Below are 136,207 nucleotides of genomic sequence, written 5' to 3' on the forward strand. Positions count from 1 at the left end.
AAATTATTCAAAGCACATTCTCTGACCACAATGGAATACAATTAGAAGTCAATAACCATCAGAGACTTAGAAAATTCACAAATACCTGGAGGTTAAACAACACACTCCTAAACAATCAGTGGGTTAAAGAAGAAATAGCAAGAGAAATTGCTAAATATATAGAGACGAATGAAAATGAGAACACAACATACCAAAACCTATGGGATGCAGCAAAAGCAGTGCTAAGGGGGAAATTTATAGCACTAAACGCATATATTACAAAGGAAGAAAGAGCCAAAATCAAAGAACTAATGGATCAACTGAAGAAGCTAGAAAATGAACAGCAAACCAATCCCAAACCAAGTAGAAGAAAAGAAATAACAAGGATTAAAGCAGAAATAAATGACATAGAGAACAAAAAAACAATAGAGAGGATAAATATCACCAAAAGTTGGTTCTTTGAGAAGATCAACAAGATTGACAAGCCGCTAGACTGACAAAATCAAAAAGAGAGAAGACCCAAATAAACAAAATAATGAATGAAAAAGGTGCCATAACTGCAGATCCTGAAGAAATTAAAAAAATTATAAGAGGATATTATGAACAACTGTATGGCAACAAACTGGATAATGTAGAAGAAATGGACAATTTCCTGGAAACATATGAACAACCTAGACTGACCAGAGAAGAAATAGAAGACCTCAACCAACCCATCACAAGCAAAGAGATCCAATCAGTCATCAAAAAGCTTCCCACAAATAAATGCCCAGGGCCAGATGGCTTCACAGGGGAATTCTACCAAACTTTCCAGAAAGAACTCACACCAATCTTACTCAAACTCTTTCAAAACATTGAAGAAAATGGAACACTACCTAACTCATTTTATGAAGCTAACATCAATCTAATACCAAAACCAGGCAAAGATGCTACAAAAAAGGAAAACTACCGGCCAATCTCCCTAATGAATATAGATGCAAAAATCCTCAACAAAATACTTGCAAATCGAATCCAAAGACACATTAAAAAAATCATACACCATGACCAAGTGGGATTCATTCCACGCATGCAAGGATGGTTCAACATAAGAAAAACAATCAATGTATTACAACACATTAAAAACTCGAAAGGGAAAAATCAATTGATCATCTCAATAGATGCTGAAAAAGCATTTGACAAAATCCAACATCCCTTTTTGATAAAAACACTTCAAAAGGTAGGAATTGAGGGAAACTTCCTCAACATGATAAAGAGCATATATGAAAAACCCACAGCCAGCATAGTACTCAACGGTGAGAGACTGAAAGCCTTCCCTCTAAGATCAGGAACAAGACAAGGATGCCCGCTGTCACCACTGTTATTCAACATTGTGCTGGAAGTGCTAGCCAGGGCAATCCGGCAAGACAAAGAAATAAAAGGCATCCAAATTGGAAAAGAAGAAGTAAAACTGTCATTGTTTGCAGATGATATGATCTTATATCTAGAAAACCCTGAGAAATCAACGATACAGCTACTAGAGCTAATAAACAAATTTAGCAAAGTAGTGGGATACAAGATTAATGCACATAAGTCAGTAATGTTTCTATATGCTAGAAATGAACAAACTGAAGAGACACTCAAGAAAAAGATACCATTTTCAATAGCAACTAAAAAAATCAAGTACCTAGGAATAAACTTAACCAAAGATGTAAAAGACCTATACAAAGAAAACTACATAACTCTACTAAAAGGAATAGAAGGGGACCTTAAAAGATGGAAAAATATTCTATGTTCATGGATAGGAAGGCTAAATGTCATTAAGATGTCAATTCTACCCAAACTCATCTACAGATTCAATGCAATCCCAATAAAAATTCCAACAACCTACTTTGCAGACTTGGAAAAGCTAGTTATCAAATTTATTTGGAAAGGGAAGATGCCTTGAATTGCTAAAGACACTCTAAAAAAGAAAAACGATGTGGGAGGACTTACACTCCCTGACTTTGAAGCTTATTATAAAGCCACAGTTGCCAAAACAGCATGGTACTGGCACAAAGATAGACATATAGATCAATGGAATCGAATTAGGAATTCAGAGATAGACCCTCAGATCTATGGCCGACTGATCTTTGATAAGGCCCCCAAAGTCACTGAACTGAGCCATAATGGTCTTTTCAACAAATGGGGCTGGGAGAGTTGGATATCCATATCCAAAAGAATGAAAGAGGACCCCTACCTCACCCCCTATACAAAAATTAACTCAAAATGGACCAAAGATCTCAATATAAAAGAAAGTACCATAAAACTCCTTGAAGATAATGTAGGAAAACATCTTCAAGACCTTGTATTAGGCGGCCACTTCCTAGACTTTGCACCCAAAGCACAAGCAACAAAAGAGAAAATAGATAAATGGGAACTCCTCAAGCTTAGAAGTTTCTGCACCTCAAAGGAATTTCTCAAAAAGGTAAAGAGGCAGCCAACTCAATGGGAAAAAATTTTTGGAAACCATGTATCTGACAAAAGACTGATATCTTGCATATAGAAAGAAATCCTACAATTCAATGACAATAGTACAGACAGCCCAATTATAAAATGGGCAAAAGATATGAAAAGACAGTTCTCTGAAGAGGAAATACAAATGGCCAAGAAACACATGAAAAAATGTTCAGCTTCGCTAGCTATTAGAGAGATGCAAATTAAGACCACAATGAGATACCATGTAACACCGATTAGAATGGCTGCCATTAAACAAACAGGAAACTACAAATGCTGGAGGGGATGTGGAGAAATTGGAACTCTTATTCATTGTTGGTGGGACTGTATAATGGTTCAGCCACTCTGGAAGTCAGTCTGGCAGTTCCTTAGAAAACTAGATATAGAGCTACCATTCGATCCAGCGATTGCACTTCTCGGTATATACCCGGAAGATCGGAAAGCAGTGCCACGAACAGATAACTGCACGCCAATGTTCATAGCAGCATTATTCACAATTGCCAAGAGATGGAAACAACCCAAATGTCCTCCAACAGATGAGTGGATAAATAAAATGTGGTATATACACACGATGGAATACTACGCGGCAGTAAGAAGGAACGATCTCGTGAAACATATGACAACATGGATGAACCTTGAAGACATAATGCTGAGCGAAATAAGCCAGGCACAAAAAGAGAAATATTGTATGCTACCACTAATGTGAACTTTGAAAAATGTAAAACAAATGGTTTATAATGTAGAATGTAGGGGAACTAGCAGTAGAGAGCAATTAAGGAAGGGGGAACAATAATCCAAGAAGAACAGATAAGCTATTTAACGTTCTGGGGATGCCCAGAAATGACTATGGTCTGTTAATTTCTGATGGATATAGTAGGAACAAGTTCACAGAAATGTTGCTATATTAGTTAACTTTCTTGGGGTAAAGTAGGAACATGTTGGAAGTTAAGCAGTTATCTTAGGTTAGTTGTCTTTTTCTTACTCCCTTGTTATGGTCTCTTTGAAATGTTCTTTTATTGTATGTTTGTTTTCTTTTTAACTTTTTTTTTCATACAGTTGATTTAAAAAAGAAGGGAAAGTTAAAAAAAAAAAAAAGAAAAGAAAAAGAAAAACAAGGAAAAAAAAAAAAAAGATGTAGTGCCCCCTTGGGGAGCCTGTGGAGAATGCAGGGGTATTTGCCTACCCCACCTCCATGGTTGCTAACATGACCACAGACATAGGGGACTGGTGGTTTGATGGGTTGAGCCCTCTACCATAAGTTTTACCCTTGGGAAGACGGTTGCTGCAAAGGAGAGGCTAGGCCTCCCTATATTTGTGCCTAAGAGTCTCCTCCTGAATGCCTCTTTGTTGCTCAGATGTGGCCCTCTCTCTCTGGCTAAGCCAACTTGAAAGGTGAAATCACTGCCCTCCCCCCTACGTGGGATCAGACACCCAGGGGAGTGAATCTCCCTGGCAACGTGGAATATGACTCCCGGGGAGGAATGTAGACCCGGCATCGTGGGACGGAGAACATCTTCTTGACCAAAAGGGGGATGTGAAAGGAAATGAAATAAGCTTCAGTGGCAGAGAGATTCCAAAACGAGCCGAGAGGTCACTCTGGTGGGCACTCTTACGCACACTTTAGACAACCCTTTTTAGGTTCTAAAGAATTGGGGTAGCTGGTGGTGGATACCTGAAACTATCAAACTACAACCCAGAACCCATGAATCTCGAAGACAGTTGTATAAAAATGTAGCTTATGAGGGGTGACAATGGGATTGGGAAAGCCATAAGGACCACACTCCACTTTGTCTAGTTTATGGATGGATGAGTAGAAAAATAGGGGAAGGAAACAAACAGACAAAGGTACCCAGTGTTCTTTTTTACTTCAATTGCTCTTTTTCACTCTAATTATTATTCTTGTTATTTTTGTGTGTGTGCTAATGAAGGTGTCAGGGATTGATTTAGGTGATGAATGTACAACTATGTAATGGTACTGTAAACAATCGAAAGTGCGATTGGTTTTGTATGACTGCGTGGTATGTGAATATATCTCAATAAAATGATGATTAAAAAAAATAGAATTAGTGAAATCAGGAGCTGATTCTTCGAAAAGGTCAATAAAATTGACAAACCTTTAGCTAAACTAGCAAAGAAAAAAAAAAGAGAGGACTCAAATGACTAAATCAGAAATGAAAATGGGGACATTACTGACACCATAGAAATAAAAAGGACTATAAGAGAATACTATAAACAACTGTATGCCCACAAATTAGATAACTGAGATATAATGGACAAATTCCTAGAAACACACAAACTACCTTCACTGACTCAAGAAATACAAGATCTCAACAAACCAATAAGTAGTAAAGATAGTAAAGAGATTGAATCAGTAAACAAAAATCTCCCAATAAAGAAAAGCCCAAGACCCCTGGCTTCACAGGGGAATTTTACCAAACATGTGAAGAAGAATTAACAACAATCCTGCTCAAACTCTTCCAAAAAATTGAAGAGAAGGGAACACTCCCTAATTTATTCTATGAGGCCCAAATCACCCTCATACCAAAGCCAGATAAAGACACCACAAAAGAAGAAAATTACAAACCAATATCTCTTATGAATATAGATGCAAAATTCCTCAACAACATATTAGCAAACTGAATCAAAGAGCACATTAAAAGAATTATACACCATGATTAAGTGGGATTTATCCAAGGTTGTATAAGAAAATCAATTAATGTAATATACTGCATTAACTGAATGAAGGGAAAAAAACATGATTATCTCAATTGACAAAATCCAGTACCCTTTCTTGATTAAAAAAAAAAAAAAAAACACTGAGAAAACTAGGAATTGAAGGAAACTTCTTCAACATGATAAAGGGCATATATGAAAACCGCACAATTAACATCATTCTTGATGGTGGAAGACAACTCTTTCCCTCTAAGATCAGGAACCAGGAACAAGACAAGGATACCCACTGTCACCACTGTTATTCAACATTGTACTGGAAGTTTTGCCCAGAGCATTTAGGCAATAAAAAGAAATAAAAAGCATCCAAATTGGAAAGGAAGAAGTAAAACTTTCACTATTTGTGGATGGCATGATCCTATGTACAGAAAATCCCGAAAAATCTACAACAAAACTCCTGAAACTAATAAATGAGTTTAGCAATGTGGCAGGGTACAAGATCAACACACAAAATTCAGTAGTGTTTCTATACAATAGCAATGAACAATCAGAAGAAGAAATCAAGAAAAATTCCATTCACAATAGCAACTAAAAGAATCCCACTTCTAGGTATATACCCAAAAGAATTGGAAACAGGGACTCAGGTATTTGCATGCTGATGTTAGTAACAGCATTATTCACAATTGCTAGAAATCTTGAAGACATCATGTTGAGTGAAATAAGTGAGACACAAAAGGCAAATATTGTATTATCTCACTGATATGAAATAATTAGAATAAGCCAACTCATAGAGTCAGAATCTAGAATATAGGTTACCAGGGATGGGGTGGGGGTAGGGAATAGGGAGTTCAGTCTTAAAATGTACAGAGTTTCTATTTGGGATAATGGAAAAGTTTTGATAATGGATGGTGGTGGTGGTAGCATAATATCTTGAACATAATTAACAACACAATTATATATTTGAGTGGGGTTAAAGGGGGAAATGTTAGGTTGTTTATATGGTACTTGAATAAACGTTTTTTAAAAAATCCATGGAATTGCACACACACACAGTGAATCCTAAGTAAAAGCATGGACTATAGTTTTTAGTATAATTATGAAAATGTGCTTTCATCAATTGTAACAAATGTACTACTCCAATGCAAGGTGTTAATAATAGGGTGATATATGAAAATTCTGTATTTTAAGTGTGTTTGATCTGTAAACCCACAACTTCCCTAATTTTTTAAAAAAGAAATCATTAGCTCTAGATGTCCCAAAATTTATACTTCAAAATAATTTATCAAAAATTTATCACAATGTGTTACAACCATAAAATACTCTTAACAGCTCCAGTAACAGTAATGGTTGCATCAGCAGAAAAATCCTCAAAGATAAAAATTGTCAAAAATTATTTGTGACCTTACATTTGCCAAGAGCAACTGATGTGTCTTTCAGTGAAAAATAAAGTTGCTAAAAGTGTAAGTTTTGATGACCTAATAAATGAATTTGCAGAAATGTGAACCAGAAAAATCTTATGATCAATCAAGATATTAAATTAATAAAGTTTTATTGTATTACATTAAATTATGATACACAAGTATCATGTCTTTTTATAATTTGTAAGTTTAAAACTCATGTATCACTATTACCCTTATTACATTTTATAGGAAATAAAATATTTTTGAAGGGAAAAACTTATTTTAGTACCTTTAGTGGCACTTTTTTCCTTCATTTTGATCCAGGGGCCTTGTATTTCAATTTTGCACTGGTCCTTGCAAATTATGTAGCAAGTCCTGCCCATGAGGTTGGCCTGTGGTGTAGATACAGGGGATACCGAAGGGTTTTAAATGAGAATTGTCATATTTATATTTTGGAGGAGGTGTTGAGGATGATTAGCCATTATATCGCACCTTTTCTGCTGAACTATAAGTTCTTTTAAGGCAGGACTTGCCTCTGACTCAACTTTGTGTTTCTCACAGTGCCTAGCACAATGCCTGGCCCACAATATGGGCTGTACAGAGCAGTGGTTATGAAAAGGGATCTGAAGCCAGGATGCTTAGCATTGAGTCCTGGCTCTGCCACCTCCTAGGTGGATGATCTCAAGCAAATTACTTAACTTCTCTTTGCCTCAGTTTTTACATCTTAAAATGGGAATATTGATGGTGTCTACTTCATAGAGTTTTCGTAAGGATTACATGAACTAATACTTGTGAGGTACTCAGAAGAGTATTTGGCATTTAGTATTCACTCAATGTTAGCTATTATCATTTTAAAGTATTTATTGGAAAGATTTTTAACCCTCTGTAAATAAAAGAGAAGGATGGTGCAGTTTTTAGAACCATTGAAAAAATAAATGTCTCAGCATTTACATGGAACAGCATCAAGTTTGTGAATAAAATAATAGTTTTTTAGGCTTCTGAGATGATCCGACTCTACTAACCTATCTTTTCTCCCACCTCACTAAGAGATCACTTGTTACTCCCTCAAGGTTTCTAATGGAGACTTACGTGAAATTGAATCATTTTTTGGCTATAAATAACACAAAGCTCAATTCAAACAATAAGAAAGTTTACTGGCACATACAAGTGCAGGTCCTGAGGTAAGAGTGCCTTGGAGTTGGCTCCTCAGTGTTTGTCGTGGCTTAGCCTCTTTGGGTGGGTGTCAAGATGGTTGCCATGGTCACCACAACCACATCACAAGGAAGAAAAGAGAACTGACCCTTCCATCCCAGCCTTTAAGGAAAGGGCCTGAGATTGACTCTGATTGGAATGCAAAGGTCACATGCTTATTTCTGAACCAATGACTCTTGCAAGGGTAATGAATTAAAGGTATTGGTTGTCTTAAGCCAACTTCCGAACCTACCTCTGGAGTTGGAGTGGGACAGCTTTCCCCCTAAGAATGTGGGCTGTTAGGGGATGGCCGAATATCTGTTAGGAAGGAGGAAGGAGCAGATGGGGATGGGTAAGCAACCAACAAAATTTACTACCTCATATCCAGCTCAGACATATTGAAAAAGTTTTTCTCGAGCTGTGGAAGTCATCCATGGAGGAGAAATTAATGTGTGTGCAAAGGCAGATGGGCTTTTCTTTCTGCATTAGTTCTCAGGGCTTGCTAAGCTATGACTCTACTACTTTCTTGTGTGCTTCATTGCTTTTGGGGGTTGGGACATATATCAGCAAACATCTTTTTCCTTGGGGTATAGTGATATTTATTAAGATGTAGTATTTCATTTATTCAAATATCTGTTGAGACCCACTTTATGTCATTCAGGCAAAGGGAACAATATGAGCAAAAGAAGAGATGTATGAGAGAAAAAATGGCAAACTCCTTGTACAAGCAGTTTGATGTCACTGGAGCACTGCCTATGGGTGAGGGAGTGATAGGAGAGAAGCCTGGAGAGGTAGAATGGTGTCAGATCATAAAGGACTTTGGCTAGGCAGTTCTTGTTTCAACATATTTGAGGTATAACGTATATACAATAAAATGCATTAAGTTTAAGCCATCTCAATGAAATTTTAAATATGTATACACCTGTATAATCACTGCCCAGACCAAGATCTAGAATATTTCCAGCATTCCAGAAGTTCCCTTCCTGAATTTTGCCAGTCAATACCCATCCCTAGATGAATGGCCTCTATCTCACCGTTAATCAGTACTGCCTGTTCTTAAACTTCATAGAAGTAGATTTATGACTATGTACCCTTCTGTGCCTGGCTTCTTTCATTCAACTTAATGTCCATGAGATGCCTCCATGTTGTTGCATATATCAGAGTTTGTTCATTTTATTGTTCCATAGTAGTCCATTGAATGAATATACCACATTTTTTTTTATTCTGTTGTTGATTGGCTAGTTGGGTTATTTCCAGTTTTGTGCTAGTGTGAATACAGCTGTTATGAACATTCTTATATATGTCTTTTGGCAAACACATGGACTCATTGCTCTTGGGTAGATAACCTTAGAAAGGGGTAGCTATAAGTTTTGCTTTAGCAGATACTGTTTTTAGTAGAAACAACAGTTTTCCAGGGTGGTTGTACCAAAGGAGTTTTGATTTTAGCCTGAGGAAGACTAGGAATGATGCAGTTTGATATACATTTTACTTTTACTCTGGCAGTTACTATGCAAGATGCACTGAAGGAGGATGAGATTCTAGACAGGGAGACCACTAAGGAGCACAGACTAGATACTATAGCTAGGTAGGGGATCAGGCTAGAGGTACCCAGCAGGCAACTGAATACATTGAAGCTGAGGGGAGAGAGCTGTGCTGGAGATTTGCATTTTGGAATTGTGGGAAAGAATGACCCATCACAGAAGAGAGTGTAGAAAGGGGATCCCAAGTAGATGGCTGTGAAGGACTTTCTTGAGAGGTAGAAAACGCTAGGAGTGTGATGTAGTGAAAACCAAGGAGAGGGTGAGTTTCCAAATGAGGAAGTAGTCAACACCTCAAAGGCTGCTGAGAGATTGAGAAAGATGGGCACGTCAAAGTTCTGAATCCTATTTTGCAAACAAAATAGGTGAATGCAGTTTAATCTAGTCATACGTAGTGCAGGGGCACCCACAGTCCTCAGTTTCCGCAGTCTTTCTTCAGCCTTACAGAAGCTGGGACCAGGGAGACTGGGTTGGCTGGGCACCTCTCCCCTCAGGCCTGGTTCGCGGCCTCTCAGCCTGGTGGATTTGGGGGGAGGAAGGAGGGAGGTACTCTGCTTCAGTCCAGAAACAGTGCCTGTGACCTTTCTGAGATGTTTGTGGGACCTCCACTGGACAATAGAGGGCAGGCAGCAGCTAGCACAGGGCTAACCTAGCCCCTCCTGACACAGGAACACTGAAAACATTGACATTTGAACACAAGTTTTCTCTGGAAAGTTTCCCCTATGAAAATTCCCAGTTGTAAACCATATTGACTTTAATCTGAAGTGTTAGAAAGTTGCCCAGGAGTCTAGGAGCCGAGCAGCTGAAAGCACGTTTGTGTGGACATCAGGACAAACAAAATAGGGATCAGAACAGTTTTTGAGATCTGCACCAGTGGTGAAACTTTTCTGGGAAATCTGGCAAAACTGACCCTCTTAGGTAAAAAAGCACTGAGTCTTATTATTAGTTTGTATTCTTCCTAAAATATAAAGTTAGGGAAACAGGGAAGAGAAAGAACATCTCTTATTTCTTTACCCAGCACAAGGGGCTTGAAGGAGGTGCCCCTAGAGTTTAATGGGCAGCTTTATGTATTTATATGCTTTGCTAGAGCTAAAGAGGTCTGTACCACACAATGGGCAGTATCTAGTTGGATTTTAAAAGAAAATAACTTTGATCATTTCAAAAGCATTGAAGCCTGATGCAGTGGAGAGAAAGGAAGGTAGTAATTTATGGCTACCATTAAGGACACAAAGACAAAGGTGGAGGGAACATTTCACTAAGTGAAGATTTACAAATGTGTAAAAACCATCCTCATGACTAGAAATAGCAACAAACAAAAGGGGGTGGAAAGAATGAGGGAAAGACAGAAAAAGGAATGCAACCTGCCTGCCTTCAGTAGGGATGAAAAGGTCAAAAGAAAAACAACCACAGAAAAGTTATTTTTCCCAATTCACCATTGAGCAGCAGCTCCAGCAAAGTCCCAAAGAGACAGTTTTCAGCCTGGGCCCTGTGGGTGTTTAAGGGGGATGGGGGTAGATGAGGGTTGCTGAGGGTGCAGAGGGTGGGAGCTCTGGGTGGTGGGTGGGCCCCAAGGGGACATAAGTGTTTTTGTGCATGAATTAATGAGCTAGGTGGGGATATTTCATGACATTTATTTTTTCTGATTATCAAAGGATATATGTAATTCCATTTGCAGGAGAAAATTTAGTAAATACAGAGAAGATCAGAGAACGTTAAAATCCCTGAGACGCTCAGTTTGTTTTGTTGTATGTAGGAATTGTTACTACATCAGTTTCTGGAGCATTGTGGAGTACAGTGGCTCCAGGCTTTTGTGCGTGGGATGGTGTGGGGAGGTGGTCCTGTGCACGTAAGTTCCCTTGTCCCAGCCGTCCTGTTTGCAGGGCCAGGTGGCAGGCGCTGCTGGTATTTGCCGCTGGCCAGATCTAATGTTTAAGTTCAGGTGGTCATGGATGTCAGCTGTACCCCAGACAGCTGTTTTCTGGTGGCTCTTCCTTGAGCTCTAGTTACCACATTTCCCTTCACCTTTTCCACTGCCCTGAAGATACATTTAACTGGTTTCAGTGAACATGTTCTGTTGTGATACTCGGCCCAGCACTGTGCCAGTGAAATGGACAACTTCACCAGAGCACCAGAGGGTGCAGGATGGGGGGGATCAGCCGGGCCCAGGGTTGGGACAGTATGGAGGGGAGTGCAGAGTGTGTGTGCTGGGGTGAGCAGGAGACTCTCAGGGCCGGAGCGGGCGCGGGTTCGGGGAGCAGAGTGTTTGACGCAGGGGGCGGCGTGCAGCAGGCTGACAGCCGCCTCTGGCCACCGCGGCCGCGCCCCCTCCGCCCCGGGCCAGGGAGGGGAAGGGAGGGGACCAGGCGGGGCGGCACTGCCTCGCGCCGCCCGCCCCGGCCCGGGGAGGACCGTGTGAAAATGAGGCCGGGGCTCGGGGGGCGGGCCGGGCCGGGACAGGGGTGTCAGAGCACCGCGGGCAGGGCCCCCGCACACACCTCCCGAAGCCGCCGCCGCGCTCGCCGCCCGCGCTCCGCCGCCTCTGGCCGCAGCCGCCGCGCCATCCATGGGGGTCGCGGGCCGCAGCTGTCCCGGGGCGGCCCGGGCGCTGCTGCTGCTGCTGCTGCCGCTGCCGCTGCTACTGACGGCGGCCGCTCCGCCGGGCCCCGGCCGCGCCACGGAGCTGCCAGAGGGTGAGTGTCCCGCCGCGGGGGCGCACCTGGCACGGCGCGGCGGCGCGGGCGAGGCCGGCGCGGGAAAGGGTGTCCCGGGTCCCCTCGCGGGGTCGCCCTGAGGCGGGCGGGCCAGGCCGGGGGTTGGCGGCTGCAGCTGCGTGTGGCCCCGGCTCCCATGGGGCCCTCCACCGCTGGCCAGGCCACGGCGGTACCATCGCTTGGACCCGAGGCCCAGGGCCCTGCGTCCCGCGGCCGGGCCTCGGACCCGGGGCTCTGACAGTTCCCGGAAAGTAGCTGCTGGTCGCACTCTCGCCGGCCGAGTAGGGAGGAGAGTACTGAGGTCTTGGGGACCAGTTCCTCATTGTATAGATGGGGAAACTGAGGGCTCAGGCCGGGATGCATCCGTGAGGCCGGGGCATCTTTGCCCCTTCTTTCTTCTCGGGGCAGGAAGTTCTCCTGCGGACTCCAGGGCTGACTCTGAGGACTTCTCTGTCTTGGAACAGCCGTGGTTCGGGGATCCGGGAATACCCTTAAGTAGCCCTTTTACAACAAGTCTTGGGTTTTCTGCAGCTGGAGATAAGTGCTCTGGACGTTGTGTGCTATCTGGATTTACAATACTTTCAAAACTCTTTTGTTTTTAATAAACATCTTGGAGAGGTGTCGACCCAGGAAATACTTCTGCCAAGGCCTGTTTCCAGGTTGAGAGGGGTGGGCAGTGGTGGGCGCAGGTGCTGGGGACACCATCCCTTCTGCACCGCCAAGTGAGTTTTTGCTCAAGTGTTTGCTAACAGCCCTGAGCAAGCTTTCCCCCCATACTCCAAGCCCGGAGAAAGCTGACAGGCAGCTGCTGTTTTCAGAACTTCTTGCCTACCTGATTATTCCTTCCTTCAGCAGGTGTTTCCTATTGCCTACTCACATGCCAGGCACTGTGCTTTGCATCAGGGACACAGACTCAGTTTGTTGTCGAGACACCGTCAAGTGAGGGAAATGGGCAGGGAAATAGACGGTGACAACCCCTCCTGATATGTGCTATAAAGGAGATGCATATGGGAGCCTCTGGTGGGGGCACCTCACTTACACTGGGGGTTATGGTGGGCTTCCTCAAAGAGGTGGATCTGAGTATTGAAGGCTAGTAGGTGAATGTGGAAATGTTCCAGCCAGAGAACAAGCTGAGCCTGGAAATGAGGGCCTGGAAATGGTGTGGTTTATCCCAGGGGCTCTCAAGCAGTTTAGCTTGTGAAGAGTGAAGAGAGGTGGGCTGGTGGGAGATGATGCAAAAGAGGGGCCAAGGCCAGATCACCCAGGGCTTGGGGAACCATACCAGAAGCTTGCTGTGCTCTTTTGCAGATGTGGATGAGTGTGTCCAAGGGCTGGATGACTGCCATGCCAGTGCCCTGTGTCAGAACACACCCACCTCCTACAAGTGCTCCTGCAAGCCTGGCTATCAAGGGGAGGGCAAGCAGTGTGAGGGTAAGTGACTTGGGGCCAGTGGTGGGTGGGCCAGCAGGAGAATCTCCTCACCTCCTTCGCTCTTACAGTGGCCACTTATGTGGGGGAAAGTGCTGCTCCATCCCCAAAGTCATATCACTCATCCTCTGAAATGTATTTCAAATCCTTAGAGGACCAAGGACATCAGATATCCCAAGAGCACCACAGTTTTATCTGACTCAGAATTATCTGTTATTTCTAGCTTCTGAAAAGGAAAAGGGGTGCTTTGGTATCTTTCAGTCCCACTTAGTTTGGGGACAGAAAGTAAACAGCTCAGTTGATCAGAACAGCCTCGCCAGAGCAAAACTGATCCTGTGCCTCCCTGGGGCAGTTTGCACAGTTGCCCTGGAGCCTGAGGGCTGGAGTCCTGTCCTCCGTTGCCCACACTGGAAGTTCCATCTTGTCCATGGCTTCTGGCTCTTTGGCACTTGACCTACCAAGATCAGGAGCTACACCAAGGGCTTGCCTCATTTGGAGCTGCAAGTCCACCCTGAAAAGTTGCATGCAGAAGGATATTTTAAGCCTTTGGAATTCCGATCTGCCAGCCTAAAATCTGGACTCTGCTATTTTGTGTTCTGAACATCTAGGGATTAATTTAGTGTTATGAACTCTGAAGTTCAGACTTGGCCGGACACTGAGCACTCATGGAAGGAGGTTGTTCCCCCGGGATGGAAATCATGGCATGTTGGAGTTGGCAAGGCTTCTCAGGGAGCTCAGGGCCTATCCCATCCCTCATTTTATAGATGGGGACACTGAGGCCCAGGGGAGTTGGGACAGGTACTTGTGACCAACATCACACAATTAGCCTGCAGGTAAAAGAAGGTCAGTTCTCTACCCCAGCTCTGTCCCCATCTCCACATCTCTCACATTCACTCAGCCTCCTGGTGTCCCTTTTTGGTTGGGTGAGAAATCCTAATATTTATAGTCATCCTGTGTGCGCAGGAAGAAGTTTAAAATTGATGAGGGGCACTGAACTCATCCCTGCAACTCCCTCCTTATATCTAGACCCTGCCAAGCATGTTGGTCACCCCTTTTACCCCAAGAAGTTTTCAATTCTTTATAACTTGGGCTTAACTGTGATGGGAATTGATCTTTTGGATGTTGCAGCACTCTCAAATCAGGCACTTTGAAAGATGCATTAACTTCTTTAGGTCAGGAGGAAAACTTTTAATAAACGTCTATTTTGGGGCCATTTAATGACCTAGTGTTCATATCCTGATGTTTCTGGCCAATTTGTTTCATGTTGTAGCCTCTTAGTAATAAAGACTCTTGGTATTGGAATAATGTGTAATGTCCAGCTGTGTCTGGCACATAGTAGACATCCAATAAACATCCTTGTTTTTTAATAAATGAATGTGCCAGATGGGCTTAATAACTAGCACCTTGACACAGATCTTCTCTAACAAACAGACAAACCCACAAATGAAACATCTGGATACAGATGTGTAGCTGACCAAATAGGTGGGTGACTGTCAGATGCTTTTGTAGTGTTAAAGCAATGACTTTATGCCCTCCTATCTCTCCTTGTCTTCTTAGCTGAGACACACTGGGATTTTCAAAATGAACTTTATTTAAAAGGAAGGGGAGACTAAAAGAAAAGATGGACAGCAAATGTAAATATAGATGGGCTTACAATGGACAAGTCTGGATCTGGTTGGCACTTAAAGATACCCCTTGGGAAATTACTCATAAGCTCTCCTTTGTGTACGTGGAACAAAGCTCCTCCTTCTCTCTTCAGGGGAGGAGGATTCCCTGTCAGGTCCACAGCAGGTGAAGCTGATGATCCACCCATGAAGCTCTTGGGTTTCTCCAGGTTCACCTTTGCCCAGAGAGAGGCCCCTGTCTCTCTCTCTTTCTCTCTGCCCTATATCATGGGAGGCCAAAGGGCCATTTCCCCCAGAAAAATCTCTCTGTCCTTCTCTCTATATGACACCCTCTCCATATTTAATATTCTATTTGCAGTACTGGAATTCACATATGTTAGTACCCAGCTTGAGGGAAAAAGTTCACTTTTTCTCTGTGTGGTTATTTCATCTCTTCCAATTGCTGAATATACTTTGGGGACAGAAACTGTGCCATTGGTTTCTTTTAGTTACAGTACCTATTTAGTAAATGATGTTGAATGATAAAGGCAAGAGTTTCCATAATCTTAGCTTTTGGGTTTGACATATTATAAATGAAATTGAATTGCTAACAGTTTATATTTGAAAAGTCAACTCTTTAGTTTAAAATAGCTAATGATTGATTGACATTGTTACTTTATATATTTAATTTTGTTTCAAAATAATATGTGATTATTGTAATAATAAGTCAAACAACGTAAAATATATAAAATTGAAAATTAAAAAGCTTCCTGTGCCTTTATCCACAAGTAGTCACTGTTAACATATATTGTATATCCTTTGGACTCTCATTTTAAACTAAAACCCAGCAGGAATTTATCTTTCGCTTATTTGCAGTATTTATAAACCCAATAAGGATGCTCCTGTTTAGTTTGGATTTCTTGGTATAGGAGCACAGAAATGGAAATTTTCTTCCAAAAATAAGAAGAAGAGAAAATGAAGATTTCAAGAATTCAAAGATGTAGATACTTAAAGATATGGCTCCTTTGTGTTTCTTGTCTATTCGTTTTTAAGCCTCTTGGGGTCAACCTATGGTATGGTTTGTATTGTGATCATCAACAATTTCACTGTTTTATGCTTAAATTCAGGGATGAGAACTGGGTTTTCCCAGAGTGACCAGTATTTTATCCTCTACAAAGCTTCTTGTGCAAAAATGTTAGAGAAATGAAAGTATGGGCCCTGAATAAATAGTTTTTTAAAATAATGTGACTCAGAAGTGGCTTTAGATAAGTGATGTTTTATTCCAGGTGGTCTTTGCTTGTATTCAAGGTTTTGGGGGTCTCAGAAGTCAGTATCCATTGTATGGTCCTCACTTCTCAGTTTAAGGAATGGAATCACGTTTAAGAAGGGATGAATCTGAACTTGGCTTTGTATAAGGAGTTATATTTTTCTTTTTTTGAAATAATTTTAGACTTCAGAAAAGTTGCAAAAATAGTGTAGAGTTCACATATACCCTTCACCCATCTCACCCTAATGTTAACTTACATAACCATAGTACAGCTATCAAAACCAGGAAATTAACACTGGTACAATACTATTAACTAAATTACAGACCTTACTCAAATTGAACCAGATTTTCCCTGATCTCTTTCTGTTTCAGAATCCAGTCCGTGGCCCCAAATTACATTTAGTTGCTGTATCTTCTCCGATCTGTGACAGTCCTCAGTTTTCTGTCTTTTATGACATTGCCACTTTTGATGAATACTCGCCAGTACTTTTGTAGAATGTCTTAGGTTTTCTCATAATTAAATTGAAGTTACCTATTTTTGGCAAGGCTACCATAGATGTGCTGCACTATACTTCTTAGAGCGTCATGTCAGGGGCACGAATGTCCCGTTACTGTTGATGCTAACTTTGATAGCCTGGTTACGACTAGGTCTCTGGGTTTCTCCACCACAAAGTTATCATTTTTCACTTTGCAATTGATACATCTCTTGGAAGAGATACTTTGAGACTGTGCCAAAAGCCTGTTTCTCCTGAATCTTCACCCACTGATTTTAGCATCCATCTATGGAGCATGCCTGCAACAATTATTACTGTGCTGTGTGCCCAGTGACAATTTTGTATTTTCCTTGTTCTTTCTATATCTATTAATTGGAATTCTCCTGTAAGGAATATCTGTCCCATCTCCTCCATTTATATATTTAGTTATTCATTTAACCCAGTGCAGACTCATGGGTATTATTTTAGTCTAGCTATCATTATTTATTTTCAGTTCAAATTGTGCCAGATTTGGCCATTGAAAGCTCCTTCAGGTTGCTTCCTGTGTCGTTTTGACATGTCCCCATCCTTTTTTGAGAAATTCCTAATTTTCTGACACTAAAAGATGGTCCAGACTCATCTTGTCTCCCCGCCCCCCCCCCCCCCCCCCCCCCCCCCCGCAACCCTGGAATCAACCACTTCTCCTAGAAGCACTGGTTCTTTTTATTGGAAAGTAGATATAAAAACCAGGATTTGGATGCTAGGCGATCTCATTGCACTGGAGCGGTAGGACTCCTAGAGGCCCTGTCAGTGGACAGAGCTCTGAGATACATGTATGCATAGTAACTCAAAGACACATGTACATTGGTATTTACTTCCATATCTATCCATCTTTCTGTTTGTATATATATTCAACACACTTTCAATTCCAAACCAATACTACAGGATTATCCTAATCTCCCCCTTTATTTATTTGTACCTTCTTTCTCCAACAGTGAGAAATCTGGCTCTTATTATCTACAATATATTTACCTATTTGTTTAATCATAATGCACAGATTATTTATAGAGTTAGTAATCCCTAACCCTGTGAGAAACAGATTTACTAACTGGACGACAGTATATGTGTACAGTTACTTTTGTTTTTAGCTTTACAGTATCCAATCAAGATACTGTTTTTCAAAATTACTTAAGTTAGTACTTTTCTTCCCTGTCACCTTCAGTGTGGTTTTGTTATTCATTTATAATACAGTTAGCTTAATTTGTTTCTCTTTGCATTTTACTTTTCACTCTCTCTCATTCTCCACTCTCACTTCTGGTCAATTTTATGTATATATGCATGGATGTAGGTATGTAAATTATCACTGTGGTTCTAAGAGTCAGAGCCATATAAAAAGGAATATTCAGAAAAGCGTGGCTCCCTCCTCATTCCTACTACCTTGTCCCATTCCTCCTTCTTTCCACCCCTTTCCCTACTCCCTGAGGGTAACCAATCTCTTTAGTTTCCGGCTTATCCTTCCTACTTTTCTTTTACGCAAAAAAGCAGATACATGTGTATTTTCTTGTGTTTTTTTTTTTTTTTTTGCTTTTAACGACTTCATTGAGGCATAATTTGCACATCATAAGATTCACCAATTTAAATGTACAAATCAATGACTTTTAGTAAATTACCTGAGTTTTGCAACCATAGCAATAATACAGTTTTTGAACATTTTCATCCCTTCAATAAGATCCAGCATGCCATGTACAGTTCTCATCCCCAGCCCTAGGCAAACACTAATCTACTTTCTATCTCTATAGGTATGACTTTTCTGGCATTTTATATAAATGGAATTTTATAATATATGGTCCTTTGTCACTGGCTTCCTTCACTTAGCATGTTTTCAAGGTCCACCCATGTTGTACCATGTACTGGTATTTCATTCCTTTTTATTGTTGAATAGCATTCCATTGAATACCATGTTTTGTTTATCCTTTCTCCAGTTGATCAACATTTGGGTTGTTTCTACTTTTTTGGCTCTTATGAATAATGCTGCTATGAATATCTATATGTAAGTCTTTGGGTAGACATATGTTTTCATTTCTCTTGGGTAGGCACCTAAGAGTGGAATTTCTGGGCCATATAGTAAATTTATGTTTAACTTTTTAAGGAACTGCCAACTTGTTTTCCTAAGTAGCTGTGCCATTTTATATTCTCACCAGCAATGTATGAGGGTTCCCATTTCTCCATATCCTTGTCAACATTTGTTATTGTCATCATCATCATTATTATTATTATCACCATTCAAGTGAGTGTGATAGGGTATCTTTTTGTGGTTTTAATTTGCTTTTCCCTAAAAACTAATGATGAGCATCTTTTCATGTGTCTTTTATCCATTTGTATATCATCTTTGATGAAATGTCTGTTCAAATCTTTTTCCCATTTTAAAATTGGTTGTCTTTTTATTATTGAATTGTAATAGTTCTTTGTATATTATAGATAGAAATCTTTTATAAGATAACGTGATTTGCAAATATTATTTCCCAGTCTGTGGCTTGTCTTCATTTTTGTAATGGTGCAAGAGTTTTGTATTTTGATAAAGTCCAATTTATTAATTTTTTCTTTTATGGATTATGGTTTTAGTGTTGTATCTAAGAAATCTTTACCTAATTCAACATCTCAAAGATCTCCTCATTTTTTCTTCAAAAAGTTTTATAGTTTTAGCTCTTATATTTAGGTCTCTGATCCATTTTCAGTTAATTTTTGTGTATAGTTTTAGGTAAGGGCCTAAATTTATCTTTTTGCATATGGATATCCAATTGTCCCAGGACTATCTGTTGAAAAGACTACCATTTCTCCCAGTGAATTGCCTTAGCACCTTTGTTGAAAAACAACTGACTGTAAATATAAGGGCTTATTTCTGGTCTTTCAATTCTGGTTTGTTGCTCTATATGTCTGTCCTTATGCCTATACCACACTGTCTTGATAACTGTAGCTTTATAGTGAGTTTTGAAATTGGTAAGTGAAAGTCCTCTAAATTTGCTCTTCTTTTTCAAAATTGTTTTGGCTCTTCTGGGTCTTCTGCATTTCCATATAAATTTTAGGATAAGCTTCTGTGAAAAAAAGCTTGGTAGAATTTCGTTTGTATTTTTAATCCCCCCCCCCTTTCTTATATGAAGGGCAGTATACTACAGATACTCTTTTGAATTTTGTTTTTTGCCCCACTGGAAATCACTCTAAGTCAGTCCATAGAGATCTTTTTCATTTTTTATAGCTGCATAATACTCCACTGAGTAAATGTACCATGATTCATCCAAGTCCTCTCCTATGTATTGACATTTAAGTTGCTTCCAATTTTTTCAGCAGAAGCACCGTTATGGTGAATAACCTTGTGCATATGTATTTTCTTATTGTTGGAGATGTATCTTCAGGGTAGAATCCTAGAAGTGAGATGTCTGATTATCAGGCAAATACATATGTAGTTTTGTTAGGTATTGCCAAATTTCCCTCAAGAAGGGTTGTACCAATTTGCATTTCCACTAGGAATGCATATGAGTGCCTGTTTCCCCACAACCTTGCCAACAGAATGCGTTGTCACACTTTAATTTAATTTTTCCAGTCTGGTATGTGAAAAATGATATCTCACTGTTGTTTTAAATTGCAATTCTTTAATTAGAAATATGTTTGAACATTTTTTTCATATGTCTGAGGGCCACTTTTTTTTTAATCTGCAGATTTTATTGAGATATATTCAACAGTATACAATCTGTGTCTCACGGTATCATCACTTAGTTGTGCAATCATCATCACACTCGATTTTAGACCATTTTCATTGCTCCAATAAGAAAAATATCAGATAGACACAAAAAAAGAAAACCCCAAGCACCCCATATCACTGTGTGGTACACTTGTTACTGTTGATGAAAGACTATTAAGGTATCACTGTTAACTATAGTCCACAGCCTACAATAGGTAATTTTTCCCCATATACCACTCTATTGTACAAGTGTCGTACATTAGTAGTAGTTCATGTGAGAACTTATTTATATTTCTAGTATTAATTAGTGATACATATGACTCTAAACAACCCCTTCAACCAAATTCACCTACAATGCAGCAATATTACTTATAATAATGAAATAGCATCACCTCTATCCATTCCAAAACATGTAAGTTCAACCTTGTTAACAATTCTGTACATATTAGGTAACTGCTCCCCCTTCTCTAGCTTCTGTCTATTTCTAGGTACCCTATATTCTACATTTTAAGATCTGAGTTTACCTATTCTAGTTAGTTCATATTAGTGAAATCACACAGTATCTGTCCTTTTGTGTCTGACTTATTTCACTCAGTGTTATGTCCTCAAAGTTCATCCATGTCGTCACGTGCTTCAGGATCTCATTCCTTCTTACTGCTGCATGATATTCCATCATATGTACATTCCACATTTTGTTTATCCACTCATCTGTTGATGGACACTTGGATTGTTTCCATCTTTTGGCAGTCGTGAACATCGATGTGCAAATGTCAGTTCATGTCCCTGCTTTCAGATCTTCTGGGTATATACTGAGTAGCAGAATTGTTGGGTTGTGGGGCAACTCAAAATTTAATTTTCAGAGGAACACCAAACTGTCTTCCATTGCGGCTGCACCATCGTGCATGCCCACTAGTAGTGAATGAGTGTTCCAATTTCTCCACATCCTCTCCAACATTTGTAGTTTCCTGTTTAATGGCAGCCATTCTTATAAATGTGAGATGATACCTTATTGTGGTTTTGATTTGCCTTTCCCTAATAGCTAATTAATATGAACATCTTTTCATGTGCCTTTTAGCCATTTGTGTCTCCTCTTTGGAAAAATGTCTATTCATATCTTTTGCCCATTTTATAACTGGGTTGTTTGTCCTTTTATTGTTGAGTTGTAGGATTTCTTATATATTCTGAATATCAAACCCTTATCAGATATATGTTTACCAAATATTCTCTCCCATTGAGTTAGCTGCCTCTTCACCCTTTTAACAAAGTCATTTGAAGCACAGAAGTGTTCCATCTTGAGGAGTCCCCATTTATCTTTTTTTTCGTTTGTTGCTTGTGCTTTGGTTGTAAGGTCTAAGAAGCTACCTCCTACCACTAGGTCTTGAAGATGTTTCCCTGTATTTTCTTCTAAGGGTTTAATGGTACTGGCTCTTATATTTAGGTCTTTGATCCACTTTGAGTTAATTTTTGGATAGAGTGTGAGGTAAGGGTTGTGGGCCACTTTTATATCATTTTTGTGAATTGTCCATTCATGTCTTTTTCCCATTTTTTTTTTTCTATAAGCAGCTGTATTTTGTGGTTCTCTTTCATGAAAACTGATACTTATTTTATGGAAATGTTCTGCTGTGTTTGGGAGAATGATTGCAATGTGTGGTTTGTTTAATCTAACACCTAGTCTTCAAGAAGCAAGCTCTGAGTTGAATTTCTGGTAGGTTTACTCTAAGAAAAATTCAACAAGTAAGATGTGGGAAAAGTGAATGTAAAAGATAAGGCTGATTCAGGAGTAGATTCAGTGACTTTTTTCATGAGCTGTCTCCATATCAAAGATTTAGCACTGCCTGGTTTACTCTGTTTTCTTCCTCAGACATTGATGAATGTGGAAATGAACTCAACGGAGGCTGTGTCCATGACTGTTTGAATATTCCAGGCAATTATCGCTGCACTTGTTTTGATGGCTTCATGTTGGCTCATGATGGTCATAATTGTCTTGGTAAGGAAGACGTGGAAATTGTGATTCTCTTTTATCTACCCTCCAGCATCCCCACCCTTTTTCTTTTTTTCCCTTTAATGAAAGCACATTTATTAAGACAAAAGGGGGATCAGAGACTTGTGTTTTCTGACCCTTAGAAATCAGACTCAAGAAAATAAAGTGGTAAAAATCAGTAGAAAATAAAGAGCCGGACCAGCATCAGAGACTTCTCTACCATTTTGACTTGAAAGGGCTGAAGCATTTTTGACAAGAAAGAGGATCAAAGCCAAAAACTTTTCAGGAGTGGCAGTTTCCTGTGTTCTCTGGGATGACCCTTTGCCTCTCCTTGGTGCCCTAAGCACACATTAGCCACATATATATTAGCCAGAATTTACAGAGTACAAACACCACTTAGCACTAGCACTAAATTCCAAGTGCATGCCTGAGATCCTGAAAAACCAAACGCAACTCTTCAGTGCAGTTCACCCCTCCTGAATTCAGTTTCTACTTATTGGTGTCTATTCAGCTTTTTAGCAATGGTTCTTTACCCTGGCCACAGATTAGAATCATCTGACAAGTTTAAGAAAATACCATTGCCTGGGCCTCATCCAAGCCTGAGAGCTACTGTTTTATAGCCTGGAGAAACTGATCCAGCCCAGTGAAATATATTTGTGTGTATATTATAGATACACATAAATAGAAATGCTTTTCATATTTCTCCAATTGCAGTGCATCACCCAGCTTAATGACACAGTTTTAATTACTTTGGAGAAAAGGAATGGTGGATTAAATATGGGGTGGGGTGTGGCAGCTCAGAGGGGAGCACATCTTTACTCTAAACACATTCAGGATTTGGTGTTTGGAGAAACAGACATCTCTTATTCACCTGGAGTCCTCACCGTGGGATACCTAGGCCAGGTGTGGCTCTTCTGGAATGTGCTCCCTTTACCCTTTGGCAGAGAGAAGGGCAAGTTTGTTAGGCTTTAGGGGATGGCTTGAGTCCCATCAGATGAGTCAGGCATCTGCTTGGTAGTGTGGGAGGATGGATGGCTGTAAGATCTGAAGCTTGAAACCAGATAACAGATATTTAAACGTGAATTTTCTTGTTACGGATGCACCCAGGAGCTAGTAATGGGCACAGGAGAAATTTGGCTGGAGAAAATAAATTGCTTTCATATCTGCCTTCTCTTTGAGCTTTTGTCCTGTCTGAGACTTTTCTGTAAGTTTCCTCTTCTTTGGTTCTGGTGATGCTGTGCTCTCCTGCTTGTTTGTTCATTCATAAAACAGTTAATGAGCACCTGTTTTGTACCAGGACTGTGCTAAAAATAAAACAAAAAACACTGTCCTCGTGTGATTGTGAAGACCTTGTGGATCACACCCCCTTTATCTAGTGTATGGATGAGTGGAGGAATGGGGATAAAAACTAAAGGACAAATGGGGTGGGATGGGGGGATTATTTGGGTGTTCTTTTTTCACTTTTATTTTTTATTCTTGTTCTGGTTCTTTCTGATGTAAGGAAAATGTTCAGAGATAGATTGTGGTGATGAACGCATAACTATGTTATCATACTGTGGACAGTGGATTGTATATCATGGATGATTGTATGGTGTGTGAATGTATTTCAATAAAACTGAATTTAATAAAAAAAAAAAACCAAATCTGCATACATCTAAAAAAAAAAAAACACTGTCCTCAAGGAGTAAGCAATCCAGTGGAGATGGGTAAGTACAAGATTTTGAGAATGCCATGCAATAAGTGTACAATCCCTGTGCACAGGGATTATAGGTCCCTTAAGGGAGCCCTGGGGGAACGTCAGAGGGCAGGTCAGGGAAGGTTTCCTCCTCCCTGGCTTTCTGATGGCTCCTTCTCTGGAGCCCTGCCGTCTCCTCTACCTTCTCCCTGCCCCTGGGGCATAGGCATTCCTTAGAATTCTACCTCGGGCTGTGTCCTCTCTGCTCCCTTTCTCTCCGTTCTCCACACTCCTATCTTTGGCTCTCTACATCTACCACTTTATCAGGCAACTACAAATAAATGATTTTCAAAGCTGTACTTACAACACCAGATTTTCTTCCTGTGCAGACTCAGGTTTCCCACTGCCTGCTGGACCTAGGCCTGAATGTCAGCATTTTGGATACATCAGCTCCCTACCTCTGTGGGGGCCATCCTTTCCTCCAACCCCATTTCTGTACCCAGCACTGGTTTTCCGTGTTTCTCAGCCAGAAGACCTGGATGTCTCGGCCGCTAACAGTGCCCCACCCCACAGCCCACAAGGCTCCATGCCCCACAGACACCATATCCACAGTGCCATTTAAAAAGTCTCTTCTCTCTTGGACATCCCCACTGCCAGGGCCCCCACTGCCTCTAGCCATGGCTATTTCAGGCATGTCTGTGAAGCTGGACACCCTGACTTTTGGTTTCCTCCCTTTTCCCTATGTCTTTAGTTTTTCCCAAGGAGAAGGTTTGACCATGCTCCCTCCTGTTCCAGTTGTTCCCAACTGCTTCCCAAATTAAGTAGGAATGCCTTTGCCTGGTATTCAAGGTCCTACTCAGTGTGGCCTCAATCTCTCTTCCCAGCTTTATCTCCTGTAACTTCCCAACATGCACCCTGTGCTCACTGTTATCTGAATATACCCCATGTTTCCCAGCCTCCGTGCCATTGCTCATGCCCTTTTTCTCTGCCTGGAATCCCTTCTCCTGATTTGTAATTGAAGAAATCCCTAAAGGCCTATCTTTCCTCAACTTTTCCATGAAAAACCTATCATGATACCCCACAAACAGAAGTGACTTCTCTTTCCTTTCTACCACCTTTTGCGTTGTCTCGTAGTTATTTGTATATTTGTCTCTTTCCCTCTACCAAAGGACATACTCCTAGAGGGAAGGAATTTTATGTTACTCATCTGTATTTTACCATCTCCTGTAGCGCTGTGCTTTGGAAAGTGAAGGTGTTCCAAAAAAATATGTACTGAACCTATTATCTTCCATCCTTGGAAGACTCATGTGGGCTGGGTTAGTCATCTGAGGGTCCCGTTGGCTGGGGTTGAGAGCTTCTGTGATGCAGGGACTGGAAGAGGCATCTCATGTGTTCTTAGCAAGAGCCGCTGAGCTGCCGGGCTGGGCAGGGTGTTTGAAACAGTCACAGAAGCAAAGTCTAATTCCTCTCCCCCTCCAGACGTGGATGAATGCCTGGAGAACAATGGCGGCTGCCAGCACACCTGCGTCAACGTCATGGGGAGCTACGAGTGCCGCTGCAAGGAAGGGTTTTTCCTGAGTGACAATCAGCACACGTGCATTCACCGCTCAGAAGGTACTGCTCCTCTGCTGTGGGTGGGGGGTGGGGGATGAGGGTGGTGCAGAATCCCACCTGAATATCTCCTTCTCCCGATGACTTTAGAGAGAAGGCACAGGGTACAGAAAGTCCTGGAGGCTTGAGGACTAGTCCAGATCTGCTCCTGGGTAACCTTGGGCGAGTTATTTTAGCTTCAACTTTTCCACCTGGCCACATTGGTGGGTTGGACTGGGTGAGCTCTGAGGTTCCTTCAAATTCTTACATTCTCTGATTCTAATCTTTAAATAGAGTACATTTCAAACATGAATAAATGTGTCAGGAGAAACATAATGGATGATCTGCCAAGTTTTTCAAAAAGGTGATGAAAACCACAGCACCAGTGCCAGCCTGTTCCTTGCTGTGTGTGGGTAGGGAAGGGGCTGGATCCTTCCTGTGGAGACTTCAAAGAACTGTCCTGTTTTTAGCCCCAAGCTAGATTTGGCCCTTCCCTATGTTCTGCATTTTAAAAGTCTGAACCTCTGGGGTCCTGTGGGGCTGATGGACTCTCTCCTTGGTCTTGGGCTCTCTCTGCGGGGGCTTTCTTCACCCCAGGTCATCACTTACCCTTCCTCCCTAAATTCGCAGAAAGCTTCTCTGCTGACTTCCCTTTCATTCTCTTCCCTGCTTTGAGTTTATCCCTTTTTTATTCCTCTGTTATTTTAGTTGGTTCTTGGGAGGAGAGGCACTAAATACATGTGGCCAATAAGCCATTTTTAACTGAATGTCTTCTTATTAATTCTTCTTTGCTCTTTCTTAGGCCAAAGAATCACATTTTGGTGGCCACATTTCTCTTGGGGTTGCATCTGCCTGTTTTTAGGGGAAGTGTCCTGACTATTAGACCATTACCCCTTCCTGGCATTTGCTGCTTGTTCATTTCTGTAACTTAGGAAAGAGCTGATTTTAAGTTCTACCATTTCATCACAAATTTGTAGGTTTATTGTTTTAGTCATGGTTTTAATGGTTTTGCAAGATCTTCTCTGTGGAAGATGATTTTGCCTCATTATTCCTGGAATGATGGTTCATACCTCACGCTCGGCTGGAATACCTGTTTGGGTTCTAAGGAGGATTGTCAGAGCAAACACCCAGGGACCAGTGGGTTCGATGCCTACTATCACCCCGGAGTCTGCTCATTCTGTCTGGGGCAGGACAGTTGTGCACATTAGCTCCGATCAGGCAGGTTTCTTATCTCCTGCCAGTTGTGCCTGTGACTAGGGTGACAGCTGATTTCATTTTCCTTCTGGGTGCTCTGTACTCTTGGGTGTGCACTGTGCTCTTGTCCACACAGGCAGAACTCGAGGAGGGAATGAAATTCAGACCCAGTGGTACAGGATGATCCGTGCCTCAGGGCACCTCCCCTTGGGCCTGCTTCCTAGGAAGTTGCTCTGTCGTTCTCCTCAGGCAGCTGGGGAGAGAGGCAGGGACCCTCAGGTAAAGCCCTTCTTGAACACCCTGGAATTGACCCCACCGGCTCACAAGCAGCTTGCAGTGGCGAGATCATCTGTCATCCTTGCACTTCCAGAGCAGCAGTTTGGCCCTTTCTCCCCTCCTTGCACAACCCCAGACTGATTACAGCCACAGGCTCCTTGTAAGAGAAATAAATACAAAAGCAGTTCCTTTCCTCAAACTGTGTTTTCTAAATTTTCTACAATTCAGACATTCTTGGATCCCCTGAAGAGTATTTAAAATGAGCATATTTGTGTGGAACTCAAACTGAATTGCAAGAATTTGAGTTGTGGTCTGGAAGTGCTCTCAGATTTTCTGTTACATTTCAACCCGATTGCTTGGCAAATTCATGGCAGCGTGAGCCAACAGATTATAGCAGTCTGTAACTGACACCCCTTCCTTTCTAAGGTTTTAACTCTTCAAATAGAATAAACTGTAAATAGCGTGCCTCTAGGATTTCCTCCTTCTTGTGCATATTAAACCCTTAGAAACCACAGTAAAATATACTTTGAAACCCACAGTAGTACCCTAAAAATGTTTACAGGAAGGTAATACTGCATGCTTGTATCTTCTATTGTTGCTGTTGTTTTAAGTAATTATTTACTAAATGTTCTTCGGTAAAGGGGATAACGATAGCTGATTCTGAGGGAAGACTCAAACTATTGATTCTTTTTTTTTTGTATCCTTAGAGATCCCAAAGCTCCCATAAAGAGACTGTGTGTTTTCACCCATGTAATGGGGGTAGGCTGGAGAGAGACCCATTGCCCCTAGCCTGCCTTTGTTCCTATTCATGGGTGCTCAGGCTCTCGAAATGAGCATTCCTCTTTTGTTTTGTCTGCTCTGAGAATATTTTTAGATGGTTGTACTGCTGCCTTTCAGACTCGAGAGGAAAGCGTCAGGGTCGTGAGGAAGGGGCTGGGCTCTTAGCAGGGCGCTTTTTCCACTTTCTGGAATGTTTCTTGCCCTGTTCTCGTGGCACATTTTATTTCGGTTTCCAGAAATTCTCTTCAGTGGGATTCTGAGCCTGGGGAGCACCAGAAAGGGGTATTTCAAATGTTTCCAAGATATCTCCTTCCTGGTGAACTAACAACCCTAAACACAATGGCCAGGCCAGGCCCCGGGGAGAGCTGGAACCGTTGCCGAGCCTCCCAGTTTGGACCAGATCCGCCTGCCTCCCTGAGCAGGGTTTTTGTCCTGAGGCAGGATACTCTGAAAAGCTTTGAGGTCACCTCTTGAAGAGGCCTCAGCATTTCTAGAGCCATTTAAGCCTCCATTGCCTTCTGGTAGCTTTATGTTTAGTTTGATGTGATGTGACATGAGGGAGCAACTGCTTTGTGTATCCACATGGCATCCAGCACACAGTCGGTTCTTACGAAATATTTCTTGTGTAAATGAATTGCTCTCAGGCGGTAAAGGTCACTTTGAAAACGTCTTAACATACTTGTAAACAGAGTGAAAAAGAAGCAGCAGCAGCTACAGCAGCTACAGCAGCTGACCTCTTTGGGAAATGTGCTTGCCAGGTGTCCTGCCACCTTCCCTTGGGCAATGTTAAATTTACCTCGAGCTCCTGGCACTTGTTCTTTCAAATACTCTGCTAACCCAAGGACAAACACAGTGCTTTGCTGGGCCTTCTTGGGGGGACAGGACATGCTTCCAGAGGTAGCTTTCTCTTCCTTGTACCATCTCAGCACTGTGGAGGGAATAACATTTTCAGAAATTACCAGCCAGAGCCAGGAGGGAGCTTTCCACTGATCCCGTGCAAGCCTCTTTCTGGGTTCATCGACAGCAGTCCTTGGCATGGGTGAATGAATCCCAGCAACTTCGAGCAGATTGAGTGCTGGAGTCAGATAAAAAACAGCATAATTTCAAGAGAGAATGGGATGTATTAACTGCTGCATTATCTTCTGGAATAGGGGTGGGTATCTGTTTGTATTAAAACAATCACTCCAGTTAGGCATAGAAACATGGCTCTGTGGGAAGAAATGGAGAGAGGAGATTTTTTTATTTCATTAGAACCTATTGGCTAAGGTTTCGGGGGCACAATACAGAAATGTGTGGGATCCTAGAGAAGTCGAATGAAAGCTTTTTGTACTCATGTTTAAACAGTGCTACTTCCAGTGTTAGACGGTGTCTTGTTAGTAGACAGCCAATGAGAACAAAGACCTGGCTCTCAAAAATGCTTTATAGTTGCTTTGCAAAAACGTGAAGAAACAGTATATGAATGGTGAATACTGCAGCACACACTGAACAGCTGTTTTGATAATATACCTGAGTGTGACAATAGTTCCTTCAGAGTGCTGGCAGGCAGCAGGGCTCAAAGAATTGGTTTGGAGATGAGCCATGCTGCTGCTGAACTGTGTGGGTGTTTACCTTACTGCCGCCCCTTCGTTTAGAAGCACATTAAACCATCCTGGAAACTAATCACCTGCCCCCCTTCTCTCACTACTATTGCAAAATTGAGCCTATTCGAAACTTAGAATATATTGAAAGAGAATTACGCAGCAGCTAAAAGAAACCATGTGCATGAGGTCTCGCTGTTCTCTTTGTTGTTGACGCTGTCCATCAGAGTCCTGTGCCCCGAGCCTGGTATCTGTGTGGTGGTGCCAACATGCAGCAGTCATACCTCCCAAAGTGTGAATTTTAAGGTAGGGATGGAGGAGAGGAGTTGACATCTTTTGAAAATTCTCTTCAAGAGTATGTGAAAAGTTGGCGATCTTCATCAGTTTATCTGCAAGGTTTTATTCAGCGGAATTCTCCTTTGCCTTTTGCATTCTTGATCAGCTAATGGGTAATGGCATGGTAGAGATGAGAGTCTGAATTCTGCTTCCTGGGGTCAGCAGGCTCTGATTCCACAGCCAACAGAGGGCTCCCCGTGGGCTTTCTCTTTTCAGCTTAATGAGAGGGCTCCCACCTCTTTAGGAGAGTGATCTCTTGAATGACTTAAGAAATTTTTCATGCCTCTGTTAATTGATCTGGCTTGATTTTAATGACATATCATTTTAAAACATGGGGCTGATGGAGACTCAGGCAGGCAGGCCTGTGGCCTGACCCCTGGTCCCTTGCAGCTCCCCTGGGGAGGGTTCTGACCACACACTCTGGTGACCTGCTGTATGCTGCTGTTTTGCAGAGGGCCTGAGCTGCATGAATAAGGATCACGGCTGTAGCCACATCTGCAAGGAGGCCCCGAGGGGCAGCATCGCCTGTGAGTGCAGGCCTGGTTTTGAGCTGGCCAAGAACCAGAGAGACTGTATCTGTAAGTATGGACCAGTGCACACTGCCCTGGGAACTTTCATGTCCCAGGGGTTGTTTTTTGCAGCCCTGGCGTAGAAATGCCACCACATGGCACAGCAGCAGCAGCAGCTGGGGAAGCAGCCGGCCTGAGATACCTCCACCGGGTACTTAGCTTACTGCAGAAGGGTAGTCTCCCATAGGGAAGGGAAATGCTGTGTTTTTAAGAAACTGATCAGAAGGAAATGAAATTCAAGAGTAAGGAATGTGAATGTTATGAGGGGATGGGGAGTTGGGCTCCCTGTTCCCACAGAATAAAGTCAAGTTTCTCCCTCCGAGGATCTCAGATCTTTGCTACCTACTTCTCTTACAAGCTTCATCTACCTCCTCTCCCTAAACACCAACTCCTTGCCTTTTGAAGAACAGCCCACATTCTTTCATGCTGTCAAGGCTTGGTGAATTCTTACTTACTCAACCTTCAATATCCGGCCTAACTTCTGATAATTATAAGGATATTAGCTACCATTTTGGGGAAGCATTTATTATGTGCAAACATTTGTCTCAAGCGTATGCCTTATCCCGTTTAATCCTTACAACCACAACCCTATAAGCTACGTATTATTATCTTCATTTTTAGTTGAGAAAATTATGGAGAAGTTAAAGCAACAATGTCACACAGAAAGTAAATGGCAAATTGGGATTCAACCCTAGGTCTGCTAAACAGTAAAGCTTGTGTTCCTAATCACCAGGCTATACTATCTCAGAAGCCTTCTGGATGGCCTCGGGCAGGGCGGCTGTTTCGGTTTTTGGCTTCCACCGCATTTTTTTCATTCCTCAATCATAGCACATGACACTGTGTGTTGAATTGCATATTTTGGTGTCTCTCTCCCCAACTATGAGCCACCGCAAGCAAGGACCTTGTCTTACTTTTGCTTCTTGGTGTTCCCCTGGTGCCCACTACACGTTTGTTTGATGAATGGGTGAATGAATGGTGTACACAGTCCAGATACAGCTGACACAGATGGCTGTGATAATGAAACTCCCAACAGGTAGTAAAAAATAACCGACAACTAATGATGCTCCTAAGCTGCTATTTTTGCCAGAGAAAACACTGAGAGTTTCTCTTTAGGAACACTTCCTGAAGCCACAGAGAGAAAACCTCTGCGGTTTTCTAGGGTTGGTTGTTTACAGGGAGTAGACCTTAGAGGTTAAGAGATAAGAAGACAGTTTGTCCGATGGTAGACTTCTCTCCACTGTCCCCATCACAGAGTGCAGCCTTGAAGCCAGAATAGGGCTGGTGCTGCAATCACACTCAAACAATATGCCCTGACAAACTCTGACAGCCCCTAAAGGTGAGGTTGCCTTGGAGCGAACCCCGTGGGCTGAGCAGAGTGGAGGTCACATCTCCTGCCAGAGGCACAAAATCACCTCCAGGTATCTTCAAAAGGAGGATACAGGTCCTTCAGAGTCCCAACTGTGGAGCCAGTTGCTGGAGGTAGAATGCCTGAAAGCTTATTTTTTTTTAAATTTAAATGTTTTTTTTAAGATGTCATTGCTCAAAAAACGCTGTAACAACATTTAAGGAAATAAAAAAAGAAAAAGATCCAGAATTCTATCATATAACCAGCTGTTTTGATTATTTCATATTTCCATTAATTGTGGTGCATATCCATACACATTTTTACATAACTGTAATCATACGGTAGTTTCTTTCTCACATCACAAACATTTTGTTCTTTTAATTTAGAAAAATGACAAATACTTATATAAGAATTCAAACAGTCCAGGATTGTGTAAAGAAAACATGTAGCCTCCTTCTCACTCCCATTTCCTTTGCCAGAGGTAACCACTGTCAACAATTTGATGAGTAGATACTTTCATAGGTAACTTTTCTTTTTGTCTGTGATCAATGTGTTCATACATATTCTTCATAGTTATTGGTTAATATTGCATTAATTGTGTGCAAAGAGTCATCATTTCCTCTGATTACCCTTCCTTCCACCTAATCCAGATGGAATTTGATGACAGAAATCCTAACACATATGTACAAATTAAATATCATCTGTCTATTCCAGACATAGAGGTCTATAGCCTTCCCCAAAGCCCCAGAACAGTTATATTAACATGCAAACTTCTTTGGATAGAGCAAAGCAGTAGTCCAGACTGTTTTCGTATAATTTCCCTTAAATAGTGAAAATCTCCCCCACTCTCCCACCTCCATCTTCCTATATGACTTGTTCAGTGTGTCTCAGCATTCCTACAATGTGTATTGTGGCAATCGTTTGCACAGACAGAGACAGGTTCTGTGTCGGGGTATCTCTCATGCACAGTCCCCAGCACACACTAGCTGCTCAAACACTTGCTATGAAAATCACAGCTCTTGTTGAGCAAACACAGCCCTGACTGTGGAAATCTCAGTGCTTTATTGTTGATTCATCTTCCTCTCAGTGACCTGTAACCATGGAAATGGTGGGTGCCAGCACTCCTGCGAGGACACGGCTGAAGGCCTGGAGTGTAGCTGCCACCCACAGTACAAGATGCACACGGATGGGCGGAGCTGCCTCGGTGAGTGGTGACCCCCACATCTGGGTGAGGTCTGCCCCAGCCCACCCACTCCATGAACGCAGGCAGTCTTAATGGCGTTTAGCACCAGGTGGAGGGTGTTTCGAGTGCATTTGCCACCAAACAGGACCCGAGATGCTTCACATGTGGCAGCAGGAGTAGTGGGGCTGGGGGGTGGGGTTGAGATCTAGACCCTGTTCTGTCCCTCTCTCCCTGAGTGACCCTGGAAAGCCCTTCTCCTTTCCCTGGACAAGGCTGCTCCTGGCTCTGGTGTTCTAGAGACAGAGACAGCACATCCTAAGGGGTGAGGGCGAGACGAAGCTAGAGCTAGTGTCTGAGATGACACAGGACCTTTGTGGTCAGCAGCACCCAGGGCTGCATATTCCTGGTGGATGCCTGCCCTGACCTTTGTGGTGTGTCTTTTGCTAGCTCCATGTTAAAATTTTCCAGGCCCAAAGTTCTTTTTATCCTGGACTAAGAGAACTAGAGTGAATCTGAAGTTTGCGTTCCCTGGTGTCTCTTTGGTCAGTGCAATATACTAAAAAAATCTTTTCCATGTTTACTAAGGAACCTTGTCCATTTAACAGGCTGTGTATCCTGCAGAGCCTCATTACAACAAATTTTTATGGCATGAACGAAGTCACATATCTTAAATTGTTCTCATGTCTGGGATTTCAGAAGAAGTGGTTGTGCCGGGGATGAATCTAACTCATTCATTCTGAGGCCTGTGCTCCTTTGCTTCTTTTGTAGAGCGAGAGGACGTTGCCTTGGAGGCGACAGAAAACAATGCCACATCCGTGGTGGATGGGGACAAACGAGTGAAGCGGAGGCTGCTCATGGGTAGGGGCCTCAACCTCCCACCCTTGGTCATTTACATTGGCCCTTCCCCTCCCAATTTTCTGCATCAGGCCTGAACTTGGCTGTCCGCCCTCAGGCCAGCTGGAGTGGGGTGAAAGCTCCCGCCAAGCCAGGGCGTGTGGATTCTTCACCCGTTGCTGGTGCTTAATTCCCACGCAGGCCCCTGGTATCGTGAGAAGAGTGTCTGCTGAGCCTTCAGAATAACCAGGTTAGCATCCTTGCACTGCTCTGACAGGCTGCAAGACCTGAGCAAACCGCCTTGAGCTTCCGTCTCCTGGTTTTTAAAATGGATGTAATAAAACCTACCTCTTAGGGTTGTCAGGAAGCTGAATTGAGGTCATAACTTGCAAAAGTACTTAGTGGGCTGTCAGTGAAGGTTGGTTTCCTTCCTTCTGAGTAACACTCTGGGCAGCCTCCAGTTTAGCATGGCGACTTGTCTGTTTTTTTGTCCATTGAGTCTTCTAGTTCTGACTCAGCCAATGCTAACAGTAGAAGAAATGAATGGAGAAGAGTGACATTGGGAGTTCTGCCAGCAGGTTTTCCAGCTGAGCTGGAGATGAGAGCAGAAGTGGTGGTGGCTGTGGTGGATGGGAATCAGGCACATCCTTTGATAGATTATTATTCTAGAGAGATCTTGGCTTGACCTAGACAAAACTGATCTTTTGTCAGCTTCTAGATTTATTAACCAGGTGAGAATATTGAGCAGCTGTTGCTTACCGGGCAGGTGACATTTGTGCGCTATTTTCTGCCCTTTTAAAAATTGCTATTTTTAATTGCCTTAGATTTAGAATAGCATATTTGAATGATATAAAAGTGTAATTACTATTACTAAGCTTGTAATGAAATACATCACTTCCATGTCTCATCCCTTCCCATCCACTCATCCCATTTACCAGAGACAACAATTTTCAGTTCTCCCTTTTGTTTCCTTTTTTGACTTCCTCCATATTTCTGAAAGACGAAGTGTATACAATTATTTCTTGATGTACCAGTTTTAGATATTAGCTTTTGACTTCTTCCTGCTGAGGGTGGTGGCAGAAGACTAGGATTTAGTTCTCCCTTCCTCTCCCCACCCCCAGCATGCACATGCGCCTGCCCTCTCTCCAATACCCTTAATATATTTTTATCACAATTTAAATCAATATTACGTATTTACATTATTGTGGCTATGACTATCTAAACGTGATTCACCTCTGAGTCATGTAATGTGCCGTGATCATATTTTCTTTGTGTGCTTTGTTTTCTAAGAACTTATTACCAATTCTTTTGCAAATTTCTGACAACGCTCTAAAACCCATTTAAACATATTCAAACACAGCTGATAATTTAGCAATTCCATTTTCTCCAAAAATTCTCTTCTGAGACTTCCACCCTCCTGCACTAGCAGGGTCTGACTCTTGGCCTGCTGCACATCTCTCACCTGGGCCTTCCCTTTATCATCGGCCTAGGAATTCCCTTCACCACTCTCCTGTTTGCGTGGATCTCACGTCTTCTCTTTCATTAGCTTGCATTCTTTTTTTGGTAGAGCACATCCTCCAGAATCTTCCTGAGAAAAGGTGTATGAGATGTAGATTTTTAAAAAACTTTGCCGGCCTGGAAATATCTTTATTCTACTTTTGCCTTCTCTTGAGAATTTGGCTCAATATAGAATTTAGAATTGGGAATAATATTCCAGCAGAGTTTTGAAATTACTGCTTTTAGTAATTATTGCTTTCAAGCGTCCAGAGTTGCTTCTAGAAGTCGGAAGTCATTTTGATTCTTGATCCTTTATATGAAACCTGTGAAGGCTTCTCTCTGGAAGCTTTAAAAATCTCCTGTTCCCAGTGTTCTGAAATTTCACAATAGTGTCCCACAACTTTTCCCACCTGCTATGCTGAGCACCCAGTAGACCTTTCCAATACGGACAGTCATGTTCCTTGGTTCTGCAAAATTTTCCTATATTTTTTTCTTTGATAATTTTCTTCTCTCATTTTCTCTGTTCTCTCGCTTTCTGGAACTCCTGTTAGTTGGCTGTTGTAACTTCTGGATTGAACCTCTAGTTTTCTTTTCTTTTTATTTTCATCCTACTTTCCAAAAGATTTCTTGATTTTTGTCATTTAATCTTTGTCTAGAATTCTTTGCTTTCATATTTTAAATTTTCAAGAATTTTGTTTTCTGGTTATTCTTTTGTTATAGGAACCTGTTCTTATTTCATGGATGCTTATCTTTCTGAGGTTGTTAAATTATAAGGTTTTTCTTTTTAATTTCTCTTTGTTTTTTCCAGGTTCCTTGTCCCCCTGTTCATTTAATTTGATGTGTTTATTTCATATTAGTATCTTTCCTGAAATGTCTTGTAATTCTTTGCTGATTTTTCATATTTAAGAGTGTGATACTAAAAGTAAATTGGATATTCTGTTGACCTGTAGGCTTCAAGCTTGGATAACTAGACAGTGACTTAGAAATGTCATTTGGAGATCCTCAAATGCCAATATCTATAGGTTTTTTCATTTAGGCAGGTCAGTTTTGCATGAGATGAATATCATCTAGGGGCTATAGGCTTGGCTGCCCACATTCTGGTAGCTGGTGGAGAAATGAGGGCTTGCAGTCTCTCTTTTCAGAATATAGATGTTCACCTGACAATGACTTACCACCACCCTCTGTTATTCCCAGTGTCCTTGAGTCCAGTGCTTCTCTGGTGCTGCTTCTCCAGAGGATAAACTTCCCTGCTTTAGCTGGAACAGGGAAAGGATAGTCACCTGGCTGTATGGAATTAAGGAGGGGATCTGGGCACATACCTATTTCTTATACAGACTCTCAGCCCACCCTTCTGCTTCTAGCTTCATTCTCATCCCTGCCTCAGGGATAAGTTGGTCCTTCCAATTCCTGGGCCTTTCTGAGATTCTGGCTCAAATGAACTTACTGCTTGTTGGAATACCCCTCTGCAGGGCATTGGAGTTTAGCTTTCTGCTATGCCAGTTACTGCTTATCCATTATCATGCCTCTTCTAGAAAATTTGACATCATTCATCTATTGTCTCTTCTTCTCCTGTTTTCTTTGTCCTTAAGGATTTATACTTTTTAAATCTATTTACTCTTATTTTAGTGAAATAAATGTACATGTTCCATCTGTCATATTTAATTAGAACTCCTCAGGCTTTAAAATGAGGTCACTGTAGAAGTAAGATCAGGTTTCTGGGTGCCTAGGTGCTGACAATTGAATGAATGCTGAACAGCACTTGTCTATTACTTAGAATAACTGTAGGAAATACAGAACTAGAAGGCTGTTTGCTTATTGTTCCTCATCTCTAGAGTCATGAATTAACAAGCGTGATGGATTTCTTGTGTGATTATGATAGGTCTTTCCCCTTTCAGGAAACCTAAACTTCTAAACTGGGTTCATTGGCAGTTGCAAGGGTGAAGCCACTATTCTGCAACAAGGAATGGCTGGGGTGGGCAATGGTTTCCTCTCTTGCTTTGCCCATTATTCACACTGAAGTGAGGGGGCTCAGGATTAAGGAAGAAACAACTTCTTTGCCCTGTTATGTACTCACAGCTTGCCTGCCAGATGTAGTCGTACTTAGCAGTCACTTGCTATGCTTCAGCAGGAACTTTCAGTGGCTTCAAATCTTCCAGTAGAGGGGAAAGGCTCTGCAGGTTGGGAGAGGCATCTTTGCCCATCCAGTGATCCTGTCAAGCTTCCTTGGGAGAAAGAACTCATTTAAATGGGTGGGAAGAGTTGCACCTGCTCCCCTTCTATCTCACCTGCAAGTGGCAGAGACTTGGAGTGTGTCCATGAGGACCCCACCGTGTTTCCTGGTTTCATGAACTTTGTCAAGTATTAACACTGCAACAATATCTCTTTCCTCTCAGCTGTATCAGCCCTTCTTCAGGAAGCTAACTGCCTTTTTCTTTACCTTCTTGTCAGAAACGTGTGCTGTCAACAATGGAGGTTGTGACCGCACCTGTAAGGACACTTCAACAGGTGTTCACTGCAGTTGTCCTGTTGGGTTCACGCTCCAGTTGGATGGCAAGACCTGTAAAGGTAGCCTGTGCCTCTCCATGAAGGGAAGCCCCACGCTGCCAGTGGCAGGGATAAAGGCAGCCCTTCCCCTGCACACCCACCTCCTGAGTAACTCCAGACTTAACTGTGATTCATATTAATGGAAGCTTTTTTCCCTGGGCTAGTGAAAGGTTATAATTGAGTAAGCTTAATTAGAACCAGTTTAATTACACTAACTGTTGAGAAGTCAGCCTCTATAAGGCATCAAATAATCCATTTCAGGCAGTGGCTTTATTGGAAAAAGGCAGAAGTTCAAGGAAGCATTCATTTTCAGGAGATAATATCAACATATCATAAATAACAGCCTAAAGATTACTATGTATATAACAGCCAGGATTATTATCTGGAGTACTTAATGAATAACTGTACCATTAAGTTTTACTGATGGAGAGAGACCCCAATGACCTACAGGTATTTCATGGGCAAGAGTACAAAGGATTAGTTCTCTAGCATGATAAAAAGTAGATAACCATTACAGATGAAACTGAGTAAAGATAAGATTAATTTGAGTAGCAGGAATCATTTAAAGCATTGAGGCTATTTGATCGTTGTATAATTTGCCAAACAAATTTTCTAGTCCCTTATAGCTTTAATCATTAAGCCGAAAGCGTATGTATACTAAAGGGAACCATCTTGTCACAAGAGAGTGAGGAAAGAATGAGAATATAACAGGACATCACCATTCTTTCCCATAGTTTGTTCCCTTAATGCTTGTAAAGGGCAGGCTTAAGTCAGAGTTCTCAAGAGGATGAGGCATTTGTCTTTCAAAATTGGTTAAGCCAGATAAGAAAATGAGTTAGGATTAAAAACATCAACAGACATTCTTAAATGTTTTTATGGATCTCTTTTTATTATTTTAGAGAATAATGAAGCACACACAATAGCACTTCAGGGATTTGTGGGAAACGAGGCAAGTATTACTGTCTGATTTGCTGGTGCTTGTCTGTTACAGATATTGATGAGTGCCATGTCCGCAATGGAGGTTGTGATCATTTCTGCAAAAACACTGTGGGCAGTTTTGACTGCAGCTGCAAAAAAGGATTTAAATTATTAACAGATGAGAAGTCTTGCCAAGGTATGTGCTGAAAATGTGCTGTGAAATGGCCTGCTGGTTGGAGCAGAAAAGACATAACCCCACCCTGGCAGAGACCAGCTTGCTGGGGTTCTTGAAGGAATCACTAATCCAGTCTTCAGCTTATGCTTCACTTATTTCATCTGTTAAGGAGAATAAAAATAATGATAGAGATAACAGGTATATTATGGAAATTAAGCTATTAATAATTAGAGAACACCACGAAGAACTCTCATGGTCTGATTACGTGAGCTCGCTACTAGAAATGGAATAGAATACAGAAGGGTTGTATTGAGGTGTTGAGGTTTTGACTAATTTTCCTTTTCTAAAATTTGTTTTTTTTTAATCATTTTTTATTGTACAATATTACATATGTTCATAAAAATGATAACTTTCCAAATGCAATTTAACAAGTGGTTATTAAACTTCTTTTAATGTTATTGATTTTATAACAAAAGGTGGTGGCAAAAGGTGTAGATTTATTTAAAACAGACTTTCTAGCAAAAACTTGGGGTCAACCCATTATCAAGGTCATGTATCAGTTGTTCTTTTCCTTGTAGCCCTTGTTTTGTACCAGCAGCCTGGGGAGAGGGCTGCTGGAGAGGGAGGAGGGGGCGGGGAGAGGGAGGGGAGGGGAGAGGAGAAGATGATGCTGCTCAGTCTCGGGAAGCTTTGCAGACCCCTTCTCAGAAGCATCCCCCCCACGTAAGGGGTGAGGCAAGGGGACTGTTCGGGGTAGCGGTTGGCATTGATATTAATAACTGTTTGGGATAAGTGGGAAACTGTTTTGGGTGGGGCATCATTTATAATTTTAGATGAGCACCTTTTATGCCCTATTGACGTGTAGGAAGAAGCTCTCGGGGAAGATGTGCTGTCATTTATTCCTGCTCCGTTTTGGGGGATAAGAACTCCCTAATTTAATTTGTTAAAAATCCCAATATTGAATATAATTTCTGATTTCAGTTCAGATAATAAAGATGTAACATCACTTTTTAAAAAACCTTATGGTGCGAATTAGGATTTTTTTCTCTCTTGATTTGCTTTTCTTAATATATAATTTGTCAGGCAGTTCAAGTATATGCTTTAAATTCAGTAAGTGAGTTAATTCTAGATGATTATTGTATGGTTTTCTTCAGTTTGACTTGGCAAGCAGATTTGCTGTTCCACATAATGTTCATAATGTATGGAACAAGAAATACTGTTTAAGCTGTGTAAACACATTAAAGGGGAATTAGAAAAGTGATCTCGTTATTTTTGGCAAAGCAAAAGCCTTATAGTGGGCAGCCAAAGTCAGCTACTGCACGAGTCCACTTTCTCCACAACTGGCTAATATTAATAACATATTTCATAGGTCGGCACCAATTACTAGGGAGGAAACTGACTTTTTCTCATTTTTCACTGATCAGTCTTGGTAGAACAAATTTTTGCACAGAAAAAAAATGCTGAGTAAGTTGCCAGGATTTCTGGGAAAAGCTAGGGATGAATAGGTTTTGTAAGAATTTGCTCTTTTTTATTTCACTTTTTCATTCCTCCAGTTCCTTCTAAATGTTTGTTTTTTATTAATACAGTTTCTCTTGGCACACTTAGTGTTGAAAAAGTGGCCCAGCAATGATCTAGTTGGCTTCCAGTGTGTGCTGGACTGATCCTGGTTTATCCATTTGGAGACACAGATTTTAACTCGGTTGAAACCTTCCCAAGAGTTGAGGAAGTGGAGCCCTGAAATTCTAGTCTACAGGAAAGATGTGAGGAACATACCAGGAATGAAAGGATAATTAGATAGACAAATGCACTCTCCTGAGTCTAGTTTCCATGACCCCAGCTAAACCAATAATGTGTCTGTACTGAACCGGGATGGCAGGGGCATGTGGGTCTGAATTATGGGGGCAGAACAAAACCAAGGGATTGGCCAAGAAGATCCAGTTTGGAACTGAAATTCACATTTCAGTGTCTGCAATAGAAAATTACCAAAGATATTGGTGTTAATTGCATTCTTATAGTGCAGAGGACATTAAAATCCAGGATCAACTTAACACTATCTCTGAGAAGGCCAGAGAGAGATGGGAACCAGATTTAATTCCAATCCAAGTGTTTTCTCCTTTCAGTTTGTCATAGCTTATAAAATTATTGTTGCTGTTTTACGAACACCAATATAACAGTAATAATGCTTAACTAGCACCTTATTGTTTGCAAAACTCTTTTTAGGTATGTTATCTAATTTAGCTTCATTTAAATATTTTTAAATTACTCGTAGACAAGAGAGACCAAGTGAGCTTTTAGGTAACAGCAGTTTGTAACAGAATTTGGAAACAGTGCCTCTGGCAGTGAGTACACTTATTGTGGGGCTGCTCAACACTTTCTTGAGCATGAGTGAGCAAGGAGAACTAATGGATACTTTTTCAGCCTGTTTGTTGATTTTGTTGTTGGTCAGTAACCGATGTTTATTAAAAATGTATTCTTCTCTGCACTATCCATCAGAGTTGGTTTCAACTCCCCTCTCCCTTTGAAAATTACAGATGTGGACGAGTGCTCTTTGGATAGGACATGTGATCACAGCTGCAACAACCACCCTGGCACATTTACATGTGCTTGCAACAAGGGGTACACCCTCTACGGCTTTACCCACTGTGGAGGTGAGAAGACTGGCTTACAGTCTGGAGGTGGGGTGAGGCTGGGCCGGGCAGGGCATGGTGCAGGAGCCCACTTAACGAGTTTCCCCAGATAAGGGCATTTATTTTCCTGCAATGAGAAATGGAAGATTTCCAATCCCTGAACTGTAGGAGCAAGCTTATTGGCTCAAGCGAAGCATCTGCTAAGGGAAATCTTCCCACATTTATGCCTTTAACATCTCAAGTATGAAATGGAGCAGAGAAAAGAGCTGAGTTCCTTCAGCTGAGAATTCTTTATTGATGTGGTTAGATTCAAAGAAGAGAGGGTCTCTCAGGAACTGATACCCTATCCCTTGGAACTTCCCAGCAGATATTAAAGACTCAGTCCTCAGAGAGGGTTGGCAGGGCACCAGCCAGTTCCACAACCCTGCCATGCATAGGAGCTGGCTGCAAAGCCTTGGTTCAAGCCACAGTTAGGTTTTTGAGCTGGAAGTGGGGCCATTGAGTTTATCTCTCTGCCCTGTGCCAACTTAGCAGCATGTTCTGATGTCTCAAAACCTTATGGTCAGGAAGGCTATGGCATACATCAGATTTGGCACCAACTGATCCAAACTCCACTTCCCGTGATCATCAGATTCATCTTTGAGAATATAGTTTCCCAGATTCTGATTCAGATATCTGGGGCTTTCAAGGTGATTCTGAGGAGCTGCAGGATTTGGGAACCACTGACTTAAAAATTCCCTACCCACTTTCTTGTATCCTGTGCTTAAGAAGAATGGACATTAGTAATTTACTATAGACAGTGTTGTCTCCATTCTGCTTTTCAACCCATTCTTAACATGGCTAAAAACATACCATGTTTTTAAAAAACATTCCCAGTCCATCAAGCAACCCCAAGGAAATGTACCCTGAATGCTGATGTGTGTCTGGGTTAATTGGAGCCTCCTTCCAACCTGGACTCAGTTTCATATTGATTTGGGTTACTGCAAATCACTTCCCTTCTCTGTGTCTCAACTATTATAAACTGTCAAATGGGGAATCCTAATTCTGTCTCTCTCCCATGGTATGTAACCCAAAGGGATGAAGTTTTAAATTGGAAGCCTGTGTATTGTCCAAGTTTGGACACCTGAAAGTAGAGTGTGGCCCCTTTTGAGTGTCTCTAATGAGAGAATGGTTTGATCAAGAATGGAGCTGAGACCACTGAACTGAGGCTCATGCCAGGAAATCCACTGATTGGGGAGCTGAGGTGTGGGGTCAGCAGGTGCCAAGTACACATCCTGGAGGCAGTCAGCACCTTCCCTTTGCTTAGTAAATTTCGACCACTACGGGACTCCCCTCCTGCTCCTTTCTCAAGGGAGAGAAAGTGTAAGACGGGTGGGCGATGGGCTGCTGTCACAGGAGAATGTTTTGTTTCACAGACACAAACGAGTGCAGCGTCAACAACGGAGGCTGTCAGCAGGTCTGTGTGAATACGGTGGGCGGCTACGAATGCCAGTGCCATTCTGGGTACAAGCTCCACTGGAATAAAAAAGACTGCGTGGGTAAGGGGCACTGAGGTGCACACTCAGTTGGTGGGCTCACACTGGCCCAGAGGCGGTGCGGCTCCCTGCATTCTCCCATGTCAGGGTGGACCAACAGTGCACCCTCCACCTCATTCTCCTCCCCTCAGCTGCAGCAAGTGTTCTTTAAATAGTTCCAAAACAGGAGATACTTTTCATGCTCCTTGGTGTTTCCTTCTGTGCGTAGGTTGGAACTTACTTCTGTTTTCCTGGTTGGCTTTTCTGCATGAAAAAGCATGCAAGGGGCTCCTTTACCTTGATGGGAAATAGTGCCTGCGTGTTCTGTGCTGGGCATCCGCTCTACCTTCTTTTCTTGAAATTGTGAGGCCTTTGATGCATGGGACTCAACTGTCATTGTCACACTTGGAAATGTCCTTCTCTTTCTGTAAGTGTCTGTGTTTTGTCCTTAGAAGAGAAGGGGCTCCTGCCCAATAGTGTGTCACCCCACGTGTCCCTGAACTGTGGAAGGAGTGGTGGAGGAGACAGGTGCTTCCTCAGATGTCACTCTGGCATTCACCTCTCTTCAGGTGAGTGGGTTCCAGTCCCCGGGGCGGGTCTTCAGCCCAGGGCCAGGCCTTCCTGGCATCTCAGTGTTAGATGCTCACCACCAGAGGCCTATTGAGACTCCATACACTGGGTATGTCCTAGTGGCCCATGTGGCGTGGGGGTGGAGGTGGGGGTTTTAACTGCTCCCAGGATAGACTGTTACCTTGCTTACATGTTTGACAATCCATGTTCTGTCTGTCAGGACTGCAAGAGGCCTACTCTGTTACCTGCGGCCCTTCCTCTCCTCTCAGGAGCAAACAGCAAAAATCAAATGACTCTGCTTTCGGGGGTAATTGCCAAATCTGTGTGTTCTCTCAGGGGCTCACTGTGTTCAATGGACTTCATTCTTGGGGCACTGTTCTTGGATGTTAGCTTTGTTTTCTTTTAATCTCATTGCTATGAGCACATTACAGGGTGTTCTAGCTTGCAGCCTTGGTGCCTTAAAATCTGATTCACTCACGTAACAGGTACTTACTGCGTGCCCACTGTGTGCTAAGGGCGCTGTGTCCAGCCTGGGTGGGCCATCTTGGGCAGAGGCCCACAGAGCTCTGGGACCCAGAGACTTGGGTCTCCCAAATTCCCTATACCCAAGAGCACCTCATAGGGCCAGCAGGAAATGTGTGCCTGGGCACATGGAACTGGTGGAAACAGACATGGGCAGAAACAGGGAGCAACCCTTTCTGGTTTTCAATAGACAAAGAATTACATCCAAAGTTTTCAGGAGGCCTTGTACTCACAGATTGAGACACCTTTGTAATTATGTCATGAGAGCATCTGTATGAGGAAACAGCTCCTGATGTCTGCATTATGTATGAGAGCAAAGCTAGAGACCTAAAGCAAGACAGTAACAGCTCACATGTATTAAACGAGCAGTTAGAACATGTCAGCCACTGCATTACATGTATTAGGTGATTTAATCCACAGAATTATTTCTCCTCTGAGGCAATTTTGCTTTTGTTCTTATTAAACAGATGAAGAAACTGAGGCTCAGAGAGGTGAAGTAACTTACCTGAAGTGACTCAGATAGGAAATGGTGGAGTCAGGATTTGAACCCAGGCAGTCTGGACTCAGAGTCTTAATCACTATCCTTCATAGCCTCTTTATTTGGACCCAGCCAGTGCAGGCATTACGGTCTGTTTACCAAATTCCTCAGCAATGGTGACTTGGAGATTTAGGCCACCCCATGGTCAGGCAAGCTAATACTTATTCAGTTCTTACTATATACCAGGCAGTAGGCTAAATATATATATATATATATATATATATGTATGTATGTATTCATCTCATTTAATCCTACTAATGTAGGTAATGTAATTATGTCCATTTTACAGATGAGGAACCTGAGGTTTAGGAAGATTAAGGAACTTTCTCAAATTCTCAGCACAAGCCCAAGAGCTGGAATTTGAATCCAGGTCATTGACTCAAGAGCCTACTGTGTGGTTAAGACTGACCCGGGGAGGAGAAGAGAATTTTGCCCATCATTTTCTCTAAGTGGGGTTTTCACTCCCTCCCATTTCTTGTCTGGAACAGCAGCTCCCCTCAGCCCTGTCCTCCCAGGGCAGGCTTATTTAGAAGAGTCTGCCCTTTGCCATTTCCCTCAACTGTCTTGTCCAAATTTGAACTGAAGGATTCTCAGGAAGGCAGAAGGATGACCTCATCTTTCACATCACTGTTGAGGCTGTTTGGGGCCCATCTATTCTTATATTTGATTTGCTGGATCTCTCTCTCAAGTGGAGGGATAAATGTAACTTTTAGGAAGCTCCTGGTGTCCTTGGTCTGAGGGTAATAAAAACTCCATGATCCAAAATTTTTTTGGTCTCAGGGTAAGAGAGGGACTAAACGGCATGAAGTTTCAGGGTGCACAGCGTGTGGAAGGTCCCAGCCAATGGGCGGTTCGCCAGTACCCACCTGGTGTTTCCATTCCTTTGTCTCTGAAGGTAACATCTCTCACTTGTTTCTTTCTGAAGATGTCGCCACCGTGAGGACAAGTGTAACCTTTAAGCTAAATGAAGGCAAGTGTAGTTTGAAAAAGGCTGAGCTGTTTCCCGAGGGTCTGCAACCAGCACTACCAGGTATGGAATCAGATGGCTGGTGTAGGGAGTGTGCCTGAGTGTTGGGAAAGGGGTCTGCGACAAGCCAGGCTTGCTGGAGCTCCAACGAAGGACTGGTTGGCTGTCCAAGCAGCTCAAGAGCACTTCAGGTGGGATTCAACAGTTCACAATCTCTAGGGACTCTTCAAAAGAGGAGGAGCCTAGCCTAGGACCCCTGTAAAGTGCTGGGGTTATATTTCAGCTTCCTTTGCTAGGTGTAGTTGAGCTCTGAGGAAGCTTCTGAGTTCACAGGAGTCAGTAAGACTTAAGATGCATTAGAGATTTGTGATCATATTGGGTTAAAATTTCTAGATCTTAAAGTTGGCTTCAAATATAAGCCAAGGCAAATGAAAAAGTTTGGCTCAAAAAGGATAATATTTCATGAACAAAGTTGTAATATCCAGCTTTCCTGCTGGGTCTAGTTTCGGGAGGCAGCTACTCCATTGGCTTGAGCAGAACAAATACCATCCAAGTAGAACTGGCCCTATTGAAAAAGAGCAGAATCTAATACTTCTCTTTTTCCCTCTGCTCAGATTTCTAGTATTATTTCTAGAATAATTTTGGAGATTAAAAAAATTGGGATTCATGTATTAGGGAAGCTTATTTCCCCAGTCCATCCTCAAATGTTATATAAACAAACATAAAGCATTAAATAAAACATAAAACATCTAGTCATTTTTGACTGCTTATTTAAGTAACTAACCAACATTATTTTGGTACCTCCATTTCATGGCATATCATGCAGCCATTAATTATATATTTTCAAACAACATTTAACAATATAGGAAAATGTTCTTGTTATAATGCTAAGGAGGAAGAAGGGAAAGTAACATTTTGTTGTATATGTAATACAATCCAAATTGTATACGAAAAAGCACAAGTAAAAAAAAAAAAATAAAGAAAACTCATCCTATCACTAATAGTGGTTTTATCTGGGTAGAAGGACTGGTGATTTTAATTTTTATTTTTTCTGCATTTTTCAAGTTCTCCACAGTGAGCATTTATATTTTTAAATCAGGGGTGAAGGGAAAGCAATATTAAAAATAGGTTTGGTCTGTAGTTTAGTTAACGGTATTATACCAATGCTAACCTCTTAGTTTTGATAAATGTACCATGATGATGTAAGAAGTTAACATTAGGGGTAGCTGGGTGAAGAGCATATGGGAACTCTCTGTTCTGTTTTAGCAACTTCCCTGTGGCTCTAAAATTATATCAAAGTAAAAAGGTTTTTTTTAAAAAATACATATGGAAAAATTAAAAGGGAAAAAAGTTCAAAATGTGCATCTATTTGGTTTGAGATTTGAAGTTAGCCTTCTGAAAAGGTGTGATAGACCTCTAGGGGAAAAATATAAAGGGGAAAATTTTCTTTCTTCCTTTGGCCCTGATGACCTGCTGTTAAAGAAAAATATAATATAGATACCACATCAGTGCAAGTAAAGTAAGACTTTAGGAGAGAGACAAATTAATTGTGTGGATGAAACATGGACCTGCTCCTTGGTTCCAGTACAATCATTATAGTTAAGAGTTTCACTGGAGGCCATGGAAGACAGCCTGAGTCAGGAAAAGGGAAGTGCAAAGCTCCATATTTCACAACACTTTCACACCCATCACTCCTGGCTATTTCAAAATGAGACATCATTGTTGATGTGCTTTCCAGCTTTCCCTTCAAGTTGGAAATTCTCCAAGGTCAGTTTGCCTAAAAGCAGGAGTTGGTTTCCTTTCTACTCCTGTGCTCCTTTCTTATTTGAAGCCTCAGTCCCTGCTTGCACATTACAGTCCAGCTTTAAAGAAACCAACTATGAGAACATGAGTGCACCTTGGCAAACCAGCTGTCAGCAGAAGCGAGGGGTGTGAGATGACCCCTGGCTCTCATCTTCCACACATGTGGCTGGTTAGTTGGCAACAGAGCATTTATCCAATGAAAAGAATTTTCAACAGCTAAATTGCAAAGTTATATGGGAGGTGATATTGGCTCTTCAAAATTAAAATGTCATTGTGCTCTAAGCTGTGGGGCCTGCAATGTCTTGGCATCTGGAGTTAATCATTTAGTCCCCTAAAAGTTGTTTTAATGAAATGTTTACTGAGCTCTAGCGAATGTTCAACTGAGTGCTTTGCCAAGATTTGGCTTCCGATGATTTTGTTTCTTCATACAGAGAAGCACAGCTCAGTAAAAGAGAGCTTCCACTACGCAAACCTTACATGCAGCTCCAGCAAGCAAGTCCCAGGAGCCCCTGGCCAACCAAGCACTGCTAAGGAAATGTTTATCACTGTTGAGTTTGAGCTTGAAACTAACCAAAAGGAGGTGACAGGTTGGTGTGAAAGCAGTCTACAGTCCTAGGCTTCTCACAGCTTGCTGCTTTTTCCTCTGCCTTTCATTTTCCATCTTTTTTTTGGGGGGGGATATATAGTGCAACTACTAAAGTATCTCCTGTTTTGTTTTTTTTTTGTTTTTTTTTTTTCATCCCCAAACTAAACTGAATTGGTTTGGAACCTGATGACTTTATCTGCTTCATAAAAACCCAAAGCTACCATTTTGGTCAACAAATTTCTGTTTGAACCTAATGCTGCCCTGCCTGCTAGGTGCCCACCTACAGGTGTGTCCCCGTTCTGTCCCGTGTGGGACTCTGGGTGTTGGTGGGTCCTGCAGTCCGTCTGGGTATCCTCACCTACTAAGGCCTGATCTCCTCCCCTGCTGCTGTCCCTCTTGTTTCTGTAGCTTCTTGCGATCTGAGCTGCATCGTAAAGAGAACAGAGAAGCGGCTCCGGAAAGCCATCCGCACACTCCGGAAAGCTGTCCACAGGGAGCAGTTTCACCTCCAACTATCAGGGATGGACCTTGAAGTAGCTAAAAAGTCTCCCAGAACATCTGAACACCTGGCAGAATCCTGTGGAGTGGGACAGGGCCACATGGAAAACCAGTGTGGTGAGTGGGCTGGTGGCCAGGACATTCCTGCTAACAGAACTGCCTTGAGCCCTGTAAAAACAAAGGGGAACCAAAAGCAAGGCTGACCCAGCCTCCCTTCTCTGATCTTGCTCCAGAGAACACTCTGGACCCCGTCCACATCTGGAACTCTCATGTTGGTGTCTGTTGTGCCTCCTGGACTGGGAGTTCCCCAGTGACTGGGAGAGTCTTGTTCATCTCTGCATCCCCAGCACCCAGCTTGGTGCCTGGCTTGTGATGGCCACTCAATAAATGTTTGTTGAATCAAGGGGCAGAAAGGAAGAGGCAAGGTTGATGAGAATATGGAGTGTTGATCTTTAAGGGTCTGAGGGATCCCCTGGCTGAGGCAGAACTGCAGATGTAAGATGCATTCTCCATACTCTCCATACTCCATCATCACTGTTCCTCTCTCACCGTCTCCCTTGGTCTTAGCCAGGGGGGCAGTGAGCAGACTCCCATCTGCAGCTTTGTGCAAAAGAGAGGCCAAGGAGCCACTCAGCTGCCTTATCTCTGAGTTTCAGCCAAAGACTTCCAGTATGTCAGTTTCTTGGTGTGGTGGTGGTAGTGGTGGTGTGTGTGTGTGTGTGTGTGTTTCAGAGTTAAATTCAAGACCTGGCACTTGAGTAATATCAATTCCGTTCCTCTGATGTAGCTAGTGAGAGATTCCAGCACGGTACATTTTGAGACTTTTTTTGTTATGAGAGACTGTTATGGACAATTATGGGAGACTCCACCTGAAAAGTTTTAGATGGGGAAAATTGGGGTCTCCCTTTACAGTAATAATGGTAATGATTTATTGAGTTCTTATCTGTCACAAGCACAATGCTGAGCACTGTATATGCATTATTTCTTTTAATCCTAATGGTGACCTTAGGAGGTAGATATTATCGCCTTTCAACAGATGAATGAACTGAAGCTCAGACGGGTAAATTCAAGATCACATTGATGGTCTGACTCCAAAGCCTGTGCTGTGGTCTCGAGTAAAGAGAATTTAGATAACCAGCTCCCTCCAGAGTAAATTGATATCCTTCCTGAAGTGTCACTAGAATCATGAAGCCTGAGAAATGATGCTTGAGCTGAGGAGTAAAAAATCAGTGTTTCTGAAGAAGCAAAGCTAAGTCCAGGGTCACTTGTTCTGGAAAATTGTCAGCAAGAGCCCCACAGCCCAAATCTGTTGTTTTGCCAAAACTTAGGGAAAATCAAGTATAACTGTCCACCAGGGGCTGGTTCCTAATAGTCTTAAATTTTATTCCAGCTGACTCTCTTAAAAAGGAAAAAATAAAAATTAAAAAAATTAAAAAAACCACCCAGATGGTAGGTTTGTTCTCATTTAAAATTCTACGAGTTCCGGTTTCCATATCAAAGAGGTGGTGTGAGTTGAGCTGACCGGGGCTGCACTCTTTTCCTGGTGAGTGGCAGACACTGTGTGGACAGGCAGGGCCTCCCTTCCAGCCTCTTAGAGACAAAGTGCCGCCCTCCTCCCAAAATGCACACACTGTTGCTTCCTGTCAGGAGAGGCCCCACAGGCTTGCCAAGGAGCCTTTGGGGCTGGTGAAGAATTCAGGAAAAACTAGTGTCAAGGGCCCTGTGACCAACTCCTAGTGAGAGTATTACTGGTTCTATCATGGGTGTGCTTCTGGGGAATAAAGACCCAAGGATAGAGTCAGGAAGTACTTCACAGAGGCCTAATGACCATGGCCACGGCAATTTAGGAAGGCCACTTGGCAGAGCATTTATGTAGCTGTTGGGCATGAATGTGTCCCTGACATGCTTGTCGTGATAAATTAGGTTGGATTTTTTTTCCTAAGGGAGGCAATATGTTTTGTCTCAAGAGCTCCTTCTAGAACAAGATGAATCTGTAGTCTACATGAGAACAAATTGCGTCCACCTGTCTGACAGCAATGTTGAAGATTTTACCATGTAGAGAAAACAGCACAAGGAATTATCAGTGACATCCCATCTGCTGGAGGGAGGTTGTGGGTGTAAAGAAGGGTCAGATTAATGTGTTAATTAGAAAAATATTTTATCCAGCAGACAACGTGGCCTGGGTAAGCCACAGAGTGGTGTGTGTGTGCCTCATAATCCTGGTCTATTTGATGGTGTTAGAACTTCATGAAAGATGAGGGTTATTGTGTTTTCTAAACTCAGGGTAGTGTATACAGTGGAGAGAAGCCTAAGATAGTTCTTTTTGGAAATTATTGTTCTGTGCCTACAGAAAGGAGTAGAAAAAAGTGCTTTGAGTCACCTGGAAGGAGAGATGGAACTATTAGGTTTTTCTTTTAAAATATTTTAAATTTAGGTTTTAATTACCAAAGCACTACATTTCAAATGATACAGAAATGTATACATAAAGGTGAAAGTTCTCCCCACAGCTTCCTAATCTCACTTCCCAGCAGTAATTACTGTTAACAGTTTACTATGTGTTTTTCCACATCTGTTTTTATGCCCATAGAAAAATGAAATTTTATTTATTTATTCAACAAATATTTATTGAGCACCTACTGAATGCCAGGTGTTATTCCATGTGCCAAGAATATGGCAATGAACCAAACAAGCAAAAGTCTTAGCCCACATGGAGTTTGTAATTCTAGAGGAAGGAGATAGACAACAAACAATAAAAAAGGAGCTATATCATGTGGCAGATAGTGATAGGCAGAAGAGGAATAGAAAGGGCCAGGCAGGGTGAGGGGTGAGGACACACATATTCTCCCCAAATGTAGACCATGGTCAGGGAAGTTCTTATTGCTAAGTGTCATTTGGGCAGAGATGTGATGGATGGGAAGAAGCAAGCTACGGGAATATCTGGGGAAGGGAGTTCCAGGCAAAGGTACAAAACCCTGAAGTACTGGAAAGGAGGCCAGAATGACCAGAGCTGAGGGAGGGAGCAGGAAAGAGATGAGGTCAAAGGGGTAGCAGAGGCCAGATCACATAGGAAATTGAAAATCTTGGTGGGGACTCTGACGTTTAACCTGAGTGAGAAAGGAAGCCACTGGAGGGTTTTGAGTGGAGGAGTATCAGGGTTCTGACATGTTTTAAAAGGATAACCCTGGCTGCTGTGTTGAGAATAGTCTGTAGGTGTATATGTGAACAAACATGTTTCGAAAATATATCAGTGCCACGTGAATAGTACTATGTATTGTTTTTAACTGTATGGTAGATCAAAGACGTCTTTCCATGCCAATAGAGGCGCTACCTCATTTCTCTTAAAACTTCTTTGTCTTTTTGTTTGAAGACACTAGTATTCAATAACCATTCCCCTATTGGTGGACATCTAGGTTTACCTAATTTTTCTGTTAGAAACAGTCCCACAGTGAATATTCTTCTTTGTGTATGCGACCAATATTTCTGTAGAATAGAACTGTAGAAGTACAATTGCCAAATCCATAGGACATGCATACTTAAAACTTTAATAGAGACTGCTAAATTGCACTCCCAAAAGATGATACGAATATATACTCTCTCCAACTTTCTGCCTCAGTTCTTAGGGCCCCACATCCTTGCTGACGTGCGATATTTATCATCAGTCTTTTTTAAATTTTTTTAAATCTGATAGGCAAAAAGTGATGTCATTTTAATTTGTTTTTCTTTGATTATTAGTATGACTGAACTACTGAACTCTGTGGGCATTTGGATTTCTTCTTCTGAGAAAACCCATTTTCTGTGCCATTTTTTTTGTTGAATTGTTTGTCATTCCAATATCTTTTTTAAAAAAATAATTTTTAAAGTCCCTAGTTAATCAAGGAACATAATCACTTCTGACCAGTTAAAGGCTTTCTTTTTTTTAGTCATTTCTACAGAGTAAAATCTCATTAATTTGCTAGTTGGGGACTTTATGGACAGCCTGCTCTGCTGATGACCTTGTACCATCTGTGATCAATTTTAGCAAGAGAGCAAAAAGAAAAAAAAGTGATTATATTCTCCAAGGGACAAATTCCTTAAGCACCATAGTAATTCATAAAGTTTTTCATGTCTAAAGAAAAAGTAACTATGAAATGGATAATGGGTTTCTAGTTAAAGGATAAACTAAGAAATATACTTGCTGATATATATATATGTTTGCATTTAATGTTTTTAAAAACTTGCTGAGATTTTTTAAAAGACACAATTCAGTCATCTGGCAAACTGGGAAGTATTTTAGTGCCTGGATTCTTGAGAGACTAAGGAGGTAATTTTTTAGTTTTTAATAGCAGTACCTTTCCTAAGTAAGGGCTGAGAAAAATGAATTCAACCAATATTTAAGATCCCGCTGTGTTCTAGGCATTATTCTATGTGCTTGGGAAGAAGCAGTGAGAGCATGATGGGCAGGTGACTCTTCCTCATTACATTCTAATGGAGGGAGATAGACAATAAAAAAGTAAAGAGAAAAATATTTCAGAAGTTATAAGTGTGAAGATAATAAAACAGAGTAGGCTGGTGGGAAGGCTAAGTCGTTCTCCATGGGGTGGTCCAGGAAGGCTCTCAGAGTGGGTGACATTTGATCTGAGACCTGAGTGACAGAGGGGGCCAACCACCCAAAGCTCTGATGGGGTGAGGGCACTTCGGGATTGGCATCAGCAAACGGCCTGAGGCAGGAATGAGCTGGGCATTTTCTTCTTAATTCTTCCAAAATTGAGAAATGGCTTGGAATTGAGCAGGCAGAAATTTTCTTTTCTGTTTTAAATGGGGGAAAAGATAAAGTTCACATTAGCAATATAGACCAGTATGATTTTATCACACTGACATGGCAGAAAATGCTTTCCATTTAAAAGGTTCTTAAAACATAATTCAGTAAAATATTGACACTTATTGAATACCTACAATGTGCCCAGCACTGTGCTAAACACCTTATATATAATACCTCATTTAATCCTCACCGTAAGTCTATTTTACATAATGTCTTTTTTTATAGATAAGGAAACTAAGGCATAGGAAGGTAAACAGTTTTCCCAGTGTTACCCAGCTAGTAAGTAGCAGAGCCAGGATCCAAATCTAGATCTGACTCCAGAGCCTATGCTCTTAACTCCCTTGTTTTAAATATTCTCACCTCTTCTGAGTACAGCCTGTGCCCTTATTCATACCACACTCATGGAGAACCCTCCAGAGGCCAGCCCTGTGCTGGGTGCTGAGGCCTGGAATGATCAGAGAAACCTTCCATCTGAGAGGAAACCAAAGCTGAGTCTTGAAGGATGCAAAGGAGATGCATAAGCAGGGAAGTGTTCAGAAATGGGAAATGGGAAAGGGCAATGTGTGCACAAGCGATTATTGATGTTTCAGCATTTCTAAGCCCGGAGTGCAAAGTTGGATGTGGTGAGCAATGAGGCTAATAGGAAGGGTATGGCCAAGGCCAAGTCATGGAAGACCTTGAATGTGTTGCTAAGGAGCCTCAACTTTTTATCCTCTAGGTGACACAGTGCCATTGGATGATTTAATCAGGGAGTGTCTAGGTCATTTTTGAGTTCTAGAAAGATCTCTGTGACTGCAGTAGGGAGAATGAATTTGAGGGGACAAGACTGAAGGCAGAAAGATCAATTTGGTAAATTTTGAATGCTTATTCAGATAAGAGATATCGAGAGCAGGAAGGCACTAGATGGGGTAGAGAAGTGACGTAGTAGAGAAGCATTTAGGAAGAAACTGAGCAGCATTTGGTGATAAATTGGACTGGGAACAGATAAGGGGAAAGAGCTGGGGCAAGCTCAGACGTTTCTGACTTGGCTTCCGATCCAGGCACCTGGTTCCCATGTATCCCTTTTCTCACGCAGCCCTATTTCATACGCAGGAGGCACTGAGCAAAAGCTTGCAGGTCGGTTGTATGGTTAGATGAATGTGATCACTGGGGAAGAAATAATCAAAAGAGATTTACAGGAAAAGTGGGAGAAAAGAGGTGCTTGAGAGAGCATGAGAAAGGATGAAAACTCAGATGCAGAAAAGGAAGTGAAAGATTGATAATTGGGTTAAGAGATACTCAAGAGAAATCCAAGGAGCCAAGTCAAGGAGTTTTTTGAGCCAGGTAGTGATGCAATCAGAGAAGCACTTTAGAAAAGTGAATCTGGTGGCATGATGTAGTAGAAGGAGGAACAAAAGGCAAGGAGAATATTTGGGAGGTTATTGCAATAGTCCAGGTAAGTGAGGATCTAAAGGACACTAGTGCCACAGGAACAAAGAGGGAATGGACAGAAGGGACACAACTCTAGGACACTACAGCCGACTGATGGAGTCGGGAGGAGAGAAGCCAGAGCTAACTGTGGTTTGGAGCCATGGTGACTGGGAGAGTAGAGGAGCCATTTATAAAAAATGTAAAGCCACAGGTCTTTAGAAGGGACTAGGTAGGGGAGGGAAGAGAAGCATTCCTTATGGGCAAACTGAATTTGAGTTGCAACAAGACTTCGAGACAGAGATGCCCATGGACATCTGGGAATCTAAGAAAACAGCTTCATCTCTCCTTGTCCAGATCACTCCTCCTTATCTGTGTCTGTCCATGATGCTCTGACTTGCCTCCTGTTAAAATGGATGAACAGCCCATGCTCCCAAGGTCAACCCCTCCTCTGGAGCACTGGATTGCACTCCCTTAGTCTTCTCAAGAATGTTGTAATAGCTCTGTCCCCACTGATCCCCCATCTCAGAATTCTCCTTCTCTATTAGATCATTTCCAACACACAGAACTATCTCCTTTCTTAAAAATCAAATAAACCCTCCTTTGACTTCATGCTTCTCTCCAGATACTGCCTCATTTCTTTGCTCCCCTATGAAGCAAAACTCCTTGAAAGAGTAGTCTAAACCCACTTTCTTACCTTTCATTTTCTCCTCAACTTTTGCCAATTTGACTTTCATTCCCAACCTCTCCACAGAGACTGCTTATTTCAAAGTTCCTAATGACCTCCATGTTGCCAATCCAGTTGCCAACCCTAGCTACTCACTGCAGACATCCTCTCAGACACTGTCGATCACTCCTTCCTCCTGGGAACAGTTTCTTCCATTAGGTTTCAGACACCACACATTTCTGGTTCCTCTCCTACCTCACTGACTGCTCTTTCTTTGATTTCAATGCTGGTTCCTCCCCTAATTCATGATCTCTAAACATTAGGTGTTCCAGGGCTCAACCTTCTATCTCCCTCTTCCGTCTTCACACTCACCTGGGTGACCTCATTCAGTCTGTTAGCTTTAAATACCACCGTAAGCTGGTCACTTCCCAAATTGCCCTCTCCAGCCATGACCTCTATTTTGGGTTATGAATTCCTCTCTCCCAGAGCTGCTGAACTTTTTTTTTATCCATACACTTTTAAAGTAAAATATTTTTAAATTTATGAATGTTTACTTATTTATAAATTATATACTTATGCTATTTTCTAAATTTTATGTGTATCATAAAAGATAGAAGAATAAATAAAAGATTAAATGAACAAATTTTTAAAATAACTGGCTAACATCTTAAGGTACAATACTTGCAGTGTGGCAGAGTTCAGCGTTAACAGTAGTTAATCCATTTCTCAAGTAGTCATCTTCTTAATTGCTAGTGATTTTGGACCAACTCTAGTCAAATGATTAAATTGTCACTTTCTATCTCATGAAGTGATTTGACAAAGAACTAGTACCAAGAGTAGAGTATGTGTCAGCTCTGGCATTTTCCTGTTGTTCATGTGTACTTGCGTCACTGGCACTACCTTCAGTCTGGAGTTTGTTCTAAGCTGCTCTGTTTTGTGATTAGTTTAGTATGGTTAGTTTAGTTCAAACTAGATAATATAATCAGGAAATCTGTTTAACCTCTTTAACCAGGCACAGTTAAACTAATTCTACCCAATACATTAAAAAGAAGTGAATCTGCTCTCCCCAACCCCCAGGTTGTGGAATACCTGCTCTTCTCATGGGAGATCCTGTGTCTTCACATTTGTCCTGTGTCTGATGGAGATGTCTCATCCCATATACTAAATCAGAGCAGTTTCATTTATTTCTTACTTTTTGGATAAAAATCAACATAGATAGATGTGAAAATGTTTTGCCCACACCCCAGTAGATCATCTGGTAAACCTCTGAGATATTCTACCTTGGACACTACCAGTATAGCCAGTGTCTACTCAGTATCAACACTTGGATGGCAACAAGCATCTCAAGTTGGCCATCCCAAACAAAACTTTTTATTTTCCTCTCTCTCCCCCAAATAAAACCTGTTCCTCCCTCATCTCAGCAAATGGCACCCCTGTCTACCCAGTTGCTCAAGTCAAAGCTTCAGAGTTTTTCTTGACTTCTCTCTGTCATGCTCCTTATCCAGGCCATTAGCAAATCCCATTGACTCTGCCTTCAAATTATATCCCAAATCCAACTAGTTTTCTCCTCCTCCATCATTACTGCTCTGTTCCAATCCCCCATCATTTCTTGCCCAGTCTATTGTGATAGGCTCTGAATTGTTCTCCTTACCCTTGTCTGCTCTTAGTGTCTTCTCCACACAGCAGCCAGGAGATCTTTTCAAAACATAAATCAGTTCATGTCACACCCCCATTCAAAACCTCCAAAACACTTTGAATAAGGTCTAATTTCCTAATGACAAGGTTACATTTCACCTGAGCCCTGTGGTCCTGGAAAACAGCAAAGGTTAAGAAACTGTCACTACCCAGGGAAGTGAATCTCCCTGGCAACGTGGAATATGACTCCCGGGGAGGAATGTAGACCCGGCATCGTGGGATGGAGAACATCTTCTTGACCAAAAGGGGGATGTGAAAGGAAATGAAATAAGCTTCAGTGGCAGAGAGATTCCAAAACGAGCCGAGAGATCACTCTGGTGGGCACTCTTATGCACACTTTAGACAACCTTTTTTAGGTTCTAAAGAATTGGGGTAGCTGGTGGTGGATACCTGAAACTATTAAACTACAACCCAGAACCCATGAATCTCGAAGACAGTTGTATAAAAATGTAGCTTATGAGGGGTGACAGTGGGATTGGGAATGCCATAAGGACCAAACTCCACTTTGTCTAGTTTATGGATGGATGTGTAGAAAAGTAGGGGAAGGAAACAAACAGACAAAGGTACCCAGTGTTCTTTTTTACTTCAATTGCTCTTTTTCACTCTAATTATTATTCTTGTTATTTTTGTGTGTGTGCTAATGAAGGTGTCAGGGATTGATTTAGGTGATGAATGTACAACTATGTAATGGTACTGTAAACAATCGAAAGTACGATTTGTTTTGTATGACTGCGTGGTATGTGAATATATCTCAATAAAATGATGATTAAAAAAAAAAAAAGAAACTGTCACTAATCCTGGCCTTCAAGAACCTACATGATCTAGCCCTTGCTTGCTTTTTAAAATTCATCTCCTATCACCCTACCCTTTTCATTGTTTTCCTGCTACACTTGCCTTCTTGCTATTAGTCAATACCAGTACAAAGCTGTTTCTCTCATTACATTCTGCTATCTGCTCAGAAAGTACTCTCTTGGCCACCCTTCTAAAGTAGCATACACACAAACTCTGCCCTCCCCACCCTTTATCCCCTTACCCAGCTTTACCTTACACTTACCTCTACTTGGCATTCTACTATGTATTTATTTGTTTGTTCATTTATAGTCCATCTTCTCTAATCAACTGACAGCCCCAAAGGCAGGGCCATATCTGTCTTTCCTACCTTATCTCCAGTTCCTAGAACAGTACCCAGCAGATAATTGGTCCTCAATAAATAGTTTATGAATGAATGAGTAAACAAAACTTCACAGGGACAACAGATGAAATCCCAAGGGTAGTTGACATCATTAATAGAAAAGAGGGCACAGAGCAAATCTTTGGGGGAATATTTAAACTGAGGGCAGAAGAGTCATTCTAAAGGAACTGAAATTTCAGCCCCCCAATCCCCATGTCAACTAGGCATTAGGCTTCAATCATGCATTTAGGAATCCAGCAAGGAAGGCTTCAATCTGGGCTCATCTCTCCGCTCCAACTGTAGGAATGTTTTCATATAGCAAACCTGAGCACACACTCAAATCCTAGATAGACATGAGAAATCAATCTCTCAGGGTAAGGGGGTGCTGTCCCCTGTTTTCTGGAACACTCATTTAAAAGGGGTGCAAACCAGGATCCAGAGGCCCTAGCACTGCCTGGGTACCATTGCCTCCAAGCTGTGAAAAGCAGCAGCTCCAGCACACCCTGGGAATCAGTGTGGGCTGTTTGTGGCTCTCCTTCAGAAGTCAAGAGTTGATTCTTGAGAAAACCATTAGATGCTAGAGAGTGACCCCTTTTATTAGGTTCACCATCTTAGCCACAGAGAGACTATAGTGTTTGTCCACAGCCTGAAATACTCAAAGGCCTTGGTGCTGAAAGAGGGTAGCTTTCGGGCCTCCTTGTCGCCATTAATCCTGGTCCTTGCAGGTCTCTCCCTTTTGCATTAGAAAAGCTTTCTCCTATCTTTTTTTTTATTTAAAGAGGGGGAGAAAACAGCTGTGTGGGATTTGAGAATGGGATTTTAATGGTCACTGAAGACACACAAAAGCTTTGCTGTGATAGTGAAGTAATCTGAGGGCAATTGACTCCTTTGTCTGGGGCAGCAAAAAAGTCGGATGCTCAAGGAGAAAAGAGAGCCAACTGGAACTGTGATTGAGGTCTCTTCAGGCCAGATCTTCAGCGCATTTGCCAAAAGCTGTTTTCATGACATTTCGGAGTCTTTAGTGTTTAGCATATTTTTACTGTGTGAAAGAAATGAAATTATTTGGAAGGGGTACTTTGGCATGAAGTGTTTCTGTAGGTCTTTCTCTTCGGAAGGAAATGGAAATTTTGACTTACAATTTAAGTTTGTTTATGTGAAGCAGGCCTTTCACTGTGAGGGAAAAGAAGTGGTGCCCTCTTTTCTGTTGAGAAATCTCAACAGATGTGGGAGATTGTGAGTCCTCTCAAACTGTAACCTTTAAAGGCTTTGGGGGGCGGTGGTTAAATAGTTCTGAGGAGATGTGGTGACCCAAGCAGCAGGCGCCCGTCCAGTTCTTCTTTACAGTGAGAACCAGGTCCAGTCTTTCCACACGCGAAGGGACTCAGTTTTCTGCCAGAGGAACCGCGACGAAATGGATCATGCTGATCTGACTCTAGCTTGTGATTGATGGAGTGCTTGGACTCATTGTCACCATATGGCCACTCTCCTTTTAGGTGAACGAGTATTACCAAAAGGGCTGTTCCCAAAATGGAAATGGCTTGTGCGAGAGGGGCCACTGACGGCCTTGCTTTTATTTACTTGCTGCCAGTCTTCAGGACAGGTCTGCTTGTTGGAGCCGTGAAGTGGTTGATTCTCTCATTTGCTGGCCCGCTGTAGACACTGGGCTAGTCTGGTGGAGCACAGTATATAATTCAGTCCAGCTTTTCATGGGATGTGGGCTGGAACCAGAGGGATTATGGAAACCGTTATCCACTTAAGGAGCAAGTCTGGGATTATAGGTTCTGTCTGCCACAGATCTATGCATCACACTCATAATAATGTTTGCCAAGAAAGCGAGAGTTTGACAGACTTTTAATTTTATTTTAAAAAAATATCATTAAATTGTATAAAACTGGATACATGAATATTGTAAAAGAAAATCCAAACAATAATAAAAAAGTATTAAGATTTAGATATTAGTGTAGGCTTTTTTGATTGCTTGCATTTAGCTACAGAAATAAAATTTAAAATGTGCATATTTTACCTTACTATGATCAAAAAGCCTCACTTTTTTTTTTTTTGATTATGGAGCAAATAATGAAAAGACAAAATTTTTGTTACTGGCGATAGAGACCTTTGCCATGTTTAATCCTAAAAGCATATATGCAACTGTATTCATAGGATGGGTTGAAAACAGATATCCCCCCTTACAGACATTCAAGAGAAATAATAGCTAACTTTATCATGCGATGTATTATTTTCTTTCTATTTATTGGTAGCTTAGGTATAAAGAGAATGTGTTTGTTCTAGTCAAACTTCTGTTAGGGAATCCTTGGTAAAGTTTTGAATTGTGCTTCAGTCTGCAGTTCCATTAAATGACTTTTCTCCCTTAATCTCAGAGCTCTTGATCTCACCATAAGTGTATTTCACAAACTAGTTATGGGACCTTGGTCAAATTACTTAACCTCCCTAAGTCTCGGTTTCTGTAAAATTGAGCTAATAATAGCATCTAGCTCCTTAGGGTTGTTTTGAGGACTAAATAAGATAATGTACATAAAGCTTTTCACATGGTGTCTAGTATATTGCAAGTATTCAACAAACGTTAGCCTTTAGAAAGGCTATTTTTATGATCATGACGATGATGTTTGACTATTACACTCTTGAGCCCAATTCATGTATTTACTTCATATTCACACCCTAAAATAAGGTAAAAATCCACATTTAAATAATAATACCAGAAATATAATTTGAAGCACAGTTTATGAATTTACTTGTTATTTATTCTTTCTGGAAATATTTCCAGGGTTCATTCTTTGTAAAATATTAATTTCACGACAAATATGAAGAATGGTGTTTCAGAAAGCTCTTCTTTGAGATCCTTGAGATCATCCCCCACATAGCCACAGAGTGAGTTATTCAAAATATAGCCTCTGGTCATATTACTTCCCTTTCAATGTTTACCTCTTACCTGCAGAATAAAATCCAAACATCTGGCATTCAAGAGCTTATTCAATCTAGCCCAACTTTCCTTTCTTCTCTCTCCTCCCATATGTCATCCATGAATATTTGCCACCTGCCCCCTTTCCCATCTGGGGAGTTCCTACTCATCCTTCAAGGCCCAACATAAATGTGTCCTCCTTTAGGAAGCTTTCCAGGATACTGCCAGCAGAATGAATAGCACCCTCCTCTCTGTTCTCACAGCACAAGATGTTCAACGAATGATTTTCACCTTTATAATTCTTCCAACAGCTCTGTGCAGTAGTGAGAGCCAGAATTTTTTGTATCTCTGTAACAACCAAGTGCATGGGACCTCTGTGATCCCTGCCCCAAAGGAGCTCACAGTCTAGGAAGAGACAGACCTATAGATATGTCAAACAGCAGGCACTAGAGTCCATGATGGAGTGGTGTGCAAAGGAAACCCAGAGGTGGTACATACTCTGCATGTACGGGGGAGCGTGGGGTCAGCACCATCTTACTTTCGTCTCTGGCATTCACATCACCCTTCCTTGGCCTCTGTTCCTGCACTGACCAGACTGTTTCCCCCTCTGGCTAGTCAATTGCAGGTCTGGGACTTATTATGATGGAGCACAAGAACGCTGCATTTTATGTCCAAATGGAACCTTCCAAAACGAGGAAGGACAAATCACATGTGAACCGTGCCCAAGACCAGAAAATCCTGGAGCCCTGAAGACCCCAGAAGCTTGGAATGCATCTGAATGTGGAGGTAAGAATGCTGTCTCTTCTTAATCCTCTATAGTCTCCAGTGTCCTTGTTTAGACCAAAGCCCAAAGGGGCATCTCAAGGACTCCAGACGATGCACACTGCACCTTGGGCTTCCTTCAAGGAGGGACCATATTGGGCTCAGCTTTGGCTCTCCAGTGCCCCGCTCAGTGCCTTGCACATGCTAGGCAGATGCTTGCTTGAGCAAATGAATGAAGATTGATTGACAAAGTCATGGAAAAAAATGATATGTACCAATTTTAGTTTCATTCACTATAAATACAGAACACCCTGAGTGATCTCCAGGGTGAAGGGACTATTTGAATGTGTTAAAATGGGAAAAGTAGGTCTGATTTTTTTTTTTTTTCAGATTTGATCTCAAATTCATAGCTTGTTGACTTAAAAAAAAAAAAATCCTTCTGGTTATTTTGTTAAAACTAGGACTGCTCTGCGTAGAGTTTCTATCATCTCTTATAAAATGTTAACTTCAAAGCCAAGCTCTGTTAGGTTCTGTGGGCTTCTTTCCCATTGATTTTATTATTATTAAATGACTTCCTTTTTTTTAAATTCATTTTATTGAGATATATTCACATACCATGCAGTCATACAAATCGTACATTCGATTGTTCACAGTACCATTACATAGTTGTGCATTCATCACCAAAATCAATCCCTGACACCTTCATTACCACACACACACAAATAACAAGAATAATAATTAAAGTGAAAAAGAGCAATTAAAGTAAAAAAGAACACTGGGTGCCTTTGTTTGTTTGTTTTTTTCCTTCCCCCATTTTTCTACTCATCCATCCATAAAGTAGACAAAGGGAAGTGTGGTCCATATGGCTTTCCCAATCCCATTGTCACCCCTCATAAGCTACATTTTTATACAATTGTCTTCAAGATTCATGGGTTCTGGGTTGTAGTTTGATAGTTTCAGGTATCTACCACCAGCTACCCCAATTCCTTAGAACCTTAAAAGGGTTGTCTATATTGTGCGTAAGAGTGCCCACCAGAGTGACCTCTCGGCTCCTTTTGGAATCTCTCTGCCACTGAAGCTTATTTCATTTCCTTTCACTTCCCCATTTTGGTCAAGAAGATGTTCTCCATCCCAAGATGCCGGGTCTACATTCCTCCCCGGGAATCATATTCCACATTGCCAGGGAGATTCACTCTCCTAGGTGTCTGATCCCATGTAGCGGGGAGGGCAGTGATTTCACCTGCCAAGTTGGCTTAGGTAGAGAGAGAGGGCCACATCTGAGCAACAAAGAGGCATTCGGGAGGAGGCTCTTAGGCACAATTATAGGGAGGCCTAGCCTCTCCTTTGCAGCAAACATAAATGATCTTCTTTTATTACATGGGTAAAGAACCAGCTGAAATGGAAGGTGTGATCTGACATAGCGATTTGTGCATGATGTACAAGCCGAGTGCAGAGAAACCCCTGCTGTCCACATGCCTCTCCTATGAGTGACTCCCAGCCCCAGCTTCAGATCCCACCTAAATGACTCCAAACACAACTGCAGGGCAGTTTCTGGCTTAAAAATCCAATCCTCAGATCGAGCATGTGACTCCTACCACATCATTGGCCTGCTATGAAACCCCTGAACTAACTGCAAGTTGAGAGGGGAAATTTTTGGGCATCTGTTCACTCTTGCATGTGCCCTTATGAAGATGTATTTACAATAATAATATTAGTAATAATAGTAATTACTAACATTTATTGAATAGTTACCTATGCCAGGCATCATGCTAGCTAGGTATATTATCTGAATTATTCATTTAATCATTCCAACAACTTTATGAGATTAAAGTGACTCACTCAAGGTCACATAGCAAGAAGTTGGAGGATTTGGACTAAGAACCCAGGTACGCCAGGCTCCAGGCTCCTCCTTTGGGTGTGTGTTCTTTAAATGCCATTAGATCTACAACTTATGGGTAGAAGACCACTAGGCATACAAGAGATAACAGATTTTTGTAGCATCTTGCCAATGACAAGCTAATTCCTGAGGAACATGTGCCTTTCTTTCTCAATTTTTAATTAGAGAAGTTGTAAGTTTATAGAAATATCATGCAAAAAGTACAGAGTTCCCATATACCACCCCCCCATACAGTTTTCCCTATTATTAATACTTTGCATTCGTGTGGTACTTTTGTTACAATTGAAACAATATTACTATAATTATACTATTAATTGTAGTCCAGAGCTTACATTTAGGGCTCATTGTTTGTTTGTACTGCTCTATGGTTTATTAAAATTTTTGTTCTGGTAACAGACATACAACCTAAAATTTCCCATTTTAACCATTTTCAAATATATAATTCAGTAGTGTTAATTACTTAAACATGTGCTTTTAAAAATAATTTTACTGTTTATGACTGTGCTTCTTGTCCTAAACTTAAAAAAAAAAATCAATGCTTAAATTAAATGCCACTGGTCCCTCTCACAATATGCACTGAATTGGTTGGATTTAGTAAAGTAATTGAGGTAGGCAAGGACAATTCTCGTTGAAAGGAGATGTAACTTAGTAAATATAGTAGGTAAAAGCAGGGAAAATCTTCTGATCCTTCTTTATATCACTCGGATGTACTTCTGGATCTAATTACTAAACTGATTTCGGAGCAGAGAGCCCTTCTCTTTGGGGGCTCCTGCGTTGCAGAGGATGCCTGGGCAACATGTAGAGCTAAGCCTGAAACATGCCCCGTCCTGCCCCATATTTTGGAAGCAATTGACACTTGACTCCTTGATTTCCATCTTTGCAGTGTTCTCTGTACCCAAGTGTAAACATCACACTCACAAATCACCTACTTAGGGTCAGCGGCAGTGCGGGGTCAGTTGACTGATGTGTGCTTTCTCTCCCCTGAGGTGGGAAACTGGGCTCAGCACAGGGTGACAGGGCCTGAGCAATGTCTCATCTGCAGAGAGGTGGAAAGGATCTGCCTGAAGGGCCTTGTTCACCTAGGGCCACTGTCTCCCCAGGTCTGTGCCAACCCGGTGAATATGCCACAGATGGCTTTGCACCCTGCCAGCTCTGTCCCCTGGGCACATTCCAGCCTGAAGCTGGCCGCACTTCCTGCTTCCCTTGTGGAGGAGGCCTACCCACTAAACACCTGGGAGCCACTTCCTTCCAGGACTGTGAAACCAGAGGTAAGAATTTGACAACTTGCTTTTCTCTAGTACCACGGGAGTCTGACAAAGCTCTGATCAAGGCCAGCCCAGAGGTGCCCTGCATGGTGCCCCAGTGGCCAGGAGATCAGGTCCTCAGCTCCATCCACACAGGAGCCACAGGACTCCCTGGAAATTCCCTGGACATGGTCTCCCCCAGCACCTTGGCCCCGTCAGACAGGACCAACTGGAGGGATGATCAAGGAGAGATGAGTAGTAGGTTTTGTACACAGAATTCCTCAGCTTCTTTCTTCAAGTCTTCCTCTACTCCAGGGCCTTCACCTAGGGCTCCCCACTCCAATATGGGCCCTATCCTTCTCCAGAACCCCTCCCCCAACTGCCTCTTCCCAGGCTGCCCAGCTCCAAGTCCCCTATCGTGATAGTTCTGCATCCTCTCAATACTCACAGGCGTGCTCTGCACAAAGACTTCAGTCATGGTTGTCCAGGCCTGTCTCTGCATGAACTATAAATTCTTTGAGGATATACATGTGCCTTGCTCCCTTGTATTTTTCTCAGCACCATGAGTCACAAGTCCTACCCAAGCTGACTATTTAGAGAATTAAGTGTTGATTAGCCCCAGATTGGTAGGAAAGCAATTATTCATTTGGGCATAAAAATTTATTTCATGAGCTGTGAAACTTTTTTGTATTGCATTGCAAAAAATGCAATGAAGATAAATTCTTTTTTGTTTTTTTCCATTCTCTCCACACCTTTCTCCCCACAACAGTTCAATGTTCACCTGGACATTTCTACAACACCACAACTCACCGATGTATTCGTTGCCCAGCGGGAACATATCAGCCTGAATTTGGAAAAAATAATTGTGTTTCCTGTCCAGGAAATACTACGACTGACTTTGACGGCTCCACAAATATAACCCAGTGTAAAAGTAGGTCTCTTTCTAAGGCTTTTCAGGGTCCAGATTAAGAGGGCAAATGCCTGGGCCCTTCTCGGAGGTGAGGGGTCCCAGGTTCATTTGGAACCTCACGGACACTGTCAGAGGGCCACCCAGCCCACAGTTGTGCAAGCCTATGCAGAAGGAGAGAGGGCCTGACCTACAGGCACTCACCATAAGTGATCCTGGCTTCTTCCCCAGGCACATTCACAAGCTGTAATTGCCTTAATTTCTTTCCTGTGGCATAAATTCAATTCAGCCCTGTTCAGCAAGCATTGTTTGAGGGTCTGTTGTATGCCACGCACTCCGCTGGGTACTTGGTTGACGTCAAGCAAACTAATTCGCTGTCCCTGGCCCTGCAGAGAGCACAGTGTGTGGGAATGCAAAGCAAGGAGCAATTAACTCTGCCTGGAGAGATGATAAAAGGCTTCTGTAGGGCAGGAGAAGGTTTTAAGGGAGAAGGTGGGGGAGAGCCGGAGAAAGAGCCCTTAGCCTGAGAGAGCATCTGGGGGAAGCCCAGACTCGGGAAAGTGGAAGACTTTTCAGCAGGAGTCCTCTGGACCCAGCAAAGACTGTGCTGACGGCGGTGGGAGGCAGACCAGAACGGGAACCTTTGAACACCATGCTTAGGAGTTTGATTTGTATTTTATAGGAATGGGGAAGCAAACCATTTAAGGACTTGCTGTTTGTTTGTTTTTAGCATTATATAAAATTCTCGAGTAAAAGTCAAAGGTAAATCTCAGCTAATTCAATGTCATTAAGCCAGAAATCTAGGTGAACAAGGAGGCCTTGCAAACTGGAGGAGTTTGGGATTGAGTGGGGAAGTGAATCATTTGAATTTTATGATTGGAAGGTTATCTAGTCTTCTCTCTATCCCGATAAAGGCAGGTTTCCTTTTTACAACATCTTCATAAGTAGCCTTCTAGTCTCTTCTCCAGTAGCTGCAGTGACAAGAGGTTTACACTTCTCATGATATCTTAGTCTGTTGATAGGTTAGACTTTGGGGGTGTTTGCAGTGTTAGAAAATTCTCCCCTATACCAAGATGAAATCCATTCATTGTTTTCGTCCCCATAGGTCCTCGGTGGGCCTTATGAGATGGGTGGGACAGTTCCTCAGGCAGCCCCTCAGACTGGAAGGCAGTTCTCCTGGACCCCATGGCTCCCTCACTCTCCTCCCTCGTTTCTTCCAAGAAGAAAAGCCTGTTTTTTTGTTTTTTTGTTTTTTTGTTTTGCTGTTGTTTGTTTTGTTTTGTTTTTAACTAGGAATAATAAATCTCAGTTATCATTAGGAAGGAAAAAAATAATCCCTTCCACATTTTCTCTTGCACAGATTTACCTGACAGTTTTAAACAACAAGGTCCTTGAGGGCAAGGACTATGTCTTTCTCATTTCTGAACTCCCAGAGCATTTGATCACACTTGTTGGATGAGTGCAGACTCAATGAATGAAACCATGGCTGAGGTGGTGTGTGTGTGTGTGTGTGTGTGTGTGTGTGTGCACTCTTTATTTTAGTAAAGAGGTTAGTATCCAGTGTGCCTTGTGTCCGACTGGTAGCTAATAGGACTTCTCTTCCCCACTTAAAAATAACATGTGGTCTCAACCAGAGATAAAAGTAAAAGAATACAGCTGTCTATCTTCATCAAAGGTCTGTAAGAAAGGGTCAACTTTTCTCCACTGAGCTCCATTCTCCCTATTTTGACACACCTAGAAGTTCAGTGTCCTGGGTTCTCCTGGCACTTGGACTTTGTAAACAAACTATTGAAAGCAAGCCATGGTCCTTTTCTTCCACAAATGCCTGCCTCTGCCCTTGAGTGCCTTCAAGCTAATGAGAAGACAGTGCTGTGGAACTCAGAGGGTTGGGCTGTGTGGGGAGTTCATGTAGTTTGGCTCCCAGAGGTGCCCTGGGCATTACAGGACAGACTCACTCCCAGGACGGTGTCATTTCCACACCTCATCCCTCAAAGGCGACAGGGATGCTGTGGTTCTCCTCAGCCAAGCTGGCGGTGGCCGTGACCGAGGGACTACGGTGTTGCCCCTTCATAACTCAGCATTTCCTCTTCCAGACAGAAGATGTGGAGGGGAGCTGGGAGATTTCACTGGATACATCGAATCTCCAAACTACCCAGGCAATTACCCAGCCAACACCGAGTGTACGTGGACCATCAACCCACCCCCCAAGCGCCGCATATTGATTGTGGTCCCTGAGATCTTCCTGCCCATCGAGGACGACTGTGGAGATTACCTGGTGATGCGGAAAACATGTGTGTCTCCACCCTGTGCTCCTTTCCCCTTCTCAGGCCAGCTGGGAAGCCCCCCTTTCCTGGTGACCTGCTCCCCAGACTTCACTGTGAGAAGCGGGTCCAAAATGTCACTTCCATATTAGAATAGAGATGGGACATAAGTTTATAGAGTTCACTAAGAAACAAAATTTAGACTGTATCACACTTTAAGGCCTCTTGCTGAACCCAGAGGTAGTGATCCTGTGAGGCAGTCTTCCCCTTGGTGCTCACTGGAGTGGGCTGTACCCTCTTCCACAAGGAAACAGAAAGCCAGTGGAGCCCATACACTTGCCTCACCCAGGGCAGGAACTCATGGCTTGGGGACTGACTAAGGCTAAGGGCATGGTCTGTCCAGGAGGGACCCCTCTTCCCATCTTGTCCCATGATGCAATGCCCATAAATTGTGTGCTGTCAACACAATTTAGAGGCAGTGTAGTAAGTGGACTCTGCAGCCTGACTGCCTGGATCTGAATCCCAGATCCACCTCTTAGTGGTTCTATCATCTTGGGCATATATATTTAATCTTGCTGTGCCTCAGTTTCCACAGTTGTTAAAATGGGGATAAGTAGTAGTTAGATTATAGGGTTATTATGAGGATTAAATGAGCTCATATTTGCAAAGCACTTAGAATAATAATGGCACATGAAGCCACCATGTAAGTGTTTGCTATTCTTATTAGTGGCTGAACTGTCTGGCTCTGAACTCAGCTGTGGGTTTAAATCCTGACTTTATAACACACTGGCTGTGTGCCCCTGAGCAAGTGCTTAATCTCTCTATAAAAAGAGGTAACAATTGCACCAACTTCCTATGGATGTTGGAGTATTAAATGAGATGAAGCCTATAAAGTGCTTAGCACAGTGCATGGTTCTTAGGAAGCAATACATGGTGGCAGTTATTACTAGATTATGGTAGGTCAGCTCTGAAATTTGAGGGCCCTCTTCCCGGCTCCTAGAGTGAGTGCTACAGCCTAGGCTTATCCTTCTCTGGGGACCTGCAATCACCAGCTGCATCTACTTATTTCCAGGACTTTTGACCACTGTGATGGCTCAGCTGGGCCTGAAGATCCTCTTGAGCATTATGATCTGAGTGTTTGAAAAGATGAGTGTTTGTTGTCTGCCTGCTGAGTGACAAATCTTGATCTCCCCCCAACCCACCAACCCAACTTCCCTTGGCAGCCTCCTCGAATTCTGTGACAACCTATGAAACCTGCCAGACCTACGAACGCCCCATCGCCTTCACCTCCAGGTCGAAGAAGCTGTGGATTCAGTTTAAGTCCAATGAAGGGAACAGCGCCAAAGGGTTCCAAGTCCCGTATGTGACGTACGATGGTAAGCACTGTGCAGCTCAGGCTGCTTCTCTGCTTTGGAGCAGGACCAGCTTCTGAGCCAGCTGGTGGATTGCTGACAAGCACACGTGCTCAGAATGGCGAGCAGGATGGAGGAGAAAGGACATTGCTGCCTCACAAGTGCCAAATTTTAAACAGGCATCTGGGGACACTGACTGTAGGGATGAAAAGATGTTTTAGAAAATAAAAGTGAGCATAGCTTGGTGGGTAAGAGCAGGGGTGTTGAAGTCAGATAGGGCTGGATGAGCCTGGATATAGTCTCTTCTGTGACTTTCCATGTTACTTAACATTTCTAAGCCCCATTTTCCTCATCTCATTAGATTTAATGTGAGAGTTCAATAGGATAATTCACATAAAGTACTTGGTGTAGTGCCTGGCACATGGTAATTGCTCAATTTGTTAACTTTTTATGATTATGGCTTTTATTATATGGAATTCTAAGAAAAAAGACCCAATTTCTGGTCCTGGCTCTATTTACTAACTCACCATGTGACTTTGGGCAAGTCAGATGACTTTTCTGGTTTTATTTACTTCATTTTAAATGAAAGTGGCCCATTTGAGCCCTGGGGCCCCACCCAGCTCTGAGACTTGATTAACAAACATTTACTAGGAACACAAATGAGCTAGACCTTGCCCTTAAGGACCTCCTAATCTAGTAAGGGAAGAGTCATTTGTTCATTTGTGAATGTATTTATTCATCCATCCAACAAATATTTAATGAGCATCTACTGTGCCAGAAATTGGGTTACATGCTGGAGACAATGTGTAGGTGACAGAAACACAAAAAAAGTTTATATTGTCATAGCTGTTCTAATGGGGCACGTACAAAGCACTGTGTGAGCGTAGAAGAGGCATGGCGGTTAATTTTGCATGGGTTTTTCAAAGGAGCAAAGCAAACTCTCAAGAGCATTTGGATTTTAAAGAAACAATATATGATTTCTGGGCAGAAATGAAGAGGAAGATCTTTCAGGAAGATGGAATAGCATATGCTAAAGGATGGAAGCTTGGGAGTACACGGCGTGTGTAGGGACTGATGAAGAGTCTCATTTGGCCGGTGGACAGGGTGCACGGGGTTTAGCGTGAGAGATGCGACTAGATGGGAGGAGTAGGCTGTGAGGAGCCTTGAGGGCCAAGCTCAGGAAGGTAAGCTTAATTTTATAGGGAGCCATTGAAGATTTTTAGACAGACAAGTGCCAAAATTAGATGCATTTTGGAAAAGACAACATTATATGGCTTTCCTAAAAACACTCCACACAGTTCATTTCCAACATGCAACATCATCATCCCTGTCTCATAGTTGCCTGAAATGATTCCAAACACCCAAGACAAGGGCTCTTAGTACCAGATTCCTGTGGTGGAGACAAAGCCTTCCACACAGCTCTGCTGAGAGAGACGGAGCGCCTCACCTACCTGAAAGCAGCTAACTGGCCATCTCCCCTGTCTGGAGTCAGGAAGGAACCCAAAAAGACCCTGAGACACCAGAATAAATGTCACCAAAGCTCATGTACTTTAGTCTGGCTATTCTCAACTCTGCCACATGCAAAAATTTCTTGATTTTTTTTATTAAAAAAAAAAAAAACAAGAGTTACAGTGTGACCCATGGGACATGACATGAAACCCTGGTGAGGCCTAAGAAAGTATGTCTTGCATGTGTCTTAGAATAAAATAGTTGAAAACTGCTGTTTTGGTGATCCAGAAGACCCTTAGGTCTTCATTCAGAGCATTTTTAATCCTATTTTTAAAACCAGATTTCAAACAAGTTTGATATCTGTTTTCTAAGCCCAGAAGAATAGAAATCACATTTAGAAGGGGCTGGTGACACTGCTACAGACCAGCCCGCTGACCACTGGAGAACCATGAGAATTGCAGTCGTGGCTAACATATTTTGAGCATTACTGTGAGCCAGGTACGTGCTAAGTGCCTTTCTACTTGGTACATTCCTCACAATCGCCCCATGATGTGGACATGATTATGTCCCAGTTTTACAGATGAGGCTACTCAGGCTTGGAGATTTAAATAACCAAGCCAAGGTCACATCCCCACGAAGCTGCAGAGCTCGGATTGCCCCAGGTCTTTGGGCCCCCAGAGCCTGTGTTCTGAACAACGACACTCCACTGCTTTTCCAATGACAGTTAGAGCAAGTGAGAAAACAAGGTTGTTCTTAAAAGCAGAGGGAATATTTTTAAAAGAGAACAGTCTGGAAGTATTAGGTTTAGTGACAAACAGCCCCCGAGTTCTCTCTTAAAGCAGAACTCAGTTCCTAATGGTAAAGTCCCATCATCAGAAGGAGCTAATTCCCTGAGGTAGAGACACAGCAGCAGAGAGATTCAAGATGGAAAAGTTTGTGCCCTCACTCATATTTTATATTCACTAAAAAAAAAGAATAAGAAGAAAGAGCACATTAATAGAAGACTAATGCTATTATACACCTATTCAATTAGTCATTATGAGTGTTATACTATGCATTTCCATTTACCATCTCGATTGAGAGAAACTTTTCAAGATCTCCCACACAGTTTCAATGACATTTTAATAATGTGTTTGGTTTTGTTGCACTTGATGTGCATACAAAGGGACGTTTTTTCCATGTCTGGAATTTGGAAAAGATTGTGTTTTGCATATGCTTTATTTGAATTATGACTAGGAAGTATACTAGACTTAAAAGGGGGGAGGGGAATTTACATTTGGAGAGGAATTACTGTGTGCACTGTGCTTGGTGTGTATGTCAGGACCAAAAATTATTAATGAGAAAGTGAACATCTTCCCCAGTCTCCCAAAGAGAATCTTGTAGTTACTAGCCCAATTCTCACACACACACCCTCCACTCCACTCAAAAAAAGAAAGAGAAGAGTATCGCTTGGTAGGTAAGAAGCTTGATTGATTAATTTTACTTATCTATTGATTTTACGTGACACAAGGACAGCGAGCAAAAGAGGGGGGAGGAGGAAGAGAGGAAAGGGAGAGAAAAGCCATGAGTCTGAATGGGCTCACCCAGGGAATGAGTATAGACATAGACAGAGAAGAGAAGAGGACTGAGCTCTGAGCTGTGGGGCCCTCCCACAGTAAGAGGTCAAAGAGAGGATGAGGAAAAGCAAAGGAGCCTCAGAGCGAGCAGCCAGTGAGGAAGAAGAGTGGTGTCCCAGAAGCTGATTGAAGAAATATATCACAGAGGGAGGGCTGACTGGCCAGGTCAGATGCTAGTGATGCATCAAGGAAGATGTGGACCGAGAGCTGACCTACAGGGTTTGGCAACATGAAGTTCATTAGTAACCTCAACCAGCAATTTTGGAGGAGTGGGAGTGGTGGGGGCCACACTGATTGGACAGTGGGTGTTGACAATTCTTTCAAGGAATTTTGCTACAAAAGGGAGCAGAGAAGTGGGATAGAAGCTAGAGGGGGAAGTGAGATCAAGAGAGGGTTTTCTTTTTATTTTTTTTAAATTCAATTTTATTGAGATATATTCACATACCATACAGTCATACAAAGCGTACAATCAATTGTTCACAGTACCATTATATAGTTGTGCGTTCAACAAAATTAATTTTTGAACATTTTCATTACCACACACACAAAAATAATAAGAATAAAAATTAAAGTGAAAACAAAAAATTAAAGTAAAAAAAGAACACTGGGTGCCTTTTTGGTTTTTTTTTGCCCCCATTTTTCTACTCATCCATCCATACACTGGACAAAGGGGAGTGTGATCCATATGGCTTTCCCAATCACATTGTCACCCCTTGTATGCTATATTGTTATACAATCGTCTAAGAGAGGGATTTCTTAAGATCAGAAAAAAAAAAAACCAGTATGTGTACATGCTGATGGGAAAGACCAGTAGTGAGCGAAAATTTTATCATGAAGGAAAGAAAAGGAATAATTATTGGAACAATATCCTTGATTTGGTGAGAGATGATGGATCTGGTGCCCACAATGGAGAGATTGGTTTTGACTTTGATGCACAGAGGGTTCATCCAAGGGAACAGGATGGGAGCAGATGTTGGTAGGTGAAAGTATGTGGTGGTGGCAGTCTATGGGAGTTCTTTTCTGATTGCTTTCTCAGAATCAGAGTGGTAATTGTTCTGAGAGCAGCCACAGAAGGGGAATTTCTCAGAGCCTTCACAAAAAATGAAGGAAAGAGTATGGAAATAACTAAGACATAAAATTGCAAAATGCTGTGTCCCCCCAGGGGAGTGAATCTCCCTGGCAACGTGGAATACGACTCCCGGGGAGGAATGTAGACCTGGCATCGTGGGACGGAGAACATCTTCTTGACCAAAAGGGGGATGTGAAAGGAAATGAAATAAGCTTCAGTGGCAGAGAGATTCCAAAAGGAGCCTAGAGGTCACTCTGGTGGGCACTCTTATGCACACTTTAGACAACCCTTTTTAGGTTCTAAAGAATTAGGGTAGCTGGTGGTGGATACCTGAAACTATCAAACTACAACCCAGAACCCATGAATCTCGAAGACAGTTGTATAAAAATGTAGCTTATGAGGGGTGACAATGGGATTGGGAAAGCCATAAGGACCACACTCCACTTTGTCTAGTTTATGGATGGATGAGTAGAAAAATAGGGGAAGGAAACAAACAGACAAAGGTACCCAGTGTTCTTTTTTACTTCAGTTGCTCTTTTTCACTCTAATTATTCTTCTTGTTATTTTTGTGTGTGTGCTAATGAAGGTGCCAGGGATTGATTTGGGTGATGAATGTACCACTATGTAATGGTACTGTAAACAATCGAAAGTACGATTTGTTTTGTATGACTGCGTGGTATGTGACTATATCTCAATAAAATGAAAATTAAAAAAAAAAAAAGAAAAATGGGGATAAAAACTAAATGACAAATAGGGTGGGATGGGGGGAATGGTTTGGGTGTTCTTTTTTTACTTTTATTTTTTATTCTTATTCTGATTCTTTCTGGCGTAAGGAAAATGTTCAGAAACAGATTGTGGTGATGAATGCATAACTATATGATCGTACTGTGAACAGCTGATTGTACACCACCATGGATGATTGTATGGTATGTGAATATATTTCAATAAAACTGAATTTAAAAAAAAAAAAAAATGCTATGTCCTTTATTCCAACAGAGGACTACCAGGAACTCATTGAAGACATAGTTCGAGATGGCAGGCTCTATGCATCTGAAAATCATCAGGAAATACTTAAGGTAAGTAAGTACCTAGGGTGGACACAGCAGTTACCCACAAAGCTCCAGAAGCAGTTTTGGAGGAAGGTTTTCTCCTGCTCCATATGGCTGTCTTTCAGACCCCAAGCTTGCCCTGGGCCAAGGTCAGTTTTATACTTTCACCAGACTTAATTTTTTTTTTTGTTTAATCAGGTGGCTGTCTTTAGTGTTGCCAAGTGAAGTAGTATTTTTTTAAATTAGGAAATTTGTGTGTGTGTAAGTCTGGGTAGAGGTGGGTTGGGGGCTTGTTTAAAATCTAAGTCAGCAGCAAATAGTGTTTTCATATTGACTTCAACTAGATAAGGATGTTGACCCCTTGTTTGTCCTTCACGCCCAAAATTCATCAAATTTTAGAAACTTACATAATTCTCAATATCACTTGCCATATCATTAACCCTATGAATATTCCAAAAATCTTGATGTTGCATCTCACTGGTCGAGAAAAAGACAATAATTTTTTATATATTAAATTTTCCTTTAATAATAATACATAACTTCTGATGGATGGTATGGTGTGTGACTATATCTCAATAAAATTGCACTAAAAATAATACATACTTGTAGATATTAGGAAAAAATAAAAACTGGAAAAAAGATAAAAATCAGAGGATATAATTTTCATGAAGTCTTTTTCAGTTAACACTGGGTCATTATAGTTCCACTGGCTAAATGTCAGAATGTTTAAACATTTTGGCCCAGTAACAAAAATCCCATTCTTTTAGGATAAGAAACTGATCAAGGCTCTGTTTGACGTCCTGGCCCACCCCCAGAACTATTTCAAGTACACGGTTCAGGAGTCCCGAGAGATGTTTCCAAGATCTTTCATCCGACTGCTGCGTTCCAAAGTGTCCAGGTTTTTGAGGCCTTACAAGTGACTCTGCCCACATGCCATTCAGTACAGATGTTCCAGTGGTGGACTTGGGATGGAGCTGCATGCCTTCTGCATGCCAGCACACAGTCGGGTATTGCTGTCTCCAGTACCAGTGACTCGTTAGAGTTCAATTTTTATAGATAATACAGATATTTTGGTAAATTGAACTTGGTTTTTCTTTCCCAGGATGGTGGATGTGGACTGAGAATGGCTTTGGGTTGCACCTGCTTCTCAGTGCTGTGGGCAGATGTCTTGGATTCAGCAGGGGCTGGCTGAGCTGGGCTTTGGTCAGCCTGGGTGATACTCATCTGTCCTTCCTTGTTCTCACTCCTCCTCAAGGGGGCTGTGCTGGAAAGGAGGCCACAGACGGGGCTGCTTTGTCGGGAACTTCAGCTTTCTCCAGAGTGGCCCTTCTTAAGGAGTCCTCTGTTGCCATGTGCAGGCTCTGACCACCCAGGGCAGGAAGGAAGGGTGGGAGGAAGAACCCTCCAGGTGCCTTTACTCACCCTGGACCTGGGAGGACTCAGTTTCTCCACAGCCTTCACCAACCTGTATGAACTAAGTTTGATCCCAGGAGATTGAGTTCTAAGCAGTGATCATTAAAAAGTACTTAAAAGAGAAAGAATTAGAAATAAAAAGGTAAAACCTAAGCACTTCTGTGGCCATAATAATGTGGACCTATTGACAACCTTCCCAGTTGCCAGTTTCCACTCCGTGACAGATGTACAGTGCTGTGCCTTCAGACTGCATTAGGGATGGAGAGTTCAGGTCAGTTGTCATCTCCTTAGTGGATGAGAGTCACCTACTGCCATGAAAAGGAGATGAGGAGTACTGTCTGAGCAGTACTGCCAAGATGTCCTACTTTTCCAGGGGGGTAGGGAGGTGGGGGTCCTGCCACATGGGGTCAGAGGTCAGATGGAATGTGGTAAGGACCAACCTGCCATGTTTACCCTCCTTCCCACTCCTCAAGGTCAGGGACTGACTCTGCACCGAGGAAATGAGTAGTTCCACTAAGAGTGATCTTGTTCTCTTGCTGGTGACATGACTGCCAGAAGCAGCTACAAAATTCCAGGCCTCTAAGTGCCATCGAATCACCTCACTTTTGGTTGGCACAGACAGGTCTCACAGTTACTTACTCCCACAGGAACTTGAATTTTCAATATTACTGAATTTTTAAAAATGCAAATCCAAGGCAAAAATCTCATCACAATGACTAAAAAAGGACCCTATAAAACAAACTGCCATTTCCCTAATGAATAGAGTGAACTCACATAACCATAGTGTTATCTCAGTAACAAATAATTCTGTATGCAATCAATTCTTTATACCAAAGTACTAAATAATACGTTTAAAATATTTTTGAAGAATACAAAGGCTATTTCATTATTGTTGAACTCCTTTTTTCACTTCAGTTTTTTTTAAAAAAAAACTTATTATATTTAGTTTTTTGAAAGTCCTAATCAAACTTTCTTCTTTATTTGGATGGATCCTCAATTTCCACTATCAGATTTCTCTTCAAAAGTTTGAACACCTTCATTTAAAAAAACAAAACAAAACATTAAACAAGCACTTGGAATTTGTTGTACTGGAACTTGCCGTGTTTAGCTGAGTCTAACAATAAGTAACTCTGTCTTCATGAGCATTGCTGATTTCACAAGAAGGCTAGGAATGGGAATACTCTAGGACTTGGAAGGAGGCTGCATAAGCCCTGGTCACTGTGACGTGTCCTCCAGGAGCAGGCCCATGTACCAGAGCTGTGCTCTGGGACAAGCCCGAAGCTTCTTCTCTATACTAAGAGAGGTACCTTAGGTAGCCACCCTAAGAGATGCTTCGGTCATGTTGGAAGGCTGGCTGGCTGGGGCCACTGTTGCTACCTGCTGAATCAATAAACATTATGGAACATCTGCTCTGACCTAGGCACTGTTCTAGGCCCTAAGGGATGCACAGTGACAAGAGAGACAAGGTCCCTGCCACATTTTAGAGGGAAGAAACAAACAATAAACAAATAAATAAACATGACAAGTATCAGCTAATGATAAATGCTATAATGTAAATTAAAACGGGTTAATATAACCAGATGACTGTGTGGCTACATTGGGTGCAAAGATTGTGGAAGGCCGCTCGGAGGGAAATGACATTTAAACTGAAAACTAAATGTCAAGAAGGAACCAGCCTTGGGAAAAAGCAGAGGGAATAATATCCCAGATAGAGGAAAACCGAGTGCAAAAGCTCTCGGGCAAGAACAAGCATGTGTGTGCATCACAGTCTAGTGTGAAGGCAAGTGGGACGAGAGAGGCTGAGGAACTGGACAGGGGCCAGATCACGTCAGGCTTTGTTCGGGCTTAATTCTAACTATGTTGTGGAGCCTTTTTAAGTAGAGGATTTTAAGCAGAAGGGTTTAAGCAGAAGAATGACATGCTCTAACTTATGTTCTTAAAAGATAGCTCTGGCTACTGTATGAAGAATGGAGGCAGAGAGAGCAGTTAACAGGCTACTGCAATAAACCAAGTGATCATACAGTTGGGAAATGAGACTATTGTCTGGAATTAGGGTGGTAGTACTGGTGATGAGAGAAGTAGAAGGATTCTGGACATGTTTTGGGGGAGAGTCAACAGAACTTGCTGATCAGGATTGGCTATAAGAGGTGAGGGAAAGACACCAATCAAAGACACATTGCTTGAGAATCTGGGTAGATGGAGAAGACAGGAGGAGGAGTAAGTCTCTGATGTGGCAATTTTAAAGCATATCTGCATATTCTGACCCTCCTTCCATGGAAATTTGGGGTCTGTGTCCTCTCATCCTTGAATCTGGGCTCATGACTACTTGACCAGAATTATTCAGCAGAAATGACATTATGCCAGTATCTGGACCCAGGTCTTAAGAAATTGGTAGTTTCCACTTCCTCTTTCTTTAAACACTCACTCTTGGTGCTCAGTCATCATGCCTTGATGAAGCCATAGCAACCCCTGGAGAAGCCATGTGGAAAAGAACCAAGCCCCCCATCACTACCCCACCACCACCACCACCACACATACATACAGGTCCAGTGGAGCCCCCAGGTGGCAGCAAAACTTGCCAGCTATGTGAGTGAGCCATCTTGGAAATGGACTCTCCAACCTCAAGTTGAGCAGATGCTTCATGGAACAGTCCCTATCAAGCCCTACCTAAACTGCAGATCTGTGAGCAAAATCAATGATTATTGTTGGTAAAAGCCACTAGGTTTGGGGGTGGTTTCTTATTCAGTAATAAGAAACAGGAAAGGGGGAGAAGATTGGGAGTTCTACCTTGGCCATTCTAAATTTGAGATGCCTATTAGACATCCAGGGAGAGAGTTCAAATAGACAGCTGGTTATGTGAAGTACCAGGAGGAGTCAGAGCTGAAATATAAATTTTAGTGTCACAGAATAAAAACATGAGCCTGGCTGAGGTCTGGGGAAAAGCGTGTAGATAAAAACCAGGGAGATCCGAATCCTGGAATTTCCTATGGGCAAAGAGACCATGATTTGGGGGAGCTGCTTAGTAAGTAAACAGGAAGAGGTCAGAGCTGAGCTTCTACCTTCCCTCCAAGAGAGCTAGTTCTGTGGGTGAAAAGTGAGGGGGAATGGAATCTGTACAAGTCCTTCCTTCCAGCTGTGGTTATTATTCTTTAGTCATACTGAAGTACTGCATTTACGGATTTAGCAATTTGGTTGCCCTTGAGTTTCCAATGCTAATAAAAGAATTTTCTCCTTTTCACACTAACAGATGATTATCTTCACTTTGGAAAATTGCTTCCTCTGAATCATTCTGTGAGCTGTTAAGTGTGTCGTCTGTAGGCACTCACTGGATTTAGGTTTGCAGGTTTTAAAATGTCATATGGTAACTTGGGAAAGGTGGTGGCTGCATGGCATGAAGCCAGGACTCATTTGCCCTCTGGCAGATCTCTGCAGTAAGATGCACCAGAACTATTGCCTGCTGCAGACCACCAGAGCTTGCGGGCCTGTGCCCTAGAAAGCCCAGGGGCCCATACCAGGCCCAGCCACTATCTTCTCCTCAACCCAGATGAGGTGTTTGCTATAGGACTGTCAGCAGCTCTGCTTCCTTCAACATAGCAGGAGGGGTCCTGGGAGCTTTATCCAATTCTATGCCACCCCTAGCCAGCATTTGGGAGGCAGATGGTTATGGTGAGTCTGAAATAAAGCAACTCCTCACCAAGTAGAGGAAGCCTTCTTACCTAAGGCCCACTACTAGGGAAGGCATCAGCTACCTCTGAATCCAGGTCCCAGGAGTGGCTGGCAAGAGCCCTTCCACAAGAAATTGGAGGCCTTGGCAAAGTTCCCTTTCTGTGACCATCTACTCCAGTGACTTGTGAGCCCAGCTCAGGGGTGTCCTGAACATGCTACTCTGTCTCCTTCCCCCTTTGGATGGTCCTGATCAGCATGCGGGAGGCCATCTTTGGTGGCCTACTGGCCCAGCAGGTCTGCACCTGTGATTGATGTCAGTGATACAGCCACAGAGACATCACTACTCACCATGGATCACTTTCCAGAGAACACATAGGGTCAAAATAGATTTAGAAAGCGAAACCACTTTAATTCACAGTTAAGTTGCTCTAGTTGAATAAAAGGGTTAGAAAATAAAAACCACCTACTACCAACAGTGATAACAACTCTGCATTGCTTGATTTTCAGAGTATCTCATAAAGGCAATGAGACTGCAGACCTTAGTTACAAATAATTCTTTATGTGTTTGCTCATTCATTCACTTATGCAGTAATTATTTATGAAGGCCTCCTAAGTGCCCGGTTTGCAGTAGCTGGGGAGAAAGCAGTGAACAAAATAAAGCCCCTGCCCTCGTGGAAACTAGATTCTAGCTGATAGACAATAAATATGTAATGTACAGTCAAGTAGCGATAAGTGTTGTAAAGAAAATAAAGAAGGGCTAAGGGGTGGGATGGGAGTTGCTATTTTAGATAGCGTGAGCTCATCCTGGAGTCATGAATCCAGGCCCCTCCCAGGGCACTGGCTCCTCAAAACAAGCCTGGGAGCACGGGCCCTGGCAAGCTCCTTTACTGGCCCAGCAAGAATTTGTCATTTCATCTCACGCTAGGCTAACCAAAGCTCCAAGTTGTGAACAGCCATTTCGCAATTTCTAGTCCAGGTGCCACCTAGTGGTCATAGAAAATGGAACTGTCTTGGAGTTTAAATGCCCATAGTTCAAGGGAAAATGTTACCAATGGGGTATTGAAGGCCAGAGCTGTGGTTTAATAACTGATTTATTGTATGGTGTTTGATATAGCTCTCAGAGTGTAGATCTTTTAGATCTTTTAGTTTAGATCTCTTCTTTCCCTCTGCCTAGCCTAATGACTAATGACTGGAAGGGAAGCCATTGATTTAGGTCATTTCAAACTATCAACAATGCTCTGCATCACGCACACACACCCACATACATTCGTTCATTCAATGCTTGTTATGATCTAGGCACCATGTGAGGCTGGATATACTTTGCAGAGAGAGGGTAGAAAAGGAGTTTTAAAAATGAGGAAAAATTTCATTCCATAATAGTAATCTTGTGCATTGTCCCACCACATGTAGTTCCAGGAGCTACCATACCTACCTCAGTTAGACCATTCTCTGATCCCAGATTTTATCCTAGGAATGAAGGATAACTTTTGAAAAAAGGATAACTTTTTTCCTACATGAGACAAAGGTAGGAATACAACTCCACCTCAAATCTGAGCTTTGGTGCTGGTCTTGGCTTATTACACACTCTGAGGTTGAAAAAAAATGAACAGTTGTTAAGCAGGAAATGTCCCAGGGAGGACAGAACCCAGCAATGTGTGACATGGCCACATGCCTCAGAAGAGTGTTGTGGGAAGTGTGAGCTTGGGGGTGAAGCCTGGCCAGGCGTGCTGTGCTCAGCCCTCTGCAGCCTTATGGGGGTAACTTGCAACGCATGACTGAAGATTGGTCATTGTCACATGGTGCCAGTGTGGCTGTGTATATAATGCCTGGTCATCTGTATAAAACTGTCAACCATGTAGTAAGAATTATGCCTGGAATTTAGATGTTAGATTCAAGTGACTTGGCTTGAGAAAGGAAGGCAACTTTAACAGGTGTCTCCAGTGATGTGGGTGCAAGTATAAGAAGCTTGGTAAGCCCTCTCAGGGCTTCCCATGAGGAACAGGGGTGATTCAAGCAATATCACACACCGATCCCCCCCCCCCCCCAATATTCCTAATGTGCTTTTCTGAGAATGCACTCTCTCCACTTATCACAGTGACAGGTAACATCTCTAAGATTCATGTATCATAATGCTCATTTTCTCCAAGACTCCCATTATGTCCTCTGTAGTACCTGGATTTATATTCCAGCTCTGCCACTTACTAGCTATGTGAACTTGCTTGGCTCATTAACTTCCCTGCCTCAGTTTCCTCATGTGGTTAATAAGGTTAATGATAGTACCTACCAAATAGGATTGTTGTGAGAATTAAATGAGCTCATAACATGGAAAAGCTCTTGGAACAGTGCCTGGAATATAGTAAGAGCTCAGTAAATGTTAACTATCATCATATCATCATCATCATCACCATTGTCATCATTACCTCCCAATTTTTGAGACTTGGGACATTAAATCCAAGATAGAGTCTTTAAAGGGATTCACACTCTACTGGTTTCTCCCACTCCACTGAAACAGAAAAGGATTTCACTTGGAAGCAGAAAGAAAAGCCTGCAATGTCTGATTTGGTTCTCACATAAGACCCTCTGAAAAACCCTCTCCTCCTGAGCCGGGAAGGTGAACATGCTTCTCTAATCCCTAAGACTAGTTCTCTTAGGTCAGGAACAGTGCACATACACACACAAATACACAAACACAGAGGCCTGACAATCCTTCATCTTTTCTTATTTCCAATCTTCAGCTCCTAATGCATGAGGATGGCAATATATCTCCTTGCTAAGCTCAGAATCACACATTCTCAACTTTGATATTTCTAGCATGGCAAAGTCTAACTTTTGACCCCAAGAAAGCAGTGTTCAGGGCTGTACGTGAATAAGGTCAATAAGGAGACTCACTTTAGCAGGATGTAAACTCATGGCCCCGAAGAAACAGTGAATACTTTCCATGATCCCACATCGTTAATGGGACAAAGCCCCTATTTAAGGCATGAGGGCAGAGACCTGGCCATTGTGCAGTGTGCACCTGGGAGAGCACAGAACTCAAAGCTGAATGTGCTAATGGAGTGTGGACAGCCTGGGAAGGGAGAATTTCATCTTTTTAAAAAATCATGAATGGCAGGAGAAAATGTAATTATACAGTGGAGAATTTAGATAATACCTTTACCAAATTATCAAAATTAGCATCTCCAATAAAGGACAGATGGATATTGTATGCCTCCAGATGTGATACACTGAGAAGGATATAATATCACCTATACAGTACTCAGGCCAAGAATGCATAGCTTCAATCTAAATACAAGGTGTGCTGCTTTGAATCTGTTATGAAACCCCATAAAAGACTATGTTCTTATAATCTACTCTTATGGGGGCAGACCCATTGTGGGTGGGATCTTTTGATTAGGTTGTTTCCATGGAGATGTGGCCCACCCAGTTGTGGATGGGAGCTTTTGGTTAGATTATTTCCATGGAGATGTGACCCTGCCCATTCAAGGTGGGTCTTAATTAGTTTAATGGAGTCCTTAAGAGAGCTCAGGGAGAGAGAGAGAGCTCAGAGCTGACACACACCCAGACATGACACACACCCAGACAGCTGGAGATGCAGGCAGAAAGACATTTGGAGATGCTAAGCTAAGAGATGAAGCCCAGAATTTGCCCTGGAGAAGCTAAGTGAGAACCCACAGACGCTTAAAGAGCAAGCCACTGGAATCAGAAGCTGAAAGCAAAACAACCCAGGAGCAAAGGACCAGCAGTTGCCAGCCACATGCCTTCCCAGCTGACAGAAGTGTTCCAAACGCCATTGGCCTTTCTTCAGTGAAGGTATCCTCTTGTTGGTGCCTTAGTTTGGACACTTTTATGGCCTTAGAACTATAAATTTGTGAACTAATGAACTCCCATTGTAAAAGCCAATCCATTTCTGGTATTTTGCATTTTGGCAGCTTTAGCAAACCAGAATACAAGGAAACATCAGCCAAATGCAAAATGAGGAATCCTCTATTCAAAAAAGGGGGGGGAGGGTGAACAATAAAAATAAATTGCACATCAACAAAATTAAAAACTTTTGTGCCCGAAAGGACACCATAAAGAAGGTGAAGAGACACTAATGCAAAATGTTAAAAGGGAGGGTGAGGATATGAGAACTCTGCATTTTCTGCATTAATTTTCCTATAAACCTACAATTTCTCTAATTTTAAAAAAGTGAAAAGACAACCCACAGAATGAGAGGAAATTTTTGCAAATCATATATCTGATAAGGGACTTGTATCTAGAATATATAAAGAACTCTTAGAACTCAATAATATAAAGACAAATATTAAAATGGACAAAGGTTCTGAATAGATATTTCTCCAAAGAAGATATACAAATGGCCAATAAGCATGTGAAAAAGATGCTCAATGTCAATAGCCATCAGGGAAATGCAAATAAAAACCATAATGAGATACCAATTCACACTCACTAGGATATGGCTATAATCAAAAAGATAGATCATAACAAAAGCTGGTGAGAATGTGGAGAAATTGGAATTCTTTTGTATCGCTAGTAGAAATGTAAAATGCTGCAGCTGCTTCGGAAAACAGTATGGCAGTTCCTCAAAAGTTTAAACAGTTACCATATGACCCAGCAATCCCACTCCTTGGTATATACCCAAGAGAAATGAAAACATACGTCCAGACAAAAAATTGTACATGAAAGTTCATAGCAGCATTAGTCATGATAGCCAAAAGGGGGAAACAACCCAAATGTCCATCAACAGATGTATGGATAAACAAAATGTGGTGTATCCATATAATAGAGTATCATTCAGCAATAAAAAGAATGAAATACTGATACATGCTACAACATGGATGAACCTTGAAAACATGCTAAATGAAAGAAGCCTGTCACAAAAGACCATATATTATATAAAAGCATTTATATGAAATATCCAGAATAAGCAAATCCATAGAGACAGTAGATTAGGGGTTACTTAGGGTTGGGGGGTTGTGAGGAAATGGGGAATGACTGCTGATAGGTACTGGTTTTTTTGGGGGGAGGGGGTTGAAAATGTCCTAAAATTGATTGTAATAATGGTTGTACAACTCTGTGAATATATTAAAAACCAATGAACTGTATACTTTAAATAGGTGATTTATGATATGTGAATTGCATCTCAATAAAACAGTTATTAGAAGGGCATGGGGTATTCATTATGAATGTCAATGTCATAAAATACCAAGAAAGCTTTGGAAATGTTCCAGATTAAAGGAAGCTAAAGAGATATGACAACCAACTGCAATACCTGACCCTGGCCTGGATTCTGTACTGGAAGACCATGCAGTAAAGGACATTATTGGATCAACTGACAAAGTTAGAACAGAAATAGTAGTTTAGATAAAAGTATTTTATCAATATAAATTTATGAAGTTCATATATGTACTGTAGTAATATAATAGAAAAAATAGAAAAATCACTATTCTTAGGAAATACACATTGAAGTATTTAGGGTTAAAGAGTTGTAACATGCAACTTACTCTCAACTGGTTCACAAAAAATTTGTGCATGTTTGTTTGCAGGGGAAACACATGATAAAGCAAATGGGGTAAAATGTTAATAATAAGTGAATTTGGTTGAAGAATATACAGGTGTTCTTTGTACTATTTTTATTTTTGCAACCTTTTGTAAATTTGAAATTGTTTCCAAATAAAAAGTTTAAAAATAATCCCAAATGACTTTTCTCTCTGGGCAGGGGAGAGCTGTGCGAAAATAGGTGAGTGAATGCTATGAATGTCTGTGTGAGTATGTGTGGCTGTGCATATATCTGCACACCATGGGGTATACACGTGCTCCATGGAGTGCTTCCTTCTCTGCTGCCATTTACGTCTGGGCCCCATGGCCTGCCCAGCTAGGGCCACCAATCTCTCACTTTCACACCTAAGCAGAATGCTCTGTTACTTTGAGGGAAGGAAGTGGAGCCCTCCATGCTCCTGAGGCAGACAGTAGTTATGATGCATGAGCTGCCCTATAGGCTTTCTCCCCCACTGGCTGCATGATTAAGCCTAAGCTTTGCTGTTGTCTGAGAAGCTTGCCAGACATCTTCAGAGGTCCCATTTCTAGACTGAAGAATTCTCCACCCACTGGTCTCAGGAAAGCCTCTCTTTCCCCAGGTTCTCTATCTATGTTGGGGAGAGGAAGGAAGGAAAGAACAGGGTTCATATTTATTGAGAGCCCACTTTGTGCTAGGCTCTGGGATTTATACATATTATCTTATTTAAATCACACAGAGCCCTGCCACATGAGTAAATTGAGGCTCAGAGAGCTCTGGTAACTTGGCCAAGGTCCCACAGCAAGCAAGGGGCAGAGCTGATATTCAAAGCCAAAAGCCTAGACTCCCCCGCTTCCACCAGACACTCTTGCTTCAGATACTGAGAATTTTTTCCCCCTTTCTCTCCTCTTTTGCCTTCTGATTTGAGGTCACAGCCTGACTTCATCCCAGGAAATGAAACAAAATCATTGTTAGATTATTGGATCCAGTCAACTTTGGAAAACACCAGCGGAGCTGGCATCAGCCCTGTTTTTTGAGGCCACAGTGATGTTGGGAATCATTCTGAAGGAAGAGGACAGAAATATCTCGTCTTTGCTTTAGCCTGCCAAGGTAGACACAATCTTCAGGCTGGGCACCAAGTCATTGGCACCATGTAGCTCAGGATCCTGGCACACATATGGCACCTGCAGCAGACAGCTTTTTGGAGAATCTTCCTGCCAGAAGGAGTCAGGGTGGTGGTGAGGGTTCCAGAGGAAGAAAGAGACTCTGTAGCTACCGGGGTGAGAGGGTAGGCAAAGGGGGATCCTGACAGTGGCTGTTCTTCCTTCCAGGGTGTACCCAAGGGCAAAGTCTGAGGCAAAATACAAGGATAGAAGATGAGGAGGAAAAAAATCCCTTGGTGGTCTCCCCTTTCTTCTCTGTTTTTCTCCTTTACTCTTCTGGCCTCCCAGTCCCAGAACACCTCTTGTATCCCATTCTCAAAGGCATCCCTGTTAGATGAAGACCCAAAGGAGAGCTGATAGGAGAATATGTTATAAGCTTAAAGGTGCAGAGAGCCATCAGACAGGAAGAGCCTGCCTACAGTGGCATCAGCTCAGAGCAAAGAAGAGCTAAGGCACAGTGATGATGTTTCTGGAGCTTGTTCCCATTTGCTAAAGCTGCCATTATGCAAAATACCAGAAATGGATTGGCTTTTACAAAAGGGGATTTATTAGGTTACAAATTTACAGTTCCAAGGCCATAAAACATCAAACTGTCATCAACAAGAAGACACCTTCACTGAAGAAAGGCTGGGAAGGCATGTGGCTGGTGTCTGCTAGTCCTCTGCTCTTAGGTTCTTGTTTCAAAATGGCTTCCTCCAAAATGTCTCTGGACTTCTGTCTCTCTTAGCTTCTCTTAGCCCTCTGCTTGGTTCTCCTGGGCCATTTCTCTCTAGGCATCTGGGAGTCCTCTCTTAGCTTCTCCGGGAAAAACTCTGGGCTTCAGCTCTTAGCTTAGTATCTCCAGATGTCCTTCTGTCTGCATCTCCAAGCATCGCCAAGCATCAGCGTCTGTGTCAGCTCTTGAGCTCTCTTAAGTACTCCAGTGAACTAATGAAGACCCCCCCAGAATGGGTGGGGTCACATCTCCATGGAAATAATTTAATCAAAGGTCTCACCCATAGTTGGGTGAGTCACATCTCCCTGGATACACTCAATCAAAAGATTTCACCCAATAAGACTGGATTAAAAGATCATGGCTTTTCCAGGATCCATAACAGTTTCAAATAGGCACAGAGCCCTTGGATCCAGCCATGCCTGAGCCCCTGAATTTTTTTATTTAAGGGTGAAAACGTTTGCACTTTTGCTTATAAATTTTTCAACTGGGTTTTTGTCACTTATAATAAGAAAAACATGAAAAAAATTCTAACTTAAACAGTATTGGCTTGTCTAGTAAAGTTTTTCAAGAACAGTTCCTCTATAACAGCCAGGGTAGGATGCAGAGAACTTTATAACTTCACAATGGAGCCACTTGACATGGTAAAACCAGAATCGGGGGCCCCATAAAGAAGAGGCCTTGGCTCTAGGGAGGGGTAACATGCTCAGGTCTGGATTAAGTTGCCTGGAGCTCAGACTGGGTAGGAGTATAGGCCAAGGCAATTCCAGGTAATGATGGTAGCTACCTTCTGCTGAGCCCTTATTAAGTGCCAGACAATGTGCTGTGCCTACTATTTCATTTATCTTCATAGCAGTCCTGAGAGGTAAATATGTTATCAGCGACATTTCCTGGACGATGAGCAGAAGCTCAGAGTGGTGAAATAACTCACTAGTCACATAGCTAGTAAGTGGCAAAGCAGGGATTCAAACCTAGTGTGTTAGACTCCAAAACCTATGCTTTTAACAGCTACATTGTACTTCCTCCAAGATGGATCAATGGGGCAGTTAGCTGTATAGAGAATTAATAATAATTTTTTGTTGCTATAGTTCTAGACAGTTTACAAAACCAATTATATATACAATTTCACTTAATCCTTACAAGATGTGGAAACTGACGCTCATAGGTAGGGAGTAACTTGCTCAAAGTCATTTGGACAAACCGGTGACCCTTCCGAAATTGAGCAGTCCAGTCTGCGGTCTGCAGGAACTTGTGGTGTCTGTACAGGGGGTGGGGACTGGCCTCACCACAATGTCCCGTGTTTAAGGGCAATGATGGTATCAGTCTGTCTCTGACAGGTAAGGGCCCCAACTAGTGCTGTGGAGACAGATCCAATTGCAGAACACAAATTCCACTACAGCAAAGAGCTCTGCATTCACAAAAAGATTCCCAGATCTAGCCAACGTCCCATTTATTCTTCAGCAACACTTGATATGGCTGAATTCCAGCCTAACCAAAGAGATTCAGCCTCCTGGTGTTCCCAGGGGGAATCTAGCTATGAAAGGAGCCCCTGTCTTCCGGCAGGGCCAGCCTTGGCCATAAAAGGCTGCACTGCGGGACTGAGCTGAGCTGTCTTGGAAGTGGGGATTCTGATTCCTCCTCCAGGGCTTTTCTGCCTACCTGGCTTCCTCCCTGAAGAAAGGAGCTGCCCCTGCCCAAGCCCCAGGGGCCCTTGCTGTTGAGACTGTCCTCAAGCTTTGTTGAGCTCAGAAGCGCCTGTCCTAAAGAGACAAGGCAAGGCTGTCTCTCACCATTCCCTGGGTGACCTGCTCCTGGAGGAGTGACCAGGCAGGGATCCAGGCAACAGGACAGAAGGGGCCAGGGCAGCCACTGTTGTTCACTGCTGGAAGTGTGCCACCGGACTGGGAGGTGAGCTGCAATCCCACCCCTTTTTCTGCTCTCCCAGTAGGAGAGCCTGCCCTGGGTTTGTGGGGGTGGACTGGCGGAGACAGGAATCCAGCCCTGGATCTTCCTTGAAGCTAGGTGAGTAGCCTTCTGGATGCTTTCCCATAAGCAGTCTGTGCTCTCTGAATCTGGAGCACATGTTGAAGGCAGGGACAGAGGGAAAGAAGCAGGTTCAGGAGGTCAAACCCAATCCTTCTAGGGAAGTCCAGCACAAGTTCTGGGGGCAGACAGTGCTGGGTTTAAATCCCAGCTCTACCACTTGCTTTTCTTGAACAAGACCTTAATTTCTTGCCATACTTATACAAGTATATATTGAGCTTACTACTTGCTAGAGATCCAATGGTAAGAAAAAAAAAAGGACTCATTCATTTTCTTATACTCTACTTGGGAAGACAAATATTAATCAAACAAACAAAACACACACACACACACTCACACCAACAGATGAAACGTCCAGAGGTAAGAGAGAATTAGGGAGACTTCACCCACTCCCAGAGGTCAGAGATTTTCCTAAGGAAATGATAACAGAGCTAAAATCTGGAAGAAGCATAGGAGTTTACTTAAGAGGATGGGAGGGGGCATGCCATGTAGAGAGAACAGGCTGTTCAAAGACAGCCATTTGCAAGAGAGCATGGCTTCTCTAGGAACTGGAAGAAGGCACATAAGACTGAATACAGAGTTGAAAAGCACGTGGAGCAGATCCACTTGTGGATCTTTATCTTAAGAGCAATATGGAGCCTTCTGAGGTTCCCTAAGCAGGGAGGTGAGATGATCACACCTGGTTGGAAAAGATTACTCTGGCAGCCTGTAGACAATGGATTGGAAGAGAGCCAGGGTGTTTTCTGGAGACCAGTTAGGAGGTCACAGATACTTGCATGCAAAGTGGAGATACTAATGCTACTATTTCATAAGCTGTTGCTAGGATTCAATGAGATAATGCATTTTAAGCACTTATCCCAAAGTACCTGACATATTGTAAAGGCTCAATAAGTGACATTACTGTTACCTTTATCGTTGGTTCTCTGCAGAGTGCAAGTCTTTCTGCTACATGCCTGTTCCTGTGAGATGGTATAAGAGAGGGTCGTGATGGTGGTGGTAGTGTTTCCTAGGGTGGAAACAAGGTTATTAACCAGTCACATCCTCGAGGCCAGAACCCAGGATGCCTGAAGGCACTGTTAGATTGGCTTGAAAGTATGAATGATTTACGAAAAAAAAAAAAACGGGTTTGAATTGCTCTCGAAGGGATGCTAGTGAGACGGATAAAAGATCCTCTCGAAGGTTGGGCCTAACGTTAGCTAAGGAAAACTGCTGCCTTCCTGCCAGGTGTACAGGTGTAGGGCTTACACTCGTGTCATTCCCGCGGAGGTTGGGACCCTCACCACTTACCAGCCCTGGGCAGATCTGCGGTCTTACGCCCCGCGGTGCTTCCCCAGCTTGGAAGTGCGGGTGCCCGGCTGCGGGCAGTGGTGCCAAGAGGAGGGAGGGTCTCCGGAGAGCCGGTTCCAGCCCGTCACGTGGCCCGGTGGGTGGGGACCGACCTGAAGTTGGAGAAATCCTGAGCTCTCCCAACTTCGAAGTGCGTCGCCCTGGCTGTGGTGGGAACCTGCAAAGCCGGGCAGCGGCGCGGGCGGCGGAACTCTGGGCATGGCCGAGCTGTCGGTGATCCCGGGGTCTGCCACAGCATGGACAGGTGAGAGGGGACTGGGGAGTAGCAGCTGGGGTGGGAGAGGCTGCTCCGGCACTGGGCCCCACAACCCATTCCCGGCCAGAGGATGTGGGGCCCCCACAGCGGGAGGGGGCGGTTGGGTGAGGCGGCCGCGATGGATCCTTCGCGCTGCGGATCAGTCCCGCAGGCGCCACCCCCTCCTCGCTCGCACTTCTCGGGGCCGAGTGACCTTGCGCGGAGCTGGGCGGCGGACGCGCGGGCGCTGGGATGCTGCGCGCGCTGTGCAGGCCCCGCCCCCGCGCGCGCGCACTGGCTGTTCCCCGTGACGTCACGCTCGGCTATAAAAACCGTGGCGCCGCGGCGCTCGCGGCGCTAGAGAAACTCGAAGCTGAGGGCTGCGGTGGGCTGGGGAGCTACCGCGGAGGGCGCTTCAGCGATGTTTTACTCAGGGCTCCTCACCGAGGGCGGCCGCAAGGAGACAGACATGCGAGAGGCAGCGTCCTTGCGGCAGCAGCGCCGGATGAAGCAGGCTGTGCAGTTCATCCACAAGGACTCCGCAGACCTGCTGCCCCTGGACGGCCTCAAGAAGCTGGGCTCGTCCAAGGACACGGTGAGCCCCCGCGCCCGCCCCAGGATCCCCGAGCGCGGCATCGCCGGCTCTCGCCCAGCCCTCGCCGCCGCGTCACCCTCGCGCTGCACGGGCTCCCCGCGGCCCGCACATTGCTACTTTCACTGAGTCACCAGCCCCAGCGCCGTCCGCTGCCTCACTGTGGCTCTGTCACGGATTCTTCACCATCCAGAACCCCCCGCTGCAGTTTATCTCAGGATTCCGTCTTAGCTTTTCCAGCTCGCGCTCCCTTCTCCTCTGCCTCCTCCCTTCGTTTCTCTCTCTATCGAATAGAAGACACCCTGCCCTGTCCTTTTGCTCCCTGGTCTCCTTTCCTTCGCGTCATTCTTAATACTGACTTTGGTTGCCTGGAGCTCAAACCTCGCAGCGAGGGAAGCTCCCGCTGCCTCAGAGGCTGTTTGGCCGGTCCTAGGACTCAGACAGAGGTGACGCCTTAATGGTTTTGAGAAGGAAAGAAGTGGGAAGAGGGGTTTTTTGACAGTCACCGGATCCAGATGACTTTTGTTGAATCCATTTTCTCCTTATGAAAAATCTACTTCCCAGTTTTATTTGGGGCATTATCTACATTTGACCTTCGGTCGGGGTTGGGGAGAGAAAAAAAGGTCAAACACGAAGGTTTCTTGAACCCCAAATATCTCTTCATCGTTCTCATCTCTCCTCCTACTACACCCCAAAGCCCCAGGGACTGGGTAGAGAGGAAGCTAGGGCTGCTCCATCTCACTGACCAGCTGAAGTGCTGAGCTGGGGCTAGCGCAGTCTTTTTTTCTAGCAGTGTTGTTCAGAGACATTCTTTGCATTAAGCAGGGGGAAGCTCCAGAACTGAAGTTCTGGGCTCAAAGACCGTGCTGTCTTCTGTCTGTAGACTAGGATGGATGGTATAAAGAACTGACTCTCGTCTCTCAGTCGCTGTAGTGTTTCCAAGGCCAAATTTATGTTTAGCTTTGTAGGTTTTTTTTACTGGAGTTTTCTTGTAGTTTGCCTGTTTTATTGAATTTCATGATCACATTATGCATCAGGGCACTAATTTATGAAGCATTAATTAAATGTCTTTTAGAGATGAAGTAAGTGCTCCACATTTTTTCCAAGGGTTTTGTTTGTTTTGAATTTTTGAAATGTAAATTAAACATTGGGGGTTTTTTGGCCCTTGTTTGCTGAAATAAACATGTCCAGCTCCAGGATGACAATGGAGGGCAGAACTTCTGTATAAATTTCCCTTTATTTCTTCTTTCAACAGCTTTAATGACACATAACTAACAATATCAGATTTGTCTTCCTCATGATGGAATAGAGAATCATTTTTAGTTACTTATATGCAGGGGATGTCTACCCCAGTTATCTTGCTCTTTTTTTTTTAATTAAATTCAGCTTTATCGAGATATAGTCACATACCATACAGTCATCTATGGTGTACAATCAGCTGTTCACAGTGCCATCATATAGTTGTACATTCATCACCCCAATCTGTTTTTGAACATTTTCCTTACACCAGAAAGAATAAGAATAAAAAATAAAAGAAAAAAGAACACCCAAATCATCCCCCCCATCCCACCCTATTTTTCATTTAGTTTTTGTCCCCATTTTTCTATTCATCCATCCATACATTGAATAAAGGCAGTGCCATCCACAAGATTTTCACAATCACACTGTCACCCCTTGTAAGCTACATTGTTACACAATTGTCTTCAAGAGTCAAGGCTACTGGGTTGGAGTTTGATGGTTTCAGGTATTTACTTCCAGCTATTCCAATACATTGAAACCTAAAAAGGGTTATCTATATAGTGCGTAAGAATGTCCACCAGAGTGACCTCTTGACTCCATTTGAAATCTCTCAGCCACTGAAACTTGATTTCATTTCATTTCGCATCCCCCTTTTGGTCAAGAAGATGTTCTCAATCCCACAGTGCCAGGTCCAGATTCATCCCCAGGAGTCATATCCTGCGTTGCCAGGAGATTTACACCCCTGGGAGTTGAATCCCATGTAGAGGGGAGGGCAGTGAAATTACCTGCCGAGTTGGCTTAGCTAGAGAGAGAGGGCCATATCTGAGCAACAAAGAGGTACTCAGGGGGAGACTGTTAGGCACAATTGTAAGCAGAATTAGCCTCTCTTTTGCAGTAATGAGCTTCATAAGGACAAGCCGCAAGATAGAGGACTCGGCATACCAAACAATCCTCAATGTTTGTGAGAACATCATCTTGCTCTGTTTTTTTTTTTTTTTTTTTAATCATTTTATTGAGATATATTCACATACCACGCAGTCATACAAAACAAATCGTACTTTCGATTGTTTACAGTACCATTACATAGCTGTACATTCATCACCTAAATCAATCCCTGACACCTTCATTAGCACACACACAAAAATAACAAGAATAATAATTAGAGTGAAAAAGAGCAATTGAAGTAAAAAAGAACACTGGGTACCTTTGTCTGTTTGTTTCCTTCCCCTATTTTTCTACTCATCCATCCATAAACTAGACAAAGTGGAGTGTGGTCCTTATGGCTTTCCCCATCCCATTGTCACCCCTCATAAGCTACATTTTTATACATCTGTCTTCGAGATTCATGGGTTCTGGGTTGTAGTTTGATAGTTTCAGGTATCCACCACCAGCTACCCCAATTCTTTAGAACCTAAAAAGGGTTGTCTAAAGTGTGCGTAAGAGTGCCCACCAGAGTGACCTCTTGGCTCATTTTGGATTGCTCTGTTTTTAAAAGTTATCTTTGCTGCATAAGCCACAGGATAGTCAATCTGACTTAAGCTAATGTAGAGTGAAGTGACTGAAATGTATTTCTAGAAAAGACATAACACTCTTATCTTCCTGTCTTTCACTTTAAAGCAATCTAAATTCATTTAGCAAATCAGTTTTAAGTCTTAGTCTTCTTACCTTCAGGTCAAAATGATACTAGTTGTCGGAAACCTCAAGAACCAATAAAGAGGGAATTTTTCATAAAAGAATGAAAAATGTAGAAGGTTTTTCTTCCCTTCATGCTAGATTTAAGATATGATTGACACTTGACTGTTCTGGACTGACGAGGAGTTCCCCAGCCCTAAGGATCTCCTACTTTTTCTCTAACCTTCTATCTAGGATTCCTATATTACTCCTTCCTGCATAGGAAGAATTCTTCTGCTTTTCCTTCTCTTTTCTCTTTTTAAAAAATTTATTGTGATAACGTATACCATTTGCTTTTCTGACTCCAGTGTGCCTCGGTTGAGCCACCCAGGAGCTGATAGCACAGAGCATAGACAGTGGGGTGCCGGGAATAAGCATCCTCAAGAAGCAGGGTATTACCATGGATGGTCACATCCAGTCACAGTTCACTTGAGACCCTGCACCGTGGTTCATACTTTCTCTCACCTTTTGTCAGGAAGGTGATATCCCTCTCTCACTGTTCTCACACCTTTAATGTGCAAGTGATTGCACAGAAAAGCCAGAACAGGTCACATAAGCCAAGGCAGACTGAGATATGGCTAGGAAAGCTGTGAGTGCTGGGATGAGGTGGCATGCTTAAGCTCTCTTGGAACTGATGCTTCTTCCTTGGTACAATCTTAGAAATGACTTTAGAAGTACATTCTTATCACTTTGTAGATACATCTGGTAGGATAGACCAGTGGTGTCTACTCAGATTTCTCTCACTGGAAGTGAAATTTGGAGGCTGCCAAAATTGATTAAACAGTTCTTGTTTGAAGGGGGTTATAGTTACAAACTCAGAAGAAGGAAGGAGATGATACCAGAGGAGATGAAGAAAAATAAATTAGTTTTTATTGACTCAGGGGTTTGTGCCAGTGTAAAGATGGTGGGTTGTTTTTCCTCATACTAGTGACCTATATTCAAAGTATACTGCTGTGCTTTCTAAATTATCTACCTCTTACCATGCTATTTCTGTTTGATACCTGCCTGCCAACCCTTTTTGGATTGGCAAAGGACATTCATGGACAATCAAAGGTGGTCTTGTCTCTTGGCCCCAGTAAAGTGCCTTTGCCCTATTCCTGTTTGCATGGATTTGGCTGTTGCAGAGGCTACTGTGGAAAATTAATCTTCTTTCTTATGTCTGGCTCTCTTATTTTGTTTATCCTTCCATCTTGTGCTGTTTATTTTATATTAGGTTAAGAATTAAAACCAGAGATATGAGTGAGTAATGTTATATTTATTATTTTTAAAGAACTTGATGAAGCTGGAGGAAATAAAGTCTGTTTCTTGGTATTTTTCCTATTATATTTCTTTTGTTTTAGCTACCAGGTTCATAAATGTTCTTCTCATTGTGCTAAGGACTTTTAATTTTTAAAAGGAATCATACCACGTGAATTTATGCTGTTTTACTATATGATGATACTACTTATCTCTCTGTGTCAGGCTATATCTTTACTTGTCTATCAGTAGAGAGAAAGTCTTGCTTTCCTATCTATGATTGATTCTATTTATAGCCAAGTGCTTTAGCAAAACTGACTAGAATTAGGAGGAAGATGATGGAACGGCAAAGGTAACTGATCGTGAAATGAGTAGCCCTAAACTCTTAGTGTCTGATCTATCTGATTATAATCTTAATCAATTAGAGCAGTCCTGGGTGGTGCCCTAGAGATAAACATCCATAATGCTACAAAGTCTTGGACTGGAGAACTTTGGAGCTTTAGAAGACAGCATGGAATGCCAGTAAAAGACCAGGCTCTCATCCAAACTGAAGATTTCCAGATCCATAATTCCATTCTAACTATAGCAAATATTGTTTGAACACCTGCTGTGTTAAGGACACTGTATTAGGTGATAGGACCACAAAGATGAAGATAGCAAAATTCCTCTTTACAAGAAGTTTATAGGTAAAGAGAAGGACAGGACAGATTAAATTATTCCAAAATATTCATTGAGCACCTCCTACATGTCAGGCAATAATCTAGGTATTGGAGCTATAATAATGAACTAAAACAGAATTCATTCCCTTTTGGAACTTTCATTTTTGTGGGGAGAGGAGGTTTAAAATAAAAACAAGTAAATATATAAATGTATCAGGTAGTAATCAGTGCTGTGGAGAAAACAAATCAAGGTAAGGGGTATAGGGTGGGCAGTGGCCACTTGGAGTGGGATGGAGCCTTGGTTTTTTTTTATAAGGTGGTCAAGGAAGGCCTCTCTGATAAGATGCATTTGAGGAGATACTAAAAGAAATGAGGGAGTAAAGTATCTAGGAGAAGAATGTTCTAGGCAAAAGGAACAGCAGGTGCAAAGGCCTGAGACGTCAGTGTGCTTGATGTGTTTGAAAAGCTGTAAGAAGGCCAGTGTGGCTAGAACAAAGTGAGTAAGGGGGAGGGGTGATGAGAAATAACATCAGAGAGGTAGTAAGTAGGAAGCAAACTACTTAGAGCCTTATAGGCCATTATACAGATATTTGGATTTTAATCTGAGATGGGAAATCAGTGGAAGATTTTAAGCAGAGGAGTGGCATGATGTGACAATATACAGAGATTACTCAGGCTACTATATGGATTATGCTGTAGAGGGGCAAGAGAAGAAGCAGGGAGACTAATAAGGAGGTTATTCTACAGTAATCCAGGTAAGAGATAATGGTGGCTCCAGAGCAGTATGAATGCAGTGAAGGTGACAAGAAAAGATTAGGTTCTGGATATATTTTGAAGACAGAACTGAGAAGTTTAGTTGATGGATTGGATTAAAGATCTGAAAGAAAGAGTAGTCAAGAATGACCTCAAGGTTTCTGACCTAGCATTTGCAAGAAGGTCAGAAATGGATAAGACACAGGAGGAGCAGAATGGGGGATAGGGAGTAAGAATCAGTAGTTTGATTTTTGAACAAGTTTGTGACTCCTATTAGTTATTCAAGTGTAAATGTTGAATAGATGGTTCCACGAGAAGAGAAATAACACTACCAGGTGGCCTATGCTAGTTGCCAAGATATTACAGTAAATAAATGATAGAGGAATTCAGTGGAAGAAGTGATTACTATGGTCTTGTGTGACTGTAGGGATTGAGATCAACATCTGATCACGGCTTCATCATTCTCTGGTGAGCTAGATCACCATGAGATGGTATGAAGAGCAGCCTCCATCCAGAGTGTGCCCTGTAGACCTCAGAGTAGGAAGGACTTTACAGGTTATCTGGATTCTCCACCCATGTATTAAATCCTTTCTTCCAAAAATGGAGCCTACCATAGGCAACCAAGAAATCACGATCTCAGAGCAATCCGCAAAGCAGCTGACAATCAAGAATAATGTTCTCTTTGAAATAACATGTCTGGTGGGTCATCAGGCAAAGGCAAAGAACACACAGAAGACCTGGAGCAATGTGACAGCTTGCCTTTGGTAAGTTTCTATATGTTTTTGAGCAACTGCAAACCCAAGGACAATCTATCTGTGTTTCCATGAGGTAGAATGGGTTACATGTTTATATTCAGCTAGTAAGCAAAGAAGAGAAGGCACAGATATTAGTAGTGCTTTTTAGGTTTCCAAGGCCAAAGACAGAGATGTATCCTGGGCTTGAAGTGAGAGTCAATCAGGAAGCCATGTTTATCAACAGACTGTGTATGAGGACTAAAATGAAGTAGGATGATTTCAGGTACTTCCAGGGGAAAAATATATAATAAATGATATCCACCTTCAATTTTAGGCTGTGTGAGAGAATTTACACACACACACACACACACACACACACACACACACACATACACATGTACTAACTAACATTTGAGGGCTTATTCTATTTCTGATACTGTTAAATGATTTTATATGAGTCATCTCATTTAATTCTCACAAAAGCACTGTGCGGTACTTACTAGCTTGTACTCAGTTCTGTCTGACTCCAAATTATGTTTTTAACCACTACTTTAAATCAAGGGTTGGCAAACTTTTTCTGCAAAGGATCAGAGAGTAAATATTTTTGGAGACTCTTTGGCTTGCAAAGCTGAAAATATTTACTGTCTGTTACTTTACAGAGAAAGTTTATAATATTCAAATGTCTAGTTTTCAGCAACAGCAAAACCACACCACCCAAAGAATAAGAAAAGTATAGCCCATTCAAAGGAAAAATAATATCGACAGAAACCATACCTGAGGAAGCCCAGACCCTGGTCTTACTAGACAAAGACCTTAAATCAGCTGTCTTAAATACACTTCTTTTAGTTTCCTAGGTGCTAAAACAAATACAAAGCAATGGGCTGGCTTAAACGAGGGAATTTATTGGCTCACGGTTTTTGAGGCTAGGCAAAGTGCAAATCAAGGCATTATCAAGGCATTGTTTTCTCCCATGAGATCGTGGTAGCATTTTGGCTGCCAGCAATCCTTCATCCTTGGCTTTTCTGTCACATGGCAGTATATATGATGGCAACGTCTCCTGGCTTCTCCTTTATCTTCTGATTCCATTAACTTTCAGCTTCTGGCTGTTGCCTGTGTCTTTCTCTATCTCTATATGTCTTAATTTCATTCTACTTATAAAGAACTTCATTGATAGAATTAAGACCCATCCTGATTCAGTTGGGCCACACCTAACTGAAGTAACTTCATCAAAAGGTCCTCTTTACAATGGGTTCACACACATGGGAATAGATGGAGATTAAGAACATATTTTTCTGGGGTACATAACTCCAAGCCACCACAATGCACAAAAGACTGAAGGAAATCTTGGACAAAGAACTAAAGGAAACCAAGAAAATCATGTATGAACAAAATGATGTATCAGTAAAGAGACAGAAATTATAAAAACGAACAAAATGGAAATTTTGTAGCTAAAAACTATAATAACAGAATTGAAAATTTTAGTAGAAACTTTGGGTTAAAACTCCTCTTTTTCCCCATATGATTTAAAAGGCAAATGCACAAAACAGTAATTATAAATCTATGTTAATGAGCACAGAGTGTATAAAAAATGTAATCTGTGAAAATAACAATATAAAGGAAAAAGGATGGAGACGTATACCTGCAGAGTATTTGAATACTATTGAAATTAAGTTGGTATTACTCATTCTATGTTGTTATAAATTTAAGATGCTAATTGTAATTCCCAAGGTAACCACTAAGAAAATAACTTTTAAAAATATGCAGAAAAGGAAAGAAAAAGGGAATCAAAAGAGTACACTATAAAAAAAAATCAGTTAAATAAAAAAAGGCAGTAATGGAGGAATTGAGGTCTGGTACATGGTACAACATAGATGAGCTTTGAAAACATTATGCTAAGTGAAATAAGCTAGACACAAAAGGATAAATATTACATGATTCCACTTATATGAGGGATCTAGAATAGGCAAATTCATAAGAGGCAGAAAGTAGATTAGCAGTTACTGGGGTTGGGGAGAGGGGAGAATGGGGAGTTTGCTTAATGGGTACAGTGTTTTTGTTTGGGGTGATGAAAAGTTTGGAAATAGAGAGTGGTACTGGTTACATAACATTGTAACTGTAATTAGTGCCATTGAATTGTGGTTAAAATGGCATTTTTAATATTATATATTTTATCACAATTAAAACAAAAAAATGGGCTGGATTTGCCTACTCCTGTTCTAAATGTTCTAGTTGTGGTTATAGATAGCTGTGTGACCTTGGATTTCTCCTCAAGGAGTAAAATCTACAAAGAAGGCAGATCTCTGTCAGACAGTTTCCCCCTATTTTCCAATCCAGTCCATTCTGTGGACCTCAGATATCCATTTGTTTGATCCAGGCTGGTTTCAGTGTGGCATGGATAAAGGGAGTGAGAAAGTGGCTTTAGAAGTTCTTATTCGAGTCATGTCTCTGTGGCATCCTGCATTATAGTCTATTTCCTTTCACCTCACTTTTTGACATACTCTACAGCATGATTAGAAGTTTAAGCAGACTGGGTACCAGATTGAGGAACCTCAGCTACTTCTACTGAGAATACACTACTGCCCTCAGGGCCCATTTCCTTCAGGGATTCCTGATGGTGATGGACGCAGCGCGTTTGAACCTGCCTGGTGAGGGTCTAGATGCCTCTGTCAGCCATATATCAGGAACATTAAAGACTCAAGGACACTGAGGTTATTAATTGCCATGTAGAGGTTTAACATAATGGTAGGATCCATACCAGAAGGATGAATTGAGAATTATGTCCAAAAGGCCACCATAATACCTGAAGCACCTAGCTAACTAGTTAATATTGAGTGTCTTGAAGGGCATCAGAAAAGAAGAAAACAGTCCTTGGAAAGTCAATATTTCTGTAAATAGAAATGAAAACATTAAGCACGTTTACAAAGCACCAGCTCCTGGAGTGGAAATGCAAGCCATACAAACTATTTAATATACATATATTGAAGGGGTTTTGAAAGAATCTTGGCTCAGCTAGATGGTGTTCATCAAGAAACGCTTTCTGAAGAAGTAAGATTGATTTATTCAGCACTGTGTCATGAAGGAAAGTGTGGGATGTGTTAGTAACTAAAGAGGTGGGATATCTACTTTAGATAGTATGGTCAGAGAACGTGTCTCTGAGGAAGTTACATTTGAACTGAGACCTGAAAGATGAGAACAGGCCAGCTATTTGAAATATTAAAGGAAAAACATTTTAGGCAGAGGAGACAGTAAGTGCAAAGGGATTGGAATGGGAAAAGTTTTTGAGCAAGTAAGTTTGGATGGAGCTGAATGAATAAAGGGGAGAGTGGTATGCATGGTAGTTGGAGAGAGAGGCAGGGGCCAGATAGTGCAGAGCCCTATAGACCATGGTAAGATGTTAGCATTTTGTTCAAAGAACAATGGGAAGCTATTAAAGGATTTTGAGCAAAGAGGTGAATTTTCTGATTTATATTTTTGAAAGCTCACTCTGGTTGCTCTGTAGAGAATGTATTGGAGAAGGGTAAAAGAAGAGGCAGAAGACAAGTTAGGAGGCTGTTACAGTACAGATAACAAATGATGGTGGCTTGGATTAGATTGGAGATAGGACAGATAGGAAGAAGTGAATTGATTCCAAGTATGTTTTGTCAACAGCTCTTGAGATGAGAGGAGAGGGAAAAAGAAGAATCAAGAATGGGTGTGTGGTGGTGCCATTTATCAAGGTGCATAGAAAGGAAGTAACCCAGATTGTTAAAACTGAACAGGACTTGGGAGCTCAAAAACCTTTTATTACTGATGAGTAAAGTGAGGCTTAGAGAAAGGTGATACTCAGACAGAGTAGTGATTTGCCCAAGTTGGCAAAGGGTCATTCTGTCTAAAGTAGAAAACCTTCAAGGAGGAATAATTAAAGATGAGATTGGAGAGGAGAAGGAATGGAAGTTGGTGGAGGATCTCAAATGCTTAATTGAGGAGTTTGTGTTTGATACAGCTGGCAAGGGAAGGGGAAGGAGATCATGAAAGTAATGTTTTAGGAGATGGCTTCAACTTCACAGTAACAGTGGAAAGAAAATTTGAGTGGTGTTAGCAAAATTTCATTCTCTGAGATAGGGAATAACAGAGCAAGTGCAAGTTTTGTGGGAAAGATCAGGGGATCCAGTTAAGTTTGAAGTGCCTGTGGAATGTCTAAGTGGAGAAGTTCCAAAAACCAGTTAGATCTATGGGTCTAAACCTCAAAAGTGAAATGTAGGCATGAAATAGAATCCTTATCATAAAGGCAGTAATTTATGCAATGAAAGTAGATAAAATGGACCTGGGAGAATATATAGAGTGATGAAGAACACTAAGGTTTAAGAAATGAGCAAAAGAAAAGGAACTAGTGAAAAAGACATACAGAATAGACAGAGCGGTGGTTTAAGAAGCCAGTAGAGATGAGTTTTAAGAAAAGTAGTGTTGAGTTTATTGCAGCATTGTTTCTAATAGCAAAAATGTGGAAGCAACCTAAGTGTCCATTAGTGGGGAAATAGTTAAATTGAGGTACATTTGTACCACAAACTCAAATGTCTGCAGAGGATGTACTGATTTAAAATGCAGAAAATGGAGCGGGTGAAAGAAAATAGGTGCTAAACTGATTATAGGGTAATCAGGCATTACACGTATGTTAAATTATTGGTGTGTGTGCATGTGTGTGCTTTAGTTTTTGCATGATCTGGAAGACACTGTTAGTTGGCTAAATCATCATACATCCTCAGCCCTCTTCTATTGTGTGACTCCTTTATATAGACTAGAAAAGCTAAATTCCCTTCCAGCCTCCTTTGCAGCTAGAAGTGGCCGTGTGAGTTGTTACCAAGAAGATACAGGCAGAAGACTGCCTAGAGAGCTTCTAGGAAAGCTTTTGCTTTCCTGATAAAAGTGACTGATGGTAATAGTATAGTTCTTTCATACTTCCTCTTTCCTTGAACATGGATGTAATGCCTGGAGCTGGGGGTGGGGGCATTAGGGAAGGAGGCACTTATCTTGTGACCATGAAGGAATGTCCAAGAGAATTACAGACAGTAAGTAGCTCTGAAGTTATTAAGCTGCTGAGTGTCAGCAGCTGCCTATCTCCAGACTTGTTATATGAGAAAAAGAAACTTCCATTTAAACCACTGTAAGTTGGCTTTTCTTGTGCCTGAATGCCTTCCTAACTGATACATTTGGTGTATTTTTATTTAATTTTTATTTTTATCAACAAATTCATGTATATAATTTAAAACTTTTTAAAAAAATTTTAACTATTCCTTGTGTTAGGGATCTCCATATTTCTAAATAAATAGTGATACTGCTACTTCTTGATTTATGTATTTTACCATTAACTATTGATTTTCTGTTACAATGAATAAGAATTTAATTCTCTTATACCTTCTCATCTTGCCCCTCTCCTATTCTACTAATATTCTTTAAATAAGTATGTGCGGTCAAATCAGCATTTACTCCTTACATGGTTATGACTATGTTTGTATTATTCATAGCTAAATCAAATCACATATTATGATTATACTTCCTTTCTCATACAAATTTTGTTTTTCTCAAAATTAATGATTGCCTGTTTTTCCTGTATGTAACTTTCTGTGTACCTATCAGCAGGGCATCCCCAAACTCTCTGGTAAAAGTTTAAATCTCCTCTCAGTACCTTAAAAATATAGGTGATTGTTCAGGTTCTTTTTTTCTTGGAGATATCTTCCTGGAGCCTTCTATCCCCCCATTCCATTTTGGACTGACTGCTCTTTAGGCCTGCTAAACAACCAATATCCTGGACTTTTCCTTCAACACCATTTTCAGAATTTCATTTGCCTCTCTTCTCTACTGGATCCTTTATTTATTGGATCCCATGCTTTTCTCTTTGTTAGTTTGTTTCCCTTACTTTGGTAGAGCATATCATTCAGTATCTTCTTGAAGATACATGGGAAATAACTTTCTTGAGTCTTGATTGATAGTTTGGCTAGGTTTAGAAATTATGTACTGTAAGATTTTTGAAGGTGTTATTCAATGAGTTGTAGTTTCCTATGTTAAGGCTGGCTAGTTCTATGCCATTCTGGTTCCTAATCCTTTGTAATTACATAATCTTTGTCTTTCATGATTTACCAAAATTTCATAGTGATATGAAATCTTGGTGTGGATCTTTTTTCCTTCATAATGCTGGGCTCTATGGAGGCCCTTTCAGTCTTTAAACTCATATCCTTCAGTTCTGGCTTAGTATGGCACATAACTCTCACCTTCAGCTATTCCGAAATTCTGACAGTACATAATTTCTAGACCCAGCCAAACTAGCAATCAATCTAGAATAGTAAATCAAGAGTAAACTTTTGGCATTTTTCCCAGGTGTCTGGGTCAAGTGGGAGTCTTATAAAAGTTTTAAAATTACCGATTTCTAACTCTAATCTCACCCCCCAATTTTAGAGGTTCTGATACCTCTTAGCTCCTCAGCCTTTCCAGAGTTTTAGTTTGAGTAGGTGTTATGAATTGAATCATGTTCCCCACAAAGAAATTTTCAAATCCTAACCTCCTGTCCTGTAAATGTGAACTCATTTGTAACTAGGATTTTTGAAGATATTATTTGGTAAAATGAAACCAAACTGGATTAGAATGGGCCTTAATCCAATAAGGCTGGTATTGTTATAAGCAGAGGAAATTTGAACACAGACAGGGAGAGAGAAGGCTATATGACAGAGGCAGAGATTGAGTTATGGTTTGTCTGCAAGCCACCACGAGAACGCTACAGACTTCAGAGAAAGCATGGCCCAGCTGACAACTTGAGTTTGGACATCTAGCCTCCAAAACTATAAGACAATAAATTCCTGTTGTTTAAGCCAACCAGCTTATGGTACTTTGTTATAGCATCCCTGGTAAACTAAGACTGTAGGCAAACTGCTTTTACAGCTAGATCCCAATATATATAATAGCTCAAACATAATATTTTATTTTATCTGAAGTAACAGTACTAGCAGAAAGATCAGCAGGACGGCCCTCTGCCATGTAGTTATTTAGGGACTCAGGCTGATAGTGGCTCTTCTCTCTTCAACATGTGGCTTCCAAGGTTATCCTAGGGGTCACCTTCATTCCAGCCACTTTGAAAAGGAAAATACTGTAATATAGAGGATTGTGCACAGGAGATTTTTATGGGTCAGGCCTAGAAGTGTTGAATGCCACTTCTACTCACATTCCATTCGCTAGAATTCAGTCATATGGCCACACCTAACTGCAAGGAAGTCTGGGAAATATAATCTAGGATTTTCCCAGGAAGAAGAGAAGAAAATGGATTTTAGTGAACTTTGGGCAGTCTCTGCCACTTCAGAATTCTTTAAAGTGAAATGATGTGAAGCACTTAGCTGTCTCTAGTCTTGGTCAGTAACTACTTTTCTGCCTGCTTTTCAGATTCCAAAATTTTGCCACAGCTCTCTTTTTTTTTTTCTTGTTTCCTTTACTATTCTCTTTGTCCTTCTGAGTGTAGGTCTTTCTTATTTACCATCATTTTAGTGAAATTTTGATTGGGAGCAGATAAATGTTCAGTTACACTGTCGCTTAAAACATGGAAGCATAATAAAATAACCAAAGAAAACTACCTTTGAGGGTCATATGGGTTTATGGGCTGCAAATTTGCAACCCCTGAGCTATACTGTGAATATTTTTTGTTATGAAAGTTAATGAAGAGAATTCAATGTACTGACATAGAAAAATGCCTTTCATATGTTAAATGAAAATAGAAAATTTCAGAATAGTCTTATCGTATGACCTTATGTGTTTGTAAGTGTATTAAAAAGCTTTGGAAGTATATACTACTAAATCTTAATAGTTGTTATCTGTAGGGAATGGGACTGAGAAGGAATTGGAAGGTTGGGGAGGCTTGCCTTTTTAATTTTATATTCTTCAGTGATATTTGAATTTTGAACACATATTGCATTTGAACCTTTTTTGCACACTAAAGAAAATAACAAATAAAGAAATAGTCAGCAAGGCCAGATGCCCTAGAGAAGTCAAGTAAAATGAGGGCTGAAAAATGCCTACTGGATTTGGAAATTAGGAGGTCATTATTGGTATAATGGTGTTAGAAGTGATTTTGGTGAAAAAAAATATAGACTATCAAGAAATAAACATAGCGAGTTAGGTGTTGTTTTTTTTTTCTTTTCTTTTCTTTTTTTTAAGACCATTTAAGACTAGGGTGTGGTTAGAAGAGAATGTGGAGTTGAGAAGGCAGAGTTTGAGGTTTTGTACAGGAGCTTTCTCCCCTCCATATGAGAACTTTTTGTATGTTTTCCAGTAGGAAGGGAGGAAAGTATGGAAGAGGGATGACTTCAGGAGAATGATTTCATAACTTTCTTATCTGTCCAATTATGAGTAGGCTCCTCTGCAAGATTATGAGTGACCATGTAAAGTGGTGTTGATAAAGACCAATGAAGGAGGGCCTCAAGCTATAGACTAAGTGGGAGGGCTTTGATTAGATGGCTTTTGAAGCCCCTTCAATTCCAGTTTATCTGAGTTGGTCCTACTAAGTGTGGGTCTGATAGAAACAAACACCTTGCTTTAAATATGGCTTGAGCTAGGAATCCAGGCTTATTAGTGAGAGAGATCAGAATGAATAATTTGTTTCCTTTGAGGAGCAAAACATTCTTCCTGTGTCACATCAGGAAGTCTGAGAGTTAGCATTTCCTCTAGCTCCTTATCAAACTAAGAAGCCCTCATTTTCTTTATAAATATCTTCTCTTCCCCTTTTCCCAAGGATACTAATTTAGAACTTGCTTTGCCAAGAATCAGTGTATTTTGGGAATCCATTTCTTTCGCCTCACCAGGGTTACAGTGGATCATGACTCTGACTTGATTCTTCTTTGGAATCTGTAAGGTGGTAGCTAATGAAGTTCATCTCCAATTCCACCCTTTTTCCAGGGAGTATTCTAGGCTCCAGCCTTCTAAGAGCGGCTTTTTCCCCCTAGAATTAGAGCGTCATCTGGTACATGTTAGATAGAAGTTTGGGGTTAGACTCCTTCCTTTGAGGGATTTTGAGTATTATTGTAAACTGGGGATAAGATGCATGTATGTAGAAATTTATTAAGTCAAATTAACTTCTTTTCAAGAGATGGCTTATCTTCCCTGAAGTAAGAACATTAGAGCATGTATGTATCTGCCCTAGGAACTCTCCTAAAGTCTACCAGAGGCAGACTTGAACTCACACACCTCGTTCTGTTTCCTAACATTAGGTATCCTAATGCAGATATAAGGTCTAATTAAGTCTCCTGCTTCTTGATCATTCTCTCCCCCTTTTATACTCTCACCTCTGGCCTGTTGAAGAGAAGGGGAATGGATGATAGGTATTTGGCAGGAGGAGCCAGTGGTTTGAGGTCCAGAGGATGTTAGTGAGGATGATTCCTGTGGATTATGCCAGTTTCCAAAGTGCGTCACCTGAGAGTGTTGCTCAGAAGGTATGAAGTCCTATTTTCCCATTCTATTCCATGATGACTGAGTCCCCAGGAAAGACAAGCCACTGAGGCATATGCAGACTGGATCCAAGAGATAAGATTGTGAGAGAGTGAGTCATAAAATAGAAGTAGACAGAGCTTCTGACTACAAGGGCTAAGTAGGTTTCTTTGGCCTGTGAGAAAGAGCTACCCTTTCTATAGGGCACTGGTTTACAGTCAACTGGCAAGATACAGGAATCAGTTATTCTACACTGACTAAGGCTACTGTCCATCTGAAATGCCCTTGTGAGGGGAGGGGAGGCAACAGGCCCAATGGTCTGAACACAAGGGTCCCTCAGTTCTCTTTAGCCACAGAATATTTCTTGGATGCATGTTTCCCGGGGTCCCCTTTCATTCACTCAGGGTGGCTTACTGCAGATTGGTTTATATGCCTGCTCTGACAATACTAGTGAAGCCCCCCAGCCCCACTTGAAGAAAGAATACATAAGCAAAAGTAGCTCAGTTATGTGAAGCTCCTTCATTATTTCTGTGACACCTGGGGGACAGTAGGAGAGGGGGAAAAACCTCTGCCTTTTTTTTTTTTTTGGTAATTCAGTTTTATTGAGATAAATTCACATACCCTATAACCATCACACAAGGAGAGTGAGCTACAAGGTTTTCACAATCACACAGTCACACCATGTAAGCTACATAGTTACGCAATTGCTACTGGGTTGCATCTCAACAGTTTCAGGTATTTCCTTCTATCTCTTCCAATACACTAAAAACTAAAAAGGGATATCTATATAACATATAAGAATAACTTCCAGAATGACCTCTCGAATCCATTTGAAATCTCTCAGCCACTGAAACTTTAATTTGTTTCATTTTTCTTCCCCTTTTTGGTCAAGAAGGCTTTCTCAATCCCACGATGCCGGGTTCAGGCTCATCCCCGGGAGTCATGTCCCACGTTGCCAAGGAGATATACACCCCTGGGAGTCAATGTCCCAGGTAGGGGGGAGGGCAGTGAGTTTACCTGCCAAGTGGGCTAAGTTAGAGAGAGGCCACATCTGAGCAACAAAGAAGTTCTCTGGGGATGACTCTTAGGCACCATTATAAGTAGGCTTAGCCTCTCCTTTGCACTAACAAGCTTCATAAGGGTGAGCCCCAAGATTGAGGGCTCAGCCTTCTAAATTGGTAGTTCCCAATGCTTGTGAGAATATCAGTAATTCCCCAAGTGGGGAAGTTTAATATTTCCACATTTTTCCCCAGTCCTTCATGGGGGCTTTGCAAATACATTTTTATTCTCTGCCCAAATTACTTTGGGATGTCTCGGGGTTCCACACTAACCTGTAGAAACCAACTGGATCTCATTCCCAATTCAAAGGTCCATGTCATTATGGTGTTTGAATAAACTGACCTCCTTATGAGTTAAACTATTTAATTTGCTACAGAAAATATAGATTTTTGCACCAATAAACATCTCTTCCTTTGGTCTCAAACAGAAGTTGAAGTTTTAAAACACAGTCAATATCGTCCTTTACCCTTTAGTCTGATTTGCTGTCATCCTAGCCAGATCTACTTCATTCCTATCTCTAATTGAAGTCTGAACTCTCTTTCAGCTTTTTTAACAGTTGCAGTATGGGGTAATACTGACATTCATACTGCCAAACTCTAGCTCTGTGTTTGTCACACAGATATTCGAAATTCCAGGGACCAGCCAGGTTATACACAAAGAGTTCAGCATCTCAGAATTTAGAGATAACCATTATGACTCAGAAATAGATGTGACTGCTGTAAGAGCTTACAATCTAGGTACCTTTACAAAAAGACTTCCCCTGATAACCTGTGCTCTAAGATTCAATTCTCAGAGTTTATACATTACTGTTATTCTGTAATAGTGAGGTGTTATAATGTTTGTCTTATCATTTCTGGCTTATTTCACTCAAAATGCTGTCCTCAGTGTCCATTCACCTAGTTGCATACCTCACAGAAACCTCTGCTTTCTATCCCTCAAGCAACCTCATAACATTCTGCAGAGGCGCCTCATGGAAACCAACTTATCTAAGCTCCGAAGCAGTCGTGTCCCTTGGGCCTCCAAGACCAACAGATTCAATCAGTCTAAATCTGAGGGGCTAAAGAAGTCTGAGGATGATGACATGATTTTGGTTTCTTGCCAGGTAATGTCCTGAGAGCAGCTTTTCTAGGGTTTTATGGAAAGCAGGATTTGGGGGGCCCTCTGTGATCCCAATAATGGTGCACTCTCCTCCAAATGCTATAGTTGTGGGAATTCGTAAATGGGCTTTCTGTGGGGCACTCATTGCAACTCTGAAGAACATGTAAAAATATTTGGCATGCATGTGCATCTTTTTGGGAAGAAGGACCAAAGCTTTCATCAGATTTGCAAAGGGATCTGTGATTTAAAAAAAAAAAAGAAAAGATTAAGAGCTACTTAGTAGATAGAATGAAATCCCTGCAATCCATTGGGATCATCTTGTACCACTGAATTCAGCAGGAGAGAGAACCAGTCAAAGGCAGACACAGCAATGGATGAAGATGGAAGAGAGTACCAACCCATAATTGTAAGGGTGCTCTCCAACTCTGTTTTTCATATGATATCTGCTGCTTGCTCTTTGGATCTTCCATTCCGTTTGCTTCTCAGGCTCCTGCTGAACCCTGCATTTCTTTTCCACAGTGTGCTGGAAAGGATGTGAAAGCCTTGGTTGACACAGGCTGTCAGTATAATCTCATCTCTTCAGCCTGTGTGGACAGATTGGGGTAAGTAGCCACTTGTACTGGGTGAAAGTCAGATGCAAATGCACTTTTTGTCTGAATCGATTTTGAGATTACAGATGATGAGGATCTTCACAGAGTCTCTTAAAAGAATTGTGTAAAAATCAGATCTCAGCTGGAACCAGAATGCTTAGTAGAGGGGAAGAGTGGTGGGTTGTGGAGAAACTGGTAGAAATCATGATCCAGGCAACCGATTAAGTTTTGAACAAAGACCTGTGGACTCTGGAATGAAAAAGCTAGTGATTCATGACTCAGTTTGTCCCTGCCCTGATCCACCAGATAATAAATTAGAAGGAGTTGTCCTGTTACTATATCCCAGATGAGTAAAAGCAGTGATGTGACTGGCCTCAGCTTACTCAGCTACCTTCTGGGACACACACTGCCTGTCCCTGGAAACTGGCAGTGGGGCTGCAAGTGCTGCTGGACATGGACTATCATAGGGGTAATTAACCAGTAGTTTCTTAGTGCCCTTCCTCTCTGTGAAGAACATGTAAAATCAGATCCCACAGCTGCCCCTATATTGAGGCAGACACTTCATATATTGAATGGGTGTAGTTCTCCCTCTGAATTGGGTTCTTCTTCTTTTAGTTAGAGAAAGCCATTTTCTGTTTTACCTCCTTTTCCTTCAAACTCTATTTTTATTTCTTTCCTTCTTCCTGCTTTTTCATACAAAGTACCAGATGGGCCCTGAGATCTAGTCCAGAATCAGGAGGACCAACCCAATACCTTTTGCACATTTCTAGCCCTAAGTACAGTAAGTTATTCCCCAGCCCGACTCTCTGTAATGGAACAATCATTAGAATAGATATAGTCACCCATTTTGAGCCACATTCAAGATGTCTATATTCTTAGGTAAGGCCTGCACAAGATTTGATTTACATAATCAGTGATCTCTGCCACCTAATCTATTCTCTTATCTATCCTGTCCTCTCCCCTTACCACCATCACTCTTTGAAGTTGGCCCTATGGATTTTGTATGTTGCTATTTAAGCTGGGTAGTGGGAAGGAAATCCAAGACACATGTTCTCTTGTGGAAAGAATACTGAGCTTTTTATATGTTGAAGAGGTGAGATATAGTACAGTGTGATGGTTCCAGAAGGACTGCTAATGTCCTGGTGCATATTTAGGCAACAGACTGCCATGATTCCAGAGGAATTAGTAACCATCTGTAAAACTGCTATTATATTTCTTTTGGATGGGCTATAATAGCAAAGGAGAGGAAACGGAGGAAAGCAGAAGTATTAGCACAGAAAGTCCATAATTAAGTATTTATCCACCAAACTAATAGCTTGGGCGCTAACAGTTCCAATCAGCTTATATAACTGTATGAAACCTTAGGGCAGTTTCTCTCCTACCTCCCTGGCACAGATTAGTTAAATTAATTGGGACATTCCCTATGATATTATTGCTGACACCAATATTAATGCACTTATCAAATAAATACCTGCCCTCATTGACCTTATAGCCTAAGACAAACTGATGAGGATAGACAACATAGAAAGGACAAAGAGAAAATTAGACATTGAACAAAGCATCTTCTAAAACTATGGATTAATTTATTTACTCTGAGATCTGTTACCCACAGCTGGGTAGAAAAGGACATGTTAATATTACCTCACACAAGGGATATTAGGATGCAAAATAGGATTCTCTAGTATGTCAGCTCCCCTCTTTTGCTAATTCAGGGAATGAATTAAGGTTTTTGAGAACAGGGGCCAAATCTTTAGTTTTTTAAAAAAATATCTCTCTGGCACATTTAAAACAAAATGGTAAACTAACGAGTGTAGGCCAGCTAGCACTTTTTTGGTAAATTAATCTAAGGAAATCCCTGGAGAATTCTTATTATAGATCAGAAGTTAATCATTGCCAGATTCCACCAGAAGCCTCTGCCAAGGAGATTCTAGTATCTTCCTCTTTGGTGCAGACTCAAGGAGCATGTCAAATCCCACAAGCATGAAGGAGAGAAGCTTTCTCTACCCCGGCATCTCAAAGTTGTGGGCCAGATTGAGCATCTAGTGATCACACTGGGATCCTTCCGCCTGGACAGCCCAGCAGCTGTAATTGGTGAGTAGAATTGGGGACTGGACCTATAGACCCCTAATGTATACCTTCTCCCTATCCCAGCTAAGCCCTCATGAAATCCTATGCTTATAAATATTAGCTTCTTCAAAATCTCAAATTTTCACTTTCTTGTACTATAATCCTACCCCAATATTTGCCCTCCAAAGCACAAGAACAGCCAAGAGCTACATTCAAGACCTGTTGAGAATTACTTAGAAAAGGAAGTGGGTAACTCATAAGGAGAAATTCAAGGGGTAAAAAAACAAACATTTCTGTGTGCAGGTGAAAATGGCCCCTGAAAGTTTTCCATGAGCTAGTTGGAGGTAGAGGGCAAGATTCTCTCATTCCTTTGCCATTAATTCTTTGATAGTTTCTCATCATCCCCTTCTACAATTCCCCTCAGGCCCTCTGTATAAATTACTCTAAGTTAGTGGGTTTTGTCTAAATGCCTTTGTCCTTTAGAGTAAAAAGACCTGGGTGTGAATCCTGGTTCTATCACCCTTTTTAAACCATGTGATCTGAGCAAATTACTTAACATAATAGATGTTCAACAGATGTTTATTTGAAGGATGGATGGATGAATGGAAGGAAGGAAGGAAGGAACCTGATGGTGATCAGGCTGACTTCTAAAGCAGCATGGAAATGACTGAATCTTAATTTTGGGCTTCTTTTTACCATTAGATGACAATGAGAAAAACTTGTCCCTTGGTCTCCAGACTCTCCGATCCCTGAAGGTAGGATTGACTCCACTTTTCATTTGATACTTCCTCTCTGAGGAGGGGTCCTCTTAATGGGATGGGACATAATAGGGTTATTGAGAGTGACCAGTGATTTTCCTTTATTTTCAGGGCATCATAAACCTGGATAAGCACAGGCTGATCATAGGGAAGACAGACAAGGAAGAAATCCCTTTTGTAGAGCCAGTTTCCTTGAATGAAGACAAGTGAGTGCCCAAATGGGTCAGGTCAAGTCAAGTCCATCTGTAATGAGTTTGGGGTGGGGCAGAGAAGGGGTCTCAGACAGGATATGGGGTTGTGTCCTGCCTTTGGCCTCCATTCATACCACAAGCCCACCCCTTTCCACCTCCAGAAGTCACCATCCTACAAAACTCTCTGACCCACACCAGAATGAACAGTGATTTTACCACATAGAATGTAGTGGGGGAAACGAGTAGCTTTTAAATCGAAATTTTACTTATCATCAGCCTAACTTCTTTGAATTTGATATTAATTCTTCTGATATTTCTTTCTCATTTCAGCACTTCCGAAGCGTAACGACAGCCTGCAGCATGTCTGCACATATGCACACACGTCATGTTGACAGATTGAGAAAACTGGTTTTGAACCAAATGCAGTAGCAACTTGCTGTGGACCAAGTCCTTCCCTCTAATAGACGCTCCCAAGGCTCCTCCTCACCCAGACCTCTCTAGACTTTAGTCTGTGCTTAGAGATATTGTCTGGTTATAGCCATTGTTTTTTACTCCTTTGACCACTTAATTTATAGACCTTTTGACACTGCCAGGTCTCCTTATGGCCTATTTCTCTGCTTCCTCCAGGAATTTGCTTTTATTAGTCAAGTATAGGGGCTGCCAGGTTCTATTTCTCCATGGACAGACACACTTGCTTCTTTTCCTGTAGCTAAATGTATAATAAACAAGAACCTGACCTTTACCTTCTTTCAGCTGTTTCAAAGAGGTATAGGATACCTATGTCTTGGAATTAGGAATTAGGATTCCTTCTAATTCATTCTTTGATATCTTAAGTATGAATTTATCTGAAAGAATCCAAAGAGATTATCTATTTCAACCTTTTCATTTAAAAGTCCAGAGAAATAAGTAAATTGCTGAAGCTCATGTACTGAGTCAGTGGTAGAGAGAGACTAGAACTCAGATCTGACTTCCAAGCCAAGGCTATGTTTATTCTCCTATGCTGCCTCATTTGTCTTGAAGCCTTGAGAGCAGGGAGAAGAGATGCCAGTGTATAAAAAGGAAAAAAATATGCTTTGGGGCTGGATGCTAGGGGGATCTGGGTAGCCCTCTCTCCTGTGTACTAAATCTGCTACAAGTCCCTGGCCCCAAAATATGCTATCTAAACATTTATATTGGTGCCTGATAGCTGAGGGTGAAAAAATGAAGGACATGGTCTCTCACCTTGAACTTTTGGAGGGGAGAATGGGGAGGGAGCTACAGAATGGGGAAGGAATGGGAAAGGAACATTAATACCTCTCTAAGATGGAATTGAAAGCTTCAGTTTCTAATTTGGGCATTATTGTCAGATGTTTATTACCCGCCCCCCCCCCCCCAAGATCCAGTTAGTACTTTTGCCTAGCCTCAGGTCTGAAGTAGCTGAGAACAGGAGTAGAAAAAGGAGATGAAAAAATTCCTGAGCAGGGCCCAAAGTAGGTGGAATGACTGGGTAGAATCAGTTGGTGGGGAGACCTACTAAGGAAAACTTTTCTAGGATGGAAGTAGGGGATAAAACTTCCAGGCAGGGAATTGAGGGGTGGGAAGCTGTTCAGATCTGGCTTGGAAAGAGGCAGGTCAGGAGATGGCAGTGATAAGGACAACTTTAACTGCCCAGTATTTCTGGAGTCCTCTCAAAGGTTTGGGGAAATCATGAAGCTTGTTTTTGTTGGGGTGTCAGCTTAGGTACATCAGTATCTGTAATGGAGTCTCCCCTTCAGTTTGGTCATAAAAGTGTTCAGACAAGTTCACAGAAATGTTGCTATATTAGGTTATTTTCTTGGGGTAGAGTAGGAACATGTTGGAAGTAAAGTAATTATCTTATGTTAGTTGTCTTTTTCTTACTTCCTTTTTATGGTTTGTTTGAAATGTTTTTTTATTGTATGTTTTTTTTTAAATTTTTTTTATATAGTTGATTTTAAAAAAAGAGTTAATTTAAAAAAAAAAAAAAGTGTTCAGAGAAGTCAGAAAAATAACCAGTTGTGAGTATCCCTTTAAGGGATTCCTAAGTCTACCCTGGGTTCATAGCTATAATTCCCAGAGTGTTTCATGATTCCATTTTGAACCTTTGCAGGCCTCACCAACAATCTGTAGTCTAGTTCTCAGTGACTGCCCCTACCAAGTAGCTCTTTGGAACTCTCAACTTCTTGGCCTCACAGAATCTCCCCAAGGACTAGGATCTTGGTGACCCCCATTTGATCAGCTGGACAGCCCTACTGAAGCCAGCTGTCACTGGGTCATTCCCCAGGTCCCCTTCCTCTCAGCCTCTCCAGAGGAAGGTAGGGAAAACTAAGTACAGCCACAGGGGTGGGGAGGCCACATCTGAAGCTCAGTAGAGTGATCCCAGGGTACCAAACTTCAGTGCTCCCTCCAGCTTCACCCCATTCTGTTACCTAGGAGGGGCCTGCACCTTTCCACTGAGTCCTCCCCATTTTCCTCCCCTACTTATGACATCACTGTGGCCTACTTCTTATCCTAGGACTGAGTTAAAATACTTCACACCCTAATTTCCTCCTTGGAAGTTCCACTCCAAGCCTTGATTCTTGGCCACAAGTGAGGCATCTTGGCCTGGTTTCTCCTTATTTGGATTCCCTGTGGACCAAGTGAGGCCAAGAACCTTAGGTTCTAGAAAGACATGGTTGCTTCTAGCCCTTTGACTTCAGAATTATATGGTGTCAGGGGGGTGATCAGATGGCTTTTAGTGGTCCTTCTGGCCTCTGAGAGTCAGTGATCTTTCAGTTTTGGAATAGAAACAATTGGGGTGATCTGAATTTAGGATAGCACAATCTCATTCAATGCAGTAGAATTATTTGCATTATCTAACCAGGTAGTTGTATTTTAAACCTCAGGCTTGATAGAGGCACCTAAAAATGTCCAGAGACAATTATGGGTAGTCTTGAGTTTCACAAGCCTTTTTAAAATGCTGCCAAGTTGATTACTCTGCAAAGTTGGTCCTTTTAGGGGAGTAGCAAAGTGAGCAAGTAGTCACTTCAGAGTCAGTTCTTTTCCCCAAATCCTAGACAATTATCTCCGTGTATCTCTGGTAGAAGGGAAGCAGATGTCTTCCCAAGTCTACAGGAATTAACCTTATAGAACTGTTACCTGTCTCATTCCTTATTAGATGTCAGTCTCTAATACAGGGAGTTTGAAAAATACTTGCTTTTATCATTTGGTATTTGTATGCCTGATTCATCTGAGGAATGAATGTTTTCTCATTTTTCTATTTTCTTGCCCTGCACAGACCTCACCTGGTAAGATTTTCTATTCCTTAGCTCCAAGAGTCCATAGAATGCATTTCCTGGTATGTCAGCTGCCTTCACGCTGTGCAATAGAAATATCTTTCCAGGCTGGAAACATGGAATTGAACTGGATTCTTCCCTCCTTCTGATGCCGGGCCTCTGCACTGGCACTTTATCTGTTCAGTGTTTCTGACTGTGTTGGGTTTATTTGTGAGATTGATGTAACAATAAATTGAATCTTGCCCCTCTCTGTGCTTGTCTGACAAAGTCTCTGTGTCAGGACCCCAGCTGGAAGGTTGGGGAACCCAGGCATAGACTAGTTTTTCTCTCATAGGGTCTTTTGAATATAGGCTTTGTGCTCCTTATTTCCTCCATTGCTATGGGCCCTTCAGCTCCCTCTTACTGGCTGTATTCCTCAGGAAAATTACTGAACCTCTCTGAGCTTGGTTTTGTAATCTATAAAATAGGCTTACTGAGAGTGTCAAATGAGATAATTCTTATAGAATGGTAATATATGATAAGCACTCAAAGTGTTAAACATAAAAGAAAACAGTCTCTTGGTGGATGAATCAGCAGGGTGTAAGAGAACACTTATTTCTAAAGAAGGATATATTTCTTTAGTTCAGACAAATAGGAGAGGTATAGGAAGGGGAAAGATTGAATGAACTTTAATATATAGTTAAAGCCATTGTGTATATGAAATTCCAAATATATTTTACAGATGATGGAAACTTCACTTTTAAAAGTTAATATTTTTATTATTTAAACAGTATGGTTAAACAATCCACAAACAACTTGCCTTAACTATGACAGTGGCTATCATAATCTAGAATTATGGTTCTGCTGCTACTCAAAAGATATCACAAAAGGTTTTCTGTTTTGTTTTTATCCATTGATTCTAAATATGAAAAATGGCTAAAGGATTACTGTTCTAGTTTGCTAATGCTGCGGAATGCAAAACACCAGAGATGGATTGGCTTTTATAAAAAGGGGGGTTTATTTGGCTATACAGTTACAGTCTTAAGGCCATAAAGTGTTCAAGGTAACACATCAGTAATCAGGTACCTTCACGGGAGGATGGCAAATGCTGTCCGGAAAACCTCTTAGCTGGGAAGGCACGTGGCTGGCATCTGCTCCAAAGTTCTCGTTTCAAAATGGCTTTCTCCCAGGACATTCCTCTCTAGCAAGCTTGCTCCTCTTCAAAACAGTCACTCACAGCTGCACTCCATTCAGTCTCTTTGAGTCAGCACGTTTATATGGCTCCACTGATCAAGGCCCACCCTGAATGGGTGGGGCCACGCCTCCATGGGAGTATCCCACCAGAGTCACCACCCACAGCTGGGTGGGGCACATCTCCATGCAAACAACCTAATTCAAACGTTCTAACTTAATCCCCACTATTCTGTCTGCCCCACAAGATTGCATCAAAGAATATAGCTTTTTCTGGGGGACATAATACATTCAAACTGGCACAATTCGGCATCGTGGGACGGAGAACATCTTCTTGACCAAAAGGGGGATGTGAAAGGAAATGAAATAAGCTTCAGTGGCAGAGAGATTCCAAAACGAGCCGAGAGGTCACTCTGGTGGGCACTCTTACACACACTTTAGACAACCCTTTTTAGGTTCTAAAGAATTGGGGTAGCTGGTGGTGGATACCTGAAACTATCAAACTACAACCCAGAACCCATGAATCTCGAAGACAGATGTATAAAAATGTAGCTTATGAGGGGTGACAATGGGATTGGGAAAGCCATAAGGACCACACTCCACTTTGTCTAGTTTATGGATGGATGAGTAGAAAAATAGGGGAAGGAAACAAACAGACAAAGGTACCCAGTGTTCTTTTTTACTTCAATTGCTCTTTTTCACTCTAATTATTATTATTGTTATTTTTGTGTGTGTGCTAATGAAGGTGTCAGGGATTGATTTAGGTGATGAATGTACAACTATGTAATGGTACTGTAAACAATCGAAAGTACGATTTGTGTTGTATGACTGCGTGGTATGTGAATATATCTCAATAAAATGATTAAAAAAAAAAAAAAAAAAACTGGCACAATTACCAAATCTGCTCTTAAGCAATGAGTGACAGAATCAAGATGCATAATGTCTTAACAGAATGAAACCAATAAAATTTAAGTTTTAACAGCGTTAAAAAAATATATCCTGATTTTCATTTTTTAAGAAATCAATTGCACTTCCAGAGTGAGGGGGAGACCTTGGATTTACAGAAGCTCATGTGAAGAAGATGTTGGTATTTTAGTTGATTACTAAAGAAATCAACTAATATTGAAACTAATAGAAATATTAAGGACTCTGTAGGGGATGTCATTTGTAAGCCAGGGGCATGTATGCAGTTTGTGGCGCATCCAGAAAAGGGCAATGGTAACATGATTATTACAGCTTCAGAGGTGTCAGGTAGAAAGTGTTCTTTCTAGTATCTGAAGGCAAGCATTACCAATAACTATAGGTTGCAAAGGCATATCCTGATTCAGTTGGAAGAAAGGTTCTTCTATAAACCAGGAACTATATGAACCGCTGTAAAGAAATAGAATTGTTCACAGTTTTGCAGAAAGGAAACCTAACTCTCACAGCAGTATCAAGATAGAACTATTTAGGACAGTGATATCAATTGTCTCTAAGTTCTCTTTCACTGAAAGTGAAAGGTGAGATGATATTTCCTAGCCATTTCATGAAAGGTATTTCTGCATTGGGTTGAAGATTGCATAAGTAGACCTCCAAGGTCATTTTCAATGCCAAAATTCTTTGTTCCTAGGACATCTTTATTAAATAGCATTGTGAATCAAATATAGCTTCTGTTGACTCATGGCCATTACTATGAACATCATCTCATTAATTTGGACTGAAATTACTAGCTTTTTACCAAGGTTTGAAGGGTCATAGACTGCTGTTCTCAAGAAATCAGAAAGCATAGACAAGCTAATCTGTGTTAATAGCTCTAACTCCTTTGCCAGCTGCTGCTGTTTCCTCTCATTTTCAGTGCATTCTGAACTACATGTTACTATCTTGTTTTACACCCACTTGTCTGGCTGATGACCTGCTGGTGACTCTGTTCTCACGTGGTATCAGGTGCATGGGCATTGTACAGGTATTTTTGGAGGGACCTTTTAATTCAAGGATTGTGGTATGTTCTAGAATATTGAGGTTGCCAGGTACCTAATGAGAATGGAGAAAAGGCTGGGCCTTTACCTGCTTTTAAGTAGTGATTTGTCCAAAGGTTTTAGCAGCCTGATAGTTACAGGCCTTATACCTTCTTTCCAGGACCTGTCTCACATTCTTTCCTGGACCTATGCCTCTTCCAGAAAGTTCCAGCCACCATAATAATGAGGGAATTTCAGTCCTGCCATTGCTTTTGCTAGAGCCAGAGTAACATCATTATAAGCTAAAAGATAGGGAAGCGTAACCCTCCAATGGCACTCTCAATTACAATACCATCCTCCAGTCTGTAAAGGACAGGGAAAGTAGTCAGAAATTCCTCATGTCCAGATGTTTATAGGTATCAAGACAAGGACCTGAGAAGGACTTGTGGATTCTGTTATTCCCATGTCTTAATTTCCATTATAGGAGAAGGTCTTCTTTTAAAACTTGTTTGCTAAAAGGCACAAGAAAATGCACCACCACCCCAGTTAATTGTAATAAGCTAAAGATCACCCAGTGGAGATTAAAGGAAGCTCAAAAAGGTATACCATAAACCTGGATTCCTGGGAAGGTCAGATTTTGTTGGGCATTCATTTCACCAGCCAGTCTGCCCCAGACATTCGGAGAAAGCTGCAAAAGCTCTCCATGGGCCTGCAAACTCCCACTAATAACTTATTAGAAACTCTTTTCTGTCTTTAACAATCAAGACACATCCAAAGAGGAGGAGAAGGCAAAGAGGGGTAAGCAAAAGACCAGAGGATGGGCTCAGCTTATTGCCACCGCTGTTAAAGGCACTGCTTCTCAAGGTCACCTGAATCGTGGCTCCAAGCCTCAAGGGCCTTGTCAAAAGGCCACTGGCAGAGAGTGTCAGAAACTTCGAGACAACCCTTGACCTGGGGACCCACCAGAGCCTTGCCCCAGGTGCCACCAACATGAGTTTTGGGCCCAGGAATGGCACCATCTCCTGAAGTGGGGGTGTGGGGGGGTGGAGTGGGACAGGCCCCAGAGCCCTGCTCACAGGAAATGGGAAGACTGACGGTGCCCCAGGCCACTTACGGCTCTGCTGACCTCACATCTGACAATCAACCTAGAGGAGCCTTGGGTGACACATGATGTGACAGGTAAGATTATTAATTTTTAAATTAATACTGGAGCCATTTAATCTGTCCTAAACTGCCACTCTGGACCCACCTCCACTCAGACTTACCTAGTTATGGGAGTTGACGGTAAAGCCAAAACTAGAATCTTCACTACCCCTTTCCTTAATAAGCTTGGAAATATTCTAGTGTCCTATTAATTTCTCATTGTCCCTGAATGCCCTACCCTCAGAAGGGAGGGATCTTCTTCACTCCCTGGAGGCCATCTTGGGACTAATAAACCCAGCTGGCATTTGCCACTTGTTTGCCCTGAAGCCCCTACTAGATCCAGGTCCCCAGCATCCCAAAGGAGATCCTTGAGCAAATAGGCCCATCTGTATGGAATGAAGGTATCCCGGGGCAAGCCCACGGAGTAGCTCCTGTCTGCATTTCAAGTTCTCAGTCCTAGATCTTAAAGACACATCTTTTGTATCCCTCTTCACCCTGACTCTTAATACCTATTTGCTTTTAAATGGCAGGGACTTAAGGATAAGATTCCCACCCAGCTCACTTAGTGCTGACACAAAGGTTTTGAAATAGTCCCCATATCATTACGAATGCCTTAGCAGCAGAACTTACTACCTCCAACTGCCTCGAAGCACAGTCTTGCAATATGTTAATTTTGTTAACTAACGTATTCCTAGTATGAAAGTAAATCTTGTTTGTAGCCATTGCTGACTATGAGCCCTAGATGGATATAAAAGGTGTGGAAGGTTTGAGAAAGTGAATTTTGTTAAAATAATGTAGATTGTTAGTCTGCTCTTAATGAAAAGTTATAAAATTTTTCTTAACCGAGCACTCTGTCTAAAAGACAAAGATTTTATATCATATCAAAATAAAATCCTTGTTGATGTTTATGTTGACCGTCTCATCCTTTATTTCAGAAGACAAGTCTCATTCTTAAAAGAAAACTGTTACAAAGGCTTTGTTCTTTCACCTTGTAAAAATGAAGTGTTAAAATAGTTTAACATAGAGAGGCGGGGCAAGATGGCAGACTGGTGAGCTGTATGTTTTAGTTACTCCTCCAGGAAAGTAGGTAAAAAGCCAGGAACTGCGTGGACTGGACACCACAGAGCAATCTGTCTTTGGGCATACTTCATACAACACTCATGAAAACGTGGAACTGCTGAGATCAGCGAAATCTGTAAGTTTTTGCGGCCAGGGGACCCGCGCCCCTCCCTGCCAGGCTCAGTCCCGGGGGAGGAGGGGCTGTCAGCTCCAGGAAGGAGAAGGGAGAATTGCAGTGGCTGCTCTCATCGGAAACTCATTCTACTGATTCAAACTCCAACCATAGATAGACTGAGGCCAGACACCAGAGACTCTGAGAGCAGCCAGCCCAGCAGAGAGGAGACGGGCATAGAAGGAAAACAACACGAGAAGCTCCAAAGTAAAAGCAGAGGATTTTTGGAGTTCTGGTGAACACAGAAAGGGGAAGGGCGGAGATCAGGCCTTGAGGCGCATATGCAAATCCCGTAGCAAGGCTGATCTCTCTGCCCAGGGCACCTTTCCTTAATGGCCCTGGTTGCTTTGTCTATTAGCATTTCAATAACCCATTAGATCTCTGAGGAGGGCCGCTTTTTTTTTTTTTTTTTTTCAAATCCTTTTTGCTTTTTCTAAAACAATTACTCTAAGAAGCTCAATACAGAAAGCTTCAAAGAATTGAAATTTGGGCACGTCAAGTCAAGAGCAGAAATAAGAGAGCTCTGAGACAAAAGGCAATAATCCAGTGGCTGAGAAAATTCACTAAACAACACAACTTCCCAAGAAAAGGGGGGTGTCCGCTCACAGCCACCATCCTGGTGGACAGGAAACACTCCTGCCCATCGCCAGCCCCATAGCCCAGAGCTGCCCCAGACAACCCAGTGTGACAGAAGTGCTTCAAATAACAGGCACACACCACAAAACTGGGCGTGGACACTAGCCTTCCCTGCAACCTCAGCTGAATGTCCCAGAGCTGGGAAGGGGGAGCAGTGTGAATTAACAGAGCCCCATTCAGCCATCATTTGAGCAGACTGGGAGCCTCCCAACACAGCCCAGCAGCCCAGAACTGCCCTGGGGGGACGGCACTCACCTGTGACATAGCACAGTCATCCCTCAACAGAGGACCCGGGGTGCACAGCCTGGAAGAGGGGCCCACTTGCAAGTCTCAGGAGCCATACGCCAATACCAAAGACTTGTGGGTCAGTGGCAGAGACAAACTGTGGCAGGACTGAACTGAAGGATTAGACTATTGCAGTAGCTTTAAAACTCTAGGATCATCAGGGAGATTTGATTGTTAGGGCCACCCCCCCTCCCCGACTGCCCAGAAACACGCCCCACATACAGGGCAGGCAACACCAACTACACACGCAAGCTTGGGACACCAATTGGGCCCCACAAGACTCACTCCCCCACTCACCAAAAAGGCTAAGCAGGGGAGATCTGGCTTGTGGAGAACAGGTGGCTCGTGGACGCCACCTGCTGGTTAGTTAGAGAAAGTGTACTCCACGAAGCTGTAGATCTGATAAATTAGAGATAAGGACTTCAACTGGTCTACAAACCCTAAAAGAACCCTATCAAGGACAGCAAATGCCACGAGGCCAAAAACAACAGAAAATTATAAAGCATATGAAAAAACCAGACGATATGGATAACCCAAGCCCAAGCACCCAAATCAAAAGACCAGAAGAGACACACCTAGAGCAGCTACTCAAAGAACTAAAGATGAACAATGAGACCCTAGTACGGGATATGAAGGAAATCAAGAAGACCCTAGAAGAGCATAAAGAAGACATTGCAAGACTAAATAAAAAAATGGATGATCTTATGGAAATTAAAGAAACTGTTGACCAAATTAAAAAGATTCTGGACACTCATAGTACAAGACTAGAGGAAGTTGAACAACGAATCAGTGACCTGGAAAATGACAGAATGGAAAATGAAAGCATAAAAGAAAGAATGGGGAAAAAAATTGAAAAACTCGAAATGGACCTCAGGGATATGATAGATAATATGAAGCGTCCGAATATAAGACTCATTGGTGTCCCAGAAGGGGAAGAAAAGGGTAAAGGTCTAGGAAGAGTATTCAAAGAAATTGTTGGGGAAAACTTCCCAAATCTTCTAAACAACATAAATACACAAATCATAAATGCTCAGCGAACTCCAAATAGAATAAATCCAAAAAAACCCACTCCGAGACATATACTGATCACACTGTCAAACATAGAAGAGAAGGAGCAAGTTCTGAAAGCAGCAAGAGAAAAGCAATTCACCACATACAAAGGAAACAGCATAAGACTAAGTAGTGACTACTCAGCAGCCACCATGGAGGCGAGAAGGCAATGGCACGATATATTTAAAATTCTGAGAGAAAGGAATTTCCAGCCAAGAATACTTTATCCAGCAAAGCTCTCCTTCAAATTTGAGGGAGAGCTTAAATTTTTCACAGACAAAGAAATGCTGAGAGAATTTGCTAACAAGAGACCTGCCCTACTGGAGATACTAAAGGGAGCCCTACAGACAGAGAAACAAAGACAGGACAGAGAGACTTGGAGAAAGGTTCAGTACTAAAGAGATTCGGTATGGGTACAATAAAGGATATTAATAGAGAGAGGGAAAAATATGGCAAACATAATCCAAAGGATAAGATGGCCGATTGAAGAAATGCCTTCACGGTTTTAACGTTGAATGTAAATGGATTAAACTCCCCAATTAAAAGATATAGATTCGCAGAATGGATCAAAAAAAATGAACCATCAATATGTTGCATACAAGAGACTCATCTTAGACACAGGGACACAAAGAAATTGAAAGTGAAAGGATGGAAAAAAATATTTCATGCAAGCTACAGCCAAAAGAAAGCAGGTGTAGCAATATTAATCTCAGATAAAATAGACTTCAAATGCAGGGATGTTTTGAGAGACAAAGAAGGCCACTACATACTAATAAAAGGGGCAATTCAGCAAGAAGAAATAACAATCGTAAATGTCTATGCACCCAATCAAGGTGCCACAAAATACATGAGAGAAACATTGGCAAAACTAAAGGAAGCAATTGATGTTTCCACAATAATTGTGGGAGACTTCAACACATCACTCTCTCCTATAGATAGATCAACCAGACAGAAGACCAATAAGGAAATTGAAAACCTAAACAATCTGATAAATGAATTAGATTTAACAGACATCTACAGGACATTACATCCCAAATCACCAGGATACACATACTTTTCTAGTGCTCACGGAACTTTCTCCAGAATAGATCATATGCTGGGACATAAAACAAGCCTCAATAAATTTAAAAAGATTGAAATTATTCAAAGCACATTCTCTGACCACAATGGAATACAATTAGAAGTCAATAACCATCAGAGACTTAGAAAATTCACAAATACCTGGAGGTTAAACAACACACTCCTAAACAATCAGTGGGTTAAAGAAGAAATAGCAAGAGAAATTGCTAAATATATAGAGACGAATGAAAATGAGAACACAACATACCAAAACCTATGGGATGCAGCAAAAGCAGTGCTAAGGGGGAAATTTATAGCACTAAACGCATATATTAAAAAGGAAGAAAGAGCCAAAATCAAAGAACTAATGGATCAACTGAAGAAGCTAGAAAATGAACAGCAAACCAATCCTAAACCAAGTACAAGAAAAGAAATAACAAGGATTAAAGCAGAAATAAATGACATAGAGAACAAAAAAACAATAGAAAGGATAAATATCACCAAAAGTTGGTTCTTTGAGAAGATCAACAAGATTGACAAGCCCCTAGCTAGACTGACAAAATCAAAAAGAGAGAAGACCCATATAAACAAAATAATGAATGAAAAAGGTGACATAACTGCAGATCCTGAAGAAATTAAAAAAATTATAAGAGGATATTATGAACAACTGTATGGCAACAAACTGGATAATGTAGAAGAAATGGACAATTTCCTGGAAACATATGAACAACCTAGACTGACCAGAGAAGAAATAGAAGACCTCAACCAACCCATCACAAGCAAAGAGATCCAATCAGTCATCAAAAATCTTCCCACAAATAAATGCCCAGGGCCAGATGGCTTCACAGGGGAATTCTACCAAACTTTCCAGAAAGAACTGACACCAATCTTACTCAAACTCTTTCAAAACATTGAAAAAAATGGAACACTACCTAACTCATTTTATGAAGCTAACATCAATCTAATACCAAAACCAGGCAAAGATGCTACAAAAAAGGAAAACTACCGGCCAATCTCCCTAATGAATATAGATGCAAAAATCCTCAACAAAATACTTGCAAATCGAATCCAAAGACACATTAAAAAAATCATACACCATGACCAAGTGGGGTTCATTCCAGGCATGCAAGGATGGTTCAACATCAGAAAAACAATCAATGTATTACAACACATTAAAAACTCGAAAGGAAAAAATCAATTGATCATCTCAATAGATGCTGAAAAAGCATTTGACAAAATCCAACATCCCTTTTTGATAAAAACACTTCAAAAGGTAGGAATTGAAGGAAACTTCCTCAACATGATAAAGAGCATATATGAAAAACCCACAGCCAGCATAGTACTCAATGGTGAGAGACTGAAAGCCCTCCCTCTAAGATCAGGAACAAGACAAGGATGCCCGCTGTCACCACTGTTATTCAACATTGTGCTGGAAGTGCTAGCCAGGGCAATCCGGCAAGACAAAGAAATAAAAGGCATCCAAATTGGAAAAGAAGAAGTAAAACTGTCATTGTTTGCAGATGATATGATCTTATATCTAGAAAACCCTGAGAAATCAACGATACACCTACTAGAGCTAATAAACAAATTTAGCAAAGTAGCGGGATACAAGATTAATGCACATAAGTCAGTAATGTTTCTATATGCTAGAAATGAACAAACTGAAGAGACACTCAAGAAAAAGATACCATTTTCAATAGCAACTAAAAAAATCAAGTACCTAGGAATCAACTTAACCAAAGATGTAAAAGACCTATACAAAGAAAACTACATAACTCTACTAAAAGAAATAGAAGGGGACCTTAAAAGATGGAAAAATATTCCATGTTCATGGATAGGAAGGCTAAATGTCATTAAGATGTCAATTCTACCCAAACTCATCTACAGATTCAATGCAATCCCAATCAAAATTCCAACAACCTACTTTGCAGACTTGGAAAAGCTAGTTATCAAATTTATTTGGAAAGGGAAGATGCCTCGAATTGCTAAAGACACTCTAAAAAAGAAAAACGAAGTGGGAGGACTTACACTCCCTGACTTTGAAGCTTATAAAGCCACAGTTGCCAAGACAGCATGGTACTGGCACAAAGATAGACATATAGATCAATGGAATCGAATTGAGAATTCAGAGATAGACCCTCAGATCTATGGCCGACTGATCTTTGATAAGGCCCCCAAAGTCACCGAACTGAGCCATAATGGTCTTTTCAACAAATGGGGCTGGGAGAGTTGGATATCCATATCCAAAAGAATGAAAGAGGACCCCTACCTCACCCCCTACACAAAAATTAACTCAAAATGGACCAAAGATCTCAATATAAAAGAAAGTACCATAAAACTCCTAGAAGATAATGTAGGAAAACATCTTCAAGACCTTGTATTAGGAGGCCACTTCCTAGACTTTACACCCAAAGCACAAGCAACAAAAGAGAAAATAGATAAATGGGAACTCCTCAAGCTTAGAAGTTTCTGCACCTCAAAGGAATTTCTCAAAAAGGTAAAGAGGCAGCCAACTCAATGGGAAAAAATTTTTGGAAACCATGTATCTGACAAAAGACTGATATCTTGCATATACAAAGAAATCCTACAACTCAATGACAATAGTACAGACAGCCCAATTATAAAATGGGCAAAAGATATGAAAAGACAGTTCTCTGAAGAGGAAATACAAATGACCAAGAAACACATGAAAAAATGTTCAGCTTCACTAGCTATTAGAGAGATGCAAATTAAGACCACAATGAGATACCATCTAACACCGGTTAGAATGGCTGCCATTAAACAAACAGGAAACTACAAATGCTGGAGGGGATGTGGAGAAATTGGAACTCTTATTCATTGTTGGTGGGACTGTATAATGGTTCAGCCACTCTGGAAGTCAGTCTGGCAGTTCCTTAGAAAACTAGATATAGAGCTACCATTCGATCCAGCGATTGCACTCCTCGGTATATACCCGGAAGATCGGAAAGCAGTGACACGAACAGATATCTGCACGCCAATGTTCATAGCAGCATTATTCACAATTGCCAAGAGATGGAAACAACCCAAATGTCCTTCAACAGATGAGTGGATAAATAAAATGTGGTATATACACACGATGGAATACTACGCGGCAGTAAGAAGGAACGATCTGGTGAAACATATGACAACATGGATGAACCTTGAAGACATAATGCTGAGCGAAATAAGCCAGGCACAAAAAGAGAAATATTATATGCTACCACTAATGTGAACTTTGAAAAATGTAAAACAAATGGTTTATAATGTAGAATGTAGGGGAACTAGCAGTAGAGAGCAATTAAGGAAGGGGGAACAATAATCCAGGAAGAACAGATAAGCTATTTAACGTTCTGGGGATGCCCAGAAATGACTATGGTCTGTTAATTTCTGATGGTTGTAGTAGGAACAAGTTCACTGAAATGTTGCTATATTATGTAACTTTCTTGGGGTAAAGTAGGAACATGTTGGAAGTTAAGCAGTTATCTTAGGTTAGTTGTCTTTTTCTTACTCCCTTGCTATGGTCTCTTTTAAATGCTCTTTTATTGTATGTTTGTTTTCTTTTTAACTTTTTTTTTCATACAGGTGATTTGAAAAAAGAAGGGAAAGTTAAAAAAAAAAAAAAAAAAAAAAAAAAAAGAAAAAAGACAAACAAGGGAAAAAAAAAAAAAAAAAAAGATGTAGTGCCCCCTTGAGGAGCCTGTGGAGAATGCAGGGGTATTCGCCTGCCCCACCTCCATGGTTGCTGGCATGACCACGGACATGGGGGACTGGTGGTTTGATGGGTTGAGCCCTCTACCATAAGTTTTACCCTTGGGAGGACGGTTGCTGCGGGGGAGAGGCTAGGCCTCCCTGTATTTGTGCCTAAGAGTCTCCTCCTGAATGCCTCTTTGTTGCTCAGATGTGGCCCTCTCTCTCTGGCTAAGCCAACTTGAAAGGTGAAATCACTGCCCTCCCCCCTACGTGGGATCAGACACCCAGGGAAGTGAATCTCCCTGGCAACGTGGAATATGACTCCCAGGGAGGAATGTAGACCTGGCACCGTGGGACGGAGAACATCTTCTTGACCAAAAGGGGGATGTGAAAGGAAATGAAATAAGCTTCAGTGGCAGAGAGATTCCAAAAGGAGCCGAGAGGTCACTCTGGTGGGCACTCTTATGCACACTTTAGACAACCCTTTTTAGGTTCTAAAGAATTGGGGTAGCTGGTGGTGGATACCTGAAACTATCAAACTACAACCCAGAACCCATGAATCTCGAAGACAGTTGTATAAAAATGTAGCTTATGAGGGGTGACAATGGGATTGGGAAAGCCATAAGGACCAAACACCACTTTGTCTAGTTTATGGATGGATGTGTAGAAAAGTAGGGGAAGGAAACAAACAGACAAAGGTACCCAGTGTTCTTTTTTACTTCAATTGCTCTTTTTCACTCTAATTATTATTCTTGTTATTTTTGTGTGTGTGCTAATGAAGGTGTCAGGGATTGATTTAGGTGATGAATGTACAACTATGTAATGGTACTGTAAATAATCGAAAGTACAATTTGTTTTGTATGACTGCGTGGTATGTGAATATATCTCAATAAAATGATGATTAAAAAAAAAATAGTTTAACATATTAAATATTAAAGTAATTAAAAGGAATTTTCTATCCTTCTGTTAAGCTACAATAATTAAAAGAGATTTTCTATCCTGTTAACTAAATTTGCATGGGTGAAATATTATTCATATATTTAGAGACTGTATAAAATTCCTAAAAACTTGACAGTGTTCTCTCTGTCAATGTTATATCCTAATACTGATCTGTATGATGTTAGATATTGTTAGCCATGGTTTTAGTTATTAGAAAAATTACAAAACAAAAACAACGAAATTTCTCTAATTTAAAGAAATTTAAATTTTCCAAAATTTAAATTTTCTGTAGCACACTATCTAATTTAACCTGTCTAGTCAGTTTATTTAAACAACCTAATTCAGCTCTATTTGACATGGAACCTAGAATAAAGAATAAAATCTTAATCAGAAAAAAATATTTGCAAAGCCTCTTAAGAAACTAGAGAAAAATGTAAAATTATTAAACTTCCCCACCTGGAGAATTCTTACTATTCTTGTAAGCAATAGGGGCTTCCAATTGAATAAGCCAAGCCCTCGATCTTGAGGCTTGCCCTTAGGAAACTTATCTCTGTAATGGCAAAGGTAAGCCTATTGTTACTTATTGCCTAAGAGTTACCTCCAGAGAACCTCTTTCGTTGCTCAAATATAGTCTCTCTCTAAGCCAAACTCAACAAATAAACTCACTACTTCACCCACTATGTGGGACATGACTTCCAGGGGTGTAAGTCTCCCTAGCAACGTGAGACATGACTCCCAAGGATGAGCCTGGCCCTTGTATTGTAGAACTAGTTGACCAAAAAAGCAAAATGAAATTTCAGTGGCTAAGAAATTTCAAATAGAGTTGACAAGTCATTCTGGAAGTTTTTATTATGCAGTTTTCAGCCAGATATTGCAAACTGCCACAGTATGACAAGCCCCAACCAGCAGTACTCCTAAAAACTATAGAGAGTACCCTGAGCTCCATCTTGTGCCTGCTTCTGTTCAGACCATGTATACAATTTCTCACCCAGTTTGTTTCTTCCAGATTACAAGCCTTTCACAACAAACTTCTTGCCAGAGGCTACACTCCTGTTCCCCATGCTCAACCAGCCACCCTTAGTAGCACAGCCAGAGACTTCTATGCTCCCATAAGTGGGGCCTGTGACCCACTGACAGCTTGAAGCAGCTACCAAAGATGGACTATTGGCCCAAATTCCCTTAAGATTAAGGGAGCTAGAAATCTCTGAGGGGGAGATGAGGCAGGGTTAGAATTAGAGTGGTGGCTGGCTGATGAGCAAAGGACAAATTCCAAGAAGCAGTCAGGCCTCAAGGTCGAAGATATCTCTGAGAAGAACTGCAATAAACAGTACCTGGGGGCCAAATGACCTCCACCTGAGTGAGTCATCTACACTCAAGCATCAAAAGGAGGGAGAAGGGTGGGGCCAACTGACCCAACCCGAGGGAGTCATCTATAACCAGGTATCTACAGATGAGGGAAAAGAAGGTAGTAAAATAGTTAATAAAAATTAAAAAGGGAACAAAAATCTATAAATGCAGATTACCCCACAGTGTTGAGGCCTCTCGCCTCTCATCTCTCTATTCTTGTGAGAGTGCCCACATGTCCTCTCACGTGTTCTTTAAAAAAAAAAAAAAAAACTTTAGAAAAAAATTCAAACAAAACAAAGAAATAAGAAAAACAAATATCCTAAAATAACTACATTGCTTCCAATATGCTCCTACCATACCCCAAGAAAATTAACAAACCATAGTCATTCCTAAGCATTGTTCTTAATAAATTTTCTGCCTGCTTACTCTCTGTGCCCTTGAATTCTTTCTCATGGCATGGTCAATAACCTAGGAAGCCAAATCCAGCAACAGTCTCACCTTAAATACATGTCTGTAACCCTCAAGCTCTTAATGCTGCCTGGCAATCATATTCCCCTAATCCATTCACCTTCCCATTCTCCTAGATCAGGGGTGGTAAACTTTTTCTATAAAGGGCCAGATTTTAGCCTTTGCAAGTTAAATGGCCTTTGTTGCAACTACTAACTTTGCCATTGTAGAGAGACAGCAGCCATAGGTAATATGTAAATGAATGAAATTTCAATTTTATATAATAGTCATGTCTTGAATTATTTTTTTCAACCATTAAAAACATGTAAAAACCACCCTTAGCTTGCAGATCAGATCGTACAAAAACAGGATTTGTCCACAGGCTATAGTTTGCTGAGCACAGTCCCGAGATTATTTCATACCCTCTCTGTTCTCAAGCTTCCAATACCTCTGTCCCCATTCTCATTCTCAGATGTTGACCTTATTTTCTACTTCATTGAGAAAACTGAAGTAATTAGAAAGAACATCCACCATTCCTACCACATTTACCCTTCTACCAGCATCTGTAGGCATAAACTAGGTCTTCCCTTCTGTTACTGTGTTACCGTAGCAAGACAGCTAAGTGCTATACAATTATTTATTGTGTTTGCTGATTGCCTCCCTCACAGTAACATTAGTTCCATGAAGGCAGGGAATTTTGTCAATTTTGTTCACTGATGTATTCCCAGTGCCTAGAACAGTGCTTAGCACATAGTAGATGCTCAACAAATACTTGACTTAATAAACAACGCCAGATCAACAGGCAGAAGTTTAGAGAATTTTTCTCCAGAGAAATTTCTTTTCCCTTCCAAGAGAAAAGACTGATCAATCCTGACAGCTGGGCATCTCCATGATCACTCTAAGTGGTATTTTTCAAACTTCTTTGAAAAAACACCCACAATAAGAAATTCCCATTTTTTGGAATTGGCCCAGTATATATGTGTGTGTGTGTGTGTTTATGTGTGTGTATATACACATACATACATACACATGTACACATGCGTGTATATATACACACACACACACACAAAACCAAGTTTCATGAAATAATTCCCATATATGTGATATATTCTGACACAGTATTTTCTATTCTATTCTGTCATTTGGGGAAAAAAAATTTAGTTGCAACTGATTAAACTGATTTTACAAACCACAGTTGGTTTGCACCCAGAAGTTTGAAAAATACTGTAGTGTTCCCACTAATTACCAGCCCTGCCTATGTACACAGAGCTTCCAATCAGATTTCTAATATCTCACTCTTGTGAATGGATAGCCAAAGGATCTCACAACATTTAAGAAAAGCTTAATGAACACTCAAAAACAAATTCAACACAGACAATTCAAGACATAAAATAAAACATTAAAAAAATGTATCCTCAGAGAAATAAAAGATATACCCATCAGATGGAACAGTATGCTATTTTTAAAGGAGTGGTACAAGAAGGTGCTCTAGTAAATTTAAAACATGGTAACAGAAATTTAAAAATCCAAAAGAAGGGCTGGAAGTTGGAAATCTTTCAGAAAAAAAGTGCAAAATGGGGAAGAAAAGATAAAATTATCCCAAGACAACAGCTGTGCAGTATGCTTAGAGAGCAGCCAGTCCAGTGTGAAGGAGGTTGGTGGACTCTGGAAAGTTGTCTCCAATTTTAAAAATAAACTGATAGAATACCCAACGTGTCTGAATGTATTGAGCAGAGAGTTTGGGATAAATTAATTATAGATAACTAGAATGCTACGTACTTAAGAAAGTAAGCATGGGGGAGAAAAGAGCCAACGACTAACTTCAGTCAAAAGAAAGAAAATGTAATCACAGTATACTAATTGGTTCAGTTATCAATATGTATACAGTCATCATAAATAATGACTTACCTAAATAGGGTGATATATGTAATATTGAAGGATGAAGAAATAATACATGTTTTTATTAGGTGGCATAAGAGTAATAAATATATCTCTTATTTCCTATAGCAAAAAGTAAAATAATAGCCCAAAATGAAAAATCAAGAACTAGCAGTATAAGCATGTTATAAGCATGTTATGTAGAAATATGGAGATAAATACCAAAAGAGATAGTTAAAAGACAAGGCAGAGGTTATCTCTGGGGAGAAGACATTGAGAGTGGGGAATGCTGAGGCAGAGTCTGCTGTTTTTCATTATAAGCCTAATGATACTATATGATTTTTTAAATGTATTATCGATAAAATGAATACGATTAATGTGGTATTTCATTTTTTTGAAAATCTTAATTATAAAGAAGGAGCTGTTTTCATAATGTATAATGACACCCCTCTGAAACTCAAAATTCTTCCTGCTTTAGTTCTGAACCTTGTGCTGCTTTCTTTCAGGGGCTCCAGTAACTTGTCAACAGTAAAGGCAGCAGCTCCGGGAACAGAGAGATAATATTCTGGCCCCGTACATTGTTCTTATCATGGTGGGTACCAGCAGTGGCATGGCACACTTATGTGGCTTCACAAGCAGCAGAAGGCAGAAGATCTCAATAAAAGGGGGCTGAGTAAAAAAACATCTGGCATACGCACATGGTAAAGGAGAGGGCTTATGTAAGACATCCCCAGAGTATGCTCAGAAATAACTGGAGGGACTTCCAAGTGTGCGTATGTGTGCCAGGGGAGGCACAATCCAGGGAAATTATCATCATTGATGCCATATTTGACAATATTTGTACTACTGGCTTGGTGTGCCTGAGGAGTGCTGGGTAGAGCAGAAAGAATGGGGTGCAGGAATAAGAAAGAAAGAGGTGTTCTGAGAGCTATTTGATCACTAGAGGGGAGAAGGGGGTTGCAGACAGACTATTTAGAACTGGCACAGCCTCGTTCCCCACCATCCATTTGTCCCAAATACATAAATTGCCACTTCTGCTTCCTAACCTCCTGACTTCCACACTTAAATTTAGAGAAAGCTCCTCCTCCTCTCCTGACCATCCCCAACAGGGACTTTTTCAGGCCGCATAAAGAAGTGACAGGGCCCATGACAGGTGGGAGGAAAAGCAAAGAAAGGGGAGAGGAAAAGAATGAGTATTGTCTAGGAGTCCTGCCGGTAAACAGAAGAATTTTGATGTGACCTGAAAGTCCAGGAAGACCTTTGGTCAGAAATCTCCCTTCTCCTGCCTGCTATCATGCCCCAGATCCCACCTCTGCATGTCTCCTTTAGGCAGCTCAGCATTGCCCTCTGTTGGCCAGAAGGGAGTCTAGTAGGGATTCAAGTAGTTTCCCACAGCAATCAAGTAAGTTCCTCATACTTTAAGACTGACCAGAGGGCCTCTCCCCATCCCCTTTTTCCTTTCCCTGGTCTCCATAAACATACATTGGTTTATTCTCTGTCCCAAACGTTGCAGGTACAAAGATAAATAAGACAAGGTTCATATCCTCAAAGTGCTCATAATAATTTGGTGGAGCTGGGAGTGTAGAGACAGATACGAAAACAGAATTTTACCATGATGGGGTAAAGTTTAGGAAAAAGATCTGCACACGTACAGAAGGGAACACACAAGTCAGGGAAGGCTTTCTGGCTTAGAAGACTCCTAACCTAAAGGAAAAGTAAGAGCTATTTAGTTATGAGCAGTGCAGAATACGAACTCTACTGAATCACCTAAATGTCCATTCATTTCTTGGTGGAGACAGACTTCCCTCAAATCCTCAGCTCTAGCTGTGCTGGTTCTTTCCTGTCACCCCCTCTCTTGACCCAAGCCTGCAGCTTCACTCAGACTACCTTACAGTCATACTCCTCTCATGGCAGCTACATTCTATAATCTAAAATAGTGCTGCCTAATATAAATTTATATTTATATTTATAAATATAAATTTTCTAATAGCCACATTCAAAAAGTAAGGAAAAAAAACAAATGATATTATTTTAGCAATATATTTATTTAATGTAATACAGTATATCCAAAATATAATTTCAATTTTAATATAAAAAATTATTGAGATATTCTGTGGGGTTTTGGGGGTACTAAGTCTTTGAAATCCTATACTTGTAGCACATCTTAATTCAGACTGGCCACAGTTCAAGTACTCAATTGCCACATATGGCTAGTGGATACAAAAAGGATAGTGCGGCTCTAACAATTTTCTCAGGCAGTTGGCATTTCTCTATTAAACAGGTGAGGCCCATCAGAATGGGGCATTACTATGTGTTTCCTCTGAGCCTGTACCAGTTTGTATATATTATGTCCCCCAGAAAAAGCCATGTTCTTTGATGCAATCTTGTGGGGGCAGACTTATTAGTGTTGATTAAGTTGGAACCTTTGGATTACATTTCCATGGAGAGGTGACCCACCCAACTGTGGGTGATAACTCTGATTAGATCATTTCCATGAAGGCATGGCCATACCCATTCAGCAGGCCTTAATTAGCTTACTAGAGCACTATATAAGAACTCAAACAGAAGGAGCTTCCTGCTGCAACTGAGAGAAACATTTTGAAGATGGCCATTGAAAGCAGACTTTTGATCTGGAGAAGCTAGAGAGGACAAACACCCCAAGAGCAACATTTTGAAGAACCCACAGAACTGAGAGAGGAGCTAGAACACAACCCGGGATCAGCAGGTGCCAGCCACATGCCTTCCCAGCTTACAGAGGATTTCCTGGGTATCACTGGTATTTCTTTGATGAAGGTACCCTATTGCTGATGCCTTACCTTGGACACTTAATGGCCTTTAGACTGTAACTTTGTAACCAAATAAACCCCTTTTATAAAAGCCAATCTATTTCTAGTATTTTGCAAAATGACAGCATTAGCAAACTGGAATAGAGCCTCTACCCCAGTCAAGGCCCTGAGAACAATTTTGAAGTAGGAAAAGAAACCCTAGTAAGTTTCCGCCAGAGTGAGCACTCCTTTTAAATGCCATACCTAGACAATTCATCCTAAACTGATCCCAAACTTGCTTCTGAGTTAGCTTTTAGCAATCACAGATCCACAGTGCCTCACAGTCAGACACATTTGAC

The 136,207-nt window shown here is 41.6% G+C and overlaps 2 protein-coding genes across 7 annotated transcripts; both read left to right on the plus strand.

Moving 5' to 3' along the window:
* Window positions 1-11,758: 11,758 nt before the first annotated feature.
* SCUBE2 (signal peptide, CUB domain and EGF like domain containing 2) lies at window positions 11,759-83,305 on the plus strand. 6 transcript variants are annotated; one of them, XM_037840032.1, is made up of 23 exons: window positions 11,759-11,937; window positions 13,267-13,389; window positions 22,328-22,453; window positions 25,602-25,736; window positions 30,328-30,453; window positions 32,877-32,993; window positions 33,741-33,830; window positions 37,752-37,868; window positions 38,839-38,961; window positions 41,472-41,588; window positions 42,983-43,105; window positions 43,534-43,650; window positions 43,872-43,958; window positions 45,607-45,741; window positions 47,913-48,068; window positions 48,476-48,682; window positions 61,836-62,006; window positions 64,980-65,147; window positions 65,893-66,054; window positions 68,124-68,321; window positions 69,515-69,667; window positions 74,774-74,853; window positions 75,594-83,305. In XM_037840032.1, the coding sequence occupies exons 1-23, from the start codon at window positions 11,811-11,813 to the stop codon at window positions 75,744-75,746; spliced, it is 3,111 nt and encodes a 1,036-aa protein (XP_037695960.1). In that variant the 5' UTR covers window positions 11,759-11,810; the 3' UTR covers window positions 75,747-83,305. The 6 variants fall into 6 exon arrangements, with proteins under 6 accessions (XP_037695960.1, XP_037695962.1, XP_037695961.1 ...); XM_037840034.1 differs by having other exon boundaries at window positions 45,637-45,741; XM_037840033.1 differs by having other exon boundaries at window positions 43,537-43,650.
* A 7,983-nt stretch (window positions 83,306-91,288) lies between these two features.
* On the plus strand, window positions 91,289-117,315 carry NRIP3 (nuclear receptor interacting protein 3). The gene is made up of 7 exons (XM_037840038.1): window positions 91,289-91,512; window positions 109,239-109,400; window positions 109,916-109,998; window positions 111,938-112,077; window positions 112,756-112,808; window positions 112,923-113,017; window positions 113,333-117,315. The coding sequence occupies exons 1-7, from the start codon at window positions 91,339-91,341 to the stop codon at window positions 113,346-113,348; spliced, it is 723 nt and encodes a 240-aa protein (XP_037695966.1). The 5' UTR covers window positions 91,289-91,338; the 3' UTR covers window positions 113,349-117,315.
* Window positions 117,316-136,207: the final 18,892 nt, after the last annotated feature.

This window comes from Choloepus didactylus, chromosome 6 (assembly GCF_015220235.1).
Source record: "Choloepus didactylus isolate mChoDid1 chromosome 6, mChoDid1.pri, whole genome shotgun sequence".
Taxonomy (NCBI): Eukaryota; Metazoa; Chordata; class Mammalia; order Pilosa; family Megalonychidae; genus Choloepus; species Choloepus didactylus.

Coding starts and splice junctions, on each gene's coding strand:
- SCUBE2 (XM_037840032.1), top strand. CDS start 11,811: ATGGGGGTCGCGGGCCGCAGCTGTCCCGGGGCGGCCCGGGCGCTGCTG. Junction 13,390..22,327: donor GGAGGGCAAGCAGTGTGAGG/GTAAGTGACTTG, acceptor TTTCTTCCTCAG/ACATTGATGAATGTGGAAAT. Junction 30,454..32,876: donor GAACCAGAGAGACTGTATCT/GTAAGTATGGAC, acceptor TCTTCCTCTCAG/TGACCTGTAACCATGGAAAT.
- NRIP3 (XM_037840038.1), top strand. CDS start 91,339: ATGTTTTACTCAGGGCTCCTCACCGAGGGCGGCCGCAAGGAGACAGAC. Junction 91,513..109,238: donor TGGGCTCGTCCAAGGACACG/GTGAGCCCCCGC, acceptor CTATCCCTCAAG/CAACCTCATAACATTCTGCA. Junction 112,078..112,755: donor CAGCCCAGCAGCTGTAATTG/GTGAGTAGAATT, acceptor TTTTACCATTAG/ATGACAATGAGAAAAACTTG.